The sequence below is a fragment of the Plectropomus leopardus genome, chromosome 5, assembly GCF_026936395.1.
Source record: "Plectropomus leopardus strain MGB_pleo_1.0 chromosome 5, ASM2693639v1, whole genome shotgun sequence".
In the NCBI taxonomy this organism is placed as follows: Eukaryota; Metazoa; Chordata; class Actinopteri; order Perciformes; family Serranidae; genus Plectropomus; species Plectropomus leopardus.
Window position 1 is genome coordinate 19,685,765 of NC_142180.1, and position 126,117 is coordinate 19,811,881.

At 40.1% G+C, this 126,117-nt stretch overlaps 2 protein-coding genes and 1 long non-coding RNA gene across 7 annotated transcripts in view; all 3 read right to left on the minus strand.

The window, feature by feature from the left end:
- Nucleotides 1-35,015, minus strand: part of LOC148189552 (uncharacterized) — a 73,422-nt gene extending 38,407 nt beyond the window's left edge. Inside the window, exons 1-2 of one of the 2 annotated variants that reach the window (XR_015776530.1) lie at nt 34,883-35,015; nt 34,213-34,355 (exon numbers count right to left, since the gene is read on the minus strand). Coding sequence is in view for 1 of the 2 variants with exons in the window: in XM_088077277.1 (XP_087933403.1) it covers nt 34,213-34,355; nt 34,883-34,924 (185 nt within the window). In the remaining variant the exon portion in view is untranslated. The remainder of the gene's footprint in view (nt 1-34,212; nt 34,356-34,882) is intronic. The other variant, XM_088077277.1, reaches the window with a different exon arrangement.
- Nucleotides 35,016-40,343: 5,328 nt separating this feature from the next.
- On the minus strand, nt 40,344-53,314 carry LOC148189553 (uncharacterized). The gene is made up of 3 exons (XR_015776531.1): nt 52,836-53,314; nt 52,270-52,350; nt 40,344-40,702 (listed from the first exon to the last, which is right to left on the minus strand). It is a non-coding gene; the product is annotated as an uncharacterized LOC148189553 (long non-coding RNA).
- A 15,023-nt stretch (nt 53,315-68,337) lies between these two features.
- Nucleotides 68,338-119,353, minus strand: opa1 (OPA1 mitochondrial dynamin like GTPase). Of its 4 annotated transcripts, XM_042516019.2 has the most exons (31): nt 119,144-119,353; nt 117,007-117,331; nt 116,655-116,751; nt 116,349-116,456; nt 114,170-114,223; nt 111,933-112,015; nt 110,040-110,195; nt 108,198-108,251; nt 107,767-107,871; nt 107,425-107,511; nt 107,021-107,134; nt 106,695-106,775; nt 106,518-106,592; nt 106,358-106,429; nt 106,020-106,119; nt 105,661-105,791; nt 105,035-105,107; nt 104,519-104,591; nt 104,316-104,431; nt 103,232-103,296; nt 102,594-102,670; nt 101,127-101,292; nt 100,174-100,326; nt 99,847-99,955; nt 98,882-98,961; nt 98,486-98,626; nt 98,119-98,235; nt 97,911-98,004; nt 97,112-97,222; nt 71,795-71,868; nt 68,338-70,538 (listed from the first exon to the last, which is right to left on the minus strand). In XM_042516019.2, exons 1-30 carry the CDS (start codon nt 119,170-119,172, stop codon nt 71,804-71,806), a joined length of 3,111 nt encoding a protein of 1,036 aa, XP_042371953.1. In that variant the 5' UTR covers nt 119,173-119,353; the 3' UTR covers nt 68,338-70,538; nt 71,795-71,803. The 4 variants fall into 4 exon arrangements, with proteins under 4 accessions (XP_042371953.1, XP_042371959.1, XP_042371965.1 ...); XM_042516025.2 differs by lacking the exon at nt 114,170-114,223; XM_042516031.2 differs by lacking the exon at nt 110,040-110,195.
- Nucleotides 119,354-126,117: the final 6,764 nt, after the last annotated feature.

The following is a 126,117-nucleotide window of genomic DNA, read 5'->3' on the forward strand; positions in this document are numbered from 1 at the left end:
CTTCATATAAACTCATCTTAGAACAAAGAGCTCTGCCTCTTATTGTGAGAGTGACAGAGAAAGCAGAGTGTTGACAGAGAGGATAGGGATGGCAAACACCTCAGGGAGCAGATTGGCTCATGTCCCACTTCTGCCCCTCATACTGCCGCTGCAGGCAAACCAGATTTGGAGAGGGATCGAGGTCGTTCTCAAGTGGGTTGAGGGCAAGCTGAGGTCTCTGTGCCGACACACGGGGTGATTAAATACTGGAATTAGGGGGACAGCAGCGAACATCAAAACAAAAAGAAAAACCTATCCATCTGAGGGAATCAAGGAGGGTGAGATTAGGTGTGCCATAAGTGTGTGTGTGGTAGTGTGTGTTTCAGGCCCCCACCTCTCCAACACACATTGAAACAGTGCTCTTCGCTAATTCCAACAGTCAAAAGACCTCCCATGAAAAAAGGGGACCCTTTTAAAAGGTAGCAGTTGCTCTGATCCCATATCTTTTCTCTGTACTGGATTGTATTGTGGACATTAACATGCAAATATCCCCTAAATCCAGCTCTGTTCGAGGCTGAACAGACCTTTCACAGCTCTCTGAATTAGCAGAACATGGCAGGTCAGCGAAGAGTAATTCACACACAACTGTTGCCACCAATCCAGCCACAAAGGGTTTGAACCAGACACCTCTACTAAATGGACTCATCTACTATAAGAATAGTTTCACACAGACATCGAACTATGGGGCCGTTACTATATCCCTTCTTCATGCTGCCTTTGCCTTTTTACACAAAACCAAACGACTGTGGCATCACGTCACTCCACTGTGACATTTTAAATAGCATGCTGGCATTGTGGAGTCAAAAGAGGTGTTGACAGGTGTGGTGTTTAACAAAACTACATCTGCATCTACGTGTGCCGACGGCAATGCATGTAAAATATGCATCACCAGAGCTTTCTAAACAATAATAATGGCATAACATGACAATCATTTACCTTCCTTGTTATATGGCGACTGATCTCGTCCTCTGCTCGGAAGGCAAGGAGCTCCTTGTTATCATTGTTGTGGACATTTTCACCCGCTGTTCTTTTTTGAGCTAGTTGCTAATTGCTAACAGCTACCTTTTAAATCTCCAATGAGTCGCACATATGACATGCCATCAAAACTTCACATCTGTGCTTCCTGTGATCCCGTTGTGCTGGCTTTGTTTATGCAGACACTATTTTGGCGCTGCTTCTACCTCCCATGACAGCTGAAACTCTGGAACTTAGCAACTCTGGGTGCCATCTCTGTTCCAATGAAAGCGGCTAGCACTAACTCCAAAAGTCGCTAGATGTTGCTAAATGACATCATATTCACATTTGCATATTGGAAGCATTAAAACTTCCCCTAATTAGATTCGATAGAAAAATCCTCAACAAAACATTGAAGTGGCATGAGAGCTATGGCGCTTATACCAGCAGTGCAACACTTAATTGCACTTCCAATGCACAGATCGAGAGCTTCACCTCAACCACAGAAACTCAATATAACGTCCCACCACAAGTTGTGTCAGCATGGCAGAAGCGTAAAGAGGCAGAGAGACTGTACTGATGGCTAAACAGCCATGGACTGCAATTTCTCTGGGCAGCATGTATGGTAGTGAATCACAATATATTTCTCTCTTTTATCCTGATGATCTGATTAAGTTGCTAAATTTGTCGCAAGATGCTTTTTAGAAATAATGTCACCAAGAGGGTCTGAAAAGTCTTTATATACCGACAAAGTCAGCAAGTTGGCAACACTGGTTCCTGACGGCCTGGTGGCATAACAGCACCATATCTCTGCCTTGAACAGGCAGTGTAAAGGGGGCTTTTGATTCATTTCCGTCATATTATTTGCTTAATAATTGCACTTAATTCTTTCATATTCAACACTGCAGTCTCAGCACATCAAATCCCAGTGGTCTATTTACCAAACAAGTTTTATTTCACACTTTGATATTGCAATGAATAAATCACAAACACAGAAACGAAATCGACCTAACCTCCCATTTTTTCTTAAATGATTTCTCTTCCCACTCAAAGAAGATTTAAAACGGTGTTTGGCTAAGGGGGCTCCTCTGATGACCATATCACTGTGAGGAAAGATTTGAAAAAAAAAAACTCCTTTTCCCTTCCTTTACCTTTAATGATGCCTTCTTGTTATCTAGCCGTGCCTCTCAGGGATGCGCCTGCCTCTCAGCCTTTGAAACTAGTTGCATTGTTTCAGGCAAGGTTCGTGCTGAGGTTATGGGTAATTGCAATAGCTGCTTTACATTTCAATCGGCAGAATAATCTCCAAGTCCCCATCTTTCCAAACACAAAAACACTGATATCCCCCTAATGCAGCCATTTAGATGTGATAATGAGGGAATCGGCCTAAAGTTTGCCATATAGCACGAGCAGCTCCGCATTGCTTTACATGGTGTTTTTAGATATAAACGTACATCTAAAGATAGTTTAAGGATTTTTCTGGTGTACATAGTTGTTGCTCTAGTCTTGCGTTTTCATTGCCTTACCTAGCAGAGAAATTGCATCACTTGGAATATATTTTTTTCTAATTTTCCAAAAAGTCCTTTGTCTAAACTCAAACACCTTGTGAAACTTACAAAAGAACAAGGCTTGTTTGTGCGTCTCTTTCTATGATGTTCATTTGACACAAGGGTTTCCCTGTCAATTCCTCTCAATGGCTGACCACTTCTCATGAGGCAGAGTAGGCACTGTCTGACGTGGCCCTTGATGCTGAAGGACCCTGAGGTAAATTGGCTGGTCCTCTATTGCTTATGTCAGAAGTTTTATTTTTATTTGTGGCTGGAGGAGGGTGCTTCTCTTTCAGGTTCCTAAAGAGCGAGCACTTAACAAAGCCTCTTTCTCCTCTCTGGTTTATCAGAGAGTTTCCTTCCAATAATGACTTGGTCCTCCTCCACCTCACGCCACAATAAAAAGCCTTCCATGACATAACTAGGAGGGAATTAGCATGGCTACAATGGACAGTGGGCACAGTGGCCGGACCTCCACACTTTACAGTCTATCAGGCCCGGCCAGCGGGGCAACCACTCTCCCTAAAGACCCACCTCTTTACATTTCTATGGAGCAACTCATTAGCTATGTAGAATCCTCTCTTTCTTACGGCATCTTGCCTCTTTGTCCGAGGGCCGGTCTTTGTCTCTTCTAAATGATGGCACACAAGGCCCATTTTCTGGTTAATACATATTTACAGCCATGTAAGGTTTTTGTGGGGATCCTGTAGTTTTATTTTGCAGGCCGTCACTCTAGACACCATAAACCCATTACCAAGCTGTTTAGGTAATTGTTTGACGGTATAGTAGTTCTATTTGCGGAGTTCAATGAGTCGGCATCTTTAGAGTGGGCAGATGGCTAGACAACACATGCTGGGGATTCCCAGGGACAACCTGATGTAAACCTGACTCACACATTTTTGTTGGGACTTTGGTTGCTAACTGGAAAATGGTTGTGCAAAGAAAATATTAGAAACATATTTGGTGCTTGTGCAATACACAGAACTTTTAAGGGAAACAATAAGCATTTCTGAGTTTGTGAACATTTTTACCAGTTGATTTTAACTTTTCTGTAACTTGTATGACATTTTACTGCATTTTTTACAACTTTATTTGAGTGGTTTAACTTTTGAAACTGAGCAAATTGGCTTGAATTCTTCCATGAAACAAGGGAGGGCAACAACTTAACAAGAAATGGCCTAAACATTAGCAAGATATTAGAATAAAGTTACAAGAAAATTACTAGAAAATAAGCAGCAACAAAGACCTCAAGAAGGTGCTAAAACATTTTTTCCTGTAATACAACTTTAAATATAATTATATAATATGTAATATAATTAAGGGAATTAACAGGTGTGAAACATGTACTGACACTGGCAGACTGTTGAGCTTCTTATAAGTGGTCTTAATTTTTTTTTTCCTTAAACATGGCTGACCAGAGCTGCTTCCCTCATGTTGCCAACGCTTTGTTGCAGAGTGTAGGCTCTGCTTTGGTGCAGAGCCTACATTCAGCACGGCTAGGGTCTGCTTCTCTCTTGAGGCATGCATTATGTTTTTGTCGTTCTAAAGCCATACATTATTAAACATGGGCTTCATTTTTTGATAAGAAAACTGCTGGCGCTTGCTTAGTGTGCTCAGTCATTAGATACTGTGGCCATCAAAGGACTGCATACATTTTCAAGAACATGTTTTTAAACAATAGCTAACACAATGCATTAAATCAAAACTTTTACAAAAAATCTGTTCATTCAAAATCATTGCCAGGCCTGGCAAACAGTTTTTCTAATTTCATTACTTTTTCAGGAATTTCATGACTGTAGGATAAAATTTGTTTGTCATGAAACAAGCCCTACAAACTACGCTGTCAATATCCAAGTAGTTGTGATTCATCGTTCTGAATGTCAAAATGTTAAAACGTAGAAAGCAACCCCATAAGGGGTATGTATGTGTGTGTGTGTGTGTGTGTGTGTGTGTGTGTGTGTGGGTGGGTGGGTGGGTGGGTGTTTGTGTGTTTACAGTGGCCTCCTGGGGGGTAGGGTCATCTGATGTCCTGAGTGAATTAAAGGGGCCAGCTGTGATACTGCCTGAAAGGAACATGGACGCTAACAAAAGGAGAGATCCCCACGCTCCCCCGAAAGACAAAAGAGACAGAGACAAGAGGCTGAAAACCACACAATCATCTCACCATCTACAATGGCCAAGCTCCTGTAACAAGCAGGATCAGGGGGATCGGCGAAGGGCTAAGCCAGCCACGGCCACAGGTTTCAGTGCAAGCCATTAATTCCACTCTGCTTAGCACACAATTAATTTCACTCTCATGCAGCAGCTCAAAGCTTTGCGATAAGAAGAGGGCTGATTCCAAAACCAAGATTAAAAGGTGAGGCAGTAAAGACTTCACTAAGAAGAGCTCAGAGCAGATGCTCACACACCAAAGAACTGAGAACAGAAGAGGCCAATGATGAGAAAAAGTAAACTGTGTTGAAGAACGGAGTCAAACACAGCGTCCCCTCACATCACTATAGTACCAACTGTGACCAGCATTTGCTACAGTTTGTTAGCACATGCAGAGTTTTTCAATCTTCCTTTATTGTTGACATTGTATGACAAGATCCTAAGTCAGGATTTGGATGTTATTACCATCCTAACAAGAAAATGAAACAATAAAGTTAACCAAGCCGAAAAAGGTGCCCCTGCTGACTTTTCCATTTGAGATAATGTGACCGGAGTTAATGCTCCTATGGGCTTAATTCAGCCACAAAAGTAGCCAGACCCTGGGGATGGCTAATTGTTGGTGAACTAAAGCACCTGCCAAAACCCAAGGGAGCTCAGGAACTGCAGAGCTGGACTTTTCCCAAAGAAGACGCCATGGTACCGGATTAGATCCCTGGAGTGCAGACATCCTCTTGGCTCCCCTCGTCTTGTGCCCTAATGGCTACCCCGCAGGGCACCGTGATTTCTGTCTGCAGCCCCTCAAGCCATGTAAAGCCAGGTTACTCCCCCAACACCCCGTCAGACATCTTCAATACTATAGCCTGCTGATTTTTTCCCCTTTTAGGTTCATCTACCCAAATAATGCACAGAATTGAGTGAAAGGATGCATTTCCAACTTTTGAACGATGTATCTTATTTCTACAATAAACTACAAAACTTTGAAAAGACTTTTTAAAGACTAAATTCTGACATCCTCTCACATCTAAACACAATGTGACTTTTTTTGTCACACACATTAAGATTTTGCAAAGACATTGGAATCTTGCATGGTCACTATTTGCATGACTACAAGTAGATTCCTTGATAGATTATTTCCCATTCTGCTCCTTTTGGAAAATATCACACTAAACTCCCTTTAAGAAATATGACATTTCAACACTTTCTTTCTTTCATTCTCATCATTTATCTGCAGAAACATACAGCTCTGGAAACAAGACATAACAGGCATCATATGTGGACAGTATTATTGTTGATTCATCATCAATAAAATCCACGAAGGTAAACTGTGTTTGTGTACACATTTTACATTTTGTCACATCAAATCGCCACCAGCCTCTGAGCGAACTCTGTCACTCCACAACTCCACAGATTTTCAAAAGTACAAGAGACTGAGATTTGTCACGTTCTTGCGTCCCCAGAGTGTCCTCCATGTTTACCGTCTGCCCCGTTTTCTGCTTCTAATGCTGGAGAGAGCACACCGTTTCTTTGTTATTTTAATGAGCAAAGACTGAAATCTTATGATAATATTAAAACTTTGATTTCGTCAGAACAGCACGATGAGAGAAAGACTGTCTGAAAACCACTACAACTGAGTTTTATATCCACCTAATAATAAATGATCTAAATCACAGCAGTGCAAACCAACGAAGGCAAAACTATCATAATTTCATTCCAATACTGAAAATTTGTCTGAGACAGTGAAAATTTGTCTGGTGTGAGGTTAGCAATAGTCGCAGCACCTACAACAAGCTTTGACTTAATGTAATGTTTAATAATAAGTAGAGATGTTAAATACACTGCACTTCATGTACTTGTTGAAAATGGCTACCTGTCTTTTACACGGCAATTTTTCCTTGCAGCATAGTTCCGTCAAAAGGAATTTTATAGATTGAGCCACATTTGCATAATATAAGGCATCTAATCAGCTTGTGAGAAAACGCAACACAGAAAGTTGCATTTAATGTAATGAGAGAGAGACTGTTCAGGTCATTGTGTTTCTAAGCTTTCTTATTCCTTTGTCGGCAGACATAAGAGAGAAAACAGGACTTTTATAAAGGTTCAGAGGTCAAATCAGTGGTTTAAATATATTCATACTTTAAATTCTTACATATGAGTCTATGGACTCAAGGATTAGTATTACATGCATGACATACTTGTCTTCTGTGATCCCTTTATCCGCTACAGTGTGCCAAAACATAACAACACTTTAAATACTTGATACTTTCACTGACTTCTGCAAAGTGAGTGCTTTCATTCACTCTTGAGCTGTATAAATATTGCTAGGTCCAAACTTGGTAAATTGCCAAATGACTTGTATAGGAAAGTGCTAAAATGTAAAAACTGTCAAAGCATATACACATTTGAATCAGAAAACCTTTCCAGTCCTATTCAGATCATGAAAACTACTTCTGCTGATGACTTTAAAAGTGATTTAACCAATGCAGAAAGCTTTGATACACCTGTGGAAAAGTCCCTTTTTCTAGAAAAAAAAACAAAACAAAACATAATTTCTCAATTTTAGCACTGACACAAGCAACAGAAGCAGCTGGTTTGCAAAACTTAATACATAGCTGCAGTGTGCTCTCAGTGAATTTAGCCAGTCCCTCTACTGAAACTCCAAAGTAACAACGTGCCAGGATCAATGATGTCGCCAACAGAAAGAAAAACAAAAATCTTCCATATCAGTCTACACTTAAATAGCAATAAATAGAATATAGAAGTCACAACCTACACATCCCTAAAAATTTGCACAACAATTCAGTTTCAGATCATGACAGCCTTGTCTGATACACTGACGTTGCTCTGCCATTGGCAATATGCTGGCTTGAACATTCATCCATCTCCATACAGTGGTAGATGCATGAAGGCGGACAAGTTCTGCCTGTAGGCCAGGGTTGGAGAAGAAAGCTGTGACCTGGATTTAGCTGATGACTAATGCCCCAAAACCAATCAATTGGCCAGTGAGGGTCAGAGATAAGAAGCTGGACCCGTTGGCCAGAAGAAGCCTGTGGCCTCTTAACCATCCATCTCTGTCCTCATCTGGTCCTGTTGAAGGTTTGGCGCTCAGTCCCTCCATTAAATTCCCCTCCGTTGACAAAGCAGGCAGATGCTATCAGTTTGTCTGTCCAGCTTGGCCTATTAGGCCATAATACCACGCCCACATCTCTCTCTCTTCCTCTCTCTGTGCAGCTTGGGGACCCTGGCCCATCGCAAAAGACATAGAGGACATTGTACCGAGTCTTTGGCCCCTTTCAAAGTGTCAGGACCCCAAACTAAACTTCTCTTGAGATGAGTAATGGGATCTACTGGCCCATATTGAATATGCTTTGAAGACAACCCTGGGGTTTTAAAAGATAACACAATGGCTAATTTCATAGTGAGGTCAGACTTTGGACTTTATTGGATTCCACTTTTTTCTGCCGCAGGAATTTCGCTCATTTACTAATTTTAATTAATTTACAAAAAAGCAAATAAAAAAAAAAAAAGGTGAAACACAAATTGAGAAAATAAAAACATTATGTGTGTGTGTATATATATATATAACTTTGTTATGTGTTATGGAACACATAACTTTAAAATAACAGCAAAGCAGGCAGAAAAACAGTGATAGAAACTTTTGACTCCTTTTATCTTAAAGCAGATTTTAGAATTGAGCGCTAAAAACCATGTGTGAGGTCTTCACAACAAAGCAGAAAACAGTGAAAAGGCATTAACGTCTAAATAGTAATGAATTTGGATATCTAATGTCAAAACATAATCCTCCTACAGGCTTGAGAATAGTCTCTAACCCCTGAATCACCAACATGAATCCTAACTGTTGTGCATGTTCAGACGTGCTTCAGGACATTTCTGGGATGATCTACAAATTTCTGTTAAATCTGGGTGACAACTTTCACCCAGGTTGGAACTTTGTCAAGTATTTGCAAAAACTGTGTTTTAACCTGATGACACATTCAGCGGTTAAGGTTTACCAGAACACTTCAGATAGTGCCAAAAGAGTTTTAAATCTCAGAAATATACCAACATGAACTTCCAGTACTTTCTAGTGATTGTCTAAATATTTGGTTCTAACTATTCTTAGTCAGGGCTTTATGAAACAAATAATGAGAGTACAAAACTAATGACAGCATCACAATGTGCTCAGTTAGTGAGTGGTCTGAAGTCAATGTTATCTGTAAATGTTAAGTGGACTGCATTTCTATGATGCTTTTCTAGTCTTTTGACCACTCAAAGCACTTTCACACTACATATAACATTCATTCATTCATGCACACATTCACACACTGGGGCCGAGGCTACCGTACAAAGTGTCACCTACTACTCAGTAACGATTCACACACTCACACTCCAATGATGTAGCATCGGGAGCAATTTGGATACTTCGACATGTTGTCTGGAGGAGTCGGGGATCAATCCGCTGACCCTCCGGTTAGAGGATGACCCGCTCTACCTCTGAGTCACAGCCCCCCCTGTACAGGCCATATTAATACATCATAAATTTGGCTCAAGGAGCTTTAAAATCTGTACACATGACCCTCTTACACCCTCCATTTATAACGACATAAATGCAAAAAAGAGGGTGGGATTAAATATAACACCAATCATTTCATCACTATACCAGAGTGTAGACCCCTTTGACTGTGCAACTGAAAAGACTAGAAAGGGCTGTGTTTAAGTCACTGAAACCTGAGACTGTCACTGTAGCAGGGAAGAAAAAAAAAAAAACAGGACCACAGGCAATGTCTCATCAACAGTCAAAGTTAAAGGACCAGTAACAGGGTAGTGTTGCTTCAAATTTCATAAGTGAACTGACACCACAGATATGAAAGGAGGGACAGTCAGAGCAGAAACCTTTATGCTTAATGCTTAAGAATTGGTATGCTATGATCTTTTGGGGAAAAAAATGGATGCATATGTGACAGATGGTCACCTCAAACTATGCATGATCCATGATGGCCACTAAAAAGTATATTCATAGCAATAACTGCTGATTGATCTCTTTACAGGACAACCACATCACAAAACACAACTCATTCCACTGAAGCTGAAGTATATTGAATCTGGTGACATTTTCATTCTGTTGCATTATTATTTCCAACACATTATACCTCTCTACATACATTTTCTAAAATCCCAGCTGGGGTGTATAAACCTATGATGTTGGCAACTATAAATCCCATTCTCAACGAGACATCCTCTAATTCAGGTGAGCTGTATTCAGGTGCTTCTCTTTCTCACGCTGTTCTGTAATGCAAACGCTCCCAGCTGAAATTCACTCAGCCTTTCTGTAAGCCCCAAAGAGACTCAGCCCGCTCCCCAAACAAGTCATTTGCCTAAGCTGCCTGTCAGTCAGGTGCTTTTGTTTGCACTGAGAGTTTAACTCTGCAGGGAACGGAGGATGCTAATTGTGTTGATTCAGAGGGGGGTCCCTCAGGTGTGTGTTTGTCGGGCGGGAGGGGGGGGACACCTGTATGAATACACTGGCATGCCTTCAGTTTAACAGAGGCAGGCAGAGAGTCACTATCACACCTTTTCTCTTGATAGGCAAACAGTGGCTAAGGCGTCACGGGGTTAGCATCCTGCAGAGTCTTTCTTAGTTTGGTTTAATGTTAGTAATTATACTACCAGTGTGAACCTCATGCCATTAACACAGAGGTGGGGACAGAGGGAGGAAATGTCAGCAGGAGCCTGAGTTTGGGCCAGCCTTATAAATAACATGGCAATGTAAATTAATTGTTAAGACCTGAGGCAAACACTAAAGGTTTACATACTGGTAATATGCATGCAATGAAGCAATGAATGGCTCATCTATTAAAACACAGTTTCAGCCAGTGTTTTTCACCAACTCTCTAGTCTGAGTCGAGGTATCATTACCCAAGTCTGAGTCCCGAGTCTAAGCCATCATCATGCACCCTTATATGTAAATAAAACAAGGTCTACATTAAACAAAAAGGACACTGCTGTCACCAAAATAAGAAATTGATTAAATTTACACTCTGTGCTTGATACCACCTTCAAATATATAAACATCATAACAATAAAATAGTTAAATCCATAATCACCCGTTAGGGACCTTAGGGGCCTTCCAGGGTCTACTTTTGTATGACTTATTTTGGTAAAGGTGCGTTTTTTTTGTTCAGGTGTTTCAAGCAATCTTTCCTACAGCTAGAAATATGTATAGATATAACTAGGAGTGCCCTTATTAGTTATCCTAGTCTGCAGTGCAGACTAGTTGTGGCACCTGATATGATATTAATTTAATTGTTCAAATACATTAAGTACATTAAGTACATACATTAAGTTCATACATTTCTTGCCACTGCAAGAAACTTACTGTTACAAACTGAATATATATTAATAACTCACACCAAATTTTAAAGACCTAATACACATGTAAGTCGTCTGAGTTTTCATCCATCTTCCAAGTCCAACTTCATTATGGCTCAAGTCTGAGTCATCAGTGTGCAAGTCTAAGTCAAGTCACAAGACTAGAGAATAGGGACACAAGTTGGATTCGAGTCCAGGACATGAGTACTGCATCACTGGTTTCAGCATACTAAATAAAAGAAGCTCATATACTGACAATTAAACTTATTTAGATATGACTTGGACTTTACTACAACCTCTAAGAGCAGCTTTTCAACTAAGACTTTTCTCACTACTTTCACAAACACAAAGCAGAAAGCTGGCTTGAAAACAAAGCCCCGTTAAAAAAAGTACCTTCTTTACCCTGCCCCCTTGAAAAGGGCCCAAATTGCAGCACCTAAAAAACAATATGGAGGCAAAAAAACCCCCACAAAAAAGGCATCTGTGACATAATATCAAAAGGGCCATTTTCTTACACTCCGGTGGGGCTGGGGCCAGTTTTGGCCGCAGTGGTCAGCAGCCATTGGAGTGGTCAGCGTGGAGAATTCCCTGTGCTCCATCATTCTGATGGCTGTGTCCAATTGCATTATGCCAGAGCAGCAGGTAGCCCTGGCTGCCGGGGTCGCAGCTCTTACAGCCTCACCCCATTGGCCCAGGGGCTCGGGCCAAGGTTAACGGGTCAGCGCCTTGTCCGGACACAGGCTTGGCTCCTGGCCAATGGGTCGAGCTGGTCAGTGCTGGGGAGCCGTGGTGGTCAGACGAATGATTTATAGATGCACAGGATGGAGAGAATGCTAAGAGGCTGCACTTAAATCTGTCCAGGGTTTTTCTTAAAGTTTCTCTAAAGGCACAATATGTTCATGCTTTGCTTATCCTCCTTCACAAGCACTTGACTGAGCTGCCAGCTTTTTAAGACTTTTTTTTATACATTTAATTTCACAAATCGGACGCCATTGAGTCATCTTTCATTTTTCCCCTTGCATATGTTTCCCCTGAAACCTTCTGCTAATGAACAAAACCTGGGCAAGCTCACATCTTTAGAAATGTGGTTTCAAACTATCTGTTGCCAAAAGTAAAAGACGAGCTTGATCTGTCATCCTGTCGCGAACCGTTTATCGCTTGCCAACCTATTTAAGTGATTCCATCGAACTGGGACACTTCAGAAGTAAGTTAAGAGCCTCACAAGTTTTCTGGTCATGGAAGGCAGGCGAGCTCTGATTGCCCTGAAGGGCGTTTTGTTCTTGTTAGGGTATTGTGAACAGATGGACTTCATACCCACTTGCCCAAATCAAAGATGGCATTTGTTTTTCATGTTGGATGATTTTAGGGCTAAATAGACGATGCAAACAAAGCCTTTTTTAAATGATCTCACAAAAATCAAATCAAGACAGACATTATGCTATCCAGGATTTGCTGATGACTCACTTTAGCCTCATTTCGCTGAACCGAGAGGTCATAATGCAGGCGTTTGTTAAGAAAGCCAATATTCAAAAGTTAGAAATTATCAACAGAAACAGCTCGACTTGCTTTGAATCATCACTCAAGGTAAACATTTGGCAGCAAAATCATAAAGCATCAAGGGTAACAGCTGGCTGGTTCATATTGCCAACAATGTAAACCAAGGTACGAACAAACTACGCAATTCTATACGGCCACAAAGACGAACTATTGGGTGACATTTACCACATTCAAGGAATCATAAACCATCCCATGACTGGAGGAAGGGCCCAGCATGTGGTTTATTTTTGGGGGACACACTTAAAGGTCAGGCGGTAATCCACAGAGGTCTGTGAACGTATTCTCTGGGCAGAATCACCAGCTGCCATTTGCACGTGGGTGGACAGTTTGTCTCCACTGGCCTGTGGAGCTGAGGCCTATGGCTATGAAACCTCGCTGCCCTTTCAGCTAATTGTTTGTGGGTTGCTTTTAAATTCATTGACAGTCTTGGTGATATAGTGCTTCTATTGTGTCTTCAACCTTTTGTGAACAGCATTAACTATGGCTCCTGCTTTCCTGCTCTTGTGCTCCGTGGCTGACCAGGGGCCAGAGAGCAGTGTGATGCCCAGCGGGAGTGCCCTCTCCGTGGGCAGAGGAGCAGACCTTTACAGGTGCCTCAGCCTCTCTTAGCAACGCCCTGCTGCTCAAAATTTGTTGGCCCCCTGTGGGTGTCTTTCTGAGAGTGTCAGCTGTGAGGCCCCTGATGGGAGATTTGTTGATGTGATAACTCGATTAGGCTCCGGGATGGATGACATGGTGGCAGGGAGCAAGTCTGCAACTCCCAGGGAGGTAGGGACTCTTCTCCTTAACCTCTCTCTAGGAGACCAGCGCTCTGCACAAGCCAGGCATGTGGCTTCCAAAAGACCTCGCTGAGCCTCCGGTAATCAGTCACCCGGGCACAATGGTGCAGTTCACTAACGAAGCAAAGAGTCATGATCCTTTTAATAATATAAGTATAGACACAGTATAATCTGAGAGACTTTAGACAAAAGGGAACTCACTAATTAAGAGCACTGAATGTGAAAGTTCCTTATTATGTGGATTTTATTTCACGTTTTAATCATCCAAGCTGCCCTCTAGCTCGTGCACCTTATTTTCCTAATTGACCAGGCAACATTTCCCAATTAACTCTAAAATTGGTTGATGATTGCCTTAAATTGGCACCAGATATCAGCGTACAGCTTAAGCAGGAGTTGAAGATAAAGTTATGGGCTCTCTAAATTGGTAATTAATTTTAAGCCATCAAAGCATTGCTATTTTAGTCGCTTGGGGAGGGATATGAATTGAATCCCAGGTAGCCAGACTGGTATTATCAAGTAAGACTCTTAGGTACACTAATGTGCTCTCAATGCAGCTCCACTTCTGGATAATCTTACCTCACCTTTGTCAGCCAGAGTTGCAATATAACCTCCTTTTGCCCAGTGGTTAAGTTGGAGACTAACGGTGGATTTAAATCAAAAGAGCTGTTCTCCCTCGACGCGGCTGCTAAAAGCTCTGGCATATCCGCGCAGGTGTAACAGGGTCAATCAGTAACCACTTGAGAGTTAATTAGAGATAAAGTGTATGTTAATGGAAAGGCCTTGCTTCGCTCACACTTTCCAACACACCCGACTTGTACAAAAAGTCTGCTAGCTGACGGCGTAGTTACCACGCAAATAACCAACTTCTTCAACTTAAGGCTGGCCCACTCAAAGATTTTTCAAACCTTGACATTTGTTGAAAATGTGAGTGACCCCAAATATAACAACATTTATTGATATATGTAATCGTTTTTTCCTTACAGTGTAAGATGAGCAAGAATTTGGCCAAAATGTTACACTACACACTAATAGGGCTTTCACAGCGTGGTGACTCCACACCTCCAGCGATATCAGTGAGGGGAAGGTGGCAGAGGGGAAGCAGTTTTGTATACTGCTGTAGAAGTATGAAGCAATTGTTGCCCACATAAACAAATAACGAGCATCCTGAAAGCAGAACGAAGACAAGATGGAGGAGCTGATGATGTTAGTGTCTGAATACCTGGAGTTCCAGCGCTATCAACTTAACAGTACACCCAGAAGAAAAACTGGGCCTGGGATAACATTTCCTCTTCCAGGTTCTCACCTACAAGCTCAGGCCAGTGAAGCCTTGAAGATGGGAAAGTCGACCTGCAATTAACAGGATTTCAAAAAACGCATTAATTACAGACCTTAAACGTGCTGCGATCAGCGCATTACCACTCACAGGCCTAGTTGAAATCTTTGTTATTTCAGTGATTACTGTTGTCTTGCTGCAGTATGCAGCAACAAGCTAGCTGGCACTTCTTCCAGTGTTCAAGTACCTGTTTATTATTGCATCTGTGGAATATAGTGGCAGCAGTTGTTTTAAAGACACTTCGCTTTTAGTGGGAACATTCTTGCAGCTAGGCGGTTGTCAGGGCGGTTACCATGCTGATGTGAAAGCAGCTTAACAGATTCCAATAATGGACAACGAAAGTCCTTACTTTGGAAATTTCACAAATCTTTTGCTATCAAACATGATTTTATAGAGTAAACTAACACTGCAGACGATAAGCAGGAAGAACTAGTTGTTCGTTTTTGCACTACTTTTTACTGATAACCAACAAATAATGTAGAAGAAATTTGGAGAGTTGTGAATGTTAAAGTGCGAAGAGATTCTGAATGAATTTCATATTGCATTAAAACCCCTTCCTTGGGATTCCCCCGTCACAACAGAATATCAGATCATAAATGTTATGTTTAATATTTGTGATTTGAAATGGGTGCAGCCGTTATGGACTCCTGAGCTGATCAAGCAATGTAAAAAACACTCTTGAAATACCCTCCAGCACCAAAAACTCTGGTAAAATAAACCAAAAAGTCAGGCCTTTGCTAACAATTGCTGGGAGGAAGAAATCATGTGCAAAATCTGCTTGACTGTCGTGTAGTGTGTACCCGGCATTAGCCCTCAAAGCAGCTAAAACCCTCATTAAAGCATGAATAACTTTTTATTCTTTGTTTCCCTACATCTTAAATTATAGACGACAGCTACGAAAATTGACACTTTCTCTTCATAAAACAGCAGCTAAGTTTTCCTCATAACTACCATGGTAATCAGTGACAGCTAATGATATGACTTCTAGTGTTAAAACTGTAAACACTCAGGTCTGGAGGATCATTACATGGCAAGAGCAGCTGTTCAGCTGTCCTCAAACATGCACATAATGGATACACACACACACACACACACACACACACACACACACACACACACACACACACACACACACACACACACACACACACACACACACACACACACTCATCCCTCTTTGCCTCTACTGAGCGCCACAAAGCCAGGCAGCCGCTCAGACAGGATGTAGCACATGTGTATCATATTAGGCAGGCCTTCCCAGCCGGCAGGCCCAAAGGTGATATTAGATCTACAGCTGGCCCTCTCCCTCTGTCTCTCTGAGCGGCTGCCTGGCCTCCAACCCTCTCAGACTGATATTTCACACATCCCTCCGCCCGTCTCACGGCCCCAGTCACAGGTGGGAATGCCTTCACACAGCGCAACAACAAGAGAGTCTGTTGTAATGAGTATGTGTGTGTTTTTTTCCCCACAGAGAGATTGCAGACAGGGGAAGCCATTCAGCATGCCCCTCCGGGTCACGGCAGAGATGTGGAGGGGCTGACCCGACATGGTCTACATCAAAGCCCTAGCGGACACAAGCAGGGGCATAAGAGTTCAGGTGAACGTTACTGTGTAGGGAAAGTGAGCAGCTCCCTTTTTATCCATGGTAGAGAGGAGCTGGAGAATGTCGCTGAGAGCCAGCGCGTCACCCCTGAGCAACTGCAGGAAGCAGCAGCATGATGCTCGCCATCTGTCCACATCTAGGGGGCTCATGGGAAGGAGCACTGAGCTATGATATCTCCAGAGAAGAGACCCAAGATCATTATCCCAAGAAAGAGTGTTTGTAAATATGAGCGCCTCAAAAGTGATATCTTAAAGGTGAGCTTGAAATATTAGACCGTTGTTCTGGACTGGATCTACAAGTATCCAATAAAATAATGAAAAAAGGCACAAATAAGTAATTCTTTAATACTGCATTAACAGACATACATTAAGGCCTAATGTATGTGGCTTGGTTATAGTCCTAACCAAGCCACCAACTCCAGGCTTGAAAAATAAAGTCAACACTTAAGTGCCAAAAACTGCATTTCCTTTAATGGTCACTTGAAGCTAGCTCTAGAAGAGAGTCATAGACTTCCATGTTTAAATGCCCAACTTTACTGCAGAAATAAAGATGTTTACAGCCTGGTACAAAAAACAGTTTTGGTCTCTATAGCTAATTTTAACATAGATGACAACTGTACAGGGGGTGAAATTTTATACTGTATAACTCACACATTTATGTTTTGTTAAGGCATGAAGTTGCACACTTTTAAGGGCAGGGACGGTTGAATGACAGAGTGTCTGTGGGTTGCAAACTAGAGGCTTCAAAACTGGAGTCTGCAAACAAATGGGTTACGTCCATTATTTTATACACGTCTGTGGTCTAAATGTATGTGGGTATTTTCAAAAATGTAGCATTTGACTGATTGATAAAACACAGTTTGCAGGGTACAAACTGGGTTTTACGTCACTGAAAATTGACCTTTTGTTAAATGTTTTATGTTTATTCATTTTGATATTTTCTTTTTATTTAAAGGAAAAAAGAAAGTCATCAGGTACAAAGCCACTTACACTGCATACTTTTTCAGAACTGACAAAAGAAAACCATGCAGACAAATAATAAACAAATACTCAGGAACATAGTTATAGTAGTGCTGGGAGATATAGCCAAACAACTGCATCAAGGCATTTCTTAAGATTTTGGTAGTATCACAGTGCATCTCTGCACCTCTTCTTGTTTTTGCATTTTGCATTGGTCTATAGCAGCCCATTGCATGCATCAACACTAGGAGCACATAAATTACAAAATCATTACAAAATCATCTTGTACAGTATATACTAAAGGCCTTGAACACAATATGGCCTTCTTGGGTCCACAAAACAGCCACAGAGTGCACTGAAAACAACCTTTACTATGCAAATTGCAACATAGCAAACACATAATTTAAAAATGTGACAGTAAAAGGGCTAGCTTGCCTGGAGGCCAGCCTGGAGTTGATAAGTCAGCGGCTGGCAGTGAAATTATATTTTTTTATGTTTAAACATAAATGTAAAGTTATGCTTCCTATATATTTAGTAATAAAGACATCAAAATCTACAAAATCCAACACTCCCATGACACAGACCCCTCCCCTAACATCTCTGGTTTTGGACAAGACACAGAGGGACAGCTTTTTTAAGGTTTCTGATTGTCTAACATCTTCTTTGTCTTTGAGTAATTGCTGAACATTTCTTTGGGGTTAGGGTCATTGTGCTGTCTGCTGGTTTAGCACACTCCTTGCATTTGTACGAAGATTAAAAAAAAAACTGTGTTTGTGAGTTAAATGGTGGGAAAACTCTGTTTTCAAAATTACCCATGTAAGTGTGGACTCAGCCTAATTCTCATTTGGGCCATAAAACATCTATAAACATACTTCCACTCCTCTGACCCAATAGCCCACTCTGTCCCACACTGATTAGATCCATCTGCTAGTGGAGATAGTGACTGGCTCATTGAGACAAAAAACAAGGTATTGATTTTTGTCTATGACCCCAAACATCCAACAATGATTAGTTAGTGTGTTCTTTTTATCAGAGGTCACAGATGTAATGGAGGAGAAAACAGAGGTGAGGTAAGTGAAGCCCTAAGGAGGTCAAATGAGATGCTTCAAGATTCACTTGAGAATAAGGATAAATTCATGAAATTTGTTCCTTTAACCCTTTGAAACCTGGACAGACATCAGTTTTCTTGTGCTCGTTCAGATGCTTTTCACAAGCTATTTGACCCTTTGAAACCTGAGCAAATGATTTTGATTATTTAGTTTTTGTGTGTGTGTGTGTGGGGAGGGGTTGCAATGAGCAACTTGGCAAGAAATTACAAGGAATTATTGTGACAAGAAAAAAACGTAAAATAAAAAAATGTTTTAAAAAAGAGAAGGAATTCTTAGAAAATTATCAAAAAAAGGAAATAGTCCATAAAACTATATTATATTTAAGATTTTGTTAGAGGAAAAAATAAGAAACATTATTAACATTATTCACACCACTAAAATAAACACAGCTACAAAATGTATAAAAGTTCAGAAACATGTCTTTAAACTGCAGAATATATGATTGACATCATGTTTACAGATAAACAATCAAGTTTTCTCCCTCTCTGCATAAGCGTGCATTACTTCAGCCATATATGTGCAATCATACAGATAACGCCTGACCCTGAATCTATATGAAAACTAAATAATACATTCTGTAAAAAACATGAGCTAAAACAACAGAATTACATCTTTAGGAGTAACCATGAACCTCTCTAAAAACAGAAATATATATTTAAACGCTACCATTACTCGAGTCAGTTTTAGCTTCCATACAGATTGGAGCCCTTAACACATGCTGCTTGGCGTACAGGCCGAGCTGTGATGCATTAATCAGAACGCAAATTCATTTCACATGAGTATGAAAGGCACTCGCACCACCCTCCTACTCCTCACTAGAGCACTTGCTGTCATTTTCTCACACATACACACACGCACACACGCATACACGCACGCATGCACACACACACATTCACTTATACACACACACACACACACACACACACGGTCGCACTTACCACACTTTAGCTTGTGGTGTCGTGAGTGACGCAAGGAGGGATGTCGTCAATTAACTGTGGTCTCTTAAAAGATGAGATGACTCAAAATATTGTTTTCTTGCATATTTCCACAAAAACAGCAGTGTCAAAATGGATACTCACATCTGAGATCCAGAGACCAGAGAAGTAAAGAACAAAACTCAAGACTGACAATGACACATGCAAATCGAATTATCAGGGCTCGGATGCTACCAAGATAAGATGAAACTTGATTCCCGTTATCGTCATTGAAATGACTTAATAACAGCAGCTACATGAGAACTGGAACTGAACATGTGATAATGATTTGTCAGATTTATAAGTTAACAAATGTTAGATCTCCATAAATGAGAAAAGCGAGCGTGGGAAAACTGTAATCCGCTAAAATGTCATTAACCCTTTTATGCCAAAAGAATGTATTTAATATGATAAAAAAAAGCCATAATTGTTCTGACTCGTCTCAAGTCTTGAAATCTGAGACAGACATACTTTGGGCAAGTACTGAACAATTCAACTTTGAAATTTTTAGAACACTTTGTACTTAGGCAAGCCTACACAACACTTCCACCAAAGGAAATTCAAAATTAAGTTGCAGGCACAAAGGGCTTAATTATTGTAAGTTATATTCAAATAAATATCAAATCACAGACTCATTCAAAAGCTTCATCCAGGTGATTAAATTGGTACTCCGACTTGTGGGGAGTGATGATGCCGTGCATGAATCAGCATGGCTTTGAGTCTTGTGGTTTCATTGGAAATTGACAGAAAATAAACAAATACAACAAAACCAAATATGTTAAAGGTCCAGTATTAAAGATTTAGGGGGATTTTGTGGCAGCTAATGGCAAGGACGGCAGATTACAACCAGCTGAAAGTTTTCCCAGTTCAATATCTATCAGTGTTCAGTGTTAAAGAGGTTTTTACCAAGAGCCAAACTATCCGCAGAGGTAAGTAAGTTAAGTGTTTATACAGCAATGTTTGTGGTGAAGGGGCTACTGGTTACTGTGGCCGATGCAAAAACATAAAAGATCTGTTTCAAAGTCAGTGTTGTCCGTTCTTGTTGAAACATGAGAATCCACTTTATATGTGGTAGGGCTGGGCAATGTGGCTTTAAAATAATATCATAATATTTTTAGGCTATGTTGCGATACACAATATTTATTTTGATATTTTAAAAATCTCCTCTAAACTGATGTTAACTACTAAAATACAAAGTTATTATATGAACTACATTTACAAATTAGGTACCTTCTGCCATAAAATAAAGTTACATAAACTACTGTTAGAATACATCTGAATAAATTGTTAAATATTATTGTTAAATAAACTAAAGTATAAAGTTATATAAAGTACTTTTATAGTAAAGTTCAGGGTCGCTTTTTAGCTCCTCCATGTTTGTTTGTTTTGGTGCCGTTCATTGTGTAGACGTCCCCCCGGCCACGCGGACAGGTGTAAAGCGTTATCAGATGATGTAAGGAAATAAATGATAGAGCATAATATGAAACGACAGACTATTTTTCGTCATATCGCACAGCCCTAATATGTAGATATAAACTGCTCATTCTAAGGTGAAGAAAGCAGTGATTCTTATTTGTGGGTGATCATTAGAGAAAGAAAAAACACTTATTATATTTTATTTATGCTAATATATTCCCCTAAATCCTACACGCTGAGGCTTTAAAGAATCTAATAACAAAAGAGGAAAAAAACTGCTACAATCACTTCATGTCCGTTAATTACACTGATCGGAAATGTATTACGTTAAAAGGGCTGTGACAGCATTATCTGCTAATTGTTTTTACCTCATAGGTTTATCACCCTAATGGAAAGTCATGCATTAACAGTTATAACACTGATTACTGACTACATGCACCTGCTCTGGCTGTTTCTGTCCTCAGCTCACTCCATCACTCAGTCACTGTTTGAGAGGGTTTGTGAATAATTCCTTTAAATCATCCTGAAATCAACTTTATGTCTCCAGACTCAGGTTGCCTGACCCATCTATAATTATTTGTATTGCAATTAACATACCAGTCCACTTATACTAAACTAAAATGAGAGGGGGAAAGTGTTCCATCGTCATTCAATCAAACTGCACGCAGACAAAAACAAAAAACAAAAAAACAAAGCTCGCCTGTCCAGTCTTTATCTTATAAGAAGGACTTACTTCCTACTGTGTGATATCATCATGTGCTTTCAATAGATTTAACATCTGATTTTAGAAAACCAGACTTTGAAGAATAAGGCTGTCGTCCTCCTGAATGGGTGACACATTGTTGTTTACTAACTGAGTTCCTGGACACCAACGCCCTGGCAGTGAATGCCGTAGATTACATCATCACCTTTCATCGTGCAGCAGTGAGTGACTATTTTAGCAAGTACTTCATAGACGTCAACACCGATGAGTAGGTCTGACCCATTTAACCCTGACGTGCAAGCTTCGCATCCAAACTGAGAAGCAATCAGTGGTAAAGGTCTCCAATCAACTGAAACAGGGAAAAACATCCAGCCAGCTGTTCAACCTGAACATCCTGAGGTGTTTACACAGGCTATGGAAACTCTGCTTTGCCTTTCCTACAGCGGTGAATAGATCAGACATACAGTATATCCATAGAACTGAACCACCTTGCAGTGCAGATCCAACTAAGGCATCAAAAGTAATTTGATGACCAAATCATCTGAAATTATACAGGATTCAGTATCAGTAGCAATGTGTATGTTTTCCCGGACCTCAGGTTAAGTTCATAAATGTGAGCTTTGAATATTGACTGAAACATAAGAATGTCTTTCACAAAGTGGCTGTCATCACCTTAGTGAGGAATTTAAACTTCTAAGTTTAAAGGAGTATTTTGCTGGCAAAAAGCCGATCTTTTCATAAAACTGGGCTGTCGACACAGTCGAAAAATGCAAATACTATGGACAGTGGTGCTATAAGAGAAACCAGAGAAAAAAAGGCTGCGACATTTGCTTTTGCTCAAAAGATAGAAAACCTACAACTACCTGTATGTGCTGTGCTGCACCAGACCAATAAATGCTCCTGCTGATGGGTTATGCAATGCAGATTTATCCGTTTTAAGACAGGAAACAATATGGTGTCTGACTGTAAACAAACATTCTCAAACTACAGTTAAACAGTATACTAAAATGTGTTTTAAGATTACATTTACGGCAAGGAATAGGCAACGCAACAACAAAATTTTGGGTCATTTTTATCAGCACTGCTTGGTCAGTTTATTCAGCTGCTATTTTAGAAAAACAGGAAACAGTATTTCAAATTCTCATATAACAGCCAATCAGTGCCGTAAAATATGTTTCTTAAGACAATTTAGTCAAGACAGAGTGACAAAATCTTGATTTATATTTGATTAGTACCTATTGCCTAGTTTTCCATTTTGGTCTAAATAACAACTATTGTTATCATTACTATTACTATTATTATTATTATTATTATTATTGGTAGTAGTAGTAGTATCCTGCTGCCAGATAAGGGGGTCGGGATTGATAAAAAACATCAGAATGGAAAAACAATGTTGGCAGCTCATTCTTTAAATTTCCCCCATCAAGCACACACTGTCTGTTGCATACAAAGTTCAATGAGTACGAAACACTTGAAGCTGCTGCAGCATGCATGTTTTACCTCCCAGATTCTCCAGTTCAGTTCAGTCAATGGGAATCAACTTACATTCTCACAAAAACACACACACATGCAGGCTTAGGACAGATAGAGCCATTTCCGCCCTGTGCCGAAGCCAATTGTGTTTCAGGCACGCACAGCTCTGCCCTAAGTGCACATCACAGTGTAAAACTATGTGGTTTTCCAACAATCGATGTAATGTGTAATACAGAAACAATCCCTGTGAGAGAACTGAATGCCACAGTCAAATGTAAACTAAACCATGTCCCCATTATGATCCCTGTTATTAATGCGACCAGAATGAGCCATTTCAAAGCTGTATAAAGAATTTAGCTTTTCATATCATCTATCAAAGACATTTCAGAAGTGGGCTGGCTCTTATTTAATGTTCACATGGAAGAGCAATGGAAAAGAACTACCTAATCACACACAGACAATAACACATTTCTCCCCGCTGCCGCTTTAAAGGAACCCCAAAAAGCCCCGAATCTAACCTACCAACACAAGAGAGTGCACAACACTGCAGATTACTGAATCAAAGACGGATGTTTCTATTCATTATTTAGGAGAAAAACAAAATGCAATGTCTCCCTTACTTCAAAAGACTCAGACCAAAATAATTCACAAGAGAACAAGGTCCTGTCTGACCAGATGAAATAATTTTCTTTAACCAAGGGATGGTTTTTCTGTGGGCGCATCCCAAATGAGGGGGTCAGACAAGTTAAGGCTTGTCCTAAAATGGACACATGTTCTCCATTGTGAAGCCGACTTCTTTCCCAGCCAGGAGATCAATGCGACCTGTCAGAAGTCACCCACTTGCTGTCAGACGTCAGAGTGATGCTTTAGGGGCGCTGAGGTTAGAGGAGGGGGAGGACAGCAAATTATGTGGAGGAATCTCATAGGGCAGTCTGCACTTTTGCATTTTAATTTCAGAGGAGGTGGGGGGTAATGATTAAGAATCAGGACCATCAGGGGGTGGGTGGTTGGCCACAAGCATCCTGCAGGTAGCACAAACTGGGGGCAGACGAGAGCTGGCAGATGTGGCAGATACTGTATGTTGGCATCTGTTGCTTCTGACTGACAAAAAAGGTACTTTGTAAAAAAAAGAAATGAGGATAAAAGTAGACTATTGGAAACTTCTATAAGTGAAAAATAAATTATAACAATATGGACAATAAAAGGGAGTTCTCAAATCACTGATATTTAGGTCAACTACAACTAGGGATGTCAACTGTTAACCTTTAACCAGGATAATTTTGACCTGTGACACATGTTGGTCTTCAGGTTAATTTAGCTCAGTGGTGCTGAGTTAATAATAGATACATGCTTCCTTCTGTCGGTGATACAGCTGGCAGGTGTAATTCGATAGATAGAAAATAGTTTAAACAATAAACTGCTCACGACAAGGCTTTTTAAAATGTATTTTTTAACAGTTTGAGCACCACATGCTGAGAACCATCTAGTTCTATTTTACTCAAGAGAAGGCAGAGATCTCTACGGCCGGTATCTCCAACTCCCGACACTTCACAACAAAACAATCTAGATTGATAAATAGCGCTGTATTTTTGATTTGGGGTAGAACTGTTCCTTTAATATTTGTGTGGGCTCTGATTTATTTATATTTACATTCCTGAGTAATGTATAATAAACTTGTCTGCGATCAGAAAATAAAGGTCTCAAAGATAAACAGTATTTTTTGACTTTGTATAATTATAGGTGTTACTCCTCAGTGTTGTATAATATACGCCAAATGTGAAGTGGCAATAAAATGCACGAGGTCAAAACAGTGCCTTTGATTTGCTGACCTGCTCTGCTATCACTCAGGTGATCTATACTGGGGGACAACTGCCCTTTTACATGCTGAATAACAACATCCCATCCTGCTTTACTCATCACACTGCCCTGCGCTGACCCACCCATTAAAAGGGTCGTACGCCCCTATACAAAGGTGCACAGGTGCGCCCCAGGCCTTACTGGGACAGATGACTGACAGTTGCCCGCCCACCAGCCCCTCTAGCCGCCAATCAATCCTTTCTACACTGGCTGCCTCCTCTCAGCTCCAGCTCTGCTCATCTGTTACGGGCTGTAAAGTTAACAGATGATTAGCTGTTATCTTGTGTGCCCCACCCATCCCACCCACTGCGCCTCTGCTACAGAAGTCACCATCTAGCTGTTTACCTGCCGTTTGCCGTGTCACACCTTGCCCGTGCCCTAGGCCTTGCCTTAACATACCTCCTCCTTTTGACCTCTCTACTACCTCTGCAAGACTCAACATTTCAAACTCCATCCTTCCTTCAACAACAACCCGTCCAACCCCTCCTCACATAGCCCCTGTCGGTCAGTCAGCACCTTTTCGTAAAAGCCCTGGATGTGTTTTCCTGTTGGGGCCCCCCTCGGCTCTGACAGTGGGAGAATCGTGTGGGGCCACAATGAGGGACACGTGTCAGCTGACAAAGCAGGTGCTGTGGCCGAGGCTTGAGGAGGGGCAGCTGTCCATCAGACCTGCTGCACCCAAACACTGATGACATCACATATGGCCACTAGATCACGGCCTGACTGGTTGACAGCCAGGCTGGTGGTGGTTTGTGTCAACACGGGTGACCTAAAACTGGTCACAACTTCACTGACAGAAATGCAGAAATGCTCATTCTGATGTTTTTCAGCAGGTGCTATTATCTGTCTTGGAAATGCTATTTAAAGTAGCAATCAATGAGATTTAACGTAGCTGGATGCCAGTTTCCATGGAAAAAAAAAAGGTGTGAAATACAAAATTGCCTTTCCTTTTAGTACGGCGCTCCAGTGCTTCAGTGAGGTTTAGTGCTACACCCAAAGCGCTATCTATTTAGAGATGGTGAAATTTTAATGTTATGTGTTGTACATGTTTTTCCTTTTATTTTGAGTGACTTTGTGTATACTTGCTCAGTAAGTTCCATTAGATCCTCTATATTATCCGCTGTAAGAGACTGTAACACACCATTTTGTTGCACTGCATTCGAGCTGTCAGCTTTTTCTATAAAAGCTACAAATCAGTGGAACACTCTGTCTGATGATGTGAGGAGCTTCAGCTCTATCAGGATTTTCAAAACCACTTTAAAAAGATGGTTAAAAGCTGCTGAGCTCTGTACTCACTGAGCTTGAACTCTGGACTTATTTAACTTGGTTTTAATTTGCATTCACTTGTGATGTGTTATCATGTGTATCTTTTTATTGTGTTTTGTATGTAATGTACTTTTTGTGTAGTTTTATGTGTCTGTCTTGTGACTTCTTCTTTGTATCACTGTACATCATGCGCTATTGTGTGTATTATTTGTCCTCTGTTTCTTTTTGTTTCCTCTTCTTGTTATACAACTTTATATTATCATGTTATTTTGCGGGTTCTTTGCTCTGACCTGCCGAGGGACTGCAGATGCGAATTAGCTCTAAGCTATAATATGATGTGATGCATCAAATGGCAACGTTTATATTTAGAACTTTACATGGTACCTTTTAAATAAAATAAAATAAAATAAATAAATATTTTAAACTCAACCAAAACAATCCAGATTGATAAATTAAACTACAGAAAAGACGAAAATATGTATTTTTCATTTTGGGGTGAAGTGTACCTTTAACAGCATTTCAGCATGAGGGTCATCACAGCACATATAGCTGTCCACGAAATTATAGATAGATAAGAGGGTATTTTAAACTGCATACTGTACAGCTCTATTTATTCACATTATACACCCTATGTAACATATTTCATGTAAACATCAAACACTGTAGTCACTCTGGAGCTCCTGACTGTGGTATTTCCACTCGGCAGGCAAACTTTCTCGTATTAAACAAAGGAACTCATTCACTGGCCGCTGAGCATGGGTTAACAACTGTACAACAGGAGTAGGTGTGGGAACATGAAGCATCTATCCTGTCCACATCTGCAGGCACTTCCTCCCCCACAGATGAGGCAGCTGTTGTACGGTAAACTCTGCTGTGCGGCTCCCTCCACGGTCAGAGCACTTTCCCCATTGTTGGGATGAAAAGCGCCGCAGCGGTGGTGGCCCCAGTCCTCAGGAGCAATGCCTGGCTGGAGCTTATTTTGGTTGGGCTTGCCCAAATAAACACACCAGGACCTTGCAGCCGCAGCTGCGGGCCTCTCCCTGGCTGACCTCCCCTCCTGTGACTCTTCCACTCACAGAGAGAAAGAGAGAGAAAACAAGTGAGGGAGAAAGAGACAACTAGCCCGAGCCAAAGCCTGCAGAGGTTAGAAGGGCCAAATGCTGCTTATTATCAGAGTCAGGTCTTTCCCACGCCTGCAGGCCACGTGTGTGCAGCCGGCGGCGTGCCCGCTTGCCAGAAAGTATTTAGCTAACTCATCTACAGTCATCCTCCCACCGAGGGAGGGGGATGAGGTTTGGTTTCTCACTGCTGGACAGAGAGGAAGGTTTATTCAGCAAGTTTTTGTGCAAAGACCGTGAGGTTTAAAACCAAGGGGGTGAATGGAATGCATAACGCCTTTCTTCTTTTAACCTGCTGCTCTCAGAATGGATGAGAGTGTGAATTTGGAGTTTGACAGCTGAGTAAATTGGACTAATAGGCTGAGCATGCTGAGATGAAGGTCACATTGTGCCCATTCCTCGGGCTTCGCTTATGGGAATAAGGCTAAAAACTGCTGCCATACTTCAAGAAACAAGGGCATGTTGTTGAGAAAACACACCCACATGTTGGCATCAAATTTCCATGAAAGGATCATCCTGGGCAAAAATATCCCAGAGCTAAATATTAATTCCAATTAAAACTGGCATTAAAACAGAATACAGAAATGTAGATATCAGGTGTTGAACTGACCTTGCCTTGCAGGGTTTGCATACAAGAACATTTTGCCAATGAAAGGAGTATAAACTTTATATTTCCATTACAACATGGAAAATTGATCATCTACATTTCCATGGCAACTGAGCAAACTCAATCTGCTGATGAGGACCACAAGAGATGGTCAAAAGTTCTGCAACTAACAAGTTAGTGGACTATATTTCTATGAACATGTAGGGTTTAGGGAGATATATTGGCAGATATGCAATATAAAAAGTATGTTTTCTTTAGTGTTTAATCACCTGAAAATAAAAATTGTTGTGTTTTGTCACCTTAGACTGAGGTGTTTAAATCCACATACGGATCAATTTCTCATTCATGGATATCACCATGTTGCACCACAATGTTTCTACAGTGTCTCAGAATGGATAAACCAAGCATTTGTTTGTCGGAAATCTCTCCAATACAATGCATGTATAAAGGCCTTGCTTGTGCATTTTGTGTATTTCAATTAAAATTAAAAAAAGGATATTAAATTTCCCTCTGGGAATAATAACATTTGTCTTCTTCTGATTTTTTAACATGAAACTGCTTTATTCAGTGTTTTTGACGGCTTAAACCATTGGGTCGGTTTATTTTGGAAAGGAAAAGACCTCTGTGGATATTTCGGCTCCCGGAAAAAACCTCCATAAAAAAAAAAGGTGAGCACACATTAGCAGGTGCTGGGCTAGCCATCCGTTTCCAACATGCCGAACGGTATTGGTGGGAATCACCACAGGCCAGACAATACGATAAGTCATGTTATAATATTACTGTGATTTTAAACATGTTGCAAAATGCTGAGTATTGTCATCAAATAATTGTGATGTTGTTATATTTTGCAATTTATTACTATTAACAGTTATTATTATTAACTGTGTTTACATCTGTTACATCTACTAAGGTCATCTGTCCAGTCTGTTTAACTCACTTCAATCATGTTTATTGCAGCAAACTAGTGGAATAAAAAAATAATACTGTTATTATTCAAGTAGGCTACGAAAAGTTTAAATTGTATTCGTAATATTAATAATTTATATACTTTTGAAAAAAAAAGTTACTTTGCCTCCCTGTTGTGATATGATATTGCCACACAAATACTGCAATACTGTGCTGCACCCCCCCACCCCTGAACAGTGTCAGAGAAATGTAATGGGAAATTTCTTTATTCAGTTTATCTAAACAGCTTTAAATGTCCATTTGTTTTGCAGAGAAAGACACATCTGCAGATAATTTGGCTCCAGATAAAAACCACCTGAACAATTAACACTGGAGCAATTGTAACCAGGAGAAGCTTCAGTTGGTTGCAAACTGCGATCCTCACTGCTACTAAAACTCCCTAAATCTTACACACTGGAACTTTAAAGACTTAAAACTTTACAAGTGCCACTGACACCAGTGTCCCATCCCACACCCACCCACACAGCAAGACGCCCACGGCCTTCCCCTAAATTCCTCCTACATACAAACCCACACACACCCTCTACCTCCTACATATGTGTCCATCCACTCACATTAACGCCCCCACACACACATCCATCAACACTAATGGATGCTCAATCACCCACCTACTAACTCCCACACACACAAACACACCAAACACACACACACACCAACTCACTCCCCCATCGCAGCCTCCACACAGACACATACGCTCACACGCTCTTTACCCCCTGTGACGCTCTGTTTGCACTGTCAGCCTGATGCAGAGCTGACTCAGCAATCGCCCATCAGCTCGTGTGTGTGGGAGCCTGCAGCCTCACCAGGAGCACTGTGGTGAGGGAGGGAGGGAGGGAGGAGGACGGCTGCCTCTGGAAGGGACAGATGGGCAGAGAGAGAGCTCCTGCGCAGGTAGTCATCCCCAGAATGTGGGGGTGTCTTTGGGGGGTCTTGCTAGGGGCTGAATGGCCTTTAAATGCCCCCCCGCCCACACCCACGGAGCATCTGGGGGGGCTATTGTCACTAAAGACTGCCTCCCTCCTCCTCCGCCCTCTCTTTATGCTGAGTGGATGCATCACAGGAAGATCACCGCCTACAAACACACCTGCAGGAATGCACAGGAATGAATATGTAGCGTGTCAGCAAATGGAGCAACATCTGTTATGTGGAGACACGCGGTCTTCCTCGGTGCATATGAATGACATCGCTTCAGATTTCCCACTGAATTAATGAGAAGTAGTGCTTTTCGCAGCAAAAACAACGACTTGCGTGTTGAGTACCTGCCAGGCCCACATCCAGCTCTATCACTGACACTTCATGCCAGACTGTGCACTTCTTGCAGCGACCTGGGAAGCCTGAGTTCAGCCCCGCAGATTCCGAGAAAATAATTGAAGCCAGAAATAAAAATAAAAAAAAGGCTCACCAATGAAGCAGAAAGAGTCAGAAGAAGCTCGGGAGAAAGTTGAGACTGGGCATTAAATCTCCAGTCCCTTATTCTGTCAGCGCCGCCACCGCCACAGAGCCACGTCAAAAATTACACAGCAGCTCCAGCTAGCAGGCAATTACAGAGTGGGGTCTATGAGTGACGCCTGTGTAGGACTGGCTGGCACTCTCCTCACTGACATTCACAGAGGTACTTACAATTTACAGTACAGGGTTCATTTTCAGATGAACCTAGTCCAAGAGCCGGGCCCACTCCCAAGGCCGTCTTTCTGTTTTTCATGGTCGTAATTACATTAAATATAATCATTTGGGCCCAAATTGCTAGTAAATGGCTGTGGTTGTACTTGACCAATGAGTGATAGAAGAGCATGTAAGAGTGTGTGGAGACAGAGTAACATTTCCTGCTGCAGTGTAGCTCATACGAAGACATTAGACAAAGTTCTTTACAAAAATTACATGTAAAAGCAACATCTACCTGGAGAAAACAAAGTCAGCGCCAGAGAAGCAGCAAAATATGTCACTACATGTCACAGCCGACACAACACATAACAGCTGGAGTTCATCTCCTCACAGCTCACACTGCCTTTTCATTTATTAACATTACTCCTCTTTACTCGCTTTTTTACTGACTTTGAATGAATATATTGTTTTTAACTTTCTTTGTTGATACCTGTGTAAGTATATATATTAGGGCTGTCAAGTGATTAAGCGATTTAGTGCAGAATTTATATACAATAAATCACATTTTTTTATAATATATACTATACGTGTATGTGTGTATGTATAGACTGTATATAGATAGATAGAGCGAGAGATAGAAAGACAGATATAGACCTAGATACATATAGAGAGAGATAAATGGGCCTGTAAATTTAATATATATGTAATGAATGATTGTAATTAATAGCTGTTATGAGAAGATTTTGTTAGAATTATTGTTTGTTTTATAAAATGCTTTGGAAATAACGTGTTTTTGTTCATACTAATAAAGCTTTATAAATTTGACAGACTCAAAGAGACAGAGAACTCTGTAAAGGAAGAGGGAGATAAAGGTTGTGATTGCCAGGGACTCTGTCTGCGCTTGGTGGCGGGCCTGATGGCACCGTGTCAGTGTCATTACGTGGGTGTGTGTTCAGGAGCGGTTTCAGCCCAGACGGACGTGACACACACATTCAAACGCTTGTCAGGAGGCCACCCACGCCTGACATCAGGAGAGTGCCAGGCCCTGACACACGGAGCGTGGTGAGGCGACAAGTTTGTCAAGAGACGGATCAGTGCCTCCTTGCCACATGTCAGTCACAGTCACTCTCCCCGTTTTCTCCCTCCCCTCACATCATCTGAATATGTTAAACCAATCATTTGTGTTTCAGATGAATGCAGTGTAACCTCAGAGCAAATCCATCTTCTGAGGAATGTCTCAGAGCAGCGTTAAATGACAAATATGACCTCCTCAGAGTATTTTATGTCCCTAATGTGGATGATAGAAAGCGTTTGTGTCCGTATCGTTTACCGTAACATCACAGAGCAGAAGTAATTTTTCACGTTTAATAACTTCAGACAAAGCCCAGATGTGGAGACGGTGCCAGTGGTTGATATTGCCAAGTGTTGGTGATTTATTCTCCTTCAGACCCCTCTACTCATCAGAACCAACAACTGCGGACTGACAAGCCTCCCTCCAATGTTCCTTATGGTTTTTCTTGGGGTGTAAAAGACCTCATGCAAAAGCTTAATCACCCAACTTTACTGTTTGTCCCAACTGGCAAAGTAAACAGAAGGCGCACTCAGGCAGGCGTCTTAAACAAGCTGAGGAGCGTAGGAGGTTTCCAGAAATAAACCATGCCATAAAATCACAGCTGAGGGAGGGTCAAGTGTGCCGCATTTCAAAGGGAACCCATAAAAAGACACAATCTGGTTTTCACATTTCAACAAAAGGGGGCAAATATGGCTGAAATATCAAGCGACTGCCGCTTTCAGGGAGGGGTGCTATCGCCAGCCCTTACTGTAACTCAATCTCTGTTCATGTGTGGGGGATTTACGGCTGTTGTTGAATCAGTGGTTCGCAATCTTGTGCCAGTGAGACCAAGAATGATGGTTTTCATTCATGCCACTCACTACTGCAGCTGATTTTTACTGATTTTCATATCACAGAAGCAATTATTGGCTGACATGGAAACCTGTCTTGATGTTTGAGAATTTAAAGGGATAGTTCAGATTTGTGGGGTTGTATGGGATACTTATCCATAGACAGTATGTTACATACAGCAGATGTCAGTCAGCACGCCCCTTGTTTGGAGAAGCAGCTGGAGTCTGGAAGTTAAGCAATGTAGTGCAGTGGATGGGGTCAGCAACAGACCTAACCTAACCAGAACCTATATATCAGTTTAAGAGTACGCTGTTTTTAGAATATTTTCACTGCTTGCAGCATTTTGCTTTAATGCAGCTAAAACTTGGTATAACCTCCCAGATGATGTTAGAAAAGTCCAGACTCTGAACACGTTAAACTCAAAGCTAGAAATGTTCTTTTTTTTATGCTGCCTATTCCACCCAGAAATGACTGCAAACTTATTTTTAAATCTGATTTTAAATAATTTTAATAATATTTTTACCTTTGCATCCATTGTCTGCACTTTTGCTGTTTTTAAGGGTTTTTTTTAAAATCATAATTTAGTAATTAATATTACATTTTATATTTTATCTCTTCTCTCTTTTATTGTAAGTCTCTATTCTTTAATATTTTTTTATTTTGCTTATTGCTTAGTAAAGCACTATGAAATGCCCTGTTTTATGAAATCACCTAAACAAATAAAGCCACCTTGCCTTGCATTGCTTTGTTTACCTTTCTGTCAGACAGCCCCTTCCAACAAGACAGCTGTCAACAGCTTCAGCTCCCCATTTATGCTTTTGTCAAAGCCACCAGACTCTATTGATAAAAACAGTGATTTTGGCTCAATGATCAAGGGACACTGCTGTCCTCTGCTACTCTATCAGTTGTGTAGTTTGTGTTATTGTGTGACATTGGGTAATGCAAACTAACCCTTTTAAATGACGAAGTTACACAATAACACTAAAAAAATAACTGCTGAAGGCAGAAGGAGACCAGCAGCTCCTGTGTTCAGTGATGTTAAATCACTGTTTTTCTTAATGGAGTCTGGCTGCACAGAGAGCAATATAACAGCTTCATTTTCCTGCTGAAAATCACTGGCATTGAGGCAAGGCAGTGAAAACATTCGAAATATAGCGTACACTGAAACTGAGATTGACTTTTTTAGGGTTGACCTTTTTTAAGTGGCTTAAACACATTTTGTTGCCGACTCCTCAACAGCAGTACATAGCTTAGCTTCCATGTCAGACTCCAGCCTGCTTCTCCAAACAGGGGGCATACCGACTAACATCTCCTTTATGTAATATATTGTCTATGGATACTAGTCCAAAAAAACTATCCCTTTAACAATCATGCACAGAGCTTTGCTGCACAGATATCGCATCATTAGTGGGATCATGTCCAAGTACTGTTTCACCTGTAAAAATGACCACCTGTGCCATCACATCATCAGTCCCTTTACCTTACATGCCATCAGTTTACAGTCTCTAGACAACTCACATCGTTGTCCACTGCTTGCACACTTGCCATCTATCTTCCAAAGCAACACACCAAACAGGATAATCCCTTGTCAACATGTTGCTGATCCTGGGATTGGGCTGCCCCTGGGCCCTGATCTCTCCTCTGCCTACCTCCTTCCTTCATCGCTGGGTCCCTCAGGCTGTCATAGGCCCTGACAAAGCCCTAATCCATCACCTCCTGTCAGGGAAGGCCGCACTGCAACACCCCCCTCATTGCCAGCATTTGCCTAATCCACTGGGCCGGGGCTCCATAAGAATGGAGCCCTCACCCCAGCTCTGTTTACTCGTCCCATCTGAGTCAACACACACCCCAGAAGGACCACAGAATACAGGGGCACACCATGAAGTCCCCAGACCTGTCCTGAACTGTCCACCAGCAGAGGAGGCTTTACCTTGGGTGGTGATACAGTGAGTCAGTCTGGAAGGCCTCTGGTGTGGAAATGTAATCCCTGGAGCAAACACAGGCCTCCTGACTTCTGAAAGCTGCAGATGCCTCCTTCAAGGGGAGAAGCACTTTGATGACTTGTGACCACATCTGTGAATTGTCAGCAAAAGGTGCATAGGTTAGCCTTCAGGATGCACTCACAGTGTATATAGCAGCACACAGAGCCAAGGATAGTTGCAGAGTAGGAACATGACAGTAAAAGGTAAATTGCATTTTCTCTGTCAAAGTGGTGAATCAGCAACGCTACAAGCAAATAGCTGAAAGGGTTTGGCGTTTGTTAACAGGCTTTTGCAAACACATACAATATAAAAAAGGGCGAGAACACAGTTTCCTTGTGTTTGCAAGAAAAACAAAAGACGTAAACTCTGTTTGACAGTTTTGTCAGCTGTCCGTCTCATACCAAGAGCACGTTTTCACAAAATGTAAAAAAAAAAAAAAAGACTAAAGTCTGCAAAAAGCTTTTATTTTGAGCTGAAGCGTCAACAGGGATAATTCAACTTCCTGCCTCACCAGGTGGAAGCGACTTGAGTAACTGCTGCGAAACTGATGTTTGCATAAAACCGCTTTTATAAATGTCTTTTTGATGTTTCTTTACATTCATGCATACACGCTGTTACCTGCTGACGGCTCCACTTTGCTCTGTTTGAGGAAACGTCCATTGATCCGCGCAGTGCTGTCTTCTCTGTCTTCACGCACTGAGTCAGTGAGCATCCAGAGCCAACACTTCCCTCTAGTGCTGGAGGTATGAACAGCACGGTCAATTCTGCAGGATATAGAGGTAGGTAAACTCCTTTTCCTTTTCTTTTCTTTTTTTTTACCACTCTGTACTTCATATAACACACTTATTTAACACTCAAGCTGTTAAGAGTTTTAGTTCACCACTGATATCAGCTAGTTTGTTTAATTTAGTGTTTATTCTACCATAAAAAAAAGTGACCAAAACCTGCACTTGTTGAATCCGGAAATTTCCATCTTTTACACGAATAAATACTGTATGCATGAGAGAAACTGTCATGACCCGCCGTCCTTTCAGTACATTTAAAGGTGGATGTCAGCAAACTGATTTATTTATCAAATTAAAGTTGCAAAAAGAAACTGAAGTTCACACACATAAATGCTTATGAAAAGTCTGTTGTAGTTTAAATTGATGTTGCTGTCATTTAGAAAGACCCAGAGTTCAATATATTTAAACCACCTTAAAGATTTATTCAATTAACAGAAACCAGTAGTATAGACCTATATTTCGCAGACCAGTTATACTCAGTTTACAGCCTTTATTCATTCATATATTGTACTTTGAATGTAAATATGGTGCCAGAGCCCACAATAATGCTTAAAAGTGAAGTAAAGAAAGAAAGAAAAGTGGCTGAGGTGGATCCCTTGGATATTCAACAGAGGTTCAGGCTAAGACCCAAAGGTTCTCAAATCCTGGCAATGCCCCTGCATACACAATGAGTCCCTGCAAACATAAATTGTGAGTGAGAAGAGCAAATACAGCAGTTTGAAAACAGCCAATTCATATAATGCTAAATATTATTAATGTCTGTTTATTAACCGACCTCTGACGCCCTGTTATTTTGCAAAAGTTGAGATCTAGTGTAAACTAAATAATAAATCGATCAAAAAACATGTTGACACAACTCTGAAATGTATGAATAGTGCAGTGTTGTTGAAGACTTTTATCATTTTAAAATGATTTTATCAGACACTCTCAAAAGTATTTAGATTTAGGTTGAGAGACAGCTCCAGATGCTGATGGTGCTGTGGTTAAATTCTGATAATAAATAGTGTTGGAGATAGAGGATTTAAGAAACACACAGATTTCAATACTTTCTTTGCAATGTATTTCCTTTTTTGTTTCACTTTGACCCAACTCCATTCATAGAATAGGCTGCATTGACTAAATTGGCAGCAGATTGACCTCAGATCCTAGTGAAAGCCATGCAGATGCACTCAGTAAACATTCCCAGCGGAGAGGAAAAACACACCTGAGCCTGGAGGTGTGGGAGCCACGTGCAGAGGGAAGTGAACCCAGGTCTTATTTTCCCTAACACTGACTCCCTGGATGGCTCGTCTCTTCTCTCCTTTCCACGCTTGAGTTACCTTCCTTGTCTCCCTTTATCCAAGCCTATGTGATGAGCACATGTCCCTGAGGGCCCATCGCACAGAGTTTCACATTCTCCGCAACACATATTGTCTGACCTGAGATGAACAGACAAGGAATTCTGGCAGGAGAGGGAGTTATTCTGCCCGAAGGGGAGAGGGAGCTGGTAGTGGGATATTTCAGGATCTCCTGAGGCTTTGTTGGCATCCCGTACAGCTTTGTTATCAGCTCCAGTTGGGAATTAGGGGATATTCAAGGGGAATCCTGGGCTGCGGGTGGGGTGCGGTAGACTTGGCAGTTAAATGTACAAGTAAAATGTGCATTTGATTTGTGTTGAGTGTGCAGGGTTGTTATAGTTTTATGGTTTACATCAGGATTTTCCTTTTTTATTTCATTGTGAAATGTGCTTTTCATTGCAGTGGGATTTCAGTTTGAGAAAGTTTTTTATTGTTCAGCACTGATACTGATGTAACTATGATGTTAAGAAAAAGATGCTTACAAGTATTTCTGCATTGTTTAAACTTCAACTTGTACATCAGATACTGAATATATGTATGTACAGTATGTAGTAATTTCACACTATTGTGGAATTTAACTTATTAGAAGTAGGCTACTTGTGTTAATGTATTTGAGAAACTTTTTCATGTCTGTGCTGTTTTTGGTAGATATATTTTTATTGAACGTGGAAGTTTTGAATAAGGTAGTATCTGTCAGCATTAACGTGTTAATCATGATGCGTGGGAATAGGATGTTCATTAATCGTAGGGTTAGTGGTTAGTCTCTGGCTGTCCTTGAGCAAGACACAAACCCCTTTTAGGCCAGGGCTTTGCATCTTGATGCCATATGTGTGTGAGTGTATGTGTGAATAGGTGAACGGGCATATTGTAAAGCATTATATAAAGTCCAGACCATGGTAACCACTTTGCAGCCAGACAGCATCCAAATCAGTAATAACAATAATTATAAAACTGAACTTAATCTGGCTATATCAGGACCATTAACATCTGAAAAGTTGGAGGCAGGTTCAAGAGTCATACTGATTCAATCAACTCAAACAACTCAGTATCAACACTGACTAAGGTAAAACAGAATAATTAGGTGACATTAGGTGAATATTAAAAAAGGACAAAGTTCATTAAGTGAGCAGAAAGTCACAAAAACTTGGGATACTGCATTGCAAAATAATCTAGGTAAGACATACTGTAAAATACATAAAGCCAGCGGGCTGTAACAAAACTTTCATTGACAAGTTTTCTTCTCTAAAGCTGCGTCTCAGTCACCATACCCTTCAGAGAGCTGTAGGCCTGCAGCGTTGACACACCTTGGCCTGTGTGTGCTGCCTCTGCAGCGTCTGTCATTTGTGAGGCAGCAGGCCTCTCAGCTGCTTCCCGCACCACCTCCTCGGCCTGTGAATACACAGCAGCTACATTAAGCCCCTCTGCCCCACAGCACTTTCACCTGCTGAGTAAAGGCTGCCCGGATAATACGGGATCACCTTGCACCGCCTGCAGCTCTTCTGAACGCAGCCAGCAGATGAGCTGCTCCCTGACAGACACAGTGTGTGTGTGTGTGTGTGTGTGTGTGTGTGTGTGTGAGTGAGGGTAGTGTCTGGTGGGGCGTGTGTGTCCATGTGTGAGTAAATTTCACGGTTATATCTTCGTTTTCTCGTTCAGCTTGATCTGAAGATGCCCCAGTCCTCAGTTGGATGGGGTCCTGTGTGCTTTTCACTGTTGTTCAGAGGAATTTTCCCATTAAGAAACCTGCTCAACTGCCCTAAATTACTTCACAGACTAAGCTGCCCTTGTCCTCACTTTAATCTAGCCTTTAAAGTCTCTAATCATTATTATGGCACTCCCAGGCTCAATGAAGGCAATAGAAACATAAAGCCTCTCTCAGCAAGCTAGCACAACACTCTAGGATAGCTTCCACTCTGTCCTTTGTAGGGTTTTGGATTATAGATTCATTTTTGCAGGACGTGTGGTCAAATTCGTTCCTGGGAAAAGCACTCAGTATACCCTCCTTTCATCTCAGTCTCATTTTCCGGGTATCTAATGGTCATAATCGAGGCGGCCATGCTGGGTGTGTGTTTGAAGGTTCGGTCAAGGAGCCCCTAATCCCCTCATACACAGTTTGTAGTGGTGGCCCCACATACAAGAGCTGATTTTGTTGCCTAACGCTGAGAGAGAGCGAGAGCAACGTAGATTTGAGTGTTAGGTCTTCTGAATACACACACACACAAAGATGCAATACTCTGGTGGGGATCCTGGGATTCCCAGCAGACGGAGGTTTCATTGCAGGAGTAAACTCACAGCAACGAAAACTCGGCAAGAGTGACGGGAGACATTTTCAAACAAGGAGCAAGTTTCATCAGAGTTTAGTTCAACAACCAGCTTAGATTTAAAAAATAATTCTAAGAGTTTTCTAGTCTATAAAAGAAAGAGGTTAGTCATCACAGAATTAAAAAAACAATTGAAGTGGAATATAATTATGCATACATATGAAAGTATAAAACTAAGTTTTTCAGCAGGAGCCACAGAAAGTTGGTGCACTTTCATTTAGTGGCGTGAGTAAATGAAGAAGGTTATTACAAATGAGTTTATACAATAATGTAACTATTAATCTAAATTCATATAAAACATTTACCTAATGTGAAAAAAGCCAGTTCATGTTAATGTGTAATACTGCAACTTTAATATTTCAGTTCACCTTAAAGTTACATCTTCATCTATGAGCAGTGATAGAGTGTAAAAATACTGTGTTTAAGTACAATTTGGATGTAATTTTACTTTATTCGAGTGTTTAACTTTTAAGTTCCACTACATTTCAGAGGGTTAAAATCTATTTTTTAGTCTACACTGCATTCATCTATAGTTGGGCATCTAAAATTTTACCTGTAAAACATGTGATCGTCTCATATAATATGACTTTATATTAAAATTGTGAACTCGAGCGTCACCTTAAATTCAGTTTATGCATTAAAAGTGATATTAATACAGTGACAAATATAAAAAGCACATTCTTAATTGTGCAATTTCGCTGGTAATGTTTACTTTTATTTCTTATACTTTAAGTATTATTTTTGCAATATGAACTTTAGTATCTTTATTTTGCAGTTTTGTTATTTTTACTTAAAGGAATACTTCACCCACAAATGGCTATTTGTAAATTAATTAGTCATTCTGTGTTACCTTGAAATTGTGAACAAAACTTTGTTTTTCTTGCATTGCTCCATGAAAAAAGCAAACATTGATTTATTTTGTTTTATTTTTTTCACAGAAGAAATTAACATGTGTGGGAAGTACTGAGAGTATAGTTGGATAAATGAGACTTGGATTATACTCTACAACTTCTACTGTGAGAGTTTGTAAACAGATGTTTTAATATAGTTAAACATGCTAAACTATTACTTAAATTCATCAAGTATTTTTTTCAGTTTTTTGAGTCTTCTTTCATGAGAGAACAAAGCATTAGAGAAAAACTTTTTTCCCCTGTGAATTAAAGGTAACATCACATGACTAACTGATATACAAATGGTCATTTTGTAGGTGAAGTATTCCTTTAACATTATCCTTACATGTTAAAAGTAACAGGGATAATAATACACCGATATGTATGAAACCACATTCCTAATTTTGCCATTTAGCAAGAAATTGTTAATTTTAATTTGGATAATTTAAGTACAACTTGTTGCAAATACTTGAGTAAAATACTGAACATGGAGTATTAATATTGTGGTATTGCTACTTTTACATGGGGAAAAGATCTCAATACTTCTCCCATTACTGCCTAAGAGAAGCCCAATTGCATTGACTTGGAAATGTTAATTAGTGAAGTTACAAAGTCAACATTTTTGTGAGCTATAAATCATGTTTTCAGCAAAGGCAGCAACTGATGCTACAGACTTCCAGAGACAAGCCTCAGCAAAGTTTGGACAACCAGTTATTATTTGTCTAACTCAGCAGTGATTGCTTTTACTTCCCGCTGACAGTAATGAAATGTTTCAGGCAAACTATACTGCATTAAGAACAACAACACTTTAACAAAAAGCACCACAGCTATGCTCTCCTCTTAGATCAACAGAGACTCTTTTGCCGTTTAGCAGATTATCAGAGTCAAGTGTGGTATAGTTCTCAGCCCCAATGCCAGCTCCTTTCGCAGCGAGAGAGACGCACAAAACATGAGTGAAGATGCTCTCTCAAGCGGCCGGTGGGACCCTCAGCGCTAAATGCTGGGGCCCCTCTTCAGACAGATAGCAGCAGGATGTCTGCCTGGACAACCCCCCCGTGATGAAGTTCACCCTCTCCACAAGCACCTGGCCCCTCGGCTGGACGGCCTGTCACTCACAGTGGGTGAAAAGAGGGGGAGAAGAGAAGAGAGAAACAAATTCACAAAAAAAGCACATAGAGTTGAGTAACAAGGAATAATCAGATAAAACAGTTGCACACAGACAGCCTGGACTCAGTGGATTTTATTGTGGTTTTTAACTCATTCAGTGTCACCACATGTTGAAGCTAAAGATCATTCTGCAGATTTTTTTAAAACTGTAGGTGCAGAGAACCTGAAAGCTTTTATCCCAATTCTGTTCTGACTTTAAGCATAACATGATGCAAAAAATCCTGCAAACAGAGCTTATAATTCCCATATTTCATATTCAAAAGTGCAGAAGCCATTTAACAACAACGGCTTTGTAAATAAATATACACCGGTGACTGAGGCGGCATATACATAAGGCCATGGGTATTTATGTAGATGAAGTGGATGCTGGGTAAATGTAACTTTTCACAAGCATTAGAGTTTTATCATTTTGCGTCCCCAGCAAAACCTCGGTCTCTGCTTTAGAGCATTTTGGAGTCCAGAGCTGATCTCGTGGAAGCCTCTGAGAGAGGCCAGTCAGCTGGACAGTTCCTGCACCCCAACAACCCCTTCGTCCCTCCTCATCTTCCCATGTTTCTCCCACTTCCCGTGTCACCATGTCTGCCTGTCCTGTGGGGCTGCAGGTTTCTGGTCCAGCAGCCTAGGACAAGGCTACCATTAACTGCAGGGCTGTGCAGAGGGCACATGGGACAAAAGGCCCAACACGCTGTCCCTGCCCTCAGACAAGGCCTGAAACAAATGTTACAGGGCTGGCGCAGAAGGGAATCATCCGGCCGGTGTCACTGAATACATTTACCTACCTCAGAGCCCTTTCAGCCGCATGCTTTGTTTTAGCCCCTGAAGAAGGGAGGGCGTGAATGGAGGGGCGGGAGGAGGTGGGGACTGGGGGGATGTCAGTATGTGTGTGTGCAGTGGGAGAAAAACGCAAGGAGGGAGGAAGGGAAGTGAACGAATGAAATGAACGAAAGAGTCTCCAGGTTTCCACAGTGACCGCCTAAGTCCCAAAAACACCACAGTGTTTGTAAGGGATGGGAGGAGGTGTGTGTGTCTCTGTGTGTGTGTGTGTGTGTGTGTGTGTGTGTCCCCTCACAAGGACGCCAGGAGGTCTTGTTGATTGTTGTGTTTTGTTTTTCTTCTGGCCTCCCGCTCTCTTTTCTTCTCCTTTGTCTCTGCGACCCTTCCTGGGGTCTTTTTAGGCTAATTGGAGACCTGGAGAGCAGAGCAAACTCCAGACAATTTGTTCTCTAAGCTCCTCGACTCCAGTTTGGTCAAATAATTAACAGTGAGAGAGAAGCATTCGGTCAACAGGAGTGGAAGTCACAAAGTCAGATTGCAGGTCTGAGTGGCTCGCTGTTGTCTCTCTCTTTTTTTTTTTTAAGTGTTTGACTTAAGTTTGGATTCTTCGCAAAGCTGGAAGAATGGAGTGGAGTGCTCCAGAAGATACAGATCAGGAATTAGTATCAACTGCACATTCAAAGCTTTGCTATGTTTGACCTGGTTTTAAGAAACTCCTAGATTTTAAATGGTTAAACAATGATGGGCATGCGAGACACTGCAGATGAGTGGTGGTGGTTGGTGGCTCAAAAATACAGCCAATGCTATTTATAAAAAATAAAAATATACAAAAATGTTTTTTTGTGTCTAAATGAGGAAACTTTTATTTATTCAGGTTTTCTTAAAAATTTTTGCTTTTCTGCTAGTTATCATTTTGTAAAAATGGGTGTAACTTTTTAAATAGCGGCTGTTATTCTAAATACATGTTATTCAAAGTCTTCATTATGGCTCAGTAGTTAAGTGTGCATCCTCAATAAGAATGAAACAAATAAGCCTTAATGTTTTAAAATGTTTTTAAGCATTCTATTTTTTTCTAGGGCTGCAACTATAATTATTATCATTAATAAAATTAATAATATGAATATTTTCCTAATTATTTGACTAAATATCCTGTCTCTAAATGTATTGAAAAAGTCCAGTTTCCAAAAGTAAAAGTGTAATGTAAAATGTATGTTGTAGTAAGATTGTCATTACTAATGCATACAGTGTTCATCACTTTTTATGTATTTCTTTATATACATATTTCATGTCTATTACTTGGTAGCTTCTAAAATGGAGATCAAGAAAGTAAGTCTTATGGTTAAATAATATCACAAAAAAAGAAAAAAGAAAAGAAAAGAAAAAGTCCAGTTAATCTCCTAAATCTCAAAGTGATATTTATGCCTTACTGGTGGCCCAAAGTGAACATTACAGTTACAAAGATATGAAACTAAGTTAAGCAAAAAATCCTCACAAATTACAACCTGGACTGAGAGGGTGTTTGGCCTGTTTGCTCTGAAAATAAACGTTTATTAAAATATTGTAACTTAATTTTTTATCTATTTAATCAACTAATCGTGTAAACCCATTTTTTTCTTATAACTTGCTCATTCTGTAATAGTTTAGGAAGAGGTTTACAATTTTAAGAAGATTTTTCTGTACAGTCTGTAATACAGTACAAATAAAGAGAAATTGAATCAATAGTTGTACACAAAATGTCCACTGAGTGCACGCCTCCCTCGAAAAAAAAAAAAAACATTAAAACTCATCCCCTGCCCCAACAGAAAGAAATTAGTGTGTCATTTTTCCCATAATCCCTTCAGCTAATCTCCTCCAATCCACTGGGTTTGATTCAGTCATCTTTTCTCTCATATTCTAATCCATTTTGCCTTTGAGTTTTTGTGTGGGTCGCAGCGCACCGCCCCACTCACAAAGAGCAGTCACTGAGCTATGACATTAAAGGTATTGTTGAGCAGGCCTCGGCCCAGCAGCCCCCTTACATGGGCTCACTGTGCAAGGAAGTGCGTGTTTTCATCCCTGTTGTCATGGGAATGAACACACACACATGAGCATGCAACCGCCTCCCCCTTCATCAGCCTCCCCTGATTTTAGCTGACATAAATTCATTCTTTTGTGCGGGACATGCTGGCTCGTCTCCCACCATGTAGCTGCTTTCAGCACCTGAACTTTAAAATATGAACCAGGAAACTGTGTGTTTGTGATATAAGGGTGGTGCGGGTGAAGTATGCTTTATGAAGGTATGGCCTGGGGAAGAGAGGAAGGTCTTGTGCATAACTCAGACTGTGCCACCACAAACTGCCAGCCCTATTCATCAGGGCTTTCAGGGGAGTCACAGAGAACAGATGAGAAACAGGGCTGACTGCAGCATAGGGTTATACATGACCTCGGGAAATCACCGCCTGTAAGCACACATGCTTATACAGTACTGTAAATTATCTGTGAACTGTACATGGGAACATGTGTACATGGTGCAACATGTTCAAACATTCAGTGAACACCCACACATGCATGTGCAAATGAATGAAAAAAATATAAAGACATGCACTTGTGCACATGAACTACATGTGTATATATAGTTATATACTTATGATTGCACGTATAACCTTAGGATCAGAGAAAAGATTTACTCTATATATATAAATATGACCTTCTGTCCTCAATACAGAGCTTTATATACACTTATATAATATTTAAGTTGGCATTTAGACAATTTATGAGCTCTACATCATATCAAAACTAAAATCTAGCCAGTGTTGCCAACTACTGATGTGCTGAGAGAAAGCATATTTTCTTTCAATTTCAGGATTCTCACTCCGAGAAACCTGTAATGAAAACTGCTATCCAACTTCAAATTTGGTTTCATGAGAGTTTTAGTGTCGTAGAGTTGGGTAAAAAGTACGTGGATCCCTTATTTGAGTTACAATGCCAGAAGATTTTACTAAATTAAAAATTTAAAAAAATTTTAAAAAAACAGTATTGTTAATTTTTTTAAGCATCAAAGCCAAACTACTCATTATGCTGACTGGTCACAAGTGGTACAAGAAGTACATACTATGATAATTCACTTAAGTAAAAGTAGAAATAACATAGTGAAGAAATACAATAAGTAAAAGCCCTTTGTTTAAAATGTTACTTGAGTACAAAAGTAGCAGCACCAAAATATACCTAAAGTATTAAAAGAAAAGGACTCACAAAGAATAATAATAAATATATATATATATAATATATATATATATTATTTATATTATTGTATCATAATCATTGATGTATTAATGTGTGCATCACTTTCATTTTTTTCTCCTGAATAGCTTGTAAGCTTGTAAGAGTAAAAAGTACAGTGTTTGTTTCTGAGACGTAGAGGAGTAGAAATATAAAGTAGCCAAAAATAGAAATACTGAAGTGAAGCACAAGTACCTAAAAATACAGTACTTGAGCAAATGTACTTTGATATTTTCCACCACTGCTGGTCCATTTCTGTGTAATTTTAGTATTAAGTATGGAAAATCATAACTGATGCATTAATCTAAAAGCAGCATTTTAAAGGTATAGCTGGTTGAGATGGAGCTATTTGAACTATTTTTATAAATTCATGACACTATACTTATATATAACATGATAATATGTTTTGCATGGAAAAGTCTTAATCTGCAGAGTAACTCCTGAATACAGCTGTTAGAAGTAATGAAATGAAAAGTAAAATAGTTCTATCTGAAGTGCTATGAAGTAGAATCATGCAAACTTATCCTCTAGAAATTACAGCAAGTATATTTTCATATAAATACATCTTAAAGTATCAGAAAAAAACAACTCAGATATAAATAGCCCACTTTAACATACTTCTGAGGCACTGTGCTTCCATACTACCATCATTCGGAACATTTTTTTAAAACTTCAATTTAAAACACTGAAGTTTTTCTATGAAAAGTAGAAAAGCATGAAAACGTTTCACAGTGCGAATTCTCTTTCCAGGTCATCCAATACAGAAACTATGTCAAACCCTCTGACATTTCAACACACAGGTGAAAGGCAGCCTTTGGCATCTGGTCTGTTGATAATCACAAGGAGCCAGAACATTGTGTCTGGAAATTATTATTACTGTTGAGTTTTCTTCTGTTTTTTATTGATCACAGCACCAAACACTAAATTAGATTACATTATGACACAATGGGTTCCTGGACCAGTCACATAATAGGCCCTACCCAAACCCCCTTGGGCAGGTACAACACACTGTACTTTCTCCCCGCAGAACTAAAAGGTCCAAATTGAATGGATAATTCAGCGAATCAAGAATCCTTTTGAGAAACACTCATTGAACATGTATCATGATGGTTTCTCTTTTGTGACATCTTCAAAGTGAATGTTTACACTACACTAGGACTTGAAGTCCTGTTATTGACATGAATGCTAAGCAATATGACAAGAAATGCAAAGTTAATAAAAGCTACTTTGCGCAGTCTCAAGGCCCCTTAGGGCCCCCTGAACCCATGGGCCCCTGGGCCAGTGGGCTTGTATGGCAATGCACCTATATCTACCTTGTCCTGGAAGGATTTTTATTGGCAGAAATCTCAAAATCTAGTCATATGACACCACACGTTTCTGTATTTGGCAAGTGGAGAAAATGTGACATTGTAATTTGAGTGAATGGACGCTTTATTGTCTGATGACATCATAAACAAACCCCCCCCCCAGTTCATGATTCTGAGTTAAAACTGTTGTACAATACATCGTCCATCTGTCTCTGTCACTGTTATTATCACTTCCATCTCCCACTCTCTCGATCATTCTGCCTGTCTCTGAGTCTCAGACTGCCTCTAACCTGTCTGCCATGGTCTCAACCCAATAAAGAGAATATTTGCTGCACATTCACCATGGTCATATGTCAAAATAGGAGTCCTATTGTTGCACGAGACATGTCCTTCAAATCTCCATGCTGGCTAATTGAGTTTGTCTGTGAGGCGTTCATTCACTGTCAGCAATTGACAGAGAAGAGAGCCAAGTCCTTCCCTGTCAGACTTTCCCAAAAGTCAACACTGGGCCAGACATGCACACACACGCACAGAAACACACACACTACAATACAGCGCCGAGGGGTCTGGGACATCCCGCAGACAGCATCCTGTTCCCGCTGAATGGCTCTTGTGTCACAAAGGACAATTTGGCTTCTCTCTGGCCCGACTACCTGCGTGGGATATGAATGCCTCCCTGGCTGACTTGTGGCCTCAGGTTTTTGTGTTTCGTTTTTGGTAACGTCTTTCCCGTCTTCCCTCTCTCCTCCTCCCTGGCCCCCTCTCTTCTCTTTCTCCTCGTCTCAAGTGGTCTGCAGAGGGTGTCCTGGGAACCTGGCTGCCTGCCCCGCTGACAGTTCGGCTCAGCACCACAACAACCACACAACCAACCGCATCCCTTTAGGACAGACCCCCTGAATTAGCTCTTATTAGCCCACTGTCTGACACCCAGGCTGGACACTGACTGACATGCACACAATGACGTATGAAGCAGACACATTAACAAACAGGCATGCTGACATGCAAATGAAATGCAGACACACACACAGACAAACACACAGTGTGGACAATGGTAGAGCTTAACGAGCAGTGTGCCAGAGAAAGGGCAAGAGGCATGCGAACAGAGCAATTTGCCAAATTTCAACTGCACACACACACACACACACACAGACACACACACACACACACGCACACACAGAAAAAAGTGTTGCACGCATGTCTTTTTAGTCTCTTTCAGTTTGCAGCTTTGAATCTTATAAGCGTTGACTTTTTGACACACTATGTGGTCAATTTTCCAAATGTAGAAAGCATCATAAACACTGCTGCCGAGTTAATATCAGTGTTGGTATCTACAGTACGTGTAACACCTGCTTTTTGCACAGTCGCTGTTTACATTATCCAAAAAACCTTTGTTATTACAGCCTGCACCAAAAATTAAAATAAATACAAGACCAGAAATTAATTGTTTAATTAAATTAATCCAGCCAATTATGTTTCGTATGATTCTCAGTCAGTCAGTTATATACTTAAAAAAGTCTTCAAAATAACAGTCACTTTAACAAAAAAAGGAATTCAAAGAGAAAAATGGACTCTCAAGATACCACCTTGTGACAGGATCAAACCAGCCACAATACAGCCATCATTTGGCACCATTGCTCAGACCACACTCATCTTGCAACTCGGCCTTCATCTTTAACGGTTGTGAAGCCATAGCGTTGATAAAATCTGTCCCCAAGAGACAAATAAACAACTGGCAAAACACTCAGAAAGAAATCTGCGGTAGTTTCTGCTACAATAGGTGCCACTAAGGTCACATTTTGTCATGATTACACATACACACAGACTCATAAAGCCATCGTAACATTGTTGAGGCTGACAATAAGGAAAATCTTGTATTCAAACCGAATGAGAGGAAACATATTCAGCAAAATTCTCTATAAACTCCTTAAAAACTCCAAAACTACGTATTTTCAATTACTTCCACATGACGAGTGGCTTGTGGAATAGTGTAATTACCAAAACAGTTGTAACATTTTCAACATACTGATTGTTTAAACTGGGGCTGGACCACGTCTCTGCATAAATACAACTGCAGCCTCACACAGCAGCCAGTCAGAGCTGAAACCATCAACACTTTGTCAGTTTGTTTGCTGTAGTCAGTATGTACAGTGACGCTCAGTAATCCTGTGTAATCATCCTGTGTAATACAGTAGTGCAATTGGGATTGGTGATTCAAAATGAGTCAAATACTGCAGTTTTCAGCAGAGTTTCTGCTGTGTATCTACTGTGTGTGCATAAGTGTGTTTGTCTGTGTGTTTATGTGTGCGTGTTTATGCATGTGTATGAGTGTATGTGCATGCATGTGTGTGTGTGTGTGTGTGTATGTGTGTGCATGCACGCATGCACGTGCCCGTGCGTGTGCAGGGAACGTGGCGGCAGGCAGCAGTTCCCCCCTGAGGATCCCCGCTCATTACCCAGAGGTCACAGCCCACGCCTGGCCACTTCCTGCCTGACCTCCCTCCAGAGAGCAGAGCATGCTGGGCTGTGGATCACACGTGCTGGTCACAAACAATCCGACTTCCTGTCCCAGTTTGGGTTAGAGACACAGAGAGCAAGAGAAAGAGAGAGAGTCCTGGCTTCTATCTGCCACTTGCTGTGCTCACTTCCTCCATTCTCACGCTCTCTCTCTGTCTCTCGCTCTTATTCATTAGCCTCCTGACTATTCACCCCGGCCCAGCCGGCCCAACCCCAGTACTGGGAACAAAATACTCACTGGCCATCTTGTTCCAAACTTCCTCCCACACTCCTCCGTATAAAGACATGAGTCATATGGGGCCGAATCAGGTTTGAATAAGGCGTTTTTTGGGACTTTTTCAGTGTGTTGGAAAGTCGTTGTGCGCCTCTAAATTGTTGGTAGCAACTTGAGCCATTAACGGTTTCTACTGATCACCGCCAAACATGAATCAAAAGGCTGTCATTTCACCATGAACAGAGCCTCTTAGGACAACTGCCATGTTCATTGAGGTCAGTAGAGGAAAACATGGAAACCCATAAAGACAATAATTCTGTGTATACTTATTGGAGTCAGACCAATCCTGATTTTATATACCAGCACTAATTCCATTGATATGATATCGATATGTTATATATTAATATATTAATATGTTATTGACTTATTCCAACAATAAATCAGTCAATGGTCTTTTTTTCTATCCCTTTATTTTTTAATGCAAGAATTATGACCATGATGTAAATTAAGCTGAACATTTTACAGTTAAAAAATAAACTTTTTAGTCCTCCTTGGTGGAAACACTGTATACTGTAATGCAACACTGTTTGTAAATAAACTCTTCCTCCTTATGATGAGTAAGAAAGGTCATGAGGTTTCTCTAAAGGCACAGACACACTGAACCAACATCAATGAACTAATTGCGCCAAAGGCCAACTTTTGAATAACCTATCAGCCAAAATGTTGCTCTTATACACACTACAAAGACCACAGCCACCGGCCAACCAGCATGTACCTTGTGCACCTGCATGAGAGGAAATAATCCTCCAGACCAGCAGGTAGCAAATACTCTGTATTTGACTGATTCAGCGTGCTAGTTTGCTAGTTAGCACAACCTGATGCCACTGAACTATAACACAAACAGTTATGAACTGTTTCTGCTAAAGCAGAGCGTGGTGGTTAAAAAAAATCTTACAAGTTGTTTTATATCTTTGCGCTTCGACTTTGGCTGTTTGTTTGCTTTACTCACCTTAATTTCTTTTCTCGTGCACTAACTGAACTGCTACTCAGTATGATTTCGGGCTACACCATCTTAGACGCTGATTCAACATGTTGACTCAGCCAAAAAATAGCTGAAAAGGGCAGAAGAGTGCCAGTGGTGCGGGACACAGCACAAAAACTAGTTTGACAGAGACTCAATAATGGCCTTAAATTGACCAATATCCAACCAGCAGCTTGGTGTGTCAGGGCCCTAAGAAAAGCCATCTTTGAGAGCAAAACACAGATACTAGGCTTTTTAATTTCTTCACTCCATATTTGTTATATGGATAACATATTTGTTATCATCTTATCATGTGTCACTCATTTTTTTCACTTTAAATGCAATAATTGGCATTTCTAAATCAAGAAGAACTTTGTCTTCTCACACTGCAATGCATTAAATCTAAGAACAGATAGATTTCACATATGCTCACTTCACCTTCAAACTTTAGATCTATAGCATCTGTCACTTTATAAGTGTTAGCCAACACTGAGCATCCAGAGAGGACTTCTGCTGAAAAGCTGGGTAAAATGAAGACTGATGTGCTGAATAGCATCTCAGGACATCTTATTGATACCAGATGGGCTTTGTGAGTTCTAGATTGGCCCCAAGAAAGAGGCCTTGCACAAACATTATTGTTTACCAGTGCCGAGCCATTGTTGGTCCGGCGTCTGTCGCTGACGCACCAGCATCCTCCCAAATTAGACTGCAGCGGCAGGGGTGCTGCTGTCCCTTCGCTTTCATGGCTCCTTGGCTTGACCACAAGCCCCTTTTATCGTCTGTCAGCGTCCGCTACAATGAGCCTCCAGGAGATTGACCCCTGACTCGCCACAGGGGGCAAAGCCAGGCCTGAGCAGGGTCAGGGCAGCAGAGGCTGGTGGTCGGAGGGCACCGTGCTGGTCCAGAGCCTGGTCCAGGGTTGTTGACTCTGGGACCTGACCCTGGCTTGCTCCCCTCCCGTGGGGTCAGGCCTGCAGCTCAAAAGACCGAAGTCTCCTGCTGGGAACAGGGGATGAGCAGCTATTCAGTGGAGCTGAACCAGGAGCTATGTCCGGCTCAGTGCTGACCACCTTGGGACCGAGGAGGTCAGCCGGGCCAGGCTCCTGCTGCTGGCCACAGATCAGAGAGTGAAAGCAGCCGCCCTCATTAGGGAAGGCATTCTGCTCTGGAGATATGTGTGAAAATTCCCAATTAGCAGGAATTAGGTTGCACGGTGCAATGACGCCCCAATTTATCATATTGATCAGACTCCTGGTGTTCAGTCCAATTCTGCGTATTCACCGAGGCGTGATGGTGAGGGGCAGTACAGACCATGCAGCACTAACACTACGAAAATCCAGATGGTGAGTCCTTTTAGATTAACCATATCACACTCACACATTCATAGGAACATTTCTATGCAGGAAAACCAGATCCATACTCACAGATCCCCCTGAGGACCTCCAGTGAGGCAGCATGTATGGTCAGGTCTCTAATCTGATCTGATCTCTTTGGGTGATGGATGAGACTGGTTGGCCCCTCTACCTGTTAGCTGTCTCAGATCTCAGATCAGTGGACTTTTTGTGTGTGTAGAGTTTTTCTGAGGACAGCATGCTGTGTGTTTATTTTATGCATCATAAAGAGAGATCTTAGTTAACACACTTTAGATTTGTTGCCTCTGCAATGTTGTGAAATATTAGTGGAAAATCACAGCTGCAAAATTCCACCTACAAAGTTAAATGTCAAATCTTTTTTTTTGCAGTACCTAATAAACAGGACAAAGTTCCTTTCAGATGATAAAAAAATTGCAAAGGCATGGGCAAAGGATCGAAATGTGTGCAGGATGCAGAGCTTACTTTAGCACTGGATTCAGCTAAGTTCATAAACTAGATGCTGATTCACAAATCTGGTTTCCCCATCTGACTGCATTTCGCCATGTGTTACTTTATTAATGAGACGTATGTTTGTAATGTTTTGTTACAGAGATTAGAGAAATTAACTCCGAAACACTGAAGATGGGTTTTTCTTCCATCATTCTCTACCTCAACCGAGCTCAAAGATAAAACAAGAAAGTTTGAGCACTGCACTTAGTGGCAATTTTGCATTGAGCAATAGCCAAGGCTGTGTTGCCAGATTGGAAATATTAAATTATGGTGCCATAGACTTAAAATGATCATATTTTGAAGAAAATGATTGAGTCATAACCACCCACAACATGTTTTGTGAGCAAGCTGATGTAACTATGATGTATGGAAGGGGCGTATTAATCCATAAGGCTGACAAGTTTTTAATAAACTACAATTACAAAATGAAATAACAAGACAGTAAGCCTGGAGCCTGTTCATATTATGCATGACAATGGTTAAGGATGTGAGCTAATTAAATAAATAACTGGGCTTACTGGTGCATTAAAAACAGCTTGACTTTAAACAGCATACCTTAGTGAGAAAGTTTGAGCTCCAGAATGACAGCTGTGCTCTCGAGTCACGTTCATCATAGCCTGCACCAAGCATGTCTGGCTGGAGAGAGGCCACATGGGAAGAGATGCATTAACAGAGATACATATTTTGCTATTCTGATCAGGCTTAGAAATGTATTTAAATGAGACAATGCAGTCTTAAACTATTGTATGTGATAGCCATTTTTGCCATTAGTGATAGTATATCCTACTGAGGGCAAAATTATCACACATTATCTCAGATAAGAACCACCATTAATCTCTCTCTCTCTCACTTGAAATAGCAGCTTAAGGTACACATGAAAATATATGAATAAATTAATAGTCAAACTGCCATGAATGATAACAGAATAAGTGCTGTATGTAAAATACAAATTAATTTTGTACGTAGGCTACAAAATAACAATGTGGAATCATTCCCGCCACAATATATATCTTTACACAGCTTTCAGCAACACATAACTTAGATATGTAACAACATAAATTAGTGTGGTGACATAAAGAAATTGACCAAACAATAATGTGTACAGTGAATAACTGACTCACCCTGCTGGTGGTACTAGTATCAGGTAGTACAGAAAACAACAAAGGATGGACTCAAAAGCACCATGAAAAGTTAGTCTTGGAGGAATCAGAGTACAGTATACAGGGGTCAGTCCAAAAATCAAACCATAGGTATCCAACATTTGCCAGGCAAGAGTTCAAAAAACAGAATTAGGAACACACAGGAAAAAATGTTGTTGAGTACTTAAAAGAAAACAGTGGAGCTGAGCTGGCACACACAAAGGAGATGACGCAGACTGAATACACAAGAGAGGCAGAGTAATGAGGGACAGGTGAAATTAATCATGGCAGGGAAAGTAATCACACAGGCAGGAAGTGAGGTGAAACAAGTGACAGAGTTGAGCATCAAAATAAAACAGGGACTTATAACTTAGAAAACTGAGTGCACATAACATTAACAGCTGGACTGGGACGTAACAGCTACAAGAAAAGTCAGGGGATCTGCAGCGAAATTAGGATTATTTCTTTGGGAACAATGAATGCCTGTAGAAATTTCTAAGGAAATTCATTCTACAGAATTTGAGATATTTTGATGAGGACCAAAGTGGTGGACCGACTGATTTTATTACCATCCCTAACGTGCACAACTGCATACACAGCCAGACTACAAATGGCCCCAACCTCCTCAGGCACCTCTGCTTTTCAGGCTGAATTGAGAGAAAAAAAATGTGCAGAGGTCAGGAGGTGAACTGATAACACACAAGGACAGGTTGTGCCTTGTTCTATAACACACCCCCATGTCTGTCTCCCCCTCATCCATCCGTCCATCCACGGAGCCGCACATCCATCTCTCTCTCTGTCGACAGTGTGTGGCTGAGCTCAGACTTGGAGAGGAAGCCCCTGTCAAGATAGGGTCCTTATCACGACCAGGTCAGCCCCTCCTGTTCCCATCATCCATCAGGCGGGCAGCCACCTGGACGACTGCTGACCCTCGCTACAACCTGATTGGACAGCCCGGCAGAGAGGACACACAGGAGTGGAGGAGATAAGAGAGATAACAAGCCTGAGCACATTCTTGTAGTTGAGCATTTTTTTCCACATGACATAGGGTTCGGGAGTCTAGCACATTTTTTCATCCTACGTGATTTTTTTTTTTATATATATATATGACTTTATAAATGACAGTTAAAAGGAGCCAACAAGAGGAAAAGATTTAACCAGGAAGCCACATCTTATGTGGAGTTCAAGTCAATCTCTTTGAGCTGCTCTGAGCTGTGTTTTCATGACCTGTGGAAGTGTGGAAACCTCAGACCTCCTCAGGGACATGCCCCCTCTCCTCCTCTCCACCTCCTCCTCCTATTCTGTTTGTTTTGCTCGTATTAGTACCCCGGAGGGCCGAATTATGGATCAACAGAGGAACATCCATCTCCATCTCGCTTAGCCTCCCGCTCGTGCTAAAATAAGTGGCCAATTAACTTGGCGGCGACCGTGTGTGCTTGTCCCCATCTGACTGTAGATTAATGACCGGCCAATGCTTTCCCTCCCCAGGCCCATTTATCAGAACCAGCAACTAGGTCACATGATGATTAAATGTCCGGACCGCCGCAGCCTTCTGGGGCCCGGGTCCCAGCATTGCAGTAGGCAATTGGATTTAATTGCTCGCCTTTCTCTTGGCTGTGAGAGGAAAAAGAGATGACTCCATTGGCAGGTCCTATTAGCCTGTGAGGGGACAAGAGCTGAGGAGCCAGGGATGTCTCCCGTCCTGTGAGTGTTGGTTTGAAGAGGACTTGTCGCCCACTTCATTAAAACGTTCCCACTTAGGTGAAGTTGGACTTTTCTTAGACTCGTTGCAGTGTCGCTTGTCTTGTTTCAAAGACTTGACATCCTGTGATGAGTTGGGAGAGACGGAGGGTGACTTATTAAAGGGGAATCCCAATTTCATACAACTTTGGTGTCTCTTTTTTAGTTTTGTCCATCGTTTCCATAGGCAATAATAACACTCTAGTCAGCAAGTTATTTGTTCTATGTCAACATTGTGAAAAAAAAAGTCAAACAAAGCAGGAAATACAAGCACACTAATACAAGCTTTACAAACATCCAAGTTAATCAAACTTATATGTAAGAGAAGCAAGACAAACAGTAAAATTATTACACAAACTGTCCATTGTACATCCAGCACAGTTTAAAGAATGATTATTTGGTTCTTGGTTTAACTTTAACCAACTCTACTTGCACACAGTGTTACTGTGCAAAGTGAGTTTATTAGCACCATATAAACGAATGAAAACATACCATTTCTTGACCACTTTTTTCGCTAAGTATAGCCATGTTATTTATTGATCTATCTATATATTTGTTTTTATGACCTGTCTGACCATTTGACTGCTCTAAGTCTTTTGATCTTTGCAGCAGTATCACCATGTTTCCAGATCTTAGCGGATAAATGGTGAGAATGAAGTCATAACTGCTAGAAATGATGACCGAAACTCTGAGAAAGTTTGACAAAACAATCTTAGCTTAATCGCATACTTGCTTTTGCATGACATTTATTTCACAAGCGATCAGAGGGTCTCCATCAATTGATGCAGTTTGCTAAAACTGTCATATAAAAGGTGGTGGTTTTTTTTGTCAAAATACTATGTCCAACATCAAGAATGAACATTTAAACCAAAGATCCAAGTTTTTATGACCCAAAGTTTTCCTTTAAGAAATGATAAAATTCTCTCTCTTTAAAAATATACAAAATGTCCTGAAATCAATGTCTTAATTGACTTGAGCACATTTGATTTTATCGAAGGTGCTTTTGTTTCAATTCATCAAAGCACACATTTTCACACCTATTGTTCACAAAGAAGCTGCCCTTTGTCCCATATGGAGCCTGAAACATTCATCCCATAATATCAACACCATGAGCTTGTCAACAGAGAAGTTCTCCTCAGTAACATGATTATCACTATTTGTGTGTCTTAAAGAGCAGCCTGTGTTACCTCAGTGGTTGCGCGTGATCCCGCACCGCTTCATCTCCCTGCTCAGCTCATTGATCAGTATTTGGCTGAAAATGTGATTAGTGCGTGTAGGTTAGTGAGAGATGCTTGTTGAAATTAGTCTGGCAGATGGTGGTAATAGAGTTAACGTGTTTGGGTCAGTCGCTGAGGGCGGCCCGAGGATATTAGCAGCTTTGAAAGTCGAAGTGAATCAGCTGATAATTGAGTCTTGAGTCAACAAGTGGAGGCTGTGTGGAGTGTGTGTGTGTCTGTGTGTGTGGGTGTGTGTGAGTTAGATCTCAACCAACAAATTTTTGGGACATTCAAAGTTCAGTTTTTTATAGGTAGAAATAAAATTGTTTCTCAATGTTTGCTCTAATTGATCTAATTTAAGGAAATGTTGGTTCCTTTGGACAAAAGTCAATTATGCTACATATTAGTAAATTAATACCCAATTTGCACCATCAAATGAGCTTTAAACTCTCTTTTTTCTCTGAAAATCTCCAGTGTTTGATGTATTTTCTTCTGTCATCAGATGCAGTACACCAAAAGTGTTCATCGCTTTAGGCTGCTGTCTCAGTAGTTTTCCAATCAAAACATTTATTGAAACCAGAAACACACTGGAGAGAATCACAATTAGTAATACATTTTTTCCTTTTTCTTGGTCATTTACACTCATTGATCATTTGTCTCAGTATCAGAACTCAGAGGGTGAGAGGAAAGGATGTGCTTTACTTGCACTTTCAAATCCACAGAATATGATTTATAACAAGATTGGAAACAATTTTCAAAATCGAACTGGTCTTTGACATTTTATGGTCTTAATGATGAGCTGATGCTTCTGGCCAGAGCCGTGTCATTCTCGGGTGATCACATCAAAGGTTGACCATGGCCGGGTGCTCGCCATGCAGAGCTGGCCAGAGTGAAGGAGGGTATCGATGGCATTTGAAAGGCAACAGAGCGCTGCGGCCAGTCTGACCCCATCCTGCCCTGGCCTTTCAGCACCAGGCCTTTCAGACACAGCTGGACAATACTGGTTGCTCTCCGGCCTTCAACTGGCCTCTGAGCCGATTAGGAACCGGACCTGCCACGGAGGGACAGAGCCATGGTCTGACACCACCCACATCCAGCAACACTCCCCCCTTTACTGGGCCTCCGAAGGGGCCACTAGGGGCCAAGGTCAGCGGCCAAGCTGACCTCTGATCTCCCGCCATGTTTGGACACGTCCACACACAATGCGAGGCCCGAGGCAGCTGATTAGAAAATAGAGGGGATGAAAGAGGGTAAGAGGGCTCCGGACTGTTGCAGGCAGTTGTTTGCCTGCGTGTACGTGTGTGCATGTATGTTGTTGGCATGGCGACCTGGTCAGTGACCATCGGACCACCGTACCTTCACTAAAGGTCCCCCTCCCCCAGATGTGCAGCTCTTGTCTCAGGTCTCTTTGTTGGGGCCCAGGAGGGAGGAATTACACCAGGGATGATCCCGTATTACTGGGCCTGCCTGCCTTTCAGGTTGGGCTTAGTTTTGTTGGCTGGGTCTGGTCTTATCCTCCTCCCAGTGTTGCCATCACTGAGCTGATCCCTTTGATGTCCTCATACACTGACCACCACATCGCAACAATTCATATTTTGTCCCTTCTGGAAACTGGTAGAATGTAATCAATACAAGGTGAAAAAACTGCACTGTGAAAAAAAATGCTGGTTTGAGAAAGAAGTTACTTCTTATTATTATTATTTGCTACAAAGGTTTACAAATTACTGAAGTTGCAAAAGATGTACAAAGCAATGCAAACCCAAACACATGAAGTTAAACCCACTTCACTCAATACAATCACCAGAATAAAAGCTGGTTTCGATTTCATGTTATGGCAACACTGCGGCTATCGTATAGTGGGATTTAAGAACAAACATCTCTAGGTCAGGATTAGGAAAACATCATGTTTGGCTTAAACATGAATTCAAGACACAACCACAGAAGAGGACAGACATATTTTCAAAATGGCAGAACGCAACAGAATGAATCAATCGTGAAAGAATTCTCCGTCTGCATGTCACGGTGTATTTAATGGCCTCACAGAGCCATAAGCCACAACATTTCTTTTGATGATGAATGATAAAATGTCAGTATTTTTGTACGATGCATTTGCCAAATTTTGTTAAACTCCATCCATAATTCCTTTCCAACTTGAGGTCTTTCCTTCCTTCCTCACTCGCTTTATACGCTCCCTTCTTTTCAATTCTCATTCTCCTCTAACTTCTTTCTCACTTCCTCCCCTCCTCTTTTCTTTCTACTCGTATTTTTATCCATGAGCATCCAAGAGCATCCGTCTTCTTTTTAAAATAACATCTATTATCCATGATAAAACAATGACACTCTTTGCAGAAATCAACCTTAGTCCCTAAAACAGTTTAAGGAACTAAATGAGCTACTCTGGGTCTTTGCAGCGCCCCCTGCACCCTGCCGCTGTCCCGTCCATTTGGACTGTATTAACCTGCGACCCACAACTAACCCCTTACCTCCCAGCTGTGTGTATATGTGTGTGTGTGTGTAGTTAGATGCCTTGTGTATGACCAGTGGTCCATATATTTTTTTTTTTACTGTTCAGTGTGCACAGCCAGAGGGTTTTTGAATGTGTATGTTGCTATATGTGTGTGTGTGTCACAGCGGAGCAGGAATGGCCGGGGGTCTCGCTCCGACGCCCCTGTGTGTACTCATTCAGCACAGAGGTCGTGTGTCAGGGGTCAAAGGGTCTGTTGGGGTGAGGGGAGGGTGGGGGGTTGAGTTGAGGGAGGAGGGGCTGGGGTGGTGCACATGCCCCCAAGGTAAGTACACTATCTTAATTGGCCTCTGGAGACTTCAGGAAACGTGTGTGTGTGTGTGTGTGTGTGTGAGATTGAGTGTGCCGCGGGTGTTTAAATATATGTGAGTGTGTCTGTGTGAAGATAAACCTGCTGTTTCTTTATGGATGTGATATGAGAGGATGATGATGCTGTTGGTAGAGAAGGCCTGCAGGTGAACATGTGATGCAATACAGGAGCAGGAGAGGAAGATGAACTCAAAGACATGAAAAAAAATCATTTATTTCAGAAATGGTGCTTATTTTTTGAGAGGAGTTGTTTTTTTGAACGTAATGTTATTATAATAGTTTTTTACATAATTTAATGTTTTTATAAATGTTTGTATTTACAGTTTTATTTCCTATTTGTTGGCTGTTTTTTTTTTTTTGTTTTGTGTTCATATGCATCGCTTAAAGGTTGGTATTTTTAATTTGATCAATTTGCATTGCATACATTGTTTTGCCCCACAATAGCAATTGTGACAGCAGAGAACTTTAATGCATTTTGACAAATAACAACTGAACAAGTTTCCCCTCTGGGCATTTAAATGACCAAAACTATTTGAATACAAATCCAAAAAAAACTGAACTGTTGTGCAGTAAATAAAGATTACACAATTGGTACTGAATTCCCGTATTGCATATTTTGGCAAAAATCCAAAAGAAAAAGACTAAAACAATATGAAAATACACTGCAAGGTGTATCGTTTAAACTATGTGTGGTTGTTGAAATTGTGAACACATGTTTGAGATCCTTAAAGAGAACTGAAAAGCTGCTGGACTGTGCTTGTGTGTGTGTGTGTAAGAGATAAAAGACTGAACATATTTCTCCTTTATGTTCTTCTTAGGAGAGCTATTGGGCCGTGTGTGTGTGTGTGTGCGTGTGTGCGTGTGTGCGTGTGTGTGTGTGTGTGTGTGTGTGTGTGTGTGTGTGTATGTAGGCTGCTCTGGTCCTGTTTGCTCAGGGACAGTCAGTCTTGTGCCCTGCGACCACATTATCCACCTATTAAAGTCCTGCCATTATTTACCTTCCTCCTCTTCAAGGGACGGGCCGTGTCTGCCTGATAAAAGGCTGCAGAGTGTCCGTTTCACTCAAGGCTGGAGAAACGACCGAGACTACAGTCACTGAGTGTTGGCAGAGCAAACATTCCTGAGCACCCAGGATCACTCTCTCACACACACACACACACACACACACACACACACACACACACACACACACACACACACACACACACACACACACACACACACAATGCAGAGCAAGGACACACACATACAGCCAGGCAATAGCTCTGAGGAACAATCAAAAGGAAACAATCTAATTAACACTCAAGCACAAAAGCACTCAAACAAACAATGATGCACATGATGGTGATTTAGGATATTAATTCCAAATCCATACTGCATAATAATAATTGTGCTATATACTAACTGTGAAATCCGGCATTTTTTTTCCTGTGACAAACATAAAATCAATTGTTTGGCACTGACAGGAAATGATTTGATGCATTCTCTGATAGATGCCAGTCGGACTGAAATTTTAAAATGCCAAGTGACAAATTAAACAAGAAATCAAACTAAAACAAAGCCATTTTTCTAACTATGTAATTTTGTTGTTGTTGTTTCCAGCAGTCTTTCTGGAGTTGTCCAACATCATTCACAATTTTAAGTTTTTGCACCTTTGAATAGCTCCTTCTTTTCTCTCTGTGCATCGCATTGTGAGACAATTAACAGCACAAATCAACAGCTCAATGATGAATTAGTATGGATGCTGCCCCTTTAAACAGTATTTCATCAACACCTGAAACATACTGAAAACTTGCTGACATTAATATATAGATTTGGGACGCAGCTAATCATTTATTGTTCACTGTATGTACACTGTCATCAAACTTAGTATAGATTCTACTAAAAGTGATTCATAGTTTTCTTAAACTGGTCCCAAATTTATAAAATCTGGATTTGAATTTAAATTCTATTTAAAAATTTCAAACTGATTTGAGTTGTTTTAAATTATCTTAAATTAGTAACTTTAAATAAAAGTGTCAAGTAATTGGATAAACCAAAGGTTACTGTTTAGATTAGAATATAAACGTGGAGCAACAGGGTGGATGTTAATCTTTAGGGCTAAACTGAGATTTACAGAAAAGTTTAAAAGGGTCCTTTGCCAAATTTCAACCAGTATATCATAACAGTGTGGGTGGTTTGTGTAGGTGAACTATGGTAAACTTCCCTCCATCTTGCCAGCACACAGATCTCCTTGCTAGATAAGCTTCAGGGCTGTCCACATTTTTGTAAACCCGACACTACACACTCAGACTCAGACCAAACTCAAATCAAACAGTAAAACTAGGCAGTTAAGCTGCATTTCAAGAGTTTGTGAACAGAAAGCAGACATCATACTGTTTCAATCAGAAAATGTAGAATCACCAGAATCTAGAGACTGAAAAAAATAATAGACTTAAACAGCAAAACTAGACAGTGCTAATCAAATGCAAGCCATGATTCTGTTCCTGTGTTGCTTATTCTGTCCTAAAATGCCTCCAAAAACATATTTTAGATTACCGTTTAACTGTAGACATGATTGTTTGTTACCAGTTGGATGCCAAATTGGAAACTTACATTACATCACTCAACAGTGGGAGTGCTTGTTGGTCCATTTTGGTGCCATGCATTCTGGTAGTTGTAAGGTTTTTTACCTCCTGAGCAAAAGCAGTGCCACAGCTCTTTTTCTCAGTTTTCTGGTCATGCAGTACCAATTTCAAAAGTATCTGTGTCTTTCTACTGCACAGACAGCCAGATGTTGTTAAAATACTATATTTTCCAGCAATGAAATACTTATTTAAGACGAGCCTAGTTTAATTAAATAGTACATTTTAAGTTTTGATGTAACAGAACAATAAGATCAACCACAATTTAATCCAGGTTTATGGTTCATTCTAGTTGGTACAGCTTATGTTTAAACTCCTGCACGCACACACACACACACACACACACACACACACACACACACACACACACACACACACACACACACACACACACACACACACATACAGGGGCATGCCCCAGCCTGCTGTTGCTGTTGTCCAGTGATAGTAAAGCTGTTCTCCGGCAACAGTCAAACACTCAGTGGGCAGTAGAGAAACCCTAACTGACTGCTTCAATATTTGCTGGTCCAGAGAGGAGGCGTGTGGAGGCTGCAGGGGGTCAAGAGGTCAGCGGGGCGAAGCGGTGGGATTTCAGGCCCAGCACAACTGACCGGCAGGTGAACAAACAGAGAGGCTGCAGTGGAGGAGGAGCACAACGATGATATGATGGGATGCCACATAGATGGATTTCACTTTAAAAGTTTGGTTTGACAATATGTACAAATGGACAAAACCAAAAAGCTTTCAGCTGACACAAATGGGTGACCAGTGTCAGTAGAATTGTGCACAGGATTTAAAAAAAAAAAACAAACACCAACATTTAAGTTTCACTCTATGTTTGGCAGATATCTACATCACTAAGTCAGAGAAGATGTTCTCTGGACGAAATGCACTGGGTTAATTTTTCCAAACTGCTCAAAGGTCATGTGAAAGGAAACAGTTTTTGTGTGTGAAGCAAATATGCAAGAATTCCTGACAGCACTGAATATGTATCGCGGCAATTCCCTTGTCTTAATCTGATGTGGTGTCAGGCAGGTTAAAATTGAAGTATTCTGGGAAAACACAGAACTATTCATTTCGATAAGCCTGTTTTACTGTTTATCTCCGAAAACACATGTAAAACGGGCGTGTTAGAAAATGCAAATCTAATTAAAAGTATAGGCTCAGTGAAAATGAGATCAGGATTTCCTGAAAAGAGACAAAAGCTCACAACTTGATCACTTTACCAAGCCTGTTTCTGCTCTGCGTTAACACACGACGCTGCTAACGCGACGGAGCCTCGCCTCAAACATCCACACTCAGTCTGTTTGCTTTTGGTTTTAGTGCCTGCTAAGATACTATTGATAGCCAGTCAAGTAATGTCACCAGACCGTTTTTGGTCCTGCCTCACTGTGGCACTTAGACGATGAAAGCCGGTCCTCAGTGACCCCCGTCCTGCAACAAGTGCAGCCCCCTGTCAGCGCCACGCAGGCGGAGGCAGATCAGCCTGACTGACGTAAGTAGTGTGGACAGATACGATTTCAGCCTGGCAACGCAGCCAGGATCTGGCAACCCTTCTCTGTGTTTACCTAAAGGCTAAGGCAGCTGAGCCCAGACCTCACCTGCTGGCCTCACTGGTTGCCATGAATGCTCACATAATCCCACTAAGTCCATGCAAACCCAGAGCTGCTTCTTGTGCTGAAAACTCCAGAGTCCCTCCCACTCACTAAGACCTCCACTCGATTAAGAAACAGTTTGTGCGACGATCAGTTTTTCCATGGCAACTTTGCATAACTCCATTCTGCAGAGGAAATTTCCCACCCCTCTGCTGTTACACACACACACACACACACACAGAGTTTCACACTTCACATCTTAGAAGGCAAGTATAAAACTGAAATGTGGTTTTATGACAGCGTTCACACTGCAAGTTTAATTCTTATTGATATCTGATGTTTGTGAGATGAGATTTTACCAATAATCTGATTATCAGTTGCTGATGTTTTGCTTCAAAAACATCTATTTGACTTTATTTTCATTTGTGCTTAGTTCTGTATGCTAACACAGTCAAAGTACTTGTCCTTAACTCGACTCTGTTATTTTCATGCCACTTTATACTTTTACTCCATTACATTTAAGAGAGAAATATTGTACTTTTTACTTTACTGCATTTATCCAAAAGTTTTAGCCAGTAGTTTCTTTACAAATGACGATTTGCTTGAAAACATAAGAAGAGTTTGTAAAATATGGTTTGTTACAAATTAAACCCAACAGTTTATACAAGTACAGCTGCAGCGATTAGTTGATTAATCACTTAACCGACTGACAGAAAATTTATTGGCAACTATTTTTGACAGACATTAGGTACTTTTTCAATTTATTTTGATTAATTTCGAGGTTTTTGAAGTGTTTTTATTTATTTTTAGATTTTTATATGTTGGGTAATTATATTTAGGCCTAGTTACTTTTACTTAAGTAACATTTTCTTGTAACAGTGTTTTCACAGCGTGGCATTAGTACTTTTACTTAAAGTAAAGGATATTAATTCCTCCACCAACACTGGGATTTTGTCACTTTTAGTCTTTGGTTGTGGCACATCACTGTTAAATTCTGATTTAAAATAAAGATTTCCATCTCTTTGGTAAGAAAGTCATGAGAGGTTTGTAAGGCAAACCGCCTGATGTGATAAACAGTACAGAAAGTATCCTGCATTCTGTCGGTGTCTGAAGCTTAGAACGACTCAAACGTTTTACTGACAAGAAGACAATATTTCAACTTATCTGTTTTGTCATTATAATGCATTAGCTGTAACCTGCAGACAGTGGGATCCTTTCGTTATTTTAAACAATATAAGTAATGTTTTTAAGACACATATTGTGTATTGTGATCCAGTTTAATAGTCTAGATAAAAATCTGGGAAGAGAAATAGCCCCCTCATGCAGCTTTTGGCTGTTTACATCAATAAGCAAACGATCACTCAGATATGAGAGCAAATCAGTCAGATAACAGTTCAGCTCCTCTGTTTGTTTTCTGTTGTGTGGCGGGCGACCCGTGTGAGTGGACACCCTGCATATTGTAGGATTACTGGGAAAAAATACATCCACCATTGGGGATTTATTAATGGAGGCCTCTTCTTCCTCCCACAATGGACCGATTCATTTATGACGTGAGACGATGAGGTCATTTTATGAATTCTTTCAGGGTGAACGTCAGACTTGAATTGTGAGAACTTGCAGCAGTCCTCTGCCCGGCCACCCCTGTGGACACACACACGGATACAGGACCACCACAGGATTCACACGGTCGAACCTCCTACCATTCCCAACACTGAAGCACTGCCATAATTTATAGCTCACACAGAGCAAGAACAGGGCTCTCTGTATGTGTGTGTGTGTTTGGGGTGTGACAAGAAGGGTCACTGACCTCCGTGACTTGGCTAAAATCCCCATGGGCCTAATTCAGCATTGGAATGGACCCCACAGTGCAATGGGAAGATGCCTCTAACATAATGAACACAAAGGCCAATTGTGACGCTATTCTCTGCAGGGCAGAAAGCAGCGGGCCCCGGGGACAGTACAAGGTTTTGTTGGCTGAAACGGAGAAGGAAGCCTGTTGCTCCAACAAGCTTCAGATAAGATTCATCAGTGATGACTCAACAGCGGCCGTTTGTCTCCCCGGGCACAAAGTGTTAGATTTACATCCACTGTATTTATCTGCACTTGTTGACTGAAGTGCTGATAAGTGACTCTCATAGGCTGAATTAGTGTCTTTTATGTGTCTTAGTGTCTCCTCAAATATCGTATAGTGTCAGACAAACTCTGTCCACATTTGTTGTGGACAGTGGACCAAACTGGGACCAAAAGAGTACACTCTGGGATCAAGTGCTCTTTCTTTTACTGTCAAAAGTAAAAACAAACAGGTGCATCGTGGCACTTCAGTGGTCTTTACACACTAAGAATAAAGAACAACAGATAAAACGTTTCTTGTGCATGCATGCAAAATAGTAATATTTCTGCACTATGTTTGTATTGTGTGGCAGCCTTTAAATCCAAGAAAAATTTCCCATGGGACAAATAAAGTAATCTTGAATCATAATCAGAGAGGAACACAGGGAAAAGCTCCCAAAACATGGATAATGGAAGTGTATGTTTAAAGTATTTCTCTATTATATTACATATACTAATAATAAAACAATAACAGGGGTAAAAAAAAAACAAAACATTATTAGCATTTATGAGAACATTCAAGAAGGTAGCTATACTGCTGGTGAATGATAGCAGCACAGAAATGCGTGACATCACCTTGATCCACCTGAGTCCCACTTTGAATCAGTGAGAGGGACTCAGACAAAACAAAACAAATATCTTTCCAAAACCAGGGGTGTAGGTTTTGTTCCAACATTTTTGCCAGTACACATAATAATCTTAAGGGTCTTAAGGTTCTCTAAAAGAAAACATCAAAAGCATTATTTCTTGCGTTCTGGTGATTTTTTAGGCATCAATTTGTGACTTTTCTGCATTCATTTATTAAACAATATTTTAAGTAGACTTCCGAAACCACTGTCCTCTTGGGTAATATCCACCTGAGGATTCTGTAAAGGAGCTGTACAATCCTAACCAGTCAATTTGTCGTTGTCAGTTGACAGCCACTCACATTAATCTGGTCGCCAGAATCTCTGCCTCTCCCACAACCCTAACAAACAGCTTGATAACAGCGGGGACAGAAAGACGAGAACAAAGCCAGTGTTGCCAACAAGAAGGCAAACAAATGCTAACACTGCCGCCACTGCCAAAAAACGCCCATCCCCACAATTTATTGCCCTTTTCTAAGACTTATTCAACGTTTTCATCATATACCGACCCGCCACACCCCCTGCCAAAAGACCCAGAATGTGTCTGTGTGATGAGGTGGGGGATTAAAAAAAAACGAAGCAACAAGATCGGCTCTTTCTTTTCCTATGAAAGACTAGAAATGAAGCTTTGTGCACGTCCGCTGCTGTGGCACATTTGAAAAGTCTGGCTCGGCTGCTTTTGTGTCACTGACATAATGGGGATTGAGGGAAAACACAAACTGAGCCACTGTGCCGTTGTGGCACTGGCTATTAGTCAACGTGACGGCCTTTGCAGATGCTAATGGTGTATAGTGTGTCCCGGCCGGCCTCCCTCCTCCCAGAACGTGGCTATCTGATAGCACAAAGGCCTTCTGCTGGAGGTTGACTTTTCCCCCTTTCTTTTCATGGCTGCTACAAAGTCATTAGGCTTTTTTCACTCCTTTTCCACTCCTTTTCCCTTGTTTTTGAGAAAACAGGGGAATATAATAGCCACAGAGAAAATAGAAAGTTGACGTGAGGCAGTTATCTCCATGTGTAAAGCCTCAGGTGATGGTAGTGAGGATGAGGCCGGCCCCCTCTACATCCACCCCTCCCCGCTGCGCTTCCCTTTGAGCGATGTGGAGATGAAGTAACAACCAGGCTCTTGTGAAAGAAGAGAGGATGCCCAGGAGTGGAGAACCTCTGGACTCTGACTTATTAATCAGTCAGGCCCTCAGCTGCCTGCCTGCCTCTCCCTAGCTGCTGCCTCAGGCGGCAACGTGTCTTCAGTCTACTCCGGGTTGAGATAACAGCCTGCAGAGTAAAATACTCAGAGGGTTTGCCCAAACCTGGAGCAGAGGCCTCATCACATGAGCATACAGATCACTGCATCCAGATGCAACCAGCTGCAGGACAACAGCACACTATGGAATGGAAACACGTACACGTACACATACACAACTCTTCAAGAATGAGAAAACCATGCATCCGAGGTGATGGCCTTCAACAGGACAGCTTTTTCATTGAGCTAAACATCTAGTGGATGAACTGCCATTAAATTTTATGTATCATCCCCAAAGGCTGATTAGTGCAAGATTTGGTGATAACCACTCCTCGAGCAGCATCATGAGGTCCAACGTTTAATCATTTTTATTTTTTTTTTTGCAGTACTTTGGTTTATGACCAAATAGCTGCAAAATCATTAGCAGATGATAGCATGCTAACACAAGATGATAAACATGACAAGTATATTAGTATGCTGACATGAGCGTTTAGCTCCAGGCACTTTTAAAGGGTGCCGTGCCATTGTTCCAACAGCCCATAATTCTGAAACCCCAATAGTCAGAAAATTGTGCCATTGGACTTTAAGATCGTGTTTGACAGCCTATTATCCTCGAAACAAACATGCGTTGCTCAGAAAACAGGCTACACACTGTCCAAGACAGAGGCACATTATTAATTAGTCATCTGAACTTCAAACTATGGCAAAGGCATGGACTGTCCCAGTTTGCCTCGACTGGCTTCACTGATGTTCTTCACAAAACCAAAACCAATCCCACTCCTCCCCCCTAAACCTACCCAGCCCACCCAACACAGAGGATACGTTATAAATGTGCGTAATAATTAGCTATATTCTTCTATTTGGGAGAGTATGCTACCTTTTTTTCAGAGAAATTACCCTTCAGAGCAATGCGCATTGGGCCTTTGGAGATATGAGCCGTTGGAACAAAGGGCAGTCCAAGCATGGCTGTAGACTCTTGGTTTGTTTTATTTTGAATTTCATCTTAATCTAAACAATCTTACCACAAAATGTATTTTGTTTGCCACATTATCTTCATTAGTCGATGGAGTTTTTTCAGTTGTCATGGAAAATTTCCACTTCATGTCTGTGTTGGCTTTAAAAGTTGAAAACAAAGATTGTTATGTCAACTCGTGATAACTGTTTTAAGGTCCAGAATGATGTGTTAACTCTTCACTTTTGGGCTGATATAGACAAGAAGTCCTGAACATGCTCAGAAATAAATGATAAATTAAAAACTGGGCAAACTCCCTTTGTTAATGAAGATAAAATACAGTTGGAAGCTACGTACGAGCTACTAAATGGACTTTAAGATGATATTGTTTTGTCATCCTCATCCATTTGATTTGAGTTTCTCACTGGTTAAAGGTTCAGGTGAGCCGACAATGCTCAAGACAACTGCTAACACTGAGCTGGATGATAACTGCCCTGAGCAGCAGGCGACTTGATGTCGTTAAAAGAGTCGACACTGACCGGACAAGCTGACACTTCATGAAAAAGGTCGTTTTTATTAATGTGAATTTTATTTTCACTTTTTTTCTTTTAAACACAAATTTAATAAATAAAGCACATCTGATGGGTACACCATGCAAACATTACTTTCTACAACATAAAACATGTTTTTTGAACCAACTCACCGATTTTCTGTTACACAAGTTGCTCACTCCGCATACACGTGCTGCACATGATAGTAGCGTGGCTTCCCATTAACTTAACCTGTACAGAATGCATGGCCTATTTAATATATATACTGTACCAATATACACATAAATGAATGGACAGGGTTAAGACAGCCTCTCACCCTGATTTCGGTCAAACATCAGACAGTTTTTCAAGCCAGGAAGAGTTTGTGGACGTCTACGTGGGTGATGGGAAGAGTCAGAATAGATGTTGGATAAGAGGTTCAAGATGAGACTAAGGAAAATGCACAAGATTGGGAGCAAAGTGGAGACATCTGACCTTGGACAGCAACTTTTAGAGGAATCAGTGAGTTGATAAAAGGGTAAGCTTTCAGTTACCCACCAGCATGTTAAATATTTTCCTTTTTTCCTTAACTTTAAGGATAATTCCTGTTTATTACCATGAGAAATAACTGTTTTCCCCACTTTTTTCTGGAGTTTGATCTCATCCTTAAAGCAGCAATAGGCAAAAGATCTAAATGACCATTCAATGATCGACAGGAGAGGAAAAGAACCTGTGCTGTGCACATGTACACAGGCACAAGTGTGCTGCAAAATACACATCAAACCTGGTGCAGATGAGAAACACGCTGAGACAACCCACCTTCCCCTGTGTATCTGTACCAAGTGATCAAGATGGACTGGACAGCAAAAAAGACGCAAGCCCAGGTCCAAAGTGGAGATGTGGTGTTTAACAACTGACAGATAGCTTTTCAAAATCAATTGAAATGCACTAAGCTGGTCGATTATGTATTTTAAAACAGTTATTATGACATCTTTCACTGATTATGCATTATGGCCATTGAGTAGTGATGTCTGCCTGTAGGTTAAAAAGACATTATCATATAATCAGTTAAAAAACTGAAGCATTTAGTTTAATAATGTGTCTGAAGAATCTTTAGAGGGTGTCCTATCAGTTTCTTTTGGAAGTTGTTGAATTATCCGTCAGTTGCAACATAGGATGAGTGTAGATGAAGCGTCAATGAACAATAGTGGAAGTGCAAAAATAGACAGACAGAGAGACAGACAGACAGACAGACAGACAGACAGACAGACAGACAGAGAGACAGACAGAGAGACAGACACACACAGAAGCAAAAAAGGTGCATGACCCAGACATTATGAGCATTTGACAGACATAAAAACAAAGTAATGTCAAATAAAGCCCATTAGATCAAAATCATAACAAAAAAAAATCTATACATGATATTGTTTCCAATGTCAAACATCAGAGCTGAGCTGGTTGTATCCTGTTAGAGGCTGTTGATGGGAGAGAAACTGGACCCAGGTAGCTACTTTTTATTCTTTATAGATTTAAGATAAAAACATCTGCTAGGGCTAAATGCTGTCTTATTTAAGGGTTCACATAGCCTACATGAAGAACATAGCTGGATGGACAACTTAAGTGCTTTTGGACCTTAACTGCAACTAAAAAGAGCTGGTAAATGTGAAATAGAGGCTAACTGTCATATCTCAGGAAGGGACCATGGCAAATTTTAGGAGCACCAGGCGAGATAAAGGTATGATATTCAAGGTTGTTTCACCCATCAGGAACAGAGCCAACAGTGTTTCTTTGTACACAGATCAGTGAAGACACACACCCCTCTAATCACATGTACACAGCTGAAAAAAAGAAAAACTGGGGAGATAAACATGAACACAAACCTCATTTATTGAAAATGAGAGTTCAGATGTCTAACAACACTGTGCAAGCTTCTCAGTTTCCTCCTGATGTGATGCTGTTTGGGCTCCTGTGCACAAGTTCCCCTGCTGACCCCGGGCCGTTTGAAAGAGAAAACAAAGCGAAAGCTTGAGAACTGTTTCCTTCAGTTCAGGTCCGTCTTTCCATCAGCGTCAGAGGGGGACAGGAAGCCGAGCCGAGGCTATTAAAATCAAGGGAGTGGTGTTGGAGGGGTCAGGGTGTGATGGCGGTCATTTACAGGTTTAGTTGTCTTTGTTCAGTGCATTTCTCTGGTGTGATCCATTCATTTGCTTTCAGTATTTCTGTAAAGACAAGAAAAGACCATATTACAAACAGTACAATGTTGGGGCTGCACAATTATGGCCAAAATGATCATCAGGATTCTTATGATCAAAATTGAAATCACAACTATTTGTAACAATTATTCAATTCTTTAGGGACAAAATATTTCTTTGCACTTTCACATAAATAAACAGCACTGCTCTTACTTTCATAGTTTGCTTCATTCCTGCTAATGTACAAATATTTGCATTCAAATGATACTTTATTTACCTTTATATACATTATTTACACTGCATCTTCTAGAAGCAAAATATAGATAGAATCTCACCAAAACCTTTTGCCCAAAAATAAATCAACAGAACACTCCTGTTACTCTTGACTTTTGACTTGACTTTTAAATTCCTGATAATAAACAAAGATTTGCATCACAACAACACTTAAAGTAAGATTCCTGTTCAATTGAATTCAGTGCATCTCCACCCAAAATATAAAACTAAAATAAACGTAACTATCTCAAAATAAATATGCCATTACAGAAGCAACCAAATGAAAAGAGCGATTATTGTCCACATACCTTTGGCCAAATGGACTGCGACTGCATTTCTAATGTCAGCTGGTCTTTGAGAGTTGGATGGAAACATATCCACCACTGTATTCATTTTTATTTTTAACAGCAGTGAGAGTAACGTGATGCGCTGTGGCCTGGATGTCTGAGTTGACGCTGGACATGGAGGTGATGTTCGCGATGCTTTTCTTCTTGGCCTTCATGCATTCATCGTACTGCAGATTGTGGTGATTTTTCAGGTGGTTTTACAAGTTAGTTGTGTTGCTTTGCTGCACAAAAAAGTCTCATGCGCTCTTCATATGATTTGTTCTCTCTTAAATCTGAAATGCGTCAAACAATGAGTAATGGTGGTTGATGACCGGATGATTTTTGTCTCGCCTGTGTGCAGTCGCAGCACTCAGGAGCTCATGTGCAGCAGCATTAAAGCTTGTCAAAAGTGGAGGCTGCTGTTAGTTTGATTTGATGTCCAGCAGAGTTTTCGGTGAGCCGTGCACGCATTTTAAATGTCAAAACTGCAGTCGATCATTTTCATTTTATTGTGGGAAGCCAAAGTTGTGATTTCGACTGATATCTAAAAGATAAATTACTAGTACTGTTACTTAACAGTTGTCTTATTCATAGTCTAAACGTTAGACAACTTTGATTTTTCTGCCTTACTGATGATTGTTTCGATGCAGGTAAAAGCTAAGTTTTACTCTGCAGCACAGATACCTGGTTCTCCTACTTTTCCTTGTGTAGAGCTTCTATGAAGGCTTCAAGTTTCTCCTGGATCTCACGAACTTTCTCTGCAGAAAAGCACAATATAAGTAGGTTGGTTAGTCAAACCCTGAAAAAAAAAACCAAAACACACAAAACGTTGACAGAAATCAAATACAAAAATACTTACTGAATGGAAACAATTTCAATTAATGTTATAATTAGTAAGAAGAATTCACTGTCTCAGCTTTATAAATATCAGCTTGGTAGGGTTGTCCCAACATTGGAATCTCTCACTTTGATCCATACCTTGAAAAATATCAATATTCAATACCATTTTCAATACCACAGGGAAAAATTAAATAAATTGATATTGATGGCATAATTAAAAAAAAAAATAGGATAAATAAAACAAGGCTATAATATAACAACATTTATTTTCTTGGTTAGTAGCAGAAAACAGCAGAATGTCTGTAGCAAACAGACATTCTGCTTTCTTACGTTACTGCTTTCTTTCTTTCTTCCTTTCTTTCTTTTTACTATTTTCTGATGTTTCAAAGACTTAACTACTACTTAATTGAAAAAATATTAGTAAGGTAAATCAACAATGAACAGAATCTCTAGCTGCTAATATACTTAAATTGTTGGGGTTTTGGACTGACACATTGGTGTCATGGACACATTAATGAACTTTTAAAAATTTTTTAACTATTTTCATAGGGCTGTCTATGTTAACGCATTAATCACAATGCGTTTAAGGTCCGTGATTAATGGGTTAATTTTTTTTTTATAACGTTAAATGCCAACGGACAAAAAACATACAAACAAAAACATACTGTTAAAAAAAATGACATTAATTGCTATTATCCATTAAAATTCTGCGATTTAACACTGCTAAAACATGTAATCGTTTGACATCCCTATTTTTAAAATCATATAGATCAAATGATCGTCAGGAATATAATTCACTGATAACAGACATAATTAATAGTTGCAGCCTTATACACTTCTTTGCTTTGAGCATCCAGTTTATTTTCAGACCGTGTGAATCTGAAGTCCTCGCTGTTGCTTCCAGTCACTAAAACATAAAAAGCGCTAAATTAAGCTACATCAGGATGAGTAGCAAGTTTTAAATCTGCTCTTTAAAACAGAAAATATCTAACACTATTTCCATCTCTTCTGTACACTTCTGCAGGTATAAATTTCCTCACATTTTCACCAAAACACCAGATGGTCCCCTCTGATAGTGACAGCCAAACCTCAAGGCAGACCTCCTTTACACATGTGATGATGAAGGCTTGTGTACCCTTTCCCAGTTAGCACAGACCACATCAAAGCTCTCGCCCTCCCCTCCTTGTGGTATGTACCTCACGGGCACATTGCTAACGGACACAAGGAGATACCATAACAACAACATCTCACATGAAAAAGGGGAATCCACTGGAAAAACAATCAGTCACTTCTTTTCATGATAAAACTCCTATTGTCCGAGGACTGCATAAGATGCACAATCCTTCCTCCCAACATGTACTGTCACACGAGACGAGCTAGCCATCTAAAGCAGTCTTAATCACTGATTAAACAGTGGCTGAAGGAAGTCTGCGGGCCAACACGGGGAAAAAGGAAGCCGTGGCTCGCAATGCCAGCTGCACCTCCAGCCCTGGCTGGCTCTCCAGCTTCCCTGTCACCCTCGCTAATCTGTCTGGATCTCCCCCAAGCACAAACTCAAACAGCAGCTCTGAAGAACAAACCAGCACCGCTCTATCTTGATCAATCAGCCACACGAGATCTATATGCAACCTATTGTTGATTATTTTCCAACGAAGAGGCCCAATCAAAACACAGCTTTAAAAAGACTTTTTCCAGGGAGATAAATCATTGTGGTTTGCACCTCAGAGCAACAGGGTCCTAAGTGTCCATTTCAGGTCGGCACAAAGGTGATAACTGTGTGCGTGCTTTGGAGTGAAACCAAATATCGTACTCAGGGGCTTGTGTGCAGCCCCCTTTTGATGGGAGCACGGTTGCCGAGGTATCCTTTTCCTGACGGATGAAAAGCAAATGGTTTTTTGGGGAGATGCAGGCACACCCCCACACACGTCCTGAAATACTAGTGGAGCTGAGGAGTGCTGGAGAACACACACACACACACACACACACACACACACACACACACACACACACACACACACACACACACACACACACACAGGTAGGCAGAACTGAGGAAATTAACTGACAACCCTGAAAGACACACAGACAAAACCACCCTAATGTCCTGAAAGCCAGCTAGAGCTGTACAGTCATGCCACCTCCACCTCTTTTCACCTTCCTACACACTCACCGCTGGCAGGTGGCGGGAAAAAAAAAAAAAATCCCCGGCCTTTGATACTCTGTTAACACACTCAGGCAAAATGGCAGGGCGTTAGGTGGAGATTACAACACCTAATGGAGGCATTAAGGGGGCCTGTCGAGGGGCACGCTGACAAGTCGCTGCAGCAGGTGTGGGGTTGAATGAAACATAACCCTGCGGTACGCCATTCCAACATGCAGCCCACCGCAGGGCACGGCTCAAAGGCAACTGACAGAGTTCAGCCGTGTGGGCTGCGTGCCCTGACCACAGAACAACACGACTCGATTCCAAGCCAATCAGAGCAGGATTACCAACATCTGTCTGACCTGAAGAAAAGGAGATGTGAGGTAAGGGGGGGTTTGGTTGGTGTGGGGACAGGAGGGTACGGACTGTCAGATCATCAAAACATGGGAAATCCCCTGGCTCGAGCTTCAAAGCCTCTAAGTGGGTTCAGATGTGGCTGATGATAACGTGCTCTACGGAGCCTCAATGTTTCACATGCAGAACGCTTAACGCGGGTCAAACATTAAGGATCCTGCCAACTGTCGGGCAGAGACACCAAGCTCCACTAAATCACTGGGGGAAGATTAGAGGGCTGTGATAACAAAAGACACAGGTTGGATTCCCCAGATCGTCTGGGAAAGTTTACCCTGGAAGACCGAAAATCATGCATCTTAATAAACACCTGCTGCTGACTTTACTGAAACCAATCCTCTGATTGTGATGCATGAACTTGTGCATCGGTGTATAGTGAATAACAATCAGATACCACTGTGTTTCAAAGTTTTTTTGGGTTTTTTTCTTCTATATTCTACTAGCTATGGCTGGCAGTAAAATGATAATAATTATCTCAATATTATTTTCCAAGAGATATAAAAAAAAGTTTGATAAATCATGTAGAAGGGACTGTAATGCACCCTACGGCCAGTTTCCACCTGCTTTTTACCAAAATAAGAAGAGAGAGAGGCAGCAGCAGAAGTAGTAACAGAAGAAGACGAGACTGACCACTTATGTCCATCATAAAGTTATAATGGCACAAGATTCTACACGCTAGTTTTTTTTAAGATTTTTTAATATGATTTTTTGGATCATGGATAACAGCGCTCGACTACCCAACTACTGAATTTGGCACACAACGTTAACCTATAAAGCGCTATAGTTGACTTATCTAATGCTAATGGTAAGTTAGCAAGTTAATGTGACTGATGAAGCAGCTATTTCTTTGGCGTGATTTGACATTATGTAATAACAGGTAATGTGAATAAAACTTTCTTATATTTCCTCATGCATAAACATGATTTCTGCCTCAGTCACATCAAATTTTCATCAATAAATGACCCACGTTACTGGACAATGTCTTAAAAGTCCAACTTTTGTTAGTGTTTGATTAAGAAACAACAGAAAGTAAATGTCTATTGCGAGTAGAAATATAAATGTTAAACGGTGTTTTAAATGCTCTTGACCAGAGTTAAGATTTTTATGTTTATTGTTTTATTTATTGACATTATTAATATGGGAACTGTTCTGAATCTACCCCGAATGTGTTAAATGTTCCCGTTTGGCAAATGTTCATCATGTTCTGACAATAAATAATAGTTTAATTCACAATAAACTAGCTGATTTCTTAAATTATCACAAAACTCAGCCTTAAAACTTGAAAGAAATAATGATTTGACTTTTTAGTGCCATAATTGTTGATATAGACCAATATGCCCTACTGCTAAAGCTGTATGGATGTAATATAATTACTAGTGTTGTATGGCATGGCTCTGGTTAACCATTTGTAAAATATGACCAAATACATGCAGAGATTGAATTAGACAGAACTTTCTTTATCCTACTTGACTGTTAGTTATAAAAAATAAATTAATACCGAAAAATAACAATTCTTAAAAGTAACTAAAGAGTAGAACAGTAAATGGCACAGTACGGAAACATTAAAAAGTAGATATATGTTAGAATGAATAACAATATATTAGAGTAAACACTAGTGCCACCCCATAAAACTAAAGCCTTGCTTACGCTGCCTTACTACTTGTGTAACTTTTTCAAATTGCAGACATCTTGCTCATGGCTAATGTTACACTATTTACCGGAAATCAATTCTTCTTGGTTGCTCTAAAAGAGTAGTTGCCACTGGCTGCACAGCGCAACTTTCTGTGTAGGCTACTGTTTTAGAGCACCAGAGGAACTGATTTCCACAAAAACTGCCATTTTCCGAGGGTGTGAAACTACGTAGAAGGTCATTTATTAATTATGTGGCAACTGTATGGTGCATTAACTCGCAGACTCACCAATAAAGAACCAAGCCCTTTGGGCAGTATTTGAGGCATTTTCAACACTGGTATTGGTATCAAAACAACTCTTCTTCAGTGGACCGCAGAAGTGCTATTGTACCGAGCCGCTCTTGTGACATTGGTGATTCACCTCAAAATCACAAGTCACTCATTTGCCTCTGGAGGCTGAACACTCTGAACAACATGACAGTCTTTATTCTCGGGCAGCATTCAGACTAACTACTGCACGAAAACATCTACTTCCTTCAGTCATTCGAATGCATTCTTTAGGCTTTTAAGTCTCAGCAACCACATCACCTCAAATCAAATAATAAATAATAATAATAATAATAATAATATATAAATAACATGGTGATATTTTTAGGCTTTATCGCAATACCCGATATGTATCTGGATATTTTGATATCTCGTCTTTTACTGATGTACGTAGACTACTAAAATACTTAATAAACTACTGGTACGATAAAGTTAAAAAAGTACTGTTATACTGAAGTTAAACAAAGTAATAAATTTAATAAAGTTAAATATTGTAATAAAATGAAATTAAGTATTTTAGTATTAAGTAATGAAATCACAAAGATGCTTTTATTCTGAATCACCAGGTTCCTGCCACCAAAATGCCCAAGCAAGTCTCATCTTGGTAGCTCAAAACAAAATGGATTCTTGTTTATACTTAACTTTTGCAATACAGTCATTTTTGTATATATATATCCCCCACCCCTTAGTAGATGTTGTAATCAGTATTAGAATATACTACAGGTATATATAGTATAAGATTTCCAGCAACTTTCAGGTTCCACCAAACACAAAACCTGGACCACAAATACTCCGGTGTGTTTCAGAAAATGATTAGCACACCTTTACTGTTACTTGGCTACCTGAGTAATTAAGAGTTCCACCATAAAATTTTAGAGTGAAGACCGCCTAGATCAGAACAACCCATCAACCATTCCCTTGCAGCGGGATGTTTAATGACTTTAAAATGAGCCCTCAGCAGCTTTCAGGAGCCCAGGAGGCCACTGGTGAATGTGAATGCCGTCTTTCAGAAAAGCCAATATTCTGTGGATAAAAACTGTGAGAAACAGATATTTTTTCCCCACACCATCTGTTTGCCACCAAAAAGACAGCAGCAAGAGGAAGAAAAGGCCACAACAAGGCTTTCTTTTTTCCATCCTGTGGAAATGCAACAAAAACAGTGGACAGAGTCACCAATGCCTGTTCCTCTCTGAGCAGTGGGAGTAGCAATCTAAAACTCCATTTAGGCTCCTGTTTACCTAAGAGATGAGCCCCAAAACACAGTCATTCAACCGCTCACCCCTTTATCTGGTCATGAATATTCCCATAATCCTCTGGCCTCTATCCCAGAGGCCCCTTCTTTAAAATGCTGGGTGCTGTGTGGGTTGGCGAGGGTGGAGGGACTCTCGCCCATTGAGAGAAAGAGAGGGGAGCCTTTTCCCCCAAATTCCCTCTTTCAAGGCCTTCTCTCGGCTGATCTCCACATGAAATGATATCTCATTCACTCTCACTCTGTCGAGTCCCCTAAGCTCACTACGGCCGAAGCGCTGGCAGAAGGAGGACTAGGCCACAAAGCCTTTAATTGACCTGTAATTAGACTGTGAAACTGCGTGGCCCTGCTGGACAAGTAGCCGACACAGAGGAGAGGGAGAACAGAGGAGAGAAGAAGATGAGAGGACAGGGAGGCCTGAAACTTACTGTGAGGTAGAAAAAAAATCTAATCCTCTTACTTTGGGAGATGGCTACTCTGCTGTAAAGAAACAGTGGCTGTTATTAAAAAGTGGCAACAGAAAGATTTCAGCAGATGAAGTTTGGTGCCAAGGTTGAGGCTACTTTAAAATTTTCTACTGACAACTGAGCAGCGATTCACAGCGTGGTCACCAGAGAGAGTCAGGCGGAGGGTTCGGTTCCTGTCCCAACCTGTCATCATTCATGAAGAAACGTTTTACGTCTCATGACTGCCAGGGTCACAGTGTAGGTGGGGACACTGAACATTTTAACGCTCTGCCGTTTCCTCCTTTGAAAGTTGATCTCTTAATGTAACAAACAGAAAAGCCTTTTTCCACAGCATGCTGCTCGATTTGTCACTAAATCTGGATTGTCATGCTATAAAAAACTGGGCCATGACAGACACGGACACAGGGAGAGCGGGGATGTCGACGGCCCAAACGCCGTGTCAGTGACAGAGCAATGAATCAGCCTTCGCACTAGCGGCTCTTATCTAGAAAACAGATGCCTGGGAGAGAGCAGCCCAACCTGCGGAAAGACATACGTAGGTCTGAACAGGTCACAGCTTGGGGTCAGCCAGAGGGCAGACTAAACAAAAACAGCGAAACGAAGGGAAAATCCTTTGAAAGAGCTAAGTGACGACTGTCTTTGGGCTGTGTGGCGCAGGTTTTATTGTCAATAATAGCTCATTCCTTTGAAGGGCCAGACATTTTCAAAGATTTAAGTGCAGGGGGTTATAAAGATGAGGATAGTTGGACGGAATTTGGAAAATTGTGGATTTAGCTTAAAGCCGGGTGGGTTTAACTGAGGAAAGAGCTACAACAGTAATTGAAAATTATGCTAATGCAGCAGTCGAAAACACTGGACAACTGGATCTTATGCAGTAAACAGTCACCATCATTCTCCATATTAGGGATGGGCATTTTAAGTATATTCAGGTATTTGCATTAAATTATTACAGAGCCCCTAATGCGACATGGGGGACAAAAAAAGGGTGGAAAAAAGTTTTACGTGGTGGGGAAAAAATGAGGGTGAAAAAATAAATTGATGGTAGGAAAAATTGTAATGGAAAAAAAATAGATGGTGGAAAAAATTCTTCCCCCAACTTTCTTGTTAATCCGTTTCTTGGGGGATCGAGAGAGTTTCCTTTTAATTACAAAAAAAGCCTAGCTGTCTGTACTGAATAGACTGCAGAGATGATACACATACTATGATACACAAGTTTAACGCTAAATAGCTTGCACTGCACATTGAATGTTGAACTTTATCTGCAGATGAAAGGTTTTTTTGCTATATGGATCTGTGAAAATACATCACTGCCCCGCCAAATAAGTAAACTTTTAAAAAAGAACAGCTTCAATTTACTTGCATTAAAATGTGATGTGCTAAATGAAGTAATTACTCTATACACTGAATGAATGCCAGCATCCAAATCGAGCCCCCAGGAAGTTCCTCTCCATTCCTTCTTGATATCCATTCTTAAAAATGAACAGCTTTGAGACATTGAGTCAACTTATGGCTCATGGTGTAAATAAAACAAATTCAGGGGTCTTAACTTTTCCAAGACTCACTTTTTACAATCAAATGGAGCCCCGTGTTGAGGCTAAGTGGCAATCGATCTTGAATAGCCACATGGGCCTGAGGATGTGAGGCTGACAAGTCTGGTTTAAACTGAGATCCTGTCATAACCCCTCAGAGAAAACTCCCCTCGACTGAACCAGATGCAGGTGTGTGGACCAGCTTTACTAATGCTGAACTACAAGTGAGTGAGCACGCACAACAAACAAGTTAGAAAAGCCATGCAAGCATCGAGCCCTGTTGATAACTGGGCCTAAATGTAAAGCATCCGTTTTTAATCACCTTCTTTACCTCCCTTCTTGACACGGCTCTGACCCCAAACCAGCCAATCAAACAAGACGAAAGAGAGAGACAGGCCAGCTCTGCTCTCCCCTCTGCTGCCCTCAGGTAAATATTTGTTTCAGGCTGCTCTGGATGCCACACACCATCACATCCATATAACACTGAAGAGGCAGCTGGAATTCCTTTGAGCCTTTAGCTGTTCAGGCTCACAGGCTGGAGTCACTGGACTGCAGCTGTTTAACTTGCAAAGGCCAACAATGCAGAGCTGGTGCCTTAGAAAGACTCAGGAGCCTCTTTCACACAGTTTCTGGTAAATTTCTGGGATAAGGGGTGCCCAGTAGCTCAGAGCGGGCACCCCATGTACAGAAGCTGTGTCCTCTCCGCTGCAGCAGCAGGTTTGATTCTAACCTCGGCCCTTTGCTGCATGTCATCCACTCTCTCGCCCCCCTTTCACACTTAAACTGTCCTCTCAAAAAAAGGCCCCAAAAAAATTATCTCTAAAAAATTTCTGGGATAAACTGTCAGGCACCTTTAGTGATTTTTACGATTCACACTTTCAGTAAATTCAGGAACATTCACATCTTTAGATAGGGCTGTCCAGCAGACTGTGGTAATGTAATACTTGTGGATGCTGACCGCCATTAAACTCAACAGAAACAGAAGAAGGAGCAAGACCATGTGTATGGTGGACACGCTGAAAGATGTCTCTTGTTTTCAGGAGCACGATGGGCGAGGAGCAGTTTTTGTATTGACATGAATGCTAAAAGAAGCAGATTCTTGTTCTTTGATCGATCGCTCAATGTGGAAGCATTTTTTGTGAGATGGATGTAAATCTTTACGTGCTTGCCCCTGCAGTGTACTTGGTTTCATTCACAACACAGCTGTACCAGCATTTTCCCTGAAATTTTACACGGTCTTGAGATTGGCAGTTCAGATTTACTTGAATATAGATCCCTGCTCCTATTCACACATGACCCCTTGCAGGAAATGTTCCTGTACATTTCTGAGATAAATCCATACTCAAACATTTACAATTTTTTTCATGACTTTTCAAGGACCCAAATTTACTATTTTTTCTTGCCCCTATTGCCTGCCGTTTTTCAAACATCAGACATTGTCACATTCAAACTCTATTCATACATAATTTCAACTCGCTGGCATACATGATGGAAGAGATGGAGTGCAGGGATAAAATAAAAAAAATATACGTGATGGTACACAAAACATAACACACACAGCAACACTAAGTCTACAGCCACAGAAAATAACTTTGCCATTATGCCACATTACATGGACACTATCCACGAATAAGTACTGTAACAATTTCATTACACACAACAAAAATCCATGGCTGCTCCAAAACTTTCAATGACTTTTACTAATTCCACAACTTTTCCAGGCCTTGAAAATGGAAACTCTGCATACACTAATAATTGGCTTCATATTTTTTAAAATATTTTGGGCACTTGATGGTTTGATATGTGCTTGTTTGCTATGATTGGGCAATTTAGATGCGAGCAATCCATAGTGAGGCTCTGCATTACCTTCATAACAGCATACAGGAAACATGTTTTATATTTTTTAACCTCTTAAAATTGGAAACAAAGTTTGTCCTACCTGGACAAAATATACTTTGCAAAAATGTTGTCCGTTAACTAACCAACAATAAATCAAGAAAAGAGTCAGACGAACCTCCTAAGACAGTATGGTCATGACATGAGAAAATTCCAACCTAAAGTTTTTTCCACAGAGAGGGAGAATATGGTTTTCCTATTACCTCACCTAAACCAGCATCTGATGTCAGATCTTTACATGTGTGTGTGAGTGACAGGAGGATCAGTGGGAATGGGTCCCTGGTGACCATGCTGTGCTGGGAACATGTGAACAGAAGTGCACATCTCCTCCTTTTTCCCATTTTCCCACACTTGCTCCATCTCTCCCTGAGGAGAATGAAAGATGGCTTCACATTCTCCGTCATAGTTTTACTTCTTTATCACCACTTCCATTATCGCCTCTTGATTGGTTGTCATCTAATACATTTAGCTCTTTTTCCTTGTTTCCTCAGTCTGCTGGATTTATTTCCTGAGTTTGTATCTAGGGAGGATCTTTAGGAGCATGCAGATCATCTACAGATGGTTAATCAGCCAACTAATCCTGAATGTCAATGCTGTAACAACGATTTTAATGTTTGACGGTGTGGTAAAACCACAGTTCTAGTACTGTGCTGGGTTTTTTTTTAACATTAAACTTGTACACAGAGATACTTCAGTATGTCATTGAAGACTTAAGACAACTGATCCCTCTGTGTACGCATTAACAGCTGTTTTATCAAGGCTGTTAATCAGATGCTACTTACAATATGTCTGTGCGAAAAGTCTTAGACATTCATGGTTCTTGACATGAGAGGAAGGATAGATGTACAGGAGTAAAGGAAGGAAGCGAGACAGTCAGACAGCCAGTGAAGGGAATAAGGGGGAAGAGATGGATGATGAGAAAGTGGAAAGAGGTCATGACTTTGGTAAACGGGGGCAGGTGGGGGGTGAAGCCTTGATGGAGTGAGATGAGGGAGGAAGGGGAAGACAGGCGCAGGTCAAAGAGAGACTTCTGTGTTTAATAGCAGTTGCAGTAGTTACAGTTTATATCCATGTCTGTCCAGAGTCAAATGTAGCCATGACACTTGTTGGTGTTTCAAATATGGATATTACTGTAAAGAAGCTAAAAATTCTACAACATGGATGCATCACACATCTTCAACCTGGTAGTACAGAAGATCTATACAATCGCTACAGTGTCACCAATTCATCTGATCAAATGTCCCCTTCTGTTCTGAGTTATGGAGTTGAGTCATGGCCAGAGAAGTACTTTTGCATTATGATGTTGTAGTGAAGTTTACCTTTGACCTTTTGGATATGAAATGGTGTCACTTCATCATTTTATCCTATTAGACATTTGTGTGAAATTTAGTCATATTAAGTAAACAAATTCTTGAGTTATGGCCAAAAAATTATTTTTTAGGTCAAAGTGACCTTTGACCACCAAAGTCTAATCTTTGGCGGTCAAAGGTGGATGGACATCAGCGCCAAATTTGAAGCAAAAATGAAAATCCACAAACCTCATTGTGCATTGTGAGCAGTTTCGTGTAGGAATTATTTTTTTTCTACTGAACTATGTCTGCCAATAGTATTACTGTTCAGAAGAAAGTGTGCATCTATTGATAACTCACCGAGCACTACTGAGCTAACTAACATCACATTTCAGCCGAGGTTGTTTACATCTTGCTCGCAAGCACAAGCATCTCGTCAATGACTAGATGCACATTTTTTTCTGCGCGTTGACATAGTCGTTGGGGGGAGTTTGGTAGATAGAAAATGGTGTCTGAATGAAACTGCTCACAATTTTTTTTTGTGCATTGAGCACCATAAGCCGAGTGCCATCTGGTTCCATTATATTTGAGTGAAGGCAGACATCCGTATGGCTGATATCTCCAACACTCAGCAACGCACATCAAAACTGGTTTGATATACAGCACTACAGGTAAAAGGAAAAAACATGAATTCTTTTTTTTGGCTGAATTTTCCCTTTAAAATAAGTCATGCTTCTTGTGATCCAACTTGTTGAGAGAGGGAAAACATTAGAAACAAGAGATGGGCAGAAATAGTGAGGCACAATGACACAGTGGAGACGGGAGCAATGTGACTGCGTGGAAGCGAAAACAAGCTTACACCTGGGAATCCCAGGGCATCAAGGTCAAACGCTGGACTAAATGGTTAATTGGTGAAAATGTAATGCAGTGATAAAAAGAAAACATGACCTGGGTGATCAAATTAAATCTTATTTGAAACTATATTTGAGTAATATCAAAACAAGGGGTATCATTAAACCATGGACAAGAGGCCTATTGTAGTAGACCAGATATGATGACAAAAACGTCTTTCTTACTATATTAACTGTGTTCTCTTCACTTATCTAATGGTGGACACAGTACAAAGACAGCTGTTATCAAGATGTAAAAAAAAAAAAAATACTCAAGATATTAATAGATGTTTCGGAATGCCTTGTGAGAGAAACGTCTGTTCACTTCGGAAGTCACTTTCACCCATCATCAACAGGATCAGATCGGATAAAATGCAGGAGAGGCAACTTTAACTGTGCCAGTGTTATGACAACTAAGGATCTAGTGTTTGTGTACTTGATACTCCTGGGGAGAAAATGGATCACTTGGCAGCAACTCTGCAGCCTGAGGTTTCCTCCTCCGTGGGAAAAAACAAACTTTTATTGTACCACTACTAAGCCCTCTTAGTTTACAGAGCTACACTATTGTCTAACTTATGTTGAATTAATTCAGAGTCAAAACCAGACTGTGGCAGGAAGAGTGGGATTCAATGTTACAGAAAGAGCAAAAAAGGTGGAAATAAAGAAGAAGATATAGAGGAGAGTGAGAGGGGGTGATGTGTGGAGTCGCAAAAGCAGATAAGAGTGTAAGTGGAGAAACAAAACGACAGAGGAAGTAATTCAAATTCATAAAAGGTCAGACTGAAGTGAGAGTTCATGTAAGGGCAATAGCCCCTAACGTGCCAAAGAGCAGACAGTCTGCCCACTGTCTCACTGCACAAAACCACCCCCACGTTCCAAAATCCAGACCAGTTGACTCAGACCAAGTTTAAACTCATATGGATACATCTGAAATTTTTCTTTTTGTAATTTGGCTTTCCATCAAGCTCTCCTTGCATTAAGTGACATTTTCGACCTCTGAAAACCAGACATCGTTCACAGCGGACAGTGAAGGACTGTGCTGAAGTTTGGATGGTGAAAACTTAAAATACAGATGTGTATCTGATTCACACAAATATAATCAGATACAATTCACCCATGCACAGTAGTGCCATCAATTAACAAAAATTCAGCCAATTCCTGTGAATTCTGCGTCACCTTGTATTTTTGTCCAGTCTCTGCAACTCTTCAAAAAATTCCAACAATCATCATAGTTTCTCTTTAGTTTCACCACTCATAGCGAGCACCAAACTCACTAGCATGTACGAGGCTGAGAAATCAAGCCAATGCAGAAGTGCCAAATACTGCAGCTCACTGAATGATCACTTGAGGCTAGCTCCAAAGCAGAGTCAATCACCACTGACCCCCACGTTAAAATTGACAAGTTACAGCAGAAATAAACATGTTTATAGCGTGATACAAAAAAAGGTTTTGGCCTCTATAGCTGATTTTAACATTCATGACAACTGTATGGGGGATGAAATTTATTATAATCCATTTGCATTTGATTAAGGCTGAAAGTTATGCATATTTAATGGTGGGCCAATTGAATGACAAGTGAGTGTCCTCAGCTTCCAGTTAGATCCACCCCTTGCTCCTCCACAGCTCCAGCCTCTTGCCCAAATATGTACTGCAAAACACAACTGAAGAAAGGCTGAAATGTGCAGACTAAAGAAAAGACAGATCGTCATGACAGAGGCTGTGGCATTCACATCTATTGCCTATGCTAAAAGAATCCTGGAGAGTTTGATTAAATATACATGGTCAGAGGTAAGTTAGTAGTTAGTTTGGTATAAATCACAAACAGTGCAGTTTTATTGTCAATGGAACAAGCCTTTGCCTTTAACTTTCAATGAATTCTATAAAAAATTCAAATAATTTTGCTCTTGCAGTTTCATCGCAAAAACACGCCTAAAAACATTGCAACATACACTACAATATTTTAGAAAAGCTGCTGGGAAATCAGAAAATTTAGGCCGCAAAAATCCCAGAAAAAGCCTGAGAAATCCTGGAGGGACTGATTTGTAAACTGTGATCACGCAGGCACATGTGCACACAACACCTTGGGAAGATGCGTCATCCCTCACAGAGGAACACTTCTCATTGAGCCCTCACTAATCGCTCTGGAGGAAGCTGCTCAGAGGAGGAGGGGAAGGAGATGAAAGGAAACTAAGTGAGGCTGAGAGGGCATTCCGGTGAGCAAGTCCAGACAACCAGAGCCTCATTGTATTCTGTTTCCATACAGGAGAAAGGAAAAGGAGAAAGTGACTGCATGTGCAAACATGCAAACACTTCACACATTATCACTGTTGTTGAGAGCACCTTCTGTTGACACCTCTAATTCCTTAACGCTCAAATAGCCTCAAAACAAAAAGCTGAAATCCATAATTTTCAATCATCAGAGGCAACAAGCCTACTGTGAAGATAGTGAACTCATTGTATACGACTGTGTGATGGCCAGGTGTTCATTTAAATCTGCACGTCCAAAAATGTGCCAGTAACCAGCAATGTGTGACACTAATGGACTTGATTTTAGTGTCTGAAGACATAAACGCAGTAAATTGCTTTGCTTTAACCAAAATCAAGGCAATGTGCTGTCCAGGAAGTTTCCATACTGATAAAAATATAACAGGAAATGTACTCACTCACCACTTATCCACAAGTCACTCTACTGATGGTCGATGACGATATGTAACGATACGATTCATGTTTCTTATTCTATCTGATTAGTCAAAGAGAAATCATAACTCTTTGACGCACTGCAAGACAAATGTTGGGGTTGGATTATCGGACCAGCATATTGGCTAAAGGCAACTGGCTGAGTACATCACTTTCGCAATTTTGGTCTTTTTATTTTGCGAATATTGTTATGCCACCAAAGAAGAAAAAGATAAAGGAGGAGACAAAGGCAAAGGAGGAGAAGAAGAAAAAGAAGAAGCTAAAACTATCTCAACAGATCACACACAGATCACTGCAGTCCCCACTGCAGACAGATTTTCTATTGCAAGATTTGCAGGATACAAATACCTAGGCATTTTGCCCTATAAAAAAATCATTTTTTCAATTGATTGATTTCTAAACGACTGATTTTGCTGCTAGTTCAGGGATGGATCTGAAATATTAAAAATAATAAACCAAATCTTAAGTAGGGCTTTGAGGAACTGAGAAATTGCAACATGAGCAGCATTTTGCAAATGTGTTCTCACATGCACCATCTAAAAAACAAACTCATGTTCTCAAAAGGATCAAAGTATAACAAAAAGGACTCATTTAGGAACAAGCATAACGCACGCACACACCCCCTTATATAATGTATATACTCCGTCATTGTCTCTCACATAACCTCTTTCCCTTGACGAAGGTTTTAAACTCAACAACTGACCTCAACTTCACACTGAAGAAAAGAGCTGATGAAATAACGTGTCAATAAAAGCAAAAGTGTGTGTGAGTGTGTGTGTGCAGCAGGTGCTCATGCCAGTGCACTGCACACACGTTCTTTATCAAGCCGATGAGAGGTATAAAAGCCATCGTGATAGGACTGACAGCTGGGAACCAACTTCTTCCCCTTCATGGTCTGATTCATGTGACAGAGTGAATACACCGGGAGGTGTAACAGAAGAACATCAAGAACTATAACTGCAGTTTACACAGCACATGGCAAAAGTGTAGACAGAGTGAAAGGTTATAGGTCACTGGCAGACAGAGAAATATGGACAGTCAAATGAAAATAGAACCCAAGGAATGAGTCCTAAAACCTGGAAATCTGTTAGCATTTCAGAACCTTTGGTTCCCTCGTCTCAAAGTCAATGTTTTTTTAAATGGGTTTTTGGTTAGATGTCTGAAATAAGGCCTGTGGTTAACACAATCTTAAGAGATTTTCACATTTATCTCTACAACATGAAATATGTCAGTAAATACTCGGGCTGAGTAAAAAAATCAGTTCATCAAAGCACTGCAATATGTTTTTTGCCAATTCAATATTAATACATACAATCCTGAAATTGATTATTTCTGCTCCCGTGGGGGCAGTGGGGGTGCCACAAGAGTGTGATTGACGTTGTTCAGAGGCCCCGCTTGACCCTAAAACAACATCATTAAAATGGTGGCAGTGGTGCAAGGTAGCAGTGTGTTAAAATCAGCGCAGACTACATTAAAAGCCGACGTTTGGATACACGAAGTTGACAGTAATTACGTCGTGTGTGAGCCTCGTGAGTCAATGTTAAAACACTAGAACAATATGATGAACCTACGTGGCCATTTGAGCCTACACCACGCAGATGTTTTGCAATCTGTTGCTTAAACTAAAGCTGTGGATCACACACAAATGCAGGCAGACAAATCCTGCATAAAAAAGATTATTACTTGACCCTAACCCAAAAATGACCACTTTTCTGTACTTTAAATTTATTTTAGTTTTAATTTTTATTTAATGAAGAATAATGTAATGGTAAAATAAGTTTTGGTGTCAGTTTGTTCTAAATCAATCACAGATAATGCACGCTTTATTGAACACATATCAGAAGGTATTTGAATGAATTATCTGGGTATTTCTGACATCAGCACACATAACTGAATCGATTATGAAGCAACTGGATCAATATCAAATCAAATCGTGAACCAAAGAATCAAATTTGAATTGAATTGTGAGGTTCTTGAAAATACCCAGCCCTAGTAAATACCCTACTCATTAACTTTGAAGCTTTAATGTGTCTTAAAAAAGACTGTGGCAAACAAGTGGCCAAATAAATCACTTTCGCTGAACAAAATGTGTAAGTATCATAGATGTTAGTTTAACACAGAGCTTATTTTCTGCAATGATCCAAAATTAAATGGAAAAATCCCTCAGGCTTATTCATGAGGGCTGCGTTAGCTTTTGGGTTGACCTACAGAAAGACGTCTTCCCTGAGGCACTCTATTAGGGGTAAACTTAAAACTAAAATGGTTAAAAAATACCATTAGTTGAAGTTAACATAACCACTAAATCCTACCTCCTTGAAAAAGCCTCCATATGTAAAAAATCACAAGTGTGACACAATTTGCTGACACAAACTTTTTAGCAAGAAAGTGCAGTCACCATTAATTTTCACGAAGGTGAAATGTATAGAAGCTCACAGTAGCTAATATGACATTAAATACTTGTATGGTGCACTTTCTCAAAACAGGCACCTTGATACTTTTTCCAGGACAACACACACACATACCTACACACACACACACACACACACAAAACACAATTTCTATGAGGGGCAATGAAGCAGCCAAGCAACATCCCAGTGGACTCCTAAGAGGCCTTTGCTTGAACACTAGTCCTGGGCATTGCTCCAGAGACGGCACTGTGCCCATACAGCTGGTCTGGCACACGCTGACAAACACGCGCGCGCACACACGCACACACACACACACACACACGCTCACGCACGTGCGCTCACGCACGTGCGCACACACACCTCTTTGCAGTGTACATTGTACCACTCATTAACAGTGCTTTCACGCTCGCTCTCACTGAGGCAAACACCTGACCTGTATCTGAAACCTGAGCAATGCTGAGCCTGCCTGCGAGTAGAGGCAAATACAGCTTAACAACAAACTGCCCTTGGGAGCACATTTCTGCTTTGTTAAGTGTGTTTATCCTTTCTCCCGCCTCCTATCTGTCCCTCTTTTCCCTCCTCTCTTCCCTCCCTTTCTCAGGTGAAGGTGGGGTCTCCACTCTCTGTCAGGGGAGAGTAAAGGGAGAGAGGGACAGGGTCAGTTGGACAGAATTTGACAGCAAAAAAAAAAGCGACAAAGAGATCCAGAGAGATAGGAGAGGTAGAAAAGAAAGCTAGCTGGATCAAATAGCCTGTGGTATAAGTTGGCTGACCTGTGGGGTCAGGCCATAGTTTGGGCCTGAGGCTATCTGACCTGCTGTCTTTTGAAAGAGCTGAAGAATGAGAGGGGACTCTGAAGAATGATTTTCATAATGCATCGAGTACGGTTGCTTCATAGACAGACATACACATATCCCTTTTGTCCTGTAGAGAATTGCAGTGATGGAAACAGGTGTGTGTGGCTTCTATAAAGTGCCCTAGACCCCGATTAGATAACTAAACTTAAAATACAGTTTAAACACAATGATGTTGAAGTTGCAAAGATACAACTTTGACTGAAATGCGTTTCAGTAAAACACAATGACCACATTGTCCTATAAACAGGGGGGGTCTTGACCTATCCAAATTCTTCATAATACAGAATACAAGGGCTGTATCCGATTCAGAATTATGCCAGTCAAATTGGATTTGGTTGTTCAATACAAATATTTGAAGATTTGTTTTGTTTTTCATATTAACTTTGTTTGATGTTCGGTGTGACAGCGGCGTTCACATAATACAGTAAACAAGCACAGCACGAAGGATCTCAAACTTGCAGTGACATTTTTTGCTGACACTACATATCAAACAAAAGCCAGAGATCATGTCGTATTGAATTACTGTGATCTGTAAATTCACCACCTCTGAGCAGAGGGTCCCTCCCTCTCCTCCTCTGTGCCGCTGCCTGCACGGCCACAGCTCTGTGTTATCAAGGAGTAGCGTGAAAGTCAAGAGCACTCACTACACAGCAAAATCTACAGACCAAAATATCCCCTGATGTACAATGTAAAGAAAAAAACGAGTGCTCAACTGGAAGCAGTCTCAGTCGACTGAGTGGTCTCCGACTGATTATTTGAATCTTGGACTTGCAAATTTTAGACCTGGCAGCAACTGAACATGCCAATGCATAACTGAGGATTAAACCCGCAACAAGACTTTTAAGAGCCCCGCCAAGTGGAAAAGTTTCTGCAAATTACAACTTTTTATTTTTTAGAAACTTTTTTGTTCAAAAGACTTTTGCCCCTCAGAAGCTCGCTCACTCTGTGCTTTGAGGCGTGTCACCGAGTCAGCCCATCAGCCATGCAGTTCAGTCTAGACTGATGGACCCACATACCCACGCCTACACAAGCGGGTCTAGGCTGCATTACACAGAGAGGTCTGTGCAAAGTGTCAGACAGCTAATGACCCAGATCCTCCACTCACCCACTAACTCAACCAGACAGATTGACAAAGCTAAAACTCTGAAATGTACAGCTTCCTGGTAGAAGGGAAAGAAAGATCTGCCATCACCATAAAATTAAGGCTGTTATACAGGCATGCGGAGAGACATGTTTGCAGAATATATTTCAGGTATGTTTTTATATCAAAATGAGAGGAGTTACGATTTTTTTTTTTTGCATTTTGAGGGGATATTTCCATGCATCTACTGAAGTGTAGTGTGTAGACAGTAGAGACAGACAGGAAATGAGAAAAGAGATTCATGCAGAATAAAATGCAACAAATGTCCCAAGCACAATCCATACCAGGAAGGTTGCAGTTCAGGGTCAGCGCCTTAAACCTCAAAAGAATTAGGGCACCCAGAATGATGTTAAGTTTGGCATTGGTAGATTTAATTACATCTAAACTCTAGTATAATTGTATAACACTTCAACATCACACAACAATTGTACAATGACAAGATTATTTCTTAGCATTGAAAACCTGAGAGCTTTGGCTTTGACCCTCTCAATGTAGGCTGCACTGATATAAAGCTTTTTTGTGGCATAAATGATTGAATTGACCAAAACTAAACATAAAACAAAACATCTGATCTTTAGTGAGAATTCTGACCACCTTGCAAGCATTTAGGCATAAGCTATATTTATCCATGCTTTCCATTAAACAAACAAAAAAAATCGCAGGAGTGAAAGTGGAAAAGAGTGAAAAACTGAAATTTACTACTGAGATAAGTTTACACGATCCCACACTGTGAGACAGACCACTGTGAGAGGGTATGTTGCAGATGCACAGGTGTGTTTCTACCCTACAGATCCCATGACAGATTCCAGCCACATTCCCACATCTATCAGTGTGTGGAGTCTTTGGTGGTGGGAAGTGGGAATGGCATGCCTGTTTGGGAAAATTTGGGATCGACTTGCCTTGTAGGATATGCAAGGCCAGGCAGGTCTAAGCATTCCTGACAGTGTATGGAGTGGAGAGAGGACTCTCTCTCTCTCTCTCTCTCTCTCTCCCTCTCTGTGTGTGTGTGTGTGTGTGTTCTCTGCTCTCCGCTCGGCTGGTGTCACAGAACACCTGACTCCACTGCAGAGGGAATGAAAACAGCCCCCCTGCAAAAATGAATGTGTGTGTTTGTACAGGTCAAGGTGATGACTGTTTTTAAATACCTAGGAATCATTCTAGATTCAAAGATGCTGTTTAAAAGGTACCATCAAATTTTACATGCCTAACAATATTCAAAAAGTGCTCCATGGCTGACATTTTTCTTGTACGTCGACACAGAATTTAGCATCAACCTGGTTCCCTCATCGAAAAGCCTATGGGATTTTTCCATTTGATTTTGGCTCACTGAAAAAAAAAAGCTCTGCGGCAAACAAATGTTTATGTTACTTACACATGTTCAGCAAGATAATCTTCACAAATGTACACCACTTAATCGATTTTTTAAAAATTAATGCGATTGCAAGAAGTAGAAAGCTACTGTTAGACTGTAAACAAACTACACCACAGTCAAATGACTCAACATTGAAGCTGTAAAGTCATGTTCAGCAGGATGGCATTCTGTAGTTTCATTTGGCCACTGGCTAACAACTGCAATCCTCAAGACATACATAAGCCTCAAAATTCACAAGTTTCGTATTTACTGACATATTTTCTCTAAGTCTCTAAAGCTTCTGTTAACTACAGACCTTATTTCAGGCATTTAACCAAAAACCCATTCAGAAAAACCCATTGACTTTGAGAGAAGGGTGCTAGAAGTGGTAAAATGCTAATTAATTTCCAGGTTTTAGGACTCATTCCTGGGGCACTTTATAGGGCCAAACCTAACAACACAGGCAACCTCTTTATGAATGTAATGATCTTGTCCCACAAAACTATTTTAGAAGCTGATCACAAGTAAGTATGACAACTCCAAAATCATCTGAGTCCTTTTAGAAACGGACTCTAAAAACTCTTGACTGAAAGGCAAACAGCTATCATGACTGCCAAACAGAACAAAAGTACAATTTACTTAAGTTTGATAGTTTTAAACATTTTTCAGATTCTTGCCTCATCTTTAAGGTCTCACATGGGCTTGCACCTCCCACACTGAGTCTGTTCTTAACGCAGGAGGAAAGTAACGGCAGGGCAACAAGGGCAACTACCAGAGGGGACTGTGTTGTACAACACAAATGCAGCAAGTTTGAGCAAACTGTCTTCTCAGTAAGCGCCACCTACTAATGAAATAGTCTTCCTATTAAATTAAAAGAGCACTAATTGTCTAACCTTTAAAATAAACTTAAGAGATGGCTTAAAGCAAACCAAACTTACAATGATAAGTTATCATAGCATCTCAACTCCTGCACTGCACTCTCATTTTTTAAAAACATATCTGCTACTTTTTAAAATATATTTACATATCATATTGTACTGTAGAGCTTGTTGAAGCATTGTGTTGATAACTTAGGCCACATGTGTTATAACCCACCCAGGGACAACATATGAAAATGAGCTCATTATCTCACTCTGGCACATTTATTTTAAGGAAACTGAAATGTTAACATGAACTGTAACTACTTAATAAATAAAAAGGATGTTTTTTTTATGTTTTTGACTGTCTATGTACCGCATACCGGTATGCTTGGTGAAATTTCTACGCATGCATGTTTTTCTGCTTGAATACACAAAACAGTAGTATGTATTGTGCAATAACTGGAGCAATAATTCAGCTACAGCAATACTTTGTGCAATTACTCAACTGTGCAATATTCTTCCAGCTCTTGAATATATATTTAACATATGTTACACATGTCGTAAGTATTGTATATATTCTTACTGTTATTCCCATTTATTTCTGTATTGTGTGGTAAACTGTAGTATCATAAATAGATTTTAAATATTTCTGACTTTAAATACTAGCTTTATGAATTGTAATGTAGATAAGGCACATAGTTTTTTTTTTTGTTTTTTTTTTTTACAAACTTTATAGTCGCTCACACACTAGAATGTAAAATATTTAAAAATGATAAATATGTTCAATGTGTAGTGTGTAAAGTATTACATATAAAGTATTTCTTATTCTGTATCATGTTCTCACATGATCTGGGTACATGTGTGTGTTTTCAATAGTAGTAACAGAAGAAAAAAGTCACTGAATAGGTGTGTGTGTATTTCCTAAGGGTGATAACTAGGTCTTGGTCAACCAAACCAAACACACACACAGATAGGCAAACCACTAAAAGTCTTGAGTAATTCATTTGTGCGCCTTTACGACATGAGTCCCCTATCAGTATTCAGGAAGTCCATATGAAGACGGGAAACAATAGTGTTTGTGTTCACGTGTAAGAGTTTAAATAAATGTAGAAACACTCCTACAGGGTTAATGTTTGATGGGCGTTGCTGCGGCTTCAAACATTCAATTAGATTGTGTGTGTAGAAGCCTAGCTAGAGTATCTGGCAGCAGGAAGCAGACAGAAGGATGAGATTTCATAGGGCAAAAGGGCAAAGCACCGCCAACTGAATCCTGTCACCACACAGCCAGAATCAGAAATATGGCTGGTGTACGAGTCATAATTTTACATAAAACTGTTCTTTAGATCAAAATCGAGTGCCTATTACTGATATTCCACCATCACACATTAAAGAAAACATTGCCACAAAAATCTATTCAGCCCTATATTACTATAAACATAATGTACATAAGACAAGATTACTGTAGTCAAGTCCAATACAGACTGGCTTGAGTGTTGAGTTTTCCTGAGTTAAGGATAATTTTCTTTAATGTGACTGCATAGCTATGCATTCTTCTGTCTCATTTTAAGACACTCATACTAATTTATGAAAAATTGCTTGAAACAAATGAAATTGCATTGGGCTCAGACAAAATGCTTAACTCCACTGGCAAAAATGTGTCTTGTTTGCTGAAAATGGTCGTGTAGATGACGATGAGACTGACTGATTTTTTTAGGCTGATGTTTTTTGCAGCCAAAGGATTTTTAAAGAAAATACAAATTCATGAATCATATTTTAATTACCTCTTAGAAGTGTATTTAAGACATTTTTATGTCCTTTAATCCCTAAAATCTAGATTATGCAAGCCTTTCAGAGGTTTTAAGGATTTGATGGTGTAAATTAGATTAAAATGGTGTGTGTGTAAATAACCCTTGCCTGTGTGTGTCTTTGTGATTACAGGAACTACGATTATTTGTGTGTGTCCCACAGAGAGTTCAGTAATGGAAACAAGCCTCACATGCTGCTCTGTGAATACAGACTCTGCTTAGCAAGCAGTTTTGCTGAATAAGACCAACGCTGGAGACGACTCAACCCTCATTGTACTAGCTGTTAAAAGGACCCTTCAGCAAGCAGACAGGTAAAAATTAGTGGATATGTCGGGCACACCCCCAAGATCAGTCTTTCAGAACTTACTAACGGTTCAGAAATAGCACATGTGCACAGTGTCAATGTCCAAAGACTACACTGAGCACATTCCTAGATGTTTTTAACCCAACTTAATTGAGGCAAACTCTTCTGCATTTACTGATTTTGAATCTATTATGTAAACACACATTTGTACACATGCAGAAAACTGTTTTTCACAGGTGGGGAAAAGGGGAAGATTGGTCATTTGCTTAAACAGCCTCTCAACAGATGGTTTATGTCTTGAATCATGCGTCAGCAGGGAAAAATTAGGCAAGTTATTCTTATCTATAGCACTCCCAATAACTGCTGTAAATCCCCTGCAGATTAATCAAGATTTACACATCCATGGATAGACCGGACAATGAGTACAGGTCTGGTCATGTCACTGGTGGCAGAGTCCAAGACATGACTAATGGTAAACAGCTAGACGGGTAGTTTGTGGTGCCAAAAAGAAAGAAATATTCGTTATCTGTCTCTGGTTACCATTGGTGCCAGGCTCACACTGAGACCAGGGCCAAACTGGTGGTATGACTCATCCGACCAAAACGAGGACGCGGCATTCGCAGTATTGTGTGCTCTGGTCTGGGTCATGACCCTTGTAAAAACTTCAAAATTATGATTCATTTAGTTAGAACGACTATATTTCAAGATTTTCCAAATAAATCTAAAAATATATCACTAAGTTATTCAACTATTCTATTTAGTGCCTTAAACCAAAACACTAACATAGCTTTAGATGCAGCAGATAAAGGTGGCCAGTGGTGTGTGTCAATCATTTTAAGTGGTGGATATCTGATTTTGGAACAAAATTTTTTTACAATTATGCAGGAACACCTGAGGCTTCTGGAGCACTGCAGACTGCATTTTCCTATTTGAAGTGAATAAAACATTTCACCAAGTTCAGAGAGAAACCATTTAGTAAAATCAAAGAGGGTGTCTATTATAATGTATGTGTTGTCGCTGATTAAGTAACAGTCACCATGCTCTGATGTGTGTGTGTTTGTCAGAAAGAGACTCTAAAGGACAGAGACATAAGAGAGAGAGAAAGCAAGTCTGGGCTCGTCTTTTAGGCATGTGGGCACTCTGCAAATTGTGCTGCGTTTTATCAGCAGAGTTGTGTTAACAGAGAGCTGGGCTGGTGGCTAGACTTGACAGGCAGACAGCCAGCACACTGCTGCAGTCACACACTCAAACATCAATTACAGACCCCAGATATAGAGTAAAAAATGCATATTTGTGCATAGGATGAATGTCATCAGAAACAGATTTTTAGACTTGTGGGGCCAGCCATACATGTGGGGATGAACATAGTGGGTTTGGGTGAGGTACCAAAAAATGATAAACTTAGTAAAAAAGTTTACACCAGCCCAACAACTTGTGAGACAAGTGCACACCAGTGTACATGCCCCTGTTGACAATGCAGCAGCATTACTGCTTATTATATTAAGAATTTTAACCAAGTGTCTGAGAGAACAGCAAGAGTGCATTTTTCTTAAAATGAGCTTATAAAGCAAATTTCCAGTTGACATCCAAGTTATTTTGCACTGTATTAGATCGATGCTTCAACTGAATGGATAGTGAACAGCACTGGATACTGCCATATGAGACTGGTCAATACCATTTCCTTTAGCACTAGTGCCACCTATTGACAACTTCAAGATCTCATATGAAAGAACCATTTACTAAACAAATTTGATTGATTCAAATCACTTGCATGATCTCTACAAGAACCAGAGGGACAAGCTGACGGTGACAGACTGCCTCCTTACTCATGGCCTTCAAGTGTTTGCTTGTTGTTTTACTGAACTTATTGTCTTATTTATCTGCTGTATGTCTTTGTGTGTCTTACTGAGATCCTCGGCCAGCTGGACTCTGCGTCCTGTGATGAGGTGAGTCTTCTTTTCACTGTCCTCCCCGAAGTCATCCAGCACTTCCTTCACGTTTTTCTCCAAACGGCGCACTGAGAAGACGATGGAGGACCAAACACATGCAAATAATGGATAACAATCAATATTCAATCAAACCACAATGCATCACATTGTTCTCTTTATGTTCCCATTGAGCACTAATACAACCATTAAAATGGTTGTAAGATGAATTGTCTATATAATGAACGGTGCTTTTCAGCTATAGTGAGACCAGTTTTATCATTAAATGGTTATCAATGACTGGTTGCAGGGGTTACCCAGCTGCCCCTGTCAACCATAGTTGGACCATTTTCTAGAATATGATTTTGTATGGTTACTCATGATGATCATGAATTTTGAAAATGAAAAAAATGCTCTGTCAATTAAAATCAGTGTTAAATCCTACTCCTAAATGAAGAAAAGTGCTACTGCTGCAATGTACTCCTTCCATAAAAAGCTTAACTGTCAGTATGGCATAAAAATTCCAGCAATAACCTGCCAGCATTGTAGAATAGCTCATAAGTACCAGAGCAAAACAGCCAAACCCAACAACATGACAAATTACACAATTTATCCAAACTTGAGAGGCAATGCATGATTTCCTTATAGGATTGGGTATGTAACAAAAAAACAGTGGTAGAAAGGTTGATATAAATTCAAAATGTGATTTCCAAAATAATTCATTGTTGCAATTTTTTTCTCTAAATGACAGTTGTCATATTTTGTATCCACAATTCTTACCCTCAGTGTTGGTGAGCTGCTGTCGGAGAGTGTTGGCTGTGATGACCAGCATCCTCTGGATCCTCCAGAAAAGTACCACATCATTGCACTCCAACTGTAATAAAACATGCAGGCACACATCTTAGCTTTTCACGTACGGATGTTAAATATAGTTGAGAATAAAGTGGAAAAGAAAGACAACTCAGGATTACTCATCCCCTCTTCTTACCTCAGAGTCAACAAAGTGTCTCTGGTAGTAGTAGAAACCTCTCTTGCAGAGGTTACAGTGAGACAGTGCCTTCTGCAAGAAGTGTCGACGATACAGCTGATGCCATGTGTCTTTGATCTGATGAGGTAAGAGGTTAAGTATTATAACAGTTAATGGGTGTTAAACATAATAAAAGGAGGCAAAGACACTAGATGCATGTTACAGATGGAAAATAACAAAGACCAAAACAATCAAAACTACCAAACAAAAACATAATTGAGAAACAATGAGGAAAATTGGATTTTCACTTTTGTCAGCATTTATAATACTGTAATATTTGTCATGTCTCTTGTGTAACAGGCGAGAGACACAGGTGTTTTGATCTCACCAGCACAGGATCAACTTCAACCCCTCGTCCCTCCAGATTCTTCCTGACTGTGGTGACCTCGTCATTGGCCAAGTAGGCTGTATGCTCATCGTGTAGCTTCAGCAGGCGCTCCAGCTCATTTTTTGTTTCATTCCGAATGTGCTACAAGGTCAAAGAGAAAAAAACTGAGCTCTGTCCTCATGGTGGCAAATGGGAGTTGAGATTTAGATGATTACTTAATGTAGTGTGATTCTATCAAGCTCTTAGACTTTGAATACTGTTCATGATTAAAACGAATAGGGCTACTGGTATCTACCAGTCAAGTAAGTGCCTTAAAATCTTTCCACTTTAAAGTCTTTGCTTCTAAAAATACAGCAGTTATACCCTGAAATTAGGAGAGACCCCTCAAACTCTGACCTGTTCTGGTGTGCGATTCATCCAGTTGAGCCACCTCTGCCTCCAGCCTGGACCCACCATATCTCTGATTACTGACTCAGCTACAAAAAGGGAGAAACGAAACATAGAGAGACAATGAGAAAAGAAAATCAAAAAGAGACTGAAATGTGTGTTGTGAGCATGTTACTTCTATCGCTGTATTTCACACAAATGTGAGATTATGTATCATGAGCATTTGTGGTGCCACAGAAACAGAGCCGTTACTGTGGGAAATTACACCAGACTAGACAAGACAGCACAGAAGCAAGACCACTTCTCGCAGGCTGTCCTCTTCCTAACGTGTGTGTGTGACTTACTCAGTTTACCTCAACATGTGGTAAATGTGCCAGAGCAGACTCAAGAATAGATTTAACATTTAAGAATTTGTTCTGTAATTTAATCGGATGTCAAATGTTTATATTCTATAATGGCTTGCTTATATGGTCATCTGCTCCAGGCACACTGCTGCAAGTGTTTGCATTACGTACCCCTATACATGCTAATGTCAGGGAAATATGTTATCTTGGTTTCCAATGTTAGTTATTTCTCCCCAATTCAGATATAATATCCCAGCTCTAACATGTCTAGTTGTGAAGATTTTGATGAGGAAGTTTTAATTAGTGATTCTTTACTGTGCTGCTATACTTCGTTAACCTTACAGTTGCCCCCACAAACACGGACCAATTAAAGGAGACTGGGCTTTTTACGGAGGGGGGCTTAAAGAGACAGACTAAAATAGTTTTTTGAACAGAGGGTGAATATAGGTGTTCTAGCATAGTCAGTATAGGGAAAATAGAGTGTTTCTTATCATTAAAGCATGTAAACATGTTCTAATAGAAACCTGAAATACATTAACCTGAAAATTTGCACAATAGGCCCTCTAAGACTGACAGGTGAGTCTAGTGCTGTGTATGTGACACTGTTTGAGGCCATCGTGGCTAACATACTGTCTTTGAGGCGTGACTGCAGGGTCTCCTCCATGAACTGGATTGCTGCATCCCACTGAGGCTTGTCTGTGATGGAGCGGTCTTCTAGGGCATTGTGCTGGATCACCCTCTGACAAAAACACACACGAAGAAAAACTTGGTGGAGATGCAAAGTATCTGATATGCATACAACGTCTTCCTGTAACAAATGTGTATTTGCATCAATATTAGCAAGACCACTTTGTAAAATTAAATTCACACGATCAACGGTTTCTGCTTTGGGAGGTGTTAAGTCAACTACTGTGTGTTCCCTTGCACACTTGGTGAGTCGATTTACGGTGTGTTTACCAGGCTGTCCATGGCCCTCTCATTCCACTTGTGCCTTTTGATGCTCTCGTCCTTCACAGCCTCCTTCAACTTGTCAAAAATGTCGTCCTGGTCTTTGCCTTTGTATTCAGCCATGAAGCGGGCAAACTCTTCCTGCAGTGTCTCCCAGGCAACCTAATGGGAGGCCAAGTATATTGTGGAAAAAGGAGGCTCATATTACCACAAGGCTACTGGCTGATTGAATATGTTCTTACATTTCTGCAGTCTGTGGCATAGTGATGAACCAAATAAAATCAGTAAAAAATAATAAGTACATTACAATGGTAAGTTATAGAATTTGAATATTATTAAAATGTTAAATTCTAAGCTTGGAAAAAAATAAATTCTCTCTGTCTCTGAGGGACTGGTGGCTTCTTTATGTCATGGCAACCATTCAATGAGTATCTTAATAACCTATTAATTCCTTCAGATTAAGAATCAAATCTCTGTCCTGTTTAATATACATATGTGTGATCTGTCCTTCTTAACTTGATCTATAAGTATGCTGGTGCCTCTGAAACCAGTCAGTTTATCACAATTAATCCATTAAATATCAATGTTTAACTCTCTAATGGGTCCCCTTGCCCCCACCCAGTTTTTCTTTTTACTTATTTTATTTACTTGTTTTTTCTTTGTTGTTTTTTGGTTTTGCATTCCCCTTTTTTTCTTATACTACTTCTTGAGCTGTGATATTATAGTTACAGGAAAACAAAAAATATGGTTATATGTAACATTTATAACTGCTGTACTTGTTCTGCTTTCATAAGTAAAAATTGTTGAAAAAATACATAAATACAACATGAGGAACCAACTCAAAAACCAATTTTTATTTAAAAGTGTCCTCATATCAGCAGAGGCCCAACTTACAAGATCTGGTAGACATTAAGTTTGATTGTATTTCATGCAACTGTCATTGACATGACAGTGTCCGTTACCTCGAGTGCTTTGTGCGGAAGCTGCTTGTCGGTCCACTGCTTCAGCTTGATGTCGACTGTGGTGTTAAAGGTGCCCGAGTCCATTGTTTGAGCAGCAGGCAGGTAGATGTTCTCAATCACATGGGTGGACACACGTTCCCAAAGCTTCTTCTGCAAAATGGACTCCCTAGGAGAGAAAAAGATGAGTTATGCCAACTTCCAGTAACTGGAGTGAAGAAGATATCTTCTGTTTGGCACCTCTAGCTGTTGTGATTTTGGTTCTGACTTCTAGTAGCATGCTGAAGGTGCTTCAACCATACCGTAGATGAATGTAATTTATTTTTATTAGATTCTGATCCTTATTTTTAGATTTAGAATAAACTGTCTAGTCCTCAGGTAAGACTGTTTGTAGCAAAGTTGCTAATAGGTGTCCAGCTCAGTTTACTTAAGTGACCTGGTGGGGTAAGAAAACAAAGAGTGAAGAGGGATCGTTCTCTGAGCTGCTTTCACTTGTGCAGTCAGTGCTGCTGCAATTGCACTTGACTGCAGATTCCAATACAGCTCCAGTCTGACCCTGTTAGCAGCTAACAGCCTCCACACTCGCTCTATCTCTCCAGGGCATTGTGACAATAGAACAAAACCCTGCCCAAGTCCCCCTGAGATCAGACCAGTGTTGCGCCTCTCTCATTTATCATAAACGCATGCTCATATTTCATTAGGCTCCCCTTTTGTTCAGGCTAGCACTCCTCGCTGTCAATAAGCGCTATCTCCAATAGTGCTGGCTGGCTAACAGGGCCACCCCTGTTCCCGTCCGTGGGCCATTCATCAGAGTATTGATCTGGGAGAACTGATGGCACGCTCACTGGGGACAGCCTCAACACCATGCATACATCTCATTTAGCAAGGTTTTCCTCACTGAGGATGAGAAATAACCGTATATGCACGCACAGGTAAAGGCACTGAGAGAAAGACCTGAGGTTTGATAGAAAATAGCTTTCCAGTCATGTCGGGTTGAGTGCTGTAGTATAAATACATGATGTAATTGCTTTTAGCCAGGGTAGACAATGTACACTTTTCAGTCCTCACAGGGTGGCATCATGTTAAGACCAATATCCTACATAGAGGGAATAATATACTAATGTTAACAAGCTGAAAAAAAAAATATTATTTCAATGCTAGAAGTGAAATTTGACCCTAGTACCAGAGGTGCAGTTGGAGAATTGGTTCAAATCTTTACTCCAAAAATGAAAAAAACATTTAAAAAAGAACACGGAGTTGTTGATTAGTTAAAAAGGGCTTTACAATTTAAAATATTGGCCTTTAAATGTATGTATTTCATAAAAAAATACAATATCAGTTTGGACATAATTTTCTGTGTAATGGAAGATTATTACCTGTATTCAAAATTATCATAGATAGTACCATTGATTCTATAAAGATTGTAACTGCAAATAATCAAACACAGATACCAGCTCATCATTAACTTACCAGTGTTGTGGGGTCACTTGACTCAAACTAATGACTTCATCCAAGATTTCATTTTTAGCCTTTTCAAAGAGTTCATTCTGGAAAAAAAATTAAGAAAATGGATTGTTATTATGTGCCTTTGGAAAAACTGAATGGTGTGCATCTCTTGTTTTTGAAACTCTTGCATTTATTTTGACACTATTCCTTTGTATCTATGATGAGGTACCATACTCTCACACTCTATACTTTGATTTTGTTGGGCTCATTTGTGCCTGAAACTGAAATTTTGAATGTCCTTTGGTGGAAGTGTTCTTTGGTTTCGCCAAGAGGCACACTGGACTACTGTTTATTCATAGGAAAAAAACAACAGTCCCACTTGCTTAAAGAACAAATATAGCATGATACAAAATGAATGTATCTAACAGACGGCAAGGAGCACAATCAAGAATTTGGTATCAATGGATTCATAACAACCTAAATATCAAAGATATCTAAACATATGCATTGTAAAAAATATTGCATATAGAAAACATTAAAAAAAACACATTGCAGCATTTTGTCCCCATTAATAAAAATACTGACTTTTTTCATGTAATCTAGGGGTTTAAGAGCATTGTAGATGTGTTATTTTAAGTGCACTTGCTGTTTGTGCTTCTCACCCTGTCCAGCTCTCGCAGACGAGGGTAGTTATTCTTCCATTCGGTCTCCAAGTTGAAACGAGATGCTGAGGTGAGGAGGGACAGAGAAAATCAATATCTGATTCACACAAAACTTACACAATGGACAATCCCTAAATTTACATTTTACATAAGTCAAATTATAATTAATATTAATGGTTTCATCACCGTTCAAACCCTAAACTTAACCAGGACCAAACCTTTCTTTTAAAATTTAATCTACCATATTATGTGTCATTATTTAGCTAGCGCTCATTCTCATGCCCGATGAAACTCATCTCCTTTGATTTTACGTACCATCAAACAACGATTCTCTCGTCAACAGGCAATGAACATACAGGCACAGGGCTGCTTTGTTTTAACTTAGTATGATATAAAGGCAGCTTTCAGACTGCAAATGGTGCCTATCCTTTAATAAAAGTGGGCGAGGACTTTACACACTCAATTTCCTAACTGGTCCCTCAGGAAGAGAGGGGATGGGGCCAATCACACACTCTTTATCAAAAGTCACAGTTTTAGTTCTCATATATGCACACAGAGACACACACACAGACGCACACACACACACCAAGTCTGCTGTCCCTTTCCTCAGCTCCCTATCCACTGTGGAGATTAGGCTAATTGCTGGTTTGTGGGGCCATGCTGGCGCCAAGCATGGAGGATGGAAGCCGGCTGTGTGCGATTTGATGGGATATGGATCGATATGCTACACAATGGGCCTATGGGAGCTGCAGTCTCACGGCCATAAATCTCCCGTGCTGTTAGCAATGGGCTTGAGATTGTCTAGACTAATTGCAGTTGGAAGGCAGGACTGAGGGAGTGGAGAAGTGTGGCAGGGTGGGCTGAAAAAGGCCAATACAAGGAGGTGGGAGAGGAGAGGAGGAGTGGTAGCACCTGTTCCCTGTACAGTTAATAGATAAAATACAATACTACAATGTCCATTCACACGATTAGACTGGGACTTCAAAAGGCATGGATATAAACATTCACTCAATGACACAACTAACAAGGCATATAAATCAGTCAACCCTCCCTGGGATAAAGGTTACTCCTGTGAGTGTCACACCTTTGAAGACATCAGCCTGCTGCTCAACTGACTCCCTGACCATCTTCCAGAAGCAGTCAGAGACGGCCAGACTCAAGTTCTTTGTGGTCACCTGGTGGGCCTTCAGCATGCCATCCCTGGTTGTTGAATACATACATTCAAAGTCAACTTTAAATTAAATCATTTGATGAAGCATAATGTTTTGTGAATCAGGTGCAACTTGCCTTAGTAATCTGGAGTTCTGGAAGAAGTCTTCCTCATAGTCTTTAATGGATTCAATGCTTTCAGCGCTGCTCCCTGCACATGAGATGAGAACAACACAGTCAATGTTGGATTTCATACAGAAACACAAGCATATCTGAATGGATGTTATCCCGGGGTGTCCGGTGACTGAGTGGATAAAGCAAGTGCCCCATTAATGATGGCACTGTCCAGCTAGCGGCCCTTTGTCAACCCCTCTCTCTCCCCCTTTCACACTGCTGATCTGTCCTGTCTAATAAAGGCAAAAACGCCAAAAAATCATCTTTAAAAAATAAAAAATAAATAAAGAAATGGATTTTATCCCGATATGAATGTAAGTGTGTGTGTTAACAATGTGTTGGAAAAACCACAGAGGGCCTAAAATTAGCTCAATGGTTATCACAACTGGTGTCATAAAGCCAAGTTAGTAAATTCAGGCATGATTATGTCAAACAATGTGACATTAAAAGCAACATGATGATTTCAGTAACAGATGCTACCTTTTCCGGTCACCACTGCAAAATAGCCCAGGGCCTTCATGGGAAACAGCTTTCCTTCCACTATTTGCTGGATCTGAAAGAGAAAATGTAAAACAGAGACTTAAATTCTCACGCCAGTCCAGCTGCAGTGCGAGCTTCCCCAGCATTAAAATAAAGGTGCTGAGCTCCCTCTTGTGGAGCAGCTGCAGATAGCTTCAAGTCGAGAAAATGTTATTTATAAAGCACCAATACAAAACACAATATTTCTCCAGACATTTTCATATAGAGCAGGTCTAGACCATATTCTTTAATTTACAGAAATCAACATTTCCACCGTGAACCAACACTCACAGGGTCTGACACTTATTAACTGGTTTTTAACTGTTTAACTGGTTTTGTTGATCTATTTCAGAGTCTTTGCTCATTATTTCCGTGTTCTTGATGCCGCTCAACTACTGGTGACAATGGTTTTGATAGATTTTTATCACTTTTAAGAATTGACTGAATTAGTGAGTCAAGAATTCATCAACTACAAAACAGATCCATACATGACTACAATAATTGTAACGAAATAAGTGAACAAGTGAGGCACTTTACACATAAATGATTCCATTGTGCTGGATTTAAGTACAGTTAAGTCATCTTACTCTGCTGGGGCTGGCCAGGTTCTTCTCAGCCAAGTCCACCTTGGTCAGGACAAAGATGGTCCTCTTCCCATGGGGGTCCATCTGGCTAACCAAGTCTGTCACAATGCTCCTCTCTGCATCCACACTGCCATCTGGAGGGAGGGCACAGGAAATATGATAATGGTGTACAAATCATCACAAGCAGAAGCGTAAGAAGAATGAAAAGCATGTAACTGACTGAGATTTGGTGTTTTGAACACAACAATGGGACAAAAGTTTAAGAGGCTTTAATTCCTCTAGCAGACCATCTCCCTGCTCACTACAACAAATAAGGCCTTTATTTGATTGCTGCAACTGTGGAAAGTATCCTTATGGCTCACCCTGAATACAGAGGATGATTGCATTGGGGTTCTGCATGTAGGCTTTGCTGATGCTGAAGATGGTTTCCTTAGTGTCTGATGCCATGCCTGTAGTCACAGTCTGAGAGAAACACACATTAAAAAATAAATACATTTAATGACTGTATGTGTATTACAATATTTGAGAAGTTACGTTTGGTCTATTGGCTTTTATATGACAAAGAAAAAAATAAAAATCTGGCAAATGATAAACTTTTAACAATAATGTGCAAATGTATACAACACAGAAAGTATCCAGTGTACAGTCAGAGAAATTTGCGACCATTCCCAATTTTTTAAATTTAAGAATATGTACTCACACTGATGACTCCTGGTAAGTCAACAAGCACCATCCTCTGGATACCGGGGCCTTTGACACTCAAGGATATTGTCTGACATGCAAAAAATAAAAATAATCACTTCATGTAAAATTACAAAAGTAAATCAGCAAGTGTCAGCTTTAACAGCACTGTGTCCAACCTCACAGCTGACGGTCTGTCCCTCCTTCACACTCTTCCTCATCCTCAGCTCGATCTCGTGCCTCAAAGCAGCCAGCTGCAAGACAGAGCAAGAAATATCACATACAACTGTGAGAATACAGATAAAAAGTTCTTAAATTCATTGTGGGTGGATGGACTGAGCGACATTGTGACTTACATCCTCCTCCTTGGTAAGGTCAAACTCTCGGCCACTGTCCTTAAACAAGGCCACATGGTGGGGGCCTTCACTTAGTGTCACCTGTAGAAATAAGAGTTTCAAGGGCTCAGATAGATTACAGAAATCCATCAAACCTGTTTTCCTACACATTTTACTCTTACAAAATATCTTAACTCCTTAATTATCAATTCTGGCTTGAAATGGCTGTCAACACTGTAATTTCATGACAACAAATTCTCACAATATGTCAAATGTGCAAATAAATGTGTACATTTTTTTTTGTCCTTTTAAAGGAAAGGCTAAACAAATATCAGGCTGTGTGGTACCTTGACAGGAGAGCGGGTCATCATCTCTCCTGAGCCCCTGGGAAAGATCCTGGCCTGGGCAATCATCTCCAGTACACTCGTCTTTCCAGCACTCTGATCCCCAACCACAACCACCTTACAACAAACAGAGGACAGAGGACGACAAAAAGAGGACGGGTAAGCCCAAGAGTGAGCACAAAGTGTAAAACAAAACAGGAGGCATCAAGATCAGGATCCAATAAAAACATCTAGATGTTGGTAAAACAACAACAAAACAAAACAAAAAAAAAAGACAAAAAACATTTTGAAAATAAGCATGTGTCTTGCCTCATTTGTATCAGAAAAAAATGTCAAAAAATAAATTCTTCTAAAATTTTTGAATGGAAAGAGAAATAAAGCAGTATCAACGTTTGACACCTTCTTACCCGGGGTAGGTGGTCCTGGGTGTTGTAGTTGGCATCATAGTCAGACAAGATGTCCAGGACTTCAGAATACAAGTCAATAAGAGATTTCTACATGAGGTGAAACACAAGCAATAATTATTAGAATATATGTATATTTACATTGTAATTAGTCGACCCTTTTATGTAGAGTGATAATGACATAACAAAAGGAAGTAAACTCAGTACAACAGTCGACTACAAACACATGTAGCAACATGACAGCCACTGTAACCCAAAGAATTTCAAACATTAATCCTGTATCAGTAGAACTGAAGCCTCATGGGGAGAACTTTAAAATTATGTTATCGTGTATCAGCAACCCACCTTCACTTTTCTTTGATGAATCCCCTTATCATCTTTTTGCAGCACCACTTTCCTTAACTCTTTATTCTCCTTCTCCAGTCTCTCCAGCATGCGCTGATATTTGAGCTATTGGATAAACAACAGAATCTATAAACAAACCAGTGTCAGTCCCAATTTACATATTAAAGAGCATTTTTGCTAAAACCTGGTGGCGGTAATTCATCCACAGTAGTGGTGAAATCATACCATTTTTTTGAGCTGTATGAACAGTATAGTACAAACAATTATTCAGTTTAACAAAGATCTTAACCTGTTTGACTTTTTGGCCATTTTTTGGCAATTTTATATCACAGAATAGAAGACAATAGTAAAAATACTGAAAAAATAAAAGCTCTTTAATCCGATTTGGAAGAGATGTATGATAGAAGTAACACACAACGAATCTACTATACCTGCGTACGGAGCAGTTCTTCTTGAAGCTGGTCAATCTTTTCTTTGTCTGATGACTAGACGTGGAAGTGGAAAAACAGAAAAAGAACAGCAACAAATTGAGTTAATGCTTCTGTTCTTTTTAGAAAATAAGGGCTCCCCGTTTCTCTCATTGTGCAATTTCACGAGCACGAAATCCCACCAGCACCACGAAGGTTCATTACGTGCAGACTGTATTACAGAGAGAACCAGAGTTGAGAGTCAAGTTAATGCATACAGAGAGGAACAAAAATCAAGTTTCAGGCAGACACTTGTCATTCTGGTATTACTCCACTTCGATCAACAAGCTATGAATCACAAACAGGCACAAATCACAGAGAGAGCCCTGAAAAATACAGCTGAAATTAATCACAAAATCATTGAGTCAATACAGCTAGATTTTTCATGATTGGGCAAACCTCATTTGAATATATATTTTGAAGATGTTTGTCAGGGTGAGAGACAGGACAGACAGCAGGAGACACAGCATACATGAACAAATGGGATCGGCAGCAGAAGAAAAGGGAATTTAACAAGAAGACACACCAAACTACTTTACAAAAAACTATTTCTAAACCATACAACAATAAATATGCTCTTAGTTACCTTCTAGCAATAAGCACCAACAGTGTACTTAAATATTTTGAATTTTCATTATGTAAGACACACATTTAGGCATTACATAACAGCTCGTAAGCTTAAGGCTTCCACCTTGCTGTTGATAAAATAGTGAAGTCTAGCTGGGTCCATTCACGGTAGCTTCAAAAAGTGCAGCTCACACCATGCAGCTGGTTGCCACTCCACTCCATGCAGTGTTTCCGTACATTAATGGAGTGCTGCTGATGATAATCCATCCATTTGCATGACAGAGTGAGACTGAGCTACACCACTGTACTTCTGGAACCAGGCTATGAAGGTCCATGCATGCCTTCTCCACAACCGAAGCTTAGCCTGACAAACTATGGGATGATACATGGAGGCAGCTCTTGGGTATTATAGGGGACAGGCGTAAGGAATTTGTCTGCACTACAATTATTATAAAAAGAGCTTCAACAGTTAGAACAATTAATTTAAAGCACTAATGCCGTGGCATTAAGTAGAGAGCTAGACACAAACATCTGTAAAATATAATGCAATCCAATGCAACAGCAATGCAATAAATATGTTAAGCCAGTGAGTAGTTGTTTAATTCACAGCGATATACTTTGTTGCATTCTATTTTAAAATGTTGCTGTCTATCCATTTATTGCATGGCCAGAGCACTGGAGTGTATTATTAAGTGACTTAACTATTTTGCAGCTGTTCATGTTGTTGTGTCTACCATGCCCTGTATATTAGGGAGCAAGACAAAGCACTGATTCTAAAATTTGGATCTTCTGATTCTTTGAAATACTCAACTTTCCAGCTCTATTCTTATAAATCGAGTCATTTAAAGAGCAACTCAACATCTGCTGAAAATCCTGTTTTTGCTGACCCTCAGTGGTTTAACTTCTCACCTCGCTACAGTGATGTTGAAATGTTAAGTGAAGGAAGTCGGTACTTTGGGACATCACTGCTTGGTGGGTTAACAGGTGCACACCTCTGAACACATCCAGCCACACTAATCGGTGATGCTGGTTGTGGTTAAAGGTGCAACAGACTTCAACCTTTTGACCACAGAAGGCAGTGAAACACTGCTGGTGTTAAATTGCTCTATTATTTGACAGGGTGGCTGGAAACTAAATTGTCCTAGAATGTATTCTCTATTTCTGTTTCTTCTCTGCAGCTGTGATTTTTTAGGAGACTTTGGTGGGATAGGGCAGATCTAAGTGGGGTGGGACCTTCACCTTGCGCTTCTGTTGAGGGGGGCTGGGGTTCGGAGGCGGACTGGGAGCAGGCTCTGGCGGTGGGGGACGCGCACTATTGGCTGCCGCGGCCCGCCGGACCTCCTCCTCGTGCCGCTGGATCTGCTGCTGAATTAGAATGAGCTCGCCAAGCAGACCCTGCTGAGGTACGTCATAATGAGAGACATGTAGGAGCAGCAACAAAGACATCAACCAGCCACTGGGCTCAGCAACCCAGGCCAATGCTGCATCCAATCAGAGGAAAACCTGGCCTGTGTCTCAGTCTGATGATTCAATCGAGGCTCAATTTTAACAGGATCAAGGCCTTTGTTAATCTTGCCACTATTATCAGTGCTACCCAACAAAGTCAGTCTCTCTCAAACACAGAGGGGAGATGCCAAACTTTGCCAGACTGAAGGCAGATGAGGTGACTAATACCACAACCAGCACCTCTCAGCACGTGGCAACAACAGGGACGATACTGTCTTTCCTAACCAACGTTAAACAATGACTGTATGTTTATCAGATAACAGTATAACTCATTTTCATACTTAAACTTAGCACTATGAAATACAGTAAGAGAGGGAAAGTTCAGGTTTCAGGTTTTTAAATAAGATGAAAGATAGAATAATAAACATGTTAAGACGACAATATTTTAATGTGCTGCAACACAATGATACTAGGCGGTTCTGAACATCATCAGTCTGATGATGCTAAGGATGATGATGATTAAAGTAAGCGAAGCCAGCTCTGGGATATTGCTCTATCAGGGGCGAAGCAGAAAGCGTACTGTACAGCAGGACAAATCTGCTTTAGTTCAGCGGTCTCCAACATGACATCATTATTTGATTATGTGTTGATTTTTGATTTCTTTCTTCTCAGTGAAATGCACGTACAATATTTGTTAAAAGTAATTTGAAGCAAAACATTAACTTGTAAGAGTTGTGTTTTATGAAATGTGCTCATGTTGGAGACCATGATTGCAGATTAAAGTAAGGCACAGGAGAAGAAAGCCAAAATCTTTTTTTCTTTTTTTTTTATGCAGCTCCTCTTAATATTTGTTGTCAAACATTAACATCATGTTTTTAACAGTTTAAACTCTGCACAGTGATAAAAACACACATATAAACATAGAAAAAGAGCACAGAGGGACTGAAATGGTCACTTTGCGGGAAGTAACAAAACACAAAATGAAAAACAAACAGAGAGGACATCACCAATGAAACAGGTGTGCATATAAAGTGTTCTGTCAGAAACTGCTGTGTAACATATAACTAGAAAAATGAATGGTCTCCATGAATTTATTATCTGGAACTGTAGATGCATGATTATCAGTAAAGGCACCTTTGAAGAAATGATAAACATCAGTGTATAAAGTCTCAGGTCATACTAACAATGAGTGCCATACAATATGTACATGGTAGCAATAAAACCTTCGACATTTTTAATCGTACTGTTACTGTCAAAAAATGGGAAGAGCCAATTTTTACACAAATCACATTCAGTTAATTGAATCAAAATGCACTCAAAAAGATGACATTTCCCCATATTAGCAAATATATGCCATTGAGGGGTCACTTTTGTTTGAAGTCCTTTGTGAGTGCAGACATTCATATAACTACGGCCTTGTTGGGATCAATTTAAACAACTTATGTGAGGCCACAAGGTCTTTAAAGTCTACTTTGTACCTCAAGGCCCTTAAAGGTTATTGTTTTATGTCTTGACTAATACAAAAAGATATGAATTTTTCTTTGAGTACATCTTGATTCAATCCACTACAGGTCTTTCCACTGAAGTGAAACATAGCCAAGCAGCCGAGAGGAGCTGAGTGAAACTGAGCAGTGGAAGAGAACAGAGGACAAAGGTGCGAGGTGTCAAAAGGTTATGCAAACTTGCCTTTTTGTATTGCTTGTCGCTGCCATCTTGCGTGGCTGCAGTGGAGGAATCTGTGGCCTTGAGTGGAGGATCGCCTGAGGTTTCTACCAGTGGAAACACAACAACACAGAATGAAGTAACTTGTAAAAACGCATCTTTGATTACTCAATGCTGAATGTAAACAGGCTTAGGAAAGCAATAATGCCCATAGCAAAAAGATGCCAGAAAGCCATCAATTTAAACCATGCGTGTGATTAGAGAATTAAAAACCAGAGTGATTACATTTCAAATGCTTGGAAAATTATGCACTAATTTATACTAATATAACATATTTGAGAATATTAGTAGTTTTTTTGTTGTTTTTTTTTTATTGCCAAGTTCAACTTCTTTCAACAGTCGGAATAAAGCAGTCCACTCGGCGTCATGAAAAAAGTTTGTGATTATTGAATTATTAATCTAACCAGCTAATTTTCCAGTGACTAAACTTTAAAAAATATATATAATCTCCAGTAATGCTTTAATGCAAAAATCAAGATTGTTTAAAGATTGCATTGCTAGTTATCATGTAATAAGTTCCAGGAGGTTTAGAAACCATCTTTAAAACATTTAGTGCACCTGAAGGTTTTCAAGCAACTTATCAATTATCAATGCCTTTATTCAAGTATATGGTTTTTTTTTAACTTATTTATTCATGCATATGGTTTTTTTTTAACTTATTTATTCATGCATATGTTCTGTTTGTCTACTCTGTTTCTGTCTGTGTTTTACTACGGACCTTCCCTGTGTCTGGAATAAAGTTTGGTTTGATTTGATTTAATTTAAACAGAACATCCGATTGGCAAAATGCAAAAAATTAAAATTAAAATTCTGACAATTACATGAGGAACAAAGAAAATTGGAAAAAAGAGTTAAGAATTCATATGTTTTTAACAACTTAAAACATAAACTGGCACTAAATGATCAACACTGTCTAAAGTGAGTGAATCACTTTTTATGATGTGAAGCATGCTGTTATTGCCATGCACAAAGCAAATTCTGCACAGCCATAGAAATAAGTAATAATGTTTACAAAGGCAGCACACTGCACAGAGATGCGCATAGTCTAATGTAACATCTTAGTACACAAAATACATGAATATGAAAACTTGACATTGTGATTTTCCTTAAGTAATGGTGTGTAACTGTGAGGCTGACGACAAAAAAAATAAAAAATAAAACAGGAACACTCCTTTGTTGAGCACTATGACTCACAGCAGAGGTGTGGTCCTGTCTGGCTTGGCAAAGCGTCTGTATGAATGACTTTGAAAGGTAAGGTCTTTCTATACGCTGTACATAACCTTGAATTATCTAAAGAGTTATGTTATTATTACATTTATTACTTATCTATTATTCTGCCACTATTTGTCATTATTTAAGAAGACAACTATTTAGTGTGCATTAACATACGTCAGCATCTTGACATATTAAAACCTCAATGGAAGTTCCTATTTTAATGTATTTTGAGTGCATTTTCCAAACATTTGAGTGGAAATAACTAAAAGCAGACTGAGGTCACCTCAGAGGTTAGTGAATGCAAATGTAATTAAAGAAAGCAGCCAATACAGGCCAGGGGAGAGAGAGGGTGGAAGTCAAAGGAGGCAAAGACCACACAGGTAGAACAAAGTAAAGCCACGGACAGTCAGGTTAAAGAGAGCCAAAAGGGAAGAGGGGGATATACTAACGGTGAACACACTGGATCTGCATTTAAGAGCTTTTCAGACCAGGAAAATCAAAACTAATGTTGGGTTATTGCCACTATTTAACATGATTCTATCACTGTACTAGCTTATATATTAACTAGGGAAAAGTAACAATTTGAGATCTTAAAGGAGTTAAAAGAATTTAGAAAGAAAGAGAAAGAGTAAAGCTTTTACAGATTCTAGTAAACAGATGCCAAAGATTCAATTTGGATGTTTACATAAATAAGCATATTCCTCTGAACCATTTTTCACCTTTTTTCACCATCCTAGTGACAGGTTCACACATTTCACTGAATACAAAACCTGCATTTAACATGAACACTGCCACTGTTGAAGGCAGCACTGGTCTGCAACCCGGAAGCCAACATCCTGTGTAGATGCTCTTCTACCACCTTTAGACCCAAACCATGGCAAGCAGGAACCCACAACCATACCAATATTGTGGCAAGGGGATGGTCAAACAGCGGCAGAGAGAAAAGGGGGGAGTGGGCAGCGCTACTGAGAGCAGGGTTTACACACCTAACAACAGATGCAGACCAGAAGCTCCTTTGACTTCACTACCCAAACTCACACCTGTGAAGAATGTGGAGGACAGGAGGGTTGGGGAGGAGGAAAAAGGAAGAACAACACAAGATAATAAAAATCATAAAAGACAGAAGCAGAGGGATGGTGGTCAAAGCAGGGACACAACTAAATGATGTGGATTAAATCAAAGCCGCTGCTGTGCTGGAGCTTCGAGTGAAGCAGCCACTTAATGAGAAACTGTTAAAAGAGATAAGCAGCACACACCAAACTGAGCTTCAAGGAGCTCAAAATGTCATGTTTTAGTCATTACCAGCCGATCGAGAGTTGATTCTTTTTTAAAGACATTTCCACAAATGGGTAGTGATTTATTGGTAGAAAAGGACTTGTTGCATTACGACATAAAACATTTGTCACTTCCTTTACTTTGTTACTTAATAAAAAAATCTTTTGGGATTTTTAATCCTTAACTATTTTAAATTAACTCTTAAAGGGAAACTTTTGTGTGTTTTTTAAACTTGGACCCTACTTTTTCATGCTTTTTTGTCTGAGTGACTAATAAAGACTACCATTGAAATTGGTATTTCCAGTTTTGGGAGAGACCGCTTCAGCTGCAGCAGCAAACAGCCTGTGATGTGATCCCTATGGGTAAATGTGCACCATCAGTTTATGTTCATTTAAAGTGTGTGGTGTTGCCAATGACAGGCTAAAGTCTGACAACATCACAGCAAATACAGAGAAATGATTTTTTTTTCCCTTACCATTTGCTACCCTGTTTGTTATTGTGACTAAGTCTTGCTCAGTTGAAGTCTTGATCTAAAAAGTTGTGAAAGATGATTTGTTGCAGAAAAAAATGGTGAAAAACATTTCTGAGAGTTGGAGAGAGGAGTAACGACAAGTTTGTAGAGGGCCTAGCATCAGTGACGTAGAAAAGTCCACAGAATTTCAGAACGAGACCTCTCCTTGAGCAACTGGTTAAACACAATTAGAAACCGGCCAGATCAGCCAAAGGTAAGGCAAAACATTTCATTTTTCTTTAAGGTCTTTTCCATAATGTTGTCAGACACTTACAATAACAATCTGTCAGTAAAATTATCCAGTTTTAACGGACGTAAACTGAAGATGCATAGTTGCCCATAGGGATTACATTGCAGTGTGTTTTGCCGCTACAGCTGGAGCACTGTCAATCAATACTGGACCAATATCAGAAATTCTTGTCTCCTTTAGTCACTTGGACACAAAAACGTGGGAAAACAGGGAACAGTTTAGAAATACCAAAGTTTCCCTTTAACAGAATATTCCGGAACACCACCTCGCTTGAGATTATTCAGCAAATATGTAATCCAGTTTATTATGCTGATTAATCTCAAGCAAGCTTCAAGATTTTTTGATGGTGAGAGGATGATTTTTTTTTTTTTAGAAATAGCGGCCCCTTTTGTCAAACATTCTTCCACAGTTGGGATATGTGCACCACAGTGAGCTATGAGCAAAGTTATGTGAAAGCCATGGCGGAATGAAAAGGCAATTTTTGTATGTTGTTAGATAATGCTTTTAAAAGCGTAATGTGAAATGAACACAGAAATGCTTGTTTCTAAATATATATTTGACAACAGTCTATTCAGGACTGCTCAGCAATGTGCAACACGTCCCATCTGATTAAAAGACTGTTTGCAACACCATCGTACAAGATGTGTTTTTTAGCATCCCCTACAAAACCACTGTTGCAACTCTCATTGATTATTTGGTGTAAAAAGAGGGCTCTTCGTAGAATAACCGAGCAACCACAACCAGAGGCAGGAGGGCTGTTGCAGAAAAGCAGCAATTCAGAGCAAGAAGCAGGCTACTTCCGCATATTTTTTCATTACTCTGAGTCTATGTTATCTCATTTTACTGAGGTCACTCTGAGGTAGAGCAACACAATGTCACCAGAGACCGGCACCATTTATTTTCACAGATACCATACTTTAAGCAAGGTATAGGGCACCAAACTTAACTGTTGGATATATTAAATATAAGCAAAGACCAATACAAGGGTGGAAGATAAGTTTGCGTGGGTACAACTACTGTTTTCTTAATTTTAAATTTAGACACAGAACTAGATACTCTGATGTCTGCAAATAATTTTATTTCTATTATTATAACTTTATGAAAACATAGTTGAGGTTTGATCACTCACCAGAGGACAGGAGGCTTTTGAGGAAAGTGAAGTTCTCGCCGATTTTGTCTAGGTCAGGTAGTAGTTTGGCTATTTCCTCCATCTCTGGTAGAGCTTTGGCCAGTTTATCTGTGGATAGAGAAGATTTGAGGTTAGGAGCCTAATTTCATAATGCTTAACTGTGCAGCCATGTTTCAAGCACGGCTGCACGGCTGCACAGTTACGAATAACCGCAGTTTGCCTAACAGAAATCAGAGATCTTTTACAAGGAAGACAAAGTCAGGAATTAGCACATTAGCTTGGATTGTGTAAAATTATCACACTTACCAAGATCAATTTGTTCACTCAGTTCCCAGACAAAATCAGGAATGACCCAGTTGTATTCACTAAAATCAGGCAGCATGTCCTTCCACTCTTCATAGGTCTGAAGATAAAATAACAAGCTTATGTTAGCTTTCCATGAATTTAGGTTTTCCTAAACTGTTTTTAATAAATGTGATTACAGCCAGAAACGGCAGAGGACAGCTCTTAAAAGTGCCATGGGAAAGGTTTTACTGCAGATGATGGCATGGGAAAAATTAAGATGGCTGGTGACTTCTTATGTTGGCCTCCGTAAATGTTCTTACTCTGCAATGATGAGAAAACTGAGACTTAAAAGTGAGAGACACTCAATACTGACCTTTTTAGCAGTGTACCCTCCTCCCACTGCCGTTCCAAACAGAATATATCGGAGCTTTAAAAGCCGGGCAGCGAGGCGGGCCACCCAAAAGTTGCGCTGCTGCTGGTGGCCATAGCCCCCTGATCCTGGGGGAGGCTTAGGAGGCCGCATAGGCAACCGTGACATGGAGGTAAAATAGCGGGCTGCTGTGCGATGAGGGGTACGCTGGGGGTTGGTGTTTCCAGAGTAGCGGTGGTGGATGGCACGGGACAGAGGGTGCAGCTTTTGCAGCGGTACCCGAAATCTCACTCCCATGTTGGTGGAGACCAGGTTCCTGCAGGCCATGCTGAGAAGACAGAGAAATTAAACAAAACTACTGTGCCTATTTTTTAAAAGGTTATTTTTTTTGGCATTTTGCCTTTATTAGATAGGATAAAAGATTGATAGTGTAAAAGGGGGAGAGAGAGGGGATGACATGCAGCTAAGGGCCGCGAGCTGAAATCGAACCCGCAGCCGCTGCAGCAAAGACTGCCTTCATACATGGGGCGCCTGCTCTATCCACTGCGCCACCAGACGCCCCCTCCTATGCCTATAAACACCATTGCATTAATTAAACACCAATCAGGCAAAAGTTTAAAACCACTGACAGGAGAAATAAATAACATTGATCATCTTGTTATAATGTTTTGCTGGAAAACCTGGCATTCACCTGATGTGCTCCACCCGCCCAAACACCGTTGCAGCCCAAATACCCCCCCAATACTAATGGCAGGGGTAGGGGGGCACTTGCCAATGGCAGTGACCTCGAGCAGGTCAATTCACTATAAAAACTGTTCAGTAATGGCCCACAGGACTCAGAAGATTCGCCACCAACGCCCTGGTGCAAGACAGCACAGGAAACCCCCAGAGGTCCTGTGTTCATGTCTTGACAGGTAGGAGCCTAGTCCTATCCAAGGAGGCCCCATCGTGGACTGGGGGGACCTTTGGGTGACCAACGTGTCCCAGAGATGCTCAATAAGACTGGGGAGGCCAGGTGGCCGTGTAAGTTGCTCTTTGTAATGCTTGTCGGGCCAAGTGTTTGCAGTCAGGGCCCTGAGGCTCTGGAGCAATGTCAATGATTTCTTTTAAGTCTCTTCTTAAAACATGCTTTCATTGGACAGCCTTTCCTGATTTTACTTTTATTTTTCGTTTAATTTCCTTAGAACTGCCCCCCCCCCCCACACACAGTTTTTAATATACCAAAGTGTTATCAGTTTTCTTAAAAGCTGTTGTTTATAACACTTGTGACTTATGATTTTGTTGCCTTGTACCTGTGCTTTGAAAAGCAGAAGATTAAAGATTATTATTATATTATCATATATTATGAAACCAATATCAGAAGTTCTAGCTGTTGTTACAATAACAGTAGTTGCAACAATAGTAGGATCAAGATAATACAACTCAGAAAGGATTTCTTCATTTCCAGCCTGTGAATCCATCATCAGGGAAGGCCTGAACAGAGCAATCCTACGAGATAATGTACACAGCAACTGACAGCTAAATATAACATGCAAAGCTACGTTATTGTTGTTTGTGTAACAATGTCATACTGTGAAGAGGCGATCAATTATGTAAGTGGTCCTTTTAATACAAGATAATACCACAAAAAGCAAAAACATGCGGGCGAGAGACGATTTAGTAAAGGTAACCAGCAACGTCACCTGTCAGCAAGAAACACTTTGTAAACAAATTTACGGTAACGTTACGTTACTATCTCATGCTTAGCTAAGCAAACAACATTAGACAATACACAGCTCAAATAAGTGATGTTTATCAATTCAGACTCTGTAATTTTATGGTACATTCTCCAAACAGCCGGGTTAGCACGCTACGTTACCTGGCTAACATTACAGTAACGTCAAAATCCAAAAGGTCGCTTTGCAGCTTCTAATAAATGTCAGTTAAGAAGAGGTCAGTTAGTATCTAGATAGCTAACGTTAAATATATATTTCTGACATGTGTCCTTAAACTAGGACGATGGCTTTCGACACGATTTAGGCAGCTAGCTACGCTGTCCTCAGCTGTCAAAATGACCAGCTAACGATGTGTGAGCTTTCACTCCACCGCAGCTAACACAGCTAGCTCCTGCTACCGTTACCTCTATTAAATGGGAACTTACCAGGCAGCTTTACTCCCGACACGAAACATGGTGCTGTTATCAACAGCGGGTCAACACGAATCTCTTTCAAAATCACCCTTTAAGCGCGGTTTAATTCATCTTTCCAAATAGTTCACATTTGCTCGCCTGTTATGGCAGCTAACTAGCTCGTTAGCTAACAAGGACACAGCCAAACTGAAACTACTTCCTGTGAAGGGTACTACTTTCAAATCAGCACCGACAGAAAACACATCAGTGAAATAGTTCCTACAGGGGATCTAAATTCTGTATTTTGGGATGTCGGTTTTAAAATGACTTATCTGGGCCAGTGGGATCACTACCAATGGCATGACATGATAGTAAGATTATCATATTATGGCATCATATGAGAGGATATTTTTAAGAAAGCCTGTGGACCATTATTGGCCGTGAATGAAAGGCTGACTTAATTAAGGAGAATGACTGATTTGGTATTTATTTTTATCGTTATTGGTTTTCCTAAATTGGATTATTGTTGTTAATATTCAGTTTATATTTTTTTTTGCTTGTTTTTTTTCCTGGTGTTTTCTGGAGACTTGGGTTTATTTGTCTAGTTTCTATCTACATGACAAGTTTTTTTGAGTAAGTGTAAGTGAAAAAACAACAACTGTACAATGTGTGATGTAATGTGTATACCATATGATATTGTGCACATACATCTTTGTACTGGTAAAGTCAATTTTAAAAAATAATTATATTGATACCTTTATAGGACTAAGCTACTGGACATAGTGCTTGCTACAATTTGGAAAAATGAAAAAGACTTTCTGTTGACATCAGAATGGTTTGAATTTTAAGTATTTCACTCAACCCAAAGTGCACATACTGAGGGCTAATAGACACTGTTTTAAGAGCTGCCTGTTAGTTTGGACTTTTACATGGACAATTCTGTTAACATGATTGATAAAGATGTAATTTGAATAAACAGGTCCAGTTTAGACCAGATAAGGACAAAGTGCAACTGAGATTAAACCCATATCTACCAGACAGCTGCCCAGTTATGTGATGACAATATGTATAATTAGTTGTGTGATCTTAGCTGAAAGTTGTCCATGTAGACAAGGATGTCAGTTTCAACATTGGGGGGAACTAATGAAAGGGGGAATATATGGAGGTCCTCTTTTATAAAACTTTGTGCATCGAACTCTTGATTTATTGCTTTCTGGTCAATTTTTCTGCATCCATTTGTGATGTGAATTGTCAAAATAAAAGTCCTGCTACTTTCATGGTTTTATTGTTGGGAACAAATGCTCATTCTTAATATTGACAGGGTACTTGTTGCATAGACACGATTTTGCCTGTCTCACAGGAAGGTCCAGAAGTCAACACATTCAAAATGTGTGCGTGTTAAATCTCTCTGGTCTCACTCTCAAAATAATTACAGATAATCCAGTTGGTACAACCATTTTCCTGCCCCCCTGATGTATACACATCATTTTATGTCAGCTATTTGTTTTACTTCAGGGCAAGTCCCAACACCAGTGAGAAGGAACTGTGTATTGTTCTGTAACCTAGAGTATGTCCAAATTCAGGGTCTGGATCCTTCAAAGTCCACACTTCTAGAATGATTTCATCAAAATCGTTTTAAAGGCTCTGCTGAATTAGATATCTTATATCTGATTTGGAGGATTCGGATATGTTTGTTGCCTTTGTTACCCATCAAATACTGTCCAGTTGTTTACATTTAGGTGATCCCTATCAACTTGTAAAGTCAGTAAATATGTGAATACATCAATTTAACAGATACTGCAACTACCAAATCTTGTAAATAGATAAGCTCTAAATATTGTACTTTGAATTTCTGCAACATATTTGGCAGCGCTAGGCCTGCTAACAATTCTCTACATATTACTATCTACTCTGCTGTAGGTTCTGCAGCTATATGGTATTCCACACATGCACAATGAAAACCAATAACTCGCAAATGTGCTGTTTTAAGAACATTTATTGAAAAGAAAGAAAAAGATAAATCTGAAATACAATCCTTAGGGAGAAAAAAATAAAAATAAATTAAAATAAATTAAGTACAAAAATTTTCCCAAAAAAAAAGTACATCTCTGCCAATAAAAATAAGACAAAGACCCTAGATGAGCCTCTTGCTGAGGTGTGGGAGCTGCAAATAAAAAGCCCACCAAATAAACTGTACTGAAAGAGCTGACATACAGCACAGGTGGACTGTAATAAAAAGTCTCACCAACTATATATTTTAATTCAGTTTGGATATCAACTTTTATTATTTTCTTTATTCATTACAAATAGACACATTTCCCTGAGGAAACAACATCCACATGAGGCTTCATTACCTCAGTGGCTGACTCAATCTAAATGCCATTCGATAGTTTGTTTAAAATACATGATGTGAATAAGAGGCCAATGATAACTGTCAACAGTCGGTATATGTTGTACCTGTATAAGAGCATAGAGGTTTCAGCATAAAAGCCATTGTTTTGACATAACTGTGTCAGAATAAAAGGCAAATCTGTAGCACAGAAGACAAGCAATAGTAGTATTTACACTTTGCACGTCATCAAATTGATTAATTTTCTGCATCAAGGTGCACAGTTATGACACAGCTGAATCATTTTGCCCTAGCAGCAATATAGTCACAATAGATCGCTGATATCGAGCAGCAATGCACATTCTTTTTGCCAATTACATTTTTAATTTTACACAGATGTAAATTATCTTTTTTAAAAGTTCCAGACAAACAAAGTAAAATATCTACATTGGATGATTGAACAGAAAAAAAACAAGATTGTCTGATGTTGCTCTAATTATGAATTCGTGAGGAGGTGCCAAATATTCAACAACAGCAGAATTCCCTTCTTGTGTCAGGTCCTATATATTACACAAAGCACTGAGACAAAAGCAAAGCAAAGCAGGAAAAAAAAAGCTTAAAGGGATATTTTGGAGTTTTTGAAGTAGTTTTGTATGAGGCTCTAATACATACCAAGTGTATTACAAACAGTAAATGTCAGTTGGCTCACCACAAGTTTGGAGAAGCAGGCTTGAGTCAAACACAGAAGCCAAACAATGGTCTGCCCTGGATGGAGGTCAGTAACTTGAGCTATTTTAGCTACCTAAAAAAAGTCCCACCAAAAAAAAAAAAAAAAATCATTATCAGTTTTAGTGTATAGTACATTGAGAGTATTTTCACCGCTTTACCCTTCTGTCAGACGGCCCATTGTGATAAGGAGGCTGTTGACGGCTTTAGATTCCAATCTATGCTTCCTTTACAGCTACCAGACTCCACTGACAAAAACAGTAAATGTAACAGGCTGAACACAGGAGCTGCTCGTCTTCCCCTGCTTGCATCAGGTGTTAAGTTTGTATTATTGTGTGACTTAATAAACTGGAACTAACCCTTTATAATGCCAAAGTCGCACAATAGCACAAACAAAACAACTGATGGAGGCAGCAACAGACCAGCAGCTCCTGTGTTTAACAATATTAAATCACTGTTTTTCAATGGAGTCTGTCACTGAAGAGAACAATATAATGACTTAATTTTCACATTGGAGATCACTGTCTGATATGAAGTTGAAGCAGTAAAAATACTCTCAATACAGCATGTACTTTAACTGATATTGATTTTTTTTTACATGGGACTTTTTTTAGGTGACTAAAATGCATTTTGTTGCTTTCCCCTCTACAGCAGTAGATTGCGTAGCTGACATCTACTATAGGTAATGCATTGTCTGTGGATACACATACATACAACCCCATTCAAAAAAAGCAACTATCCCTTTAAAAGTCTACTTTTAGAGACAAATGTTTCCATTCAGGACTCTTCCAAATTTTCTTCCAAATTTCGAGTAGACGTGTTGCATTGCTTTTACCCAAGACAGAACAAATATAGATCCAATCATTCTTCACAAAAACAGATTCAATTTGTGAAATAAATGCCCAGGATTTATGCCCAAATAAGGAAGATCCAAGCTAATGCAAATCCATAATGAAAGTGAAAGTACAAATAAATCCAACAGACAGTACAAATCAAAAGTAGACAGACAACTGATTGTAACACAGTACCAAAATAGTAGAAAAAGACACACCAGCCCTTTGATAATCCAAAAACCATACATTTTTATAACTAAATCTTTTGACTTTTATGCACACACTAGAAATGTACATCTCATATATACAGATAGAATCCAACCTTTAATATTATTATCATCTTGCAAAGTCTGCTGAGTCAAATCAGATTTGACGGAACTAAACAGATTAAAATTAAACATTTCTTGTTTTTTTTCAAATAATCAGTACAGATATGATGAAAAGTCTTTGGAAAATGAATCAATAACCTTAGTATTGCATTGCATTTAATTGTGTTCTTTACACAACATTCAGTTTTAGTAAGTATCCAGAGAAAGAAAAAACCCTGAAAGTAAATATAAAGAAGGAAAAATACCACTGAATATTCAGAGGCATAAAACCCATGTGGCCCATATTTCTGACAAAATAACAAAAATCTTTCTGCAAATTGGCACTAGAATGTCCATTTGAGCCATGTTAGGCATTTCTAAAGAGCTTCATCCACAGTACTATAAGTCCTACAATTGTCAGGCAGACAATTTACCCACAAAATATCATAAGTTTGCCCATCAAATAAACAAGTATCTAAAAACTACACTCACATTTGAACTTGTCATAAAAACAGTATAGATCCCAAGTTTCATATGCATTTGTAATATTAAAAGCATCTTGATAGACAATGGCTTTTGGAGCTGAGCAACTTCAGACTCATTATTACAGATATTAAGAAAAATCTGTTGATTTTTTTTCTATATGAACAAAATCATTAATAATCAGTGGACAAGCTAAATGCGATGTGCTGTACATAATTAAGTGTCACCGAATACAGCGATGTTGCCAGATGTTTTGAAAATAATTTCAATTAGTTTTGTCAAGGAGAAAGAGTAACGTTACATTTAGTTTAACATTCTTTTAACATGGTGTCTCATAACCACTGATCAGCAGTCTGAAAATACTCAGGGACACACAGTATTTTAAATTGTTTATACTAAACCATAAGATTCATGAAAGGCAGGCTGCTAGGCAAGTATACAGTTATACTGACATTGAGAAAAAGCTGTATGTGTGTTGGTGTCTTTGCTTTAAAGCGATACTCCACGATAAATCTGACTTTTGAGGATCAAACGCTATCTCTGGTGGCTTTATAAAGTTTTTTTTTCTTTGGAGCTGCTGTGGTCAGCTTTATTTCAATCAATTGACTGATACCAAGTCCCTTCCGCCTTTCTTACTGTTACTAAGTTGGACAAGCTTGACAGTCTCCCAGTCTCAAGGAGGAAGGGAGAGGCAGAGACCAGGAGAAGACAATCAGTCAACATTGCTCCTGCACTGCTAGGTATGTGTCTCCTTTACTCCCCCAGCGATCAGTAAAGTACTTTATATGGCTGCTGTGTTTCTGTATAGTACTGATTTACATGATGTCATGTTTATTACTTTACAGTTGTGATGACTGGGTGAGTATTATGTATTTATGCTGATATTTTACTTTGCAATATGTTGTGTATTTAAATCAAATTTTATTCTTTTCTTTTCTTTAGGTGAAAGCCCATAATTTTTTTTTTGCTTCTTTTCTTTACATCTAAACTTAAACTCTTGCTGAATACAGACCATGGTTCTGACCTAACGTTAGTCTCTTGTTTCTGTAAAAAATTAGTTACGTCAGGGCGGCACGGAGCCTTAAAGAGATAATATAAATAAAAGAACATTACCCTTGATCTGGCTAATGATAATTCAGGTCATCAATATGTCAGTAACCAACCCATCTGTGTCCTTCCCTGACGTTTGTGATCTGACATTAGATTAACTCCTATTGATGTTTAGCTATACATTAGCTGGCGTTCTGTTTATAAAATGTTTGTCCCCCAGCCACACCATTTAACCATCTTTAAAATTTGGTTTTCTTTTCAAAAGACAAGCATAGCACATATCTAAGTATAGCAGGAAAGGGGAAAGTTGACTGCTGTGTTCCAGTGTTGCTCAACTGTTACTGGAGCACAAAACAGAAAGGAGCGAGATTATTTCCAAATCCTTTGTTTGAAAAAACAAGCAAAATGCAAATAAAAACAACTTAGTCCATTCCTGCAGTGTAAACTCGAATGCCCACCCATTTGCTCAATATGCCATTATTATGATCTATCTTAAACTAAATTTCCACGGTCAGGTTTATATTGAGAAAAAAAAAACACACATTTTCACAGCCCCCTTAAAAGTTTAGAGTGTTTGACCCTTTAAGAGTAGATTTTGGGGAGCATCACTTTCAGTCAAAGAAAGAGCAGTGAACATAAAATATAGCCCTTAACTCTCTATGCAGGTAGCCTACTGTATGTGTAATACATGAATACAAGTGTATAAATCAGCATCAGGTAATCAGCAGCCATCAAATGCAGCACAGGTTGTTGCACTGATGTTTTGAATGCACAGTGAGCTGATGAGATACACAACGCCTTGCCTTTATTAACTATCACGCTTTCAATTAGTCTTCCATAGGAAGAAATGTTTTTAAAGTAAATAAATGTAAGTATTACTGCTGGCTTTCTGGAGCCAATCTGACGCGAGCTTTTAAATGTAGGATGCTTTGAACTGTATGGTCTCATGCATGTGATTAAACTTTCGTGATAACCAGCCAGAATCATGCTGATTTTTCTAATACAGAGATGCTAATGGAGATGTTTCTTAATTCTACAGTAATGCTGTTTTAGTAGTAATATTTCTAGTATTGCAACCATCAAGTCTTCAAAACATGACGACAGGGAGCTGGCTTCATGCAGGTCATGTATGTTTTCCACTCTAATGTCATTAGATGTTGACAGGCTCATAGATGCAAAAACATAAAAGTTTGGAGCCACACTCATGGCCTATGAGGGTGTAACGCTCGTTCCATACTAGAAAGTAGAGACACATTTGCTGCTGTTAGATCTTTACCA

Bases quoted from the DNA above. Each gene is read 5' to 3' on its own strand.
- opa1 (XM_042516019.2), bottom strand. From the start codon at position 119,172: ATGTTTCGTGTCGGGAGTAAAGCTGCCTG. The intron at 116,752-117,006 runs GTCAGTATTGAG...TTTTATCTTCAG, and splicing joins GAGGGTACACTGCTAAAAAG to ACCTATGAAGAGTGGAAGGA. The intron at 105,108-105,660 runs GTAAGATGACTT...TTTCTCTTTCAG, and splicing joins ACCTGGCCAGCCCCAGCAGA to ATCCAGCAAATAGTGGAAGG.